Source organism: Dama dama, chromosome 17, assembly GCF_033118175.1.
Source record: "Dama dama isolate Ldn47 chromosome 17, ASM3311817v1, whole genome shotgun sequence".
NCBI classification, from domain to species: Eukaryota; Metazoa; Chordata; class Mammalia; order Artiodactyla; family Cervidae; genus Dama; species Dama dama.
Window position 1 is genome coordinate 50,133,905 of NC_083697.1, and position 144,179 is coordinate 50,278,083.

General features: G+C 39.8%; 3 protein-coding genes and 1 non-coding gene across 6 annotated transcripts; 2 read left to right on the forward strand and 2 right to left on the reverse strand.

Annotated features, from left to right (window-relative positions):
• The first annotated feature begins 19,295 nt into the window (after window positions 1-19,295).
• Window positions 19,296-76,054, forward strand: ZCCHC4 (zinc finger CCHC-type containing 4). 2 transcript variants are annotated; one of them, XM_061164488.1, is made up of 13 exons: window positions 19,296-19,444; window positions 20,164-20,282; window positions 20,997-21,079; window positions 42,320-42,595; window positions 43,020-43,100; window positions 50,976-51,048; window positions 56,411-56,561; window positions 58,126-58,226; window positions 65,833-65,954; window positions 66,211-66,286; window positions 69,058-69,109; window positions 69,608-69,752; window positions 75,070-76,054. In XM_061164488.1, the coding sequence occupies exons 1-13, from the start codon at window positions 19,318-19,320 to the stop codon at window positions 75,203-75,205; spliced, it is 1,542 nt and encodes a 513-aa protein (XP_061020471.1). In that variant the 5' UTR covers window positions 19,296-19,317; the 3' UTR covers window positions 75,206-76,054. The 2 variants fall into 2 exon arrangements, with proteins under 2 accessions (XP_061020471.1, XP_061020472.1); XM_061164489.1 differs by lacking the exon at window positions 69,608-69,752.
• Window positions 21,797-23,679, reverse strand: LOC133071921 (stathmin-like). Its single transcript, XM_061164777.1, has one exon. It carries the CDS (start codon window positions 23,612-23,614, stop codon window positions 23,168-23,170), a length of 447 nt encoding a protein of 148 aa, XP_061020760.1. The 5' UTR covers window positions 23,615-23,679; the 3' UTR covers window positions 21,797-23,167.
• On the reverse strand, window positions 72,905-73,011 carry LOC133071976 (U6 spliceosomal RNA). The gene has a single exon (XR_009696589.1). It is a non-coding gene; the product is annotated as a U6 spliceosomal RNA (small nuclear RNA).
• Window positions 76,055-83,771: 7,717 nt separating the features above from the next.
• On the forward strand, window positions 83,772-116,852 carry ANAPC4 (anaphase promoting complex subunit 4). 2 transcript variants are annotated; one of them, XM_061164490.1, is made up of 28 exons: window positions 83,773-84,077; window positions 86,204-86,309; window positions 87,992-88,124; window positions 89,671-89,745; window positions 89,909-89,935; window positions 90,030-90,074; window positions 90,716-90,800; window positions 91,420-91,524; window positions 92,816-92,899; window positions 94,025-94,111; window positions 94,529-94,593; window positions 95,345-95,387; window positions 95,500-95,576; window positions 97,007-97,107; window positions 97,192-97,243; window positions 101,477-101,532; window positions 104,813-104,859; window positions 105,941-105,997; window positions 106,329-106,385; window positions 108,230-108,323; window positions 112,004-112,101; window positions 112,666-112,727; window positions 112,807-112,845; window positions 112,945-113,046; window positions 114,238-114,312; window positions 115,157-115,330; window positions 116,033-116,156; window positions 116,509-116,852. In XM_061164490.1, exons 1-28 carry the CDS (start codon window positions 83,949-83,951, stop codon window positions 116,734-116,736), a joined length of 2,427 nt encoding a protein of 808 aa, XP_061020473.1. In that variant the 5' UTR covers window positions 83,773-83,948; the 3' UTR covers window positions 116,737-116,852. The 2 variants fall into 2 exon arrangements, with proteins under 2 accessions (XP_061020475.1, XP_061020473.1); XM_061164492.1 differs by lacking the exon at window positions 106,329-106,385 and having other exon boundaries at window positions 83,772-84,077.
• Window positions 116,853-144,179: the final 27,327 nt, after the last annotated feature.

Consider the following 144,179-nt stretch of genomic DNA (forward strand, 5'->3'; position numbering starts at 1 on the left):
GCTACAGTCCATGGAGTCGCAAAGAGTTGGACATGATGGAATCAACTTATCAGGCACATGGATCAATGAAACTGACTAGGGAATCCAGAAAAAAATGTGTAAATATTAGTTACAGATAGTAAACTAATTTTCAACAAAGATGCCAAGGCATTTCAATGAAAAGTGTAGTCTTTTCAAAAAATGGTGCTGCAATAACTAGACACATAAACACACACACACACATTCACAGAACTTTCTTTTTCTTTTTTTTTAAAGAAATAATCTAGATATTATTTATTTCTAGACAATTTTCAAAAACCTTTATTGCCTAATTTGCTTTATTTTTTTTTTCTTTTCTTCTTTTTTTTTTTATTATTATTTTTTTTTGGTCATACATTGATATGAATCAGCCATAGATTTACACGTATTCCCCATCCCGATCCCCCCTCCCACCTCCCTCTCCACCCAATTCCTCTGGGTCTTCCCAGTGCACCAGGTCCGAGCACTTGTCTCATGCATCCCACCTGGGCTGGTGATCTGTTTCACCATAGATAGTATACATGCTGTTCTTTTGAAATATCCCACCCTCACATTCTCCCACAGAGTTCAAAAGTCTGTTCTGTATTTCTGTGCCTCTTTTTCTGTTTTGCATATGGGGTTATCGTTACCATCTTTCTAAATTCCATATATATGTGTTAGTATGCTGTAATGTTCTTTATCTTTCTGGCTTACTTCACTCTGTATAAGGGGCTCCAGCTTCATCCATCTCATTAGGACTGGTTCAAATGAATTCTTTTTAACGGCTGAGTAATATTCCATGGTGTATATGTACCACAGCTTCCTTATCCATTCATCTGCTGATGGGCATCTAGGTTGCTTCCATGTCCTGGCTATTATAAACGGTGCTGCGATGAACATTCGGGTGCACGTGTCTCTTTCAGATCTGGTTTCCTCAGTGTGTATGCCCAGAAGTGGGATTGCTGGGTCATATGGCAGTTCTATTTCCAGTTTTTTAAGAAATCTCCACACTGTTTTCCATAGCGGCTGTACTAGTTTGCATTCCCACCAACAGTGTAAGAGGGTTCCCTTTTCTCCACACCCTCTCCAGCATTTATTGCTTGTAGACTTTTGGATAGCAGCCATCCTGACTGGCGTGTAATGGTACCTCATTGTGGTTTTGATTTGCATTTCTCTAATAATGAGTGATGTTGAGCATCTTTTCATGTGTTTGTTAGCCATCTGTATGTCTTCTTTGGAGAAATGTCTGTTTAGTTCTTTGGCCCATTTTTTGATTGGGTCATTTATTTTTCTGGAATTGAGCTTCAGGAGTTGCTTGTATATTTTTGAGATTAATCCTTTGTCTGTTTCTTCATTTGCTATTATTTTCTCCCAATCTGAGGGCTGTCTTTTCACCTTACTTATAGTTTCCTTTGTAGTGCAAAAGCTTTTAAGTTTCATTAGGTCCCATTTGTTTAGTTTTGCTTTTATTTCCAATATTCTGGGAGGTGGGTCATAGAGGATCTTGCCGTGATTTATGTCGGAGAGTGTTTTGCCTATGTTCTCCTCTAGGAGTTTTATAGTTTCTGGTGTTACATTTAGATCTTTAATCCATTTTGAGTTTATTTTTGTGTATGGTGTTAGAAAGTGTTCTAGTTTCATTCTTTTACAAGTGGTTGACCAGTTTTCCCAGCACCACTTGTTAAAGAGGTTGTCTTTTTTCCATTGTATATCCTTGCCTCCTTTGTCAAAGATAAGGTGTCCATAGGTCCGTGGATTTATCTCTGGGCTTTCTATTCTGTTCCATTGATCTATATTTCTGTCTTTGTGCCAGTACCATACTGTCTTGATGACTGTGGCTTTGTAGTAGAGTCTGAAGTCAGGCAGGTTGATTCCTCCAGTTCCATTCTTCTTTCTCAAGATTACTTTGGCTATTCGAGGTTTTTTGTATTTCCATACAAATTGTGAAATTCTTTGGTCTAGTTCTGTGAAAAATACCGTTGGTAACTTGATAGGGATTGCATTGAATCTATAGACTGCTTTGGGTAGAATAGCCATTTTGACAATATTGATTCTTCCAATCCATGAACACTGTATGTTTCTCCATCTGTTTGTGTCCTCTTTGATTTCTTTCATCAGTGTTTTATAGTTTTCTATGTATAGGTCTTTTGTATCTTTAGGTAGATATACTCCTAAGTATTTTATTCTTTTTGTTGCAATGGTGAATGGTATTGTTTCTTTAATTTCTCTTTCTGTTTTTTCATTGTTAGTATATAGGAATGCAAGGGATTTCTGTGTGTTAATTTTATATCCTGCAACTTTACTATATTCATTGATTAGCTCTAGTAATTTTCTGGTAGAGTCTTTAGGGTTTTCTATGTAGAGGATCATGTCATCTGCAAACAGTGAGAGTTTCACTTCTTCTTTTCCTATCTGGATTCCTTTTACTTCTTTTTCTGCTCTGATTGCTGTGGCCAAAACTTCCAACACTATGTTGAATAGTAGTGGTTAGAGTGGGCACCCTTGTCTTGTTCCTGATTTCAGGGGAAATGCTTTCAATTTTTCACCATTGAGGGTGATGCTTGCTGTGAGTTTGTCATATATAGCTTTTATTATGTTGAGGTATGTTCCTTCTATTCCTGCTTTTTGGAGAGTTTTAATCATAAATGAATGTTGAATTTTGTCAAAGGCTTTCTCTGCATCTATTGAGAGAATCATATGGTTTTTACACTCACAGAACTTTCACCTTAACCTCATACAGAGACCTAAGTATGAGAGCTAAAATTTACAGAAGAAAACAGGAGAAAATCTTACTTTGTTTTCATAAAGATTTCTTAGAGCACAAATGGCACAAACCATTAGAGAATAAATTGATAAATTGGTCTTGATCAAAACTAAAACATCCTGCTCTTCAAAAGATACTTCAGAAATTAAAATTTCTAGTCACAAACAGGGAGAAAATATTCGACAAATATATCTGATAAAGAATTCCAAAGTATATAAAGAGATTGCACAACTCAAGAATAAGAAGAAAACTCATTTAAGAGATGAACAAAAGATTTTACATAGACACTTCACAAAATAAGACAAATGAATGGCCAGTAAGTACATGAAAAGAAGCTTGACATTATCACCAAGGAAATACAAATAAAACCCACAATGAATAAAGTTAAACTTACACCTATCATACCACCCAGTCATTCTTTTACTGACCCAGGAGAAATGAAAGCAAATGGCTAGATAGAACCTAAATTCACCAACAGGTGAATGGATAAGCAGAAAATACATTTATAAAATAAAAAGGAAAAGATAAACTGATAAGCCCAGCAACATGGATGAACTTCAAAATCATTATACTAACTGAAAGAATTACTGCACTGTTGCATTCATTTCACATGCTAGCAAAGTAATGCTCAAAATTCTCCAAACTAGGCTTTAACAGTACATGAAACAAGAACTTCCAGATCTTCAAGCTGGATTTAGAAAAGCCAGAGGAACCAGAGATCAAATTGTCAACATCTACTGGATCATAGAAAAAGCAAAAGAATTCCAGAAAAAAATCTACTTCTATGCTTTGTTGACTATGCTAAAGCCTTTGACTATGTGGATCACAACAAACTGTAGGAAATTCTTAAAGAGATGGAAATACCAGACCGCCTTACCTGCCTTTTGAGAAATGTGTATGCGGGTCAAGAAGTAACTGTTAGAACCGGATATGGAACAATGGACTCGTTCTAAATGGGAAAGTATGCCAAGGCTGTATATCGTCACAGTGCTTATTTAATTTATATGCAGAGTACATCATGCGAAATGCTGGGCTGGATGAAGCACAAGCTGGAATCAAGATTTCCAGGTAAAATATCAATAACCTTAGATATACAGATGACACCACTCTCATGACAGAAAGCGAAGATGAACTAAAGAGCCTCTTGATGAAGTTGAGAGAGGAGAGGGAAAAAGCTGGCTTAAAACTCAACATAGAAAAAAACGAAGATCATGGCATCTGGTCCCATCACTTCACGGCAAATAGATGGGGAAACAAGGGAAAACAGTGAGAGACTTTATTTTCCTTGGCTCCAAAAATCACTGCAGATAGTGATTGCAGCCATGAAATTAAAAGACGCTTGCTCTTTGGGAAAAAAAGCTATGATCAACCTATATTTCGTATTAAAAAGCAGAGACATTACTTTGCCAGCAAAGGTCCATCTAGTCAAAGCTGTGGTTTTTCCAGTAGTTCTGTTTGAATGTGAGTTGGACCATAAAGAAAGTTGAGTGCTAAAGAATTGACGCTTTTGAACTGTGGTGTTGGAGAAGACTCTTGAGAGTCCCTTGGACTGCAAGGAGATCCAACCAGTCCATCCTAAAGGAGATCAGTCCTGAATATTCTTTGGAAGGACCGATGCTAAAGCTGAAACTCCAATACTTTGGCCTCCTGATGCGAAGAGCCGACTTATTAGAAAAGACCCTGATGCTGGGAAAGATTGAAGGCAGGAAAAGGGGACGACAGGATGAGATGGTTGGATGGCATCACCAACTCAATGGACATGAGTTTGAGTAAGCTCTGGGAGATGGTGATGAACAGGGAAGCCTGGTATGCTACAGTCCAGGAGGTGGCAAAGAATTTGATGTGACTGAGCAACTGAACAACAGCGAACCAAAATAATCTGCCAGGCACAAAGAGAACATACCATCTGGTTCCATTTATATACAGTTTTCTAAAATGAAAACTAGTTCATTGCTAAAGAAAACAGTCCAGCGATTACTTGGGGACTGAGATGGATGCTGGGGGTGGCATATGGGGTGGGGGGTGGATGGTTTGCCTGGGGGCCTGAGGAAATTCAAGGGATGATGGAAATACTTTGTGTCTTGAGTGTGGTCCTGATTTCATAGGTGAGTACATTTGTCAAAGATCATCAAATTGCACAGCTCATTGTATGTTAAGTATTCTTCATGAAACAATAAACGGTGAATTACTACTGTAAACCTATCAGATTTGGGAGAAGTAAAAGCCTGGAGTTTGGTACAATCATTTTCGAGATCAATCTCTTGTGAAATTGAAGATGCAAGTTTGCTGGTAGTATATGCATTCAAGGAGACATATACAAGATTGGTCAATGCTGTAGTGTTTATAATACTGAAAAATTGAGACCAACCTGAATATTAGTAGGAAAATGGATAAGTAAATTGTGGCATACCCATATGATAGAAGACCACAGAGGACTAAAAATAATTAAACAATAGCCACATGTATCAAAATGTACACATAAACCTCAAAACAATGTTGAAGGGAAAAATGTTAAGCTGCAAAAGTATTTACACATTTATGTAAATATAAAGCAGTTCGATGGTACTTATCATTGCTTTTTGATATACGCATACATCTAAGTATAATATGTGGAGAAGGAAATGGCAACCCACTCCAGTGCTCTTGCCTGGAAAATCCCATGGACGGAGGCGCCTGGTAGGCTACAGTCCATGGGGTTGTGAAGAGTTCAACAGGACTGAGCAACTTCACTTTCACTTTTCATTTTCATGCATTGGAGAAGGAAATGGCAACCCACTCCAGTGTTCTTGCCTGGAGAATCCCAGGGACGGAGGAGCCTGGTGGGCTGCCGTCTATGGGGTCGCACAGAATCAGACACGACTGAAGTGACTTAGCAGCAGCAGCAGCTGCTAAGTATAATATATTAAAAAGTCGACAGGAAATATACAAATTAGCCTCCCATTTCGAAAGAGTTGTTACCTCAGGGTTAGGAGGATATGGAAGCAGATCTAAAGGGTACCAATTTTAAGTATGAACATTTTATTTCTTTAAAAACAATCTGTTGTTTGCTCTGTTTGCAAAGGAGTTGCCTCTGGCTGGAATGTTTGTACAGAGTTCTAAGACAAAGGCCTAATTGTTTTGTAACATTACCTCAACTTTTTTCTTGTCAAATTGCAAAGGAAGATCAATAAACAGATTTTCATATGAATGTAAAAAAATTTTTTTAAATCTGAAACAAGTATGATGAGATGTCCACATCTGTTAAAATCTGGGCAGCAGATTTTAGGTGAGCTTTTAAATATTCTTTGTTTTCCATATGTTTCAATTATTTCATTTTTTAAAGTAAGTTTTTATTTGGGAACACATTTATGTGAATGCTTTGTATACCACCTTTCTTAATTTCCTAGGGCTGGCTGACATGAAAAAAATACCACAGAGTGGCTTAAACAATGGAAATAAATGTTCTTACAGTTCGGAAGGGCTGGGAGCCCAAGATCAAGGTGCCAGCCAGCTTGATTCCTGGTGAGGCCTTTCTCCTGCCTTACACATCGCTGCCTTGCCACTGTAGCCTCACACGGCCTTTTCGTCTTGCACTTATGTCCCTCATGTCTCTTTCTTCTTTTTATGAGAACACCAGTTCGATTGAATTAGGGCCTGTCTCATTTGATTTTTTGTTCTGTTTTTAATTTTTTCATTACTTTTTATTGGAGTAGAGTTGCTTTACAATGTGTGCGTTTCTACTGAACAGCAAAATGAGTCAACTGCACATGTACACACATCCCGTTTTGGGGGTTTCCTTCACATTTAGGCCATTGGAGAGCGCTGAGTAGAGTTCCTTGTGCTTTGCTGTAGGTTCTCATTGTCTATTTTATACATCGTGTCAATAGCGTTTGTGTGGATCCCAATCTCCCAATCCATCCTACCCAACTCATTTAATCTTAATTACCTCTTGAAAAGTTGTACCTCCAAATCTAGTCACATGGAGGCTATAGCTTCAGCATATGAATTTGATGCAGGGACACAATTCAGCTGACAGCACTATCCCAACCAAAAATTACTAGGCACCTCCACATGTGTTAGTCTCTCTGAAGGCGGCCAGGCTCGGCCTCTCCCTTGGCCACGGCCGCAGTTCCAGCCACCTGCTTAGTCATAATCCTCAGTGGACAACTGAAATAATAGGAACACCCATCTGTAAATATTTTCTGAAGTGAAGATTGAGAAACTTTCATCTTCATAACGTGTGGGACTTTTCTGACCTTTGGATTTGTAATAAGTATTTTGGCAACTGAAGTAAATATCTTGCTGACTGCTGGCCTCCTGGTTCTGTTCTACACAGTTGTGAACCAGACCAGCTCGTTTCTCAAACATGGCAGATACATGAATTTGCTTTAACTCTTTCTCATTTGCTAAAATTCCAATTCCTGCATGGACAACAGTTTGTATGATAGATATGTCACACATGGATTTCAACAAACATTTATGGGTATTCACGTGTGCCAGATTCTCCAACAGGCAGTTTGGACATCAGTAGCAGTTTCAGCCCTTGGACTCATTCTTTAGGTACTTCTAGGACTTCCCAGGTGGCACAGCTGGTGAAGAATCCTCATGCCAATGCAGGAGACTCAAGAGATGTGGTCAGGAAGATTCACCGGAGAAAGAAACGGCAACCCACTCCAGTATTCCTACCAGGAATATTCCAAGGACAGAGGAGCCTGACGGGCCACAGTCAACGGGATAGCAAAGAGTCAGACATGACGTAGAACAGTGAGCTTGTCAGATACTGCTCAAAGGCAGAAGGAAAACCAGAAAATGGAGTTAGGTCTAAAAGTGTTTTCTAGGGAGTAATGTCTTCATCTTTGATTGTGTGTGCACATTTCTATCTTTGCTTCTTAAATTGTGCATTCCATGCATACAAGGTGAGGGAAAATGAAATGCTTTGTAAACAAAATGCTTCACTGGATTTGATTTGAGCACTCAACATTTTTCTTATTTATAGTAGAAGCATCTATTCAACATCTAGATTTGTACTGTGGAGGGTGTGGCTTTCATTCAATGGATATATTTAATCCATTTTCTGGACAGAAGGGTGTAGATAGTCTCCAAAGATGGCTGTCATCACTCCCTTCCCTCTTTGCAAGCATGTACTTTTCCATCCATCAGGAAGTGGAGTCTACTCCTCCCCCATTTCTATCTGACCTGGCCTTGCAACTTGCTTTGATCATCAGAATGTAACAAAAGTATAGCAATGCCAGCTTTGGGCTTAACTTTAAAAAGCCTGGCAGCCTCCACTTATCCTTGGAAGTCAGATGCCATGTAAAGAGGTTCAACTACCCAGAGTCCACCATGCTGTGAAGAAGCCCAAGAAGCTCATGTGGAAAGATGATGTTGAAAGAGAAGCAGATAAAGGTCATTCTACTTATCACAAGGTTGTTGCTACTAAGAAAATTAACAAAAAAATTTCTATTATATACACCATATTCAAATATCTTCAATTATTCACCAAGTATATATTTTATACCTGGGTTTCTTTGAATTGAGATCCAATCAAATTTCTACATTGCATTTGTTTGTTGTGTCTTTTCATCTAGAACAGTCCCTTAACTTTCCCCATGACATTAACTTTTGGGATATCCCCCATTCTGGATTTGTCTCATTATTTCCTCTTAGTGTTCCACTTGATTCTTTATCCCCTGTATTTCCTCTAAACTGGAAGTGAGATCTAAAAGCTTGAATAGGTTCAGGTTAAACATTTTTGGCAATATTTCCCAAGTGATTCTGCATACTTCATAATGCATTTGTATCAGGAGTTAGATAAGAGAGATTTAATTTTTTTAATTCATTTATTTTAATTGGAAGCTAATTACTTTACAATATTGTGGTGATTTTTGCCACACATTGACATGAATCAGCCATGGGTGTACATGTGTCCCCCATCCTGAACCCCCCGCTCACCTCCCTCCCCATCCCATCACTCTGGGTTGTCCCAGTGCACCAGCTTTGAGTGCCCTGTTTCATGCATTGAACTCAGACTGTGATCCATTTCACATATGGTCATATACATGTTTCAATGCTATTATCTCAAATCATCCCAATCTCGCCTTTTCCCACAGAGTCCTGTTCTTTATATCTGTGTCTCTTTTGCTGTCTCACCTATAGGGTCATTGTTACCATTCTACCATTTTACCCTGATGGTTTCTAGGGTAACCATAGTTACCATATATATGCATTAATACACTGTATTGATGTTTTTCTTTCTGACTTACTTCACTCTGTATAATAGGCTCCAATTTCATCCACCTCATTAGAATGGATTCAAATGTATTCTTTTTAATAGCTGAGTAATATTCCATTGTGTGTATATATATGTACCACAACTGTCTTATCTATTTGCCAATGGACATCTAGGTTGCTTCCATGTCCTGGCTGTTGTAAACAGTGCTGTGATGAACACTGGGGTACACATGTTTCTTTCAGTTCTGGTTTCTTCACTGTGTATGCCAAGCAGTGGGATTGCTGGGTCGTATGGCAGTTCTATTTCCAATTTTTAAGGTATCTCCACACTGTTCTCCATGGTGGCTATACTAGTTTGCATTCCCACCAACAGTGTAAGAGGGTTTGCTTTTCTCCACACCCTCTCCAACATTTATTGTTTGTAGACTTTTTGATAACAGCCATTCTGACTGGCGTGAGATGGTACTTCATTGTGGTTTTGATTTGTATTTCTCTGATAATGAGTGATGTTGAGCATTTTTTCTCGTGTTTGTTAGCCAGCTGTATGCCTTCTTTGGAGAAATATCTGTTTAGTTCTTTGGCCCATTTTTTTATTGGGTCATTTGTTTTTATGGTATTGAGCTGCATGAGCTGCTTGTATATTTTTTATTTTAATCCTTTGTCTGTTGCTTCATTTGCTATTATTTTCTCCCACTTTGAAGGCTGTCTTTTCACCTTGCTTATGGTTTCCTTTGTTGTGCAAAAGCTTTTCAGTTTAATTAGCTCCCATTTGTTTATTTTTGCTTTTATTTCCATTACTCTGGGAGGTGGGTCATAGAGGATCCTGTTGTGATTAATGTCAGAGAGTGTTTTGATTATGTTCTCCTCTGGAGTTTTATAGTTTCTAGTCTTACATTTAGATCTTTAATCCATTTTGAGTTTATTTTTGTGTATGGTTTTAGAAAGCATTCTAGTTTCATTCTTTTACAGGTAGTTGACCAGTTTTCCCAGCACCACTTGTTAAAGAGGTTGTCTTTTCTCCATTGTATATTTTTGCCTCCTTTGTCAAAGATAAGGTGTTCATAGGTGCATGGACTTATCTCTGGGCTTTCTATTTTGTTCCATTGATCTATATTTCTTTCTTTGTGCCAGTACCATACTGTCTTGATGACTGTAGCTTTGTAGTACAGTCTGAAGTCAGGCAGGTTGATTCCTCCAGTTCCATTTTTCTTAAGATTGCTTTGGCTCTTTGAGGTGTTTTTGTATTTCCACACAAATTGTGAAATTATTTGTTCTAGTTCTGTGAAAAATACTGTTGGTAACTTGATAGGGATTGCATTGAGTCTACAGATTGCTTTGGGTAGTATACTAACTTTCACTGTATTGATCCGTCCAATCCATGAACATGGTATATTTCTCCATCTATTTTTATCAACAAATTCATCATGGTAGGGGAGAAGATCCCAAAAAAGCCAGAGAGCCATGGCAGCAAGAACTCTTTTCACAAATCAAAATATATTTTTGTCTATGGAGCATGGCTAGATCTCCTTCCACTCCCATTTATTTGAAAACTTAATTCTTGTCCCATCTTTTTTTTTTTTTTAATCAATGAATTTTACTTATTTAGCTCTCTTTTTGATGATAATGATAATGATGATGAGTTGGTTTCCATCAAACAAATGTTCTAATCTGTCATAATATCAAAAGAATGTTGTCATGAATGGTAGTAATTAAGCATAAAATCTCAGGAACAAAATACATAACTTGAAACAAAGTCATGTTTAACTTTTGCTGCATTTATCCATTGCTGGGAGTTATTTTGCTTTTCTCAGTGCTTCTTATATGAAGATCCCTAAATGTTAAGGGTGCCCATGGATTGAACTGTGAAAGTATATAACACAAATACATGTATCTGAGCAAAGTGTGTTATTAATCAACATCATTTTGTATTCAGTAAGTTTTGACCTGCTTCAGTTGAAGCTGAAGCTCCAATATTTTGGTCACCTGGTGCGAAGAGCCGACTCATTACAAAAGACCCTGACACTGGGTAAGATTGAAGGCAGGAGAAGGGGCCAGAGGATGAGATGGTTGGATGGCATCACCGACTTGATGAACATGAGTTTGAGCAAGCTCTGGAAGACAAGGAAGGACAGGGAAGCCTGGCATGCTGCAGTCCATGCAGTCACAAAGAGTCGGACACAACTGAGCAACTGAACAACAAACCTGCTTCAGAATCCATGTAAAAATTTTTTGATGAAGAATAAATCCTTAGGCTTGAAGCTTTTATTCTAACGCTAACTAATACAACAGGTTTAACTTTTGTCATTTTGAAATACATTAAACTTATGTTCTAATATTGCTTATCTTTAATAATTAAAAGGCAGGCCACAGTTCTCTTTGGACTGAGAGTCTGAGATCGAGAGAGACCTGTGTTTAAGTCCTGGCTCCATCCTTCATTAGCTCTGTGCTCCTGGGCAGATCGGGTAATCTCTCAGAACAACTTTCTCTCCCCATGTAAATTACAAGAGCTAATGCTAACTTCAGAGTTTGCAAAGAGGATGAAACATAACATATACGTATTTTGTGAAAAGTGCAGTACAAATTCTGTTATAGATTTGGTTTCTATCCGAGCAGCTGTCTGTGTGTATTAATGGCACTTTTGGATTTTTGGTTTTAGATGATAAAATAAAGCACACATCTGTGTTTATGGGTTTGGATTATTGCATACATTTCTGGATTGAATATCATGTTTCCTGGAGCATGGTGACAGATTGGGAATCAAAGGCTATTTTAAAGTTTTCTGTCGTGTGACACCTGGGGTTGATCTGGGGTTGAGAGGAAAAGGCACCTGAGGTCACTGGGTAACATTGAGAGCTTTATGCAAACCTGACTCCCTAGAAATTAAATGACATTTCAAAAGGTATTTGCTCAGAATCCTGACACTCCTTTCCAGCCAGTGAAATGTTAACCTGGCAGTTGGTGGCTGGTACTTCTGTAGGTCGCCTTGTGGGGTTTTTTAGGACCCGAATATTGAAAGCAGATGATATCAAAAGGAAGCCGCTAATCTATTCTGTATGCAAAAAGATGTGTTTATTTTTCCTTTGACTCCAGGAATCCTGGCTGCTCCTCAGCTCTGGATACACAACCCCCACCTGACCATTAAGCCTTCTGAAACTACCGAAGCTTTCAGAAACAGTAGAAAAACCAGGTAGCTTTGCCTTCTACAAGAGCCAGAAAGTTGTGTAAACATTTAGGGCTGATCCCCTGGCAGCTTGGAACTGGTTTAACCAGATTCAGTGAGGCTTGTGCAGAAATGCCTGTCCGGGTGAAGAAGCCTGCCTTTAATCTCAGTGGGGCTTTGGGAACAATCCAGAAAGCTGCTCTCCCTTAGGGTGTTTGTTTCAAGTTGTGGCACTTACAGGTAATGAGGAACTGCCTTTCAACCAAGGCACTGGTTTAAACCAAGGTCGCTACCAGCCTGGCGCAGTGTCTAAGTAGTTTAACATTCAGCTATGCTGGCTCTCCGCGCTGTAGGTGAGGAATTGCAAACCACAGGTCCATCAATCTCTAACCTGCTGCTGCTAAGTCGCTTCAGTAGTGTCCGACTCTGTGCGACCCCATAGACGGCAGCCCACCAGGTTCCGCCATCCCTGGGATTCTCCAGGCAAGAGCACTGGAGTGGGTTGCCATTTCCTTCTCCAATGCATGAAAGTGAAAAGTGAAAGTGAAGTTGCTCAGTCGTGTCTGACTCTTAGCCTAAATGCCGCTCATTTACTGGGTCAACATCCACCCTATGTTTTGAGGGCAAATATTACTATTTATTATTTTAAAAGTTCAAAAGTCTGTGGTTCAAAGAGGGCAAGTTGTCATTGCTGGTGTGGAAATTTGATATATACAGGAATGCAGTAGGAAAAAGTCTCTGAATAAAGAGATGGAAAGGTAACAGAATATGCCACTTTGGCTTAAGCACGATTTGGAGCTTAAGGCAACTGAGAATCAGCAGATATAAGAAAAGCTCACTGTCCTCCTCTTATTTACCTAGAGGTGGGACATACTCTGTAAAGATAACTTGTAAAGATGCCCCCTTCACTCCCTCACTCCCAGCCACCTCCCTTCTCTATTAAGAACAGAAATAAACCACTAGAGATAATTCTAAATCCTTATTTACCATTAGTTTCACCGTCTCCTTGCCTTCCCGAAATTTGCCATTCACAGGAGCTCAAAGTCCTTCTCATATCTTATGTCTCTAAATATATACTGTTCTTTTGTCAAGAGATTGAATATAAGCCTAGGTTCTAACCACCTCTGTGAGAGACTCACTTCTAATGTCCCCATGTGTATGGTTGACAAAAAATGTTCATAAATGTCTGCTTGTTTTTTTCTTATTAACCTAGTTTTTGTTTTTTGTTTTTTTTTTTTAGTTTAATTTGTAGGGCCTCAGGCGGAGAACACAAGGTGAGTAGAGGAAAAGATTTTTTTCTTTTTCTTTCCCTACAAAATGAACTAGATTCTAGTGGAGTTTCTGGTCATACTTTGGGGAGGTTGAGTTTCTCATGTATGTAATATGTATATAATATATATACACTATACGTGGGTATGTGTGTGTGTGTTTGTTCACTTATTTAGTTAACTGTGCTACCACTTATGAAATTTCTTACTCAGTCGTGTACTGTGTTGCGTGTTTTTTTTGTGCTGTGTAAACATCTGTTTGCTCATCCGTATCTACCCTCCACCTTCCCCCCTCTGCTCTATGTTCTGGGAGGCTGACCTTCATTCATGGACACCATCAGCAGGCATCTCCACATCTCATTTCCGTGTTTTTTGTTTGTTTTTTATCTTTCTTTCTTTCTTCTTTTTTTTTGCCCATAGGAGATGAAAAGATGAAAGATCTGAGGGCCAAAGGAAGAAAGTGAGGTTGGATATTTATTCCCTCAGCTTCTTCCCTGTGGGCCTGCCATGGCTGGCTGAGGCCCTCTGCTGAAGGCCATTGCTCTGCAGGGCTGTTCCTTCCACATAATTATTCTCTTTGGGTTTGCAGTAACTTCCTTGGCCTTGTAGACCTGGGGTGGAAATAAATTCCCGCTATTAATAGCCCTAAGGGAATACACTTTCCCTGGGTAGTTCCCCTTAACTCTGCCCACAACCTGGTAAACAGCCCCCTTACGAGACTTCCTTCAGTTACCCCGAGTGGATGTGCTGTCTCTTTCCTGCCAGGATCCGAATGTTGCGCACGAGCTTTCATTTCATTCTTCCCTCGACTCAGAAGCCACGTGTATTATTACATATAGTAAACCTGAGAAAGACTCAGAGATGCTGAGCAACTTGCCTGAAGTCGGTGGCATAATTAATTTGTGAATGGTGGAGCAGGATTCGAAGGGGGCTCTGTGTGGTTCAGTGACCCACCCTCACCAGGCTGAGCCACATGCATTGGATTACCTCTATGGATGGTCCCAACCTTTCCCCTTTGTCCTCTTTTCATAAAAAATACTTTGCTGACCCCCTTGACTCCCTCAAAATGAAATTCATAGATAAGGCAATCTAACTAAACACCTAATTTTTAATAAAATAAAGTGCACAAAATGTTTTAAAAGGACAGTTACTTACAATAGAGTATATATTTCACATGTAAGTGCTTGGCATGACCACACTGTTACATGATAATGTAGCTGTCAGGTGTACATGCTTTCTTCTTTTTTTTATAAAATAATTTTGTTTATTTCTTTATTTTTGGTCATGCTAGGTCTTCACTGCTGCTCAGGCTTTCTCCTGTTGCAGTTGAGTGGGGGCTATTCTCCAGTTATGGTGCTTAGGCTTTGCATTGTGGCGGCTTCTCTTGTTGTGGAGCACCGGCCACTAGCGCCACTTGGGAGTGGTTGGAAACAGTACCACCAGACACTTGGTTGCCCCAGCGAAGAGTGCTTTTGTGGCAGACTGTGTCATTGCCTCCAGTTCTTCAGCCCTTTGTGACCTATTCCCTTTGCCTTGTAACTTTAATGTTTGACCCCATGACCTGCTTGAGCCCAAAGAAGGAGGTAGAAGTGATAGTGCAGCTCCAAGCCTACGCCTTAAGAAGCTTGTCTGTTTCTCCTAGCTCTATTGTGTTTCTGTTATTCTCATGAGAAAAATATGCCCAAGCTGGCCAGTTGGTTACAGTAGGAGGCTGAGGCACACATGGAGAAGAGCTGAGTTATCCTTGTCAAGGTGGATGTAGATCACCTAGACAATGACTTAGCTTAGGTAAGATTGGAGAGCTGAACCCCTCCGCTATGAGAAATCTCTGAGATGACCTGTAACAGCTTTTTTTTACAGGCATTCCAGCAGAAGCTCTAAGTCATCTCCCCAAACCCAAGCCAGTCTATATGATTCTTTGTTCTCTCAGACTACAATGGGCTAAGGACTTCCCTGGTAAAAGTGGTTAAGAATCTGCCTTCCAGTGCAGGGGATGCAGGTTTGGTCCCTGGTTGGGGAACTAAGATCCCACATGCTATGGGGCAACTAAGCCCAGATGCCTCAACTAGAGAAGCCTGCGGGCTGCAGTGAAGAACCTGAACGCTGCTTCAAAGACTTAGCACAGCCAAAAGAAAAAAAAAAAAAAACAAAACTACAATGGGCTGAAACTGAGGATGGTTGTTTTCCCAAAGGAAACTGGAATTCTGTTAGAGAAGGTAGAGAAGACAGTCAGAGAGCCCTACCAAATGCTTCCCCCATCTTCTCTGCAGGAGATTTGGGGACTGAGGGCTTTTATTCAGAAAGTCAAGGAGTAAGACTTCCTGATGTCCATAGGAAGATCACCAGTTTGTCCTCTGTTTGGGGTGGAGTACCAAAATCAAGTGTCTCTTAGCAGCATTAAAGATCATGCTCTGAGTTGGAAGTATGACAAGGGTCTGTCTCAGAGTCCTGCTAAGACTCTTAGCTGTTCTCTGCTCAAGGATTTTTGTGTACAAACTAAAAATATTATGAGACAATAACATGAAACATTCATAAATTAATGCTCATATACATGGCCTCTCCAGCAAAGAACCAACATATGCTATTTAACATTTTGTTGTTCAGTTGCTCAGTCATGTCCGACTCTTTGTGACACCATGGGCTGCGGCATGTTAGGCTTCCCTGTCCTTCACCATCTCCTGGAGCTTGCTCAAACTTATGTCCATTGAGTGTATATCACTCAACCACCTCATCCTCTGTCAGCCTCTTCTCCTCTGGCCTTCAATCTTTCAAGCATCAAGGTCTTTTCTAATGAGTCGGCTCTTCACATCAGGTGGCCAAAGTATTGAAGCTTCAGCTTCAGCATCAGTCCTTCCAATGAATTTCCAGGGTTGATTTCCTGTAGGGTTGACTGGTTTGCTCTTCTTGAAGTCCAAGGGACTCTCAAGAGTCTTCCCAAAACCACAGTTCAAAAGCATCCATTCTTTGTCACTCAGCCTTCTTTATGGTCCAACACTTACATCCATACATGATTACTGGAAAAACCACAGCTTTGACTAGATGGACCTTTGTCAGCAAAGCGATGTCTCTGCTTTTTAATATGCTGTCTAGGTTTGTCATAGCTTTCCTTCCAAGGAGCAAGAGTCTTTTAATTTCATGGCTGCAGTCACCATCTGCACTGATTTTGGAGCCCAAGAAATAAAGTCTGTCACTGTTTCCATTGTCTCCCCATCTATATATATTTAACATGTATATCTGAATATAATGGGAGACTTTTTTTTCTCCCCAAAATTATCCCCCAGAAAAGAGGAATTCACCTATGGATCATGTTATTTTTGAAAACTTCAATTTCTCTCATATGAAGGGATGCGCTCTCATTTACTTTTTTTGGATCAATTTTTGTTATATTTTTACTGCTTGGGGAATCTTTCCTGTAAAGGCTGAAAATCCAGACTGATTTGGGCTGTTTTTATAGGTTATCTCATGGAATCACAATTATTTAAGAGAGAATAAGAAAATATAGAATCAGGGGACTTCCCTGGTGGTCCAGTGGCTAAGATTCCATGCTCTCAGTACAGGGTGCCCAGGTTCTACCCCTGGCTGGGGAACTAAGATCCCATGTGCTGCAACTCAGACCTGGTGCAGACAAAGGCGCAGTCTCCAAAGGAGAGTAGAAGCAACCCCGGGAGACACTTAAAGAGACAGAGTCCAGTGTTTGAGAACATATTTATTAACCCCTCCAAAAAAATGGTAATTATTTCTGGTGATATGATTTCATGAATTCAATCACAAATTTTGTAAACAAGCCTTTTAAAGATTACAGATATGTACCTATAAGCCAAAACGCAAAAAATAGAAGTGTTACTGCTAATGTGAATGAATAATTAAGGCTTAAGATACATCCCAAAATACCATCAACAGCAGGTCCTGAAAGTTTCCTAACTGGAGACGTAGAAGTGCAGATAATGTGCTCCAGAAATCCGTGCTGGAGAACTTGAAAAGGGGGCACTGTTAGGTCAAAGACCAGCTACTACAGGTGCAGGTGAAGATCTGAGTGAAACTACTGCATAAAAAGTGCAGGAAAAGAGCAGCATTTCTAGATTAATATACCCTAGTATTAAATGAGTGAGTCAAAATATGTGTGAGTAGCATCATTTTTTTTTTTTTTTTACATAATATCAGTTCAGTTCAGTTGCTCAGTCGTGTCAGACTCTCTGCAACCCCATGGACTGCAGCACGCCAGGCCTCACTGTACATTACAAACTCATTGCCGTTTTTGAGAGTGCATCCAAGTACTGCATTTCAGACTCTTTTGTTGACTATGCTTGCAATTCCATTTCTTCTAAGGGTTTCTTGCCCACAGTAGTAGATATAATGGTCATCTGAGTGAAATTCACCCATTTCAGCCCACTTTAGTTCACTGATTTCTAAAATATCAACGTTCACTCTTGCCATCTCCTGTTTGACGACTTCCAATTTGCCTTGATTCATGGACCAGGTTCCTATGCAATATTGCTCTTTACAGTATTGGACCTTACTTCCATCACCAGTTGCATCCACAACTGGGTGTTGTTTTTGCTTTGGCTCCATCTCTTCATTCTTTCTGGAGTTATTTCTCCCCTGATCTCCAGTAGCATAACGGGCACCTACTGACCTGGGGCGTTCATCTTTCAGTGTCCTATCTTTCTGCCTTTTCATACTGTCCGTGGGGTCTCAAGGCAAGAATCCTGAAGTGGTTTGCCTTTCCCTGCTCCAGTGGACCACATTTTTCAGAACTCTCCACCATGACCTGTCCGTCTTGGTTGGCGCTACACAGCAAGACTCATAGTTTCTTTGAGTTAGACAAGGCTGTGGTGCATGTGATCAGTTTGATTAGTTTTCTGTGATTGTGGTTTCCAGTCTGTCTGCCCTCTGATGGAGAAGGATAAGAGGCTTATGGAAGCTTCCTGATGAGGTAGACAGACAGAGGGGGAAACTGGGTCTTGTTCTGATGGGCGGGGCCATGCTCAGTAGATCTTTAATTCAATTTCCTGTTGATGGGTGGAGCTGTGTATATATATAATATATATTACATACTATAGATATTGACTATTTCATCTACAACCATTCATGTGTTTACTGCAGTTACACAATAAGTCTTGAAATTGGGTAGACTAATTTCTCGTACTTTATTATTTTTCAAAATTCTTTAGGCTATTCTAGTTTTTTCACATTTCCTTATAAATTTCAGAATAATATTGTCCAAATCTACAAACATCTGACCAAGATATGCTCTGAATATGGGGATAACTGACATCTTTACTAAGTTGAGTCTTCAGCTATTTTTATCAGTCGTGGCTGGTGGTGGTGGTGATGCTGCCTTTTGGATTTATAACCAGACCAAATCTTTGCTGCACTGCTAACCTTCACAGAATGTAAGAGTGGAAGTCTTTCAGTTGTGTCCGACTCTTTGCGACCCCATGGACTATACAGTCTATGGAATTCTCTAGGCCAGAATACTGGATTGGGTAGCCTTTCCCTTCTCCAGGGGATTTTTGTAATCCCGGGATAGAACCCAAGTCTCCCTCGTTGCAGGCGATTCTTTACCAGCTGAGCCACAAGGGAAGCCCAAGAGTCATTTCATCTCCTGGTTATATTTTTAGGCAATGAGGGTACTCACAGATCCTAAGGTACTAAGGCTGAGGCAGAAAATAGGTGCGTTTACTGCACAGGGTCCAGCAAGTTGCCTGTCAATCCATCCCGTCTCCCACTCAATCCCAGGAGAGGGACCTCTTAGCCTCTAGCTCGCAAGGGACAGGGTTTAGGGGCATGACCTCCGCTCCAGCAGCCGAAGTTCCTCCTAGCAGCGTGGGGGCGCGCTAAAGTCGCTGCAGGTCCAAGCGGCGCTCTATCTCAGCCTCTTTGGTCCGGACTGAGGCTTTCGGGACGGCGGTGGGAACATGGCGACCTCCAGGGACCGGCTTGGAGCCGTGGAGGCAGAGGAGAGCTCGAGTCGCCAGGGGTACTCGGGAGTCGAGGTGGTGCTTTCTTCTGATTCCGCCATCCCCGCCCCGCTGTGCCCTCACGGTGGGTCCGCGTCTGGGCTCAGCCTGGCTGTCGGGCGCCAAGGGGCGTGGTTATCCTGAGGGCGCCTGGGGCATTTAGCGCTCCCATTCCTAGGGAAGTTGTGCTTTTCCACTTACTTAAGAAACCTTCAAAGAAGCCCTCCTGTTGTGGTTTTGGCTTCAAAGCCGTTACATCTTTTTTGAAGGGACGAGGCAGAGGCTAGGCACAAAGGATGTATGTTACTAATTCCCATTGCCAAGTACTTGGATATTTCATTTGTTGATTTCCTTTATTTTTAGTTAAAAAAAAGTTAGGGAGGCGCGAAATCATGAATTCTTGCTTAGAAACCAGACCCAGTTTTTCTCTAACTCGCGGAGAGAGAGTGTGTCCAAATATAAAAGCTAAGAGTTTCACTGGAAAGATAACTGAGCCGAGGTAACAAAGTGCTCCGTTGTTCGAACTCTGTTGTTGTGTCAGGACCTACACGGTTCACCATATGGACTGCAACTGTACTGACACTAGCATTTTTCTTCTGGAGAGACTGGTTTTCAAAATGTTTCTTAAGTAGTCAGTGCCTGAATGTGTGACTTTCGGTAAAAAAAAAAAAAAAAGTTATCAAAGTATTGCATTTAATTATGACAACCTGTGCATAAAACTAAAACAAATTTTAAAGTCGGTGAAAACTAGAAACTTGATATCGATGACTGTCTGACATGTTTTCTTTTTTATTATGGAACTAGGACCTACTCTTCTGTTTGTAAAGGTGAACCAAGGGAAAGAAGAAACACGAAGGTTTTATGCCTGCTCAGCTTGTAGAGATAGAAAAGATTGTAATTTTTTTCAATGGGAAGATGAAAAGGTATATCAACTTTTTGGATATATTTATTTACTTTTGATGTGTGTGACATTTTGTTAAGAACGTATGAGATAAACATCTTAAGAGATGAAGATATCATGTTTTTTGGTCCAGAGATTAGAATTTATAATTACTTTGAACTTACTCTGACTACTGATGTCTTAAACTACTGTCTCAAAGAATGAATTTCCTTTAAAACTTTCTGAGGTATTAATATTGAGTTTGCAAATATAGATTTCTTCCTGAAGAATGCAGGTCATGATCATTCCTGGAAGTGTTTTAGAAAAACCCTTTTTGGGAAGCATTTGCATCAAACGTCCTTTCTTCAGCTACTGGATGGCTGATGAAGGCACTTAGAGATACAGTTATGAGCTTGGTATCCTCTTGGCTCAGCGCCAATTCAAGTTTCTGAGAGTTTTGACTAGAAAACTTTCAGCTTTGTTAGGTTTATTGAAAAACAGTCTGTGTGCCACTCTTTTGTAGACTTGTTAAGATCACCATGTGTGAATTAATCTCTCAGTGCTTCAGTACGTTGTTTACTGTTTCAAACTGCTCTAGAGTTTCCCAAGGTCTTTTGTTTCCCCCTGAAATGAATGCTTGTTTACATCTTGGAGCTGCCTGAGTTTCTGGCTTCTTGGTGTTCGAATATGATACGACTTTTTCTAGGATGATAGCCAGTTTGATGATTTACTAAGTGAGTTTTGTACTATCTTTCAGTTGTCAGGAGCCAGACTTGCTGCCCGGGAAGCCCATAACCGAAGCTGTCAGCCTCCTTTATCTCGATCTCAGTGTGTGGAAAGGTACTGATGGGGTGTCACTTTTAATTTTTATCCCATTGTTGATTTTTTTCTCTGTGCCTTTAAGTTTACTTTAAGTAATTAGTGTATTTTTGTTGTGGTAAAATGCATATTTAACATTTGCCAATTCAGTGGCAATAATTATATTAACAGTGTTGTGCAACCATCACCACTGTGTTTCATCACCCCAAACAGAAATTCTGTCGCTGTCAAGTAATAACTCTCCATTGCACCTTCCTCCAGTCTGTGATAACCTCTAATCTACTTTTTGTTTCTATGAATTTGACCATTCTAGGTACTTCAAATAAGTGGAATCATCCCTATTTGTCCTGTTGTGTCTGACTTACTTCACTTGGAGTAGTGTTTTCAAGGCTCTTTCATGTTGTAGCATGTATCAGAACTTCATCCTTTTTATGGCTGAATGATATTCCTTTGTATATGTGTACCACATCTTGTCTATTCGTCAGTGGACACCCAGATGTTTCCACCTTTTGGCCATTGTATGTAATAGTCAATGCATGTTGGTGTATAAATAGTTTGAGTCCCTGTTTTCATTTCTTTTGTATATATCCCTAGGAGTAGAATTACTGGATCATATGATAATACTGTTTAGTTTTTTGAGAAATTGCCAACCTGTTTTCTACAGTAACTGCACTGTTTTACATCCCCACCAGCAATGAGGAAGGGTTCCAATTTCTGCATGTCCTTGCTAACATGTATTATTATTATTTTTTGCTAGGGTCGCCATCCTAGCAGTTGTGTAGTGGTATGTCATTATGATTTTGATTTTTGTTTCCTTCTATATTAATGGTGTTGACCATCTTTTCATATGCATTTTGGCCATTTATATATCTTCTTGGAGAAATGTCTATTCAAGTCCTTTGTCTACTTTAACAAGGTCATTACTCTTTTTGTTGTTGAGTTGCAGGAGTTCTTTATATGTTCTAGATGTGTGTGTGTGCATGCATGTACTTAGTCGTGTCTGACTCTTTGTGACCCCGTGGACTGTAGCCCACCAGGCTTCTCTGTCCATGGGATTCTTGGGCAAGAATATTGGAGTGGGTTGCCATATATTGCTCCAGGGAATCTTCACAACCCAGGGATTGAACCTGAATCCCTTGTGTCTCTTGCATTGGCAGGGGGATTCTTTACCACAAGAACGTATCAAAGGGTCTCATCTCTCAATTTTTTTTGTTGTTGTTGCATGTGCTTTTGTTATCATAGCTAAGAATCATTGCCAAATCCAGTTTCATGAAGATTTACTGTAATCTTCTATCTTGAAATAGTATTAATAAAAGAACTAAAAAATTTTTTTTAAAGCTACAACATCTGTCTTTAAAAATCTGCATTTTTAAAATGTTTTATTGGGTTAACTAGAATTGAGTCACAGATTTAATTTATTGGTAAACCTGTGAAGAAAATTCATCCCTTTCCTTTGTGGTAGGCATCGTGCTCTATGTGCTGGGGGAAGCTTCTTAAGAAGCCTCTAGTCTGGGTTGCTGATGACAAACAGGTTTTCACTCTCATGACAGCTCCTTCTGGTTACCTGGGCTGCTGTGTTGAGAAGGATTCTGAAGTCTTGTCTAGGTTAAGTGGAAAGGATACTGGGATCTGTTAAAAATGTCTTCCTGAGGTTTTTTTTTTTTTTTAAACAGCACTGTGCAGCTTTATTAACCATTCAAGTACAGTAGCATCTGGAAGATCGGGACAGAATTGGGATTTAAAAGTGAGCAGATATTCAGCATCTAACAATTTGAAAGAAGCCACTACATACTCTTTTCACAGACATGTTTGCACGGAGCCAATACAGTACTAGCCATTAACCCAGCACACCAGGCGTACTGAGGTAGAAAAGATGCAACAAGAAAAATAGCTACATTAGAAAGACTTCAACACTTCAGAAAAAGAGTAAAACACCTTTCGTTTCTCCCCTTTAGCCCCTAGAACAACATCATACCCTCTGGATCTACCTATAGTCCTGCATCAGCTTCTAGAATATTTGTCAGGAGGGCAAAAGTAAAATGACACTGGCCAGTACAGTCTTTGGATATTTAGGAAGGGGGCGGGGAGGAAGTCAGTTCTCAGATCAGATTAGTCGGCTTCAGTCTCGTCAGCAGGGTCTCTGGATCCTTTGTTCTTCTGCGCTTCTTCACTGTGCTCATCCATCTCTCGCAAACGCTCCAGTTTGGCAGCCATTTGTGCCTCCCGGTTCTCTTTACTGGCTTCCATCTTGTGGGTCAGCTTCTCTTCCGCCATTTTACTGAAGGTGTTGTTCTCCTCTTTCGCTTTCTGAAGCACTTCTTTCTCGTGCTCCCGTTTCTCAGCAAGCTGCTTCAAGACCTCCGCTTCATGGGACTTGCGTCTTTCTTCTGCAGCTTCTAATTTCTTCTGCATTTCCTCCAGGGAAAGATCCTTCTTAGGAGGGGAAAGGGGAAATTCTGGGGCAGATTCTTTTGATCTCGGGCTGAGAATCAGCTCAAAAGCCTGGCCTGAGGCACGCTTCTCCAGTCCCTTCACCTGGATATCAGAAGAAGCCATGGTGAAGAGAAGACAAGAGACTGGCAGTGTACTCTACACGATTCACTGGCAAGGAAAACCCTGCTCAGTCCCAGCCGCCTGGCCACACTCTCCTTCCTGAGCTTTTAATAGATTTTAAAGTCCTTTGATGGAGGTGACTTTTTTTAAGATAACTTGATTGTCCCTCAGTACTACAGTACTGAGATATCTACTTAATTTATGGGCATTAAATCAGCAACAAAAAATGTTGAAAGGAGAATTAATGAAAATTGGGAATCACTGAGCCAGGCATTATGTTAGGTGTTTTCCATGCGAAGTGAAGTGAAAATCACTCAGTTGTGTCCAACTCTTTATGACCCCAGGACTGTAGCCCACCAGGCTCCTCTGTTCATGGGATTCTCCAGGCAAGAATACTGAAGTGGGTTGCTGTTTCTTGCTCCATGAGATACTGCTTAATCCTTCCCAATGTGGTTTACTTGGATGAAAATTGAGGCTTGGAGAAGTTAAGTTAACCTCATCAACTTCATACTACTAGAATGACTGAGTGGTGACTCAAACTTATGCCTCTCTGATTCTGAAGTGGTATTTTTAAGCATATAAGCAGATAGTAATTAATCTATGATGTGTAGTAATTTAAGGAGATTTAAGGATGTAAAACAAAGTTATAGAGAGAGATATTATTATGAGGTTATCATAATGAGATAGAATAAATGCAGAAAGTAGAAAGCAGGGAAGCATCATCATGGTTTCTCCCTTTGAAGCCATCATTTTGGTCATTTTCTAGTACTTCCTCCTGGCTTTTTTCCTGTGCAAAAGGGTTGTGGTCATAATGTGTACTTAGTTTTGTACTCTACCATATCACTTTTAGCTAATAAGCATGTATTTCATGTTATTGCATAAGAATATTGGTGATTCAGTTAAACTCCATAAGAAAATTTAGATGATCTTCTTTCCTTACATAATAAGATTTTAGCCTGGAGCTAAACCACTGTGCAAATCTTTGTACTGCCAGAGTATGGTTTTTGATACTGAACAATTTTTGAAATGCATATTTCATGATAATTAGAAATAAAAACACTGGCTAGAATATGAAAATATTAAAATTTTTTCAAAAGGTTATTTCTTGGGGGCTGTAATTTCTATCTGTTCTAATGCTGATTTTTGAGAGCTTGTCTTAAATCATCTGTGATCCAAAACCTCAGATTTTGTTTCCCAGGCCTCTGTCCATTTATCTGTCCTTCCATCCAGCCAGTCATTTATTCATTCATTGTTGAGGACTCAAAAAGAACTTAAAATGCTAGTAATAATGGAGTAGAGATATATTTAAAAATAATACAGTGCAAAGAAGAATGTACTGTGTTGCCAGTACTCTCAGAAAAAACTGGATACTCTGGAAGGTCAGAAGCTCTACAGATTACTTGTGCCTTCACTAACTGATTCAGTTTAAGGATATGGTATTTAAATAGGTTTTGGAAGATTGGTAAAAGTTTACACTTTTTGAAGTGTAGTGTCATTGATTTTACTGCATCACTTTATAGCTGATGCTCTTATGCTTTCTTATTTGCTTGCTACGGAGTGAAAAGTTTGAAATTAGTCATTCTTCAAAATTAAAAATGTTGCCTTTCTAAAACCAAAGCTTATTAAATTACCTGTTCTGTGCTATTAATTGCTTATTCTTTTAGTGTGTCTTCAGTTTGAGACTAGCAAATTATTCTTGTATGTAATGGACCTAAGGATGACATACTATTACTTGAGATTATAATTGTTTTCTAATTTAATTTTATGCAACTCATTTGTGTTATCTTATTAAGTAACTATATTTGAAAGTGTTAAAATGCATTTAAACATTATACCTATTCTATAAAGCAAACTTTTTATCTGGTACTGTGACATAGCATTAGCTTTTCATTGATTTAGTTTTGAAATTGTTAGAAAAGAACAATTGTAGTTATTGAGATAAATCGAACCTTGTTACTTGATTTTCATTAAGGAGCTGGCAGTGCTGCACAGACTTCAAAGTTCCACAATATAGGATTTGATAATCATTTTCCTAATTTTACTCTTTAAACCATGCTTTATATTTCATATGTGTTCAGCTGACTGGTTTATATTTTTGTGCCTGAGACTTGACTTCTTTTATAGTTTTCAGCTGCCTGTTATGTAGTATGTTGGCATCTTTATCATAATCCCTGAAGTCTTAGAGAAGATATATTTTAATGCTAAAATCAGCATTAATTTATGTGCATGCAGATAGTTTTGTTTAGTTGATAATTCATTTGGTTATATTTTTTTTCAGAGCTCATTTAAACTCAGATTTTCAAGGTCTGCTATTAGGGAAATGCCATAAACATAATTTGTCTACTCCTGGAAAGGCAAATGGAACATCAAATGGAGATCAATAAAAGTGACATTCTGAATGCTAGCCTGCAGTTTGTGAGTCATGCTGAGCTGTGCCGCAGAATGAATTTCTCCTTGCCCCCACGTGTGTGTAGTAAGTACAAATGAGGAGGCAGCGCTGAGTAATCCATTGCTCTGGAGAGTCTCCTGTTCTTCCTGCCAAGCTGAAAAAAAACGCTTGTGTCTGAATGTTACATAAAGCCATGTTGTTGAACGATGATGTAATTTTGAATAGAAATATGCCTAAGATCTCAGTTGATCTTGTCAAGAGAAGGTTAATAAACTAGCAGTAAAAAATTTCTGAAGGAAAGTTTTGACCAGGCACAAAATGTGTAAGTGGAGGTTCATTTAACATTGTTCTTTTTCTTTTCTTAAAAATGAAGTTAGTGCCTTAAGATAGTCTCATGTAGTGAGTGAATTGCCACACTAGCCCCTGGCTTTGAACTTTCATCTCTTTGAACTTTCATCTGGTGATTTTGCACTTTCTCCTGCCTTCAGTTGGCTTCAGTGGGTGTGTGATAGGCAGTCCTTTTGACTGTTTCTAAGTAGCAGAAACTGACATGGCATCATCTCTTTGGGGAGCTTCCTTTCTCCTTTTTCCTGTAAAGCCTTTGATTGTTTTCGTCATTCATTCAGTGACAAGTATTTACTTCTCTGATATCAAAAGTGTGCTCTGGTTCCCAGGGCTTCTTCAGGCGGTGCTAGTGGTAAAGAACCCGCCTGCCAATGCAGGAGTTGTAAGAGATGTGGGTTTGACCCCTGCGTTGAGAGAATCCCCTGGAGAAGGGCATGGCAACCTACTCTAGTATTAATGCCTGGAGAATCCCATGGACAGAGGAACCTGGCGGGCTGCAGTGTAGGGTCGCAGAGTCGGCCGCGACTGAAGCGACTTAGCACACAGGCACGTGCTTCGGCCCTGTCGCTCTCCTTTGGTCCTTGACTGCAGGTACAGTAACTGTGTTTCGGGACTGAGTCGTAGGATGATGGCAGTGACCCTCCACCTACAGTCTGGCTGGTGGCAGTTTTAAATCGTGCCTCAATATCCTCGATGCTAAAGTATGAAGAGATATGCATCTTAGAAGTGATGAAGTAGGCTGATTGGATTTTGCTTTTGTGATCCCGTCTTTCTTCTAATGGGTGGGTTTATTTAGCCCGTTTTAATAGTGGGTATGATAGATATGCTTGGTCCTGGCTTTGTTGTATGATTTTTATGCTTCCAGATTTTATTGCTTCTTTTTATTCTCTTTCACTCTATGGTCTATATGTTTGCTTTTATTTTTTTAATATGCGTTTCTTCTGTATTTTTGTTTTAATGGTTGCCTTTGTGGTTTTTTAAACTAGATTTAATTTTTTTTTTTTTATATTGCCTTCCTTCATCTAAAAATGAGAAATGGTCGACTTTATGTATTTCTTCTTCTTCTGTCTTTCCTTCTCTATAGTTACTATCTGATTTCAGTTGATTATTTCTTTTTAGGGTTAACCTCATACCTTTGATTATTGCTTATAGCACTTGATTTTTCAGTTTTAAATTATACCTTTTGGCCTATGGCTTTAAAACATGAGAAAATCAGTATACTTCTACTGTCTCTCACTTTCTCTTCCCCTTCCTCTGCTGGTATTATTTGGATTTTTATTATTTCCATTTTATACTCTGATACTCATATTTTTTTCTCATTTTAGTCTGTGGTCAAATGGATTTACTGCTGACTGACAGTCTAGTGTTGTTTCATCTGACTGAAATTTATCCTCCAGCAGTTTTAATTCTTTCATAAAAAAGGCTTTTGTTAATTAAAAAATAATTTACATCAAAATATCCATGTGGCTATTGTGTGATTCCATTTATATTAAAACATGTTTTAATCATAATAACTTCTTTTCTGCACAACTTTTGTTTTGCAACTAGCTAATAACAGTTTTGGGTTATTTGTTTTGTAATGACTATCTGTTTAATTATTTATGTGCTTCAGAAATGATTCAACTGCAAACTCTCTGCCTGTTGTCTGAACTCTCTCAAAACATTCAGATGTAGCATAATCTATCAGCTTCACCTTCTTGAAGAAATCTGTCCTCAAACTTTCTGAACTGCTCCTGTCTGGAAAAGTTGCCCTTTTTCCTTGACATCCAGCTGTCCAGCAGTTTCTGCATGAAGTACCCAGATTATATAACCATATAACCCGTATTCTCCCAAGTCCAAAAATATTTAATGCCTTTATTCTTTGTTGTTGTTGTTGTTTTTTACAATTAGAAATTTAATCTCTATTTGTTTCCTTTACACCTGTATATATTTTAATTGAAGTATACTTGATTTACAGTGTGTTAATTTCTGGTGTATAGTAAAGTGATTTGGTTTTATATGTTGTTGTTCAGTTGCCAAGTTGTGTCCAACTCTTTGTAATCCCATGGACTAAAGCATGCCCAACTCCCCTGTCCTGCACTGTCTCCTGGAGTTTGCTCAGATTCATGTCCATTGAATTGGTAATATCATCCAACCATCTCATCCTCTACTGCCCTCTTCTCCTTCTGCCCTCAATCTTTCCCTGCATCAGGGTCTTTTTTAGTGAGTTGGTTCTTCCCTTCAGGTGGCCACAGAATTGGAGCTCCAGCTTCAGCATCAGTCCTTTCAATGAATATTTAGGGTTAATTTCCTTTAGGGTTGACTGATTTGATCTCCTTGTGGTTCAAGGACTCTGAACAGTCTTCTGAAGAACCGCAGTTCAATAGCATCGATTCTTCAGTGCTCAGCCTTCTTTATGGTCCAACTCTCACATCCATACATGACTACTGGAGAAACAAACCATAACTATGGCTGTATAGACCTTTGTCAGCAAAGTGATGTCTCTGCTTTTTAATACACTGTCTAGGTTGGTCATAGCTTTTTTTCCAAGGAGCAGGCATCTCTTAATTTCATGGCTGCAGTCACTGCCTGAGTGATTTTGGAGCCTAAGAAAATAAACTCTATCACTATTTTCATTTTTCCCCATCTATTTGCCATGAAGTGATGGGACCAGCTGCCATCATCTTTGTTTTTTGAATGTTGAGTTTTAAGCCAGCTTTTTCACTCTCCTCTTTTACCCTCATTAAGAGGCTCTTTAGTTCCTCTTCACTTTCTGCCATTAGAGTTTTATATATATGTATCAATTTTTCAGATTCATCTCCATTATAGTTTATTACAAGATACTGAATATAGTTTCCTATGCTATACAGTAGAGCCTTGTTGCTTCTTTTTTATGTATAGTAGTGTATATTTACTAATCCAAAACTCCTAATTTATCTCTCCCTATCCTCCTTTCCCCTGAGGTAACCATAAGTTTTTTTCTATGTCTGTGTCACTCCTTTATTCTTGAATGGCATTGTATTTAAATATAAAATTATTCAGGTGTGTATTTTCCTTGGGATTTTGCAGTATTGCTTCATGTCCTCCAGAGCAGTGCTTCCTAATGATCTTTGTTAAAGGGTCAGTGTTTTGTTTGGTTGGTTGATTTATATTTTTATTTACAGTTCACTGGGATCGGATACTTCTATAATATAAAAATATAATTAGAAAATAAGATGAAAAAGAAGACATACAGAATGCAAGCCCACATTTTTTATTATTAGACTGAACAGACGTAAAAGTACTCTGCCTAAATGGTATCAAAATTTCTAAACATGTACTCTGAATGTCTGTCTTTGTCTGGTCAGGAACTAGAAGCACAATGGTGGCCAGCTCCAGAGCCTGGCCCTCTTTGCGGAGTGCTGTTCTAGAGTTAAGTAAATACTATAGATGTCTGGGGCCAGTTTGATTTTTTACCACCCAGCAGTTGACTTGATCTTTTTTCTTTGCTTTGAAATCTTGCATTTCTGTAAATATACTTCATTGATAGGATTCTAGGTTGGGAATATATTTTCTTCAGAGTTTAGAAGGCAGTGTTCCAGCTTCTTTTGTCTTCCTCATGGCTGTTGAGATCAGGTTCAACAAGTTCGTGTTCAACAAGTTCATTCCTGATCTCTTTTGTGTAACCTGTGACTTGTTTGATCCCTCCATCAATTTTTTAGAATCTTTATTCTTAGGGATGTGATATGTCATGAGGGTCTATCTTGATGTGAGTCTGTATTATTTTATTTTGCTGGGTGTTAGGTAAATCCTTGCAAACTGGAAACTCATTTTCTTGAATTCTGAGAAATTTCCCTAATTATGTCCCCAGTGCCAAAGAGTGAAAAACCAAGTCTTACATTAATTTATGGCTGAGTAAAACCCAGTTCTTGCTTAGTGATCTTCTGGAGTTGTCTTTGTGTGTGTTTTTTTGAGTTTGACTCTTGCCTTTCCTTTAAACTGCTTTTTAACACCTTTAACTTAGGAAAATTTCAAGCATACACAAGAGAAGAGAGAGCAGTGTAAAGAGCCTCCTTTATTCTTTGCAGTGTAAAAAGCCTGCCCTCACACCCAGCTTCATCAGTCATCAATATGAGGCTAATTTTGTTCCACCTGTACCCTCTACCCTCACCTTCAACCTGGACATTATTTAGTTCAAAATACTTATCTATGTATAGCAAGAGATAAGGCCTTTAAAAACATGATCACAATACCATTAAAATACTTAAAACATAAACAGTTTCTTAATGTTGTATATCATGTGCAGTTAGTAATCAACATTTCTCTGTTTACCTCATAAATGCCATTTTATAGTTGGTCTGTTCGTATCAGGATCCAGACAACCTTCACACACTGCAATTGGTTGATATCTTTCATTTTTTGAAGAATCAGAGTCATTTGTCTGATAGACTTTCCATATCTGAATTTGATTGATTGAATCCTGTAATATCATCAAACTTTTATTCTATCCCCTGTATTTCTTGGAGAGTAACGTGTTACCAAAATCAAGTTCAGTTTTGGTAGCAGACTCTTCTGTAAGTGGTGGGGAATATTTCCTTTAACATTTCATCAAAAGACAGATAATATATCATAGTTTTCTTCATTTCTTGTGCATGTAGCTCACTGAGTTTCTTTGATCTTTGGATACAGTTTTTAAAAATTTTAATCATTTTTTTTTTAAGCTTTCTCCCCGCTTTCCCTTCTTGGAGGTTCATTTTCACATATTTGGGCCCTTTGATGTTTCATTTTAGATAGTTTCTAGGGCTGTGTCTTCGAAGACCCCGATTTTTTTTTTTCTATAGTGTCTGAACAGCTGTTAGTCCTGAGTCCTGTCTAGCATGTTTTTCATTTCAGACATTTAAAAAATCTTCATAGGTTTGACTTTGGTCTTTTTCTGTTTTCCACATCTTTACTTTGGCTGTTGCTTTTGTCTGCCTTCTTGAACATATGGAATATAGTTATAATAAAATTGCTTTACTGTCTCTGTCTGCTGATTGCATTGTCTCTGTCATTTCTGAGCTGGTTTGAATTGATTTTTTTTCTCCTTCATCATGGGTCATGTTGTTTCTTTGCATACCTGATGCTGGCAATGTGATTTTTACCTCTTATATGGATATTTTGTATTCCTTTACCTATTTTTGAACTTGGTTCCAAGGTACAGTTAAATTACTTGTCTACAGTTTGATGTTCTTGAGCATGATTTGGCCAGCAGTAGTCTGTAGGCCGCATCTGGTCATGCCTCTTCGTTTCTGTTTGGTTTGTGGTTGCTTTTGTGCTCTGGTGATAGAATAGTAGTGATAGAGAATGGATGGCCATGCTCACAGTATTTACTGTCTGCTTGTTTACAGTCCCCTGCTTTTGAAGGCAGATCTTTAAGTCTTCTGGAGGATCAGAGCAGCCTTTGGGATGTGGCTGATTTCTCCCCACTCCTGGGGCCATACGTGCTGAGCACTGTACCCAGTGCGTGTGGATTTGGAGGCTTCCCACTCAGTGCCCTGGCTGATTGTCCCACCTGCCCCTTTGCACTGGCCCTTTCCCTCTCAGTGGGGAGTGTTTTCACGCGCCTGCTGACTAGTGTCAGCGTAGACTAGGGGGGACTCCCGTCAGGCCTCAGTGCGCTCACGGTCCGCTCTGCGCCCTCTGCACCCCGTGCTCTGACCTGTGGACCCAGCCCGTGGCCGCCATGAGTTCTGAACTCTGCCTCATGAACTGGTCATCGTGCTGCGTCTGGAGCCTTGGTCCTGTGTAGCCAGCTCTCCACGGTCAGGGAGCTGGACACCGTACCACTCGCTCGTCTCTTCCCGTCTCTCAGCATTTACTGTTTGGGCTGCCAGTCGTCCAGTATCTTAGCACTGTGGTTTCATATGTTTTAACCATTTTTTGAGGGCCAGGATGGTGAATCCTCTCTCTGTTGCTCTGTCTTGGCTGGATGTGGAAGTCTTCAACAATGAATAGTTACTAATGAAGGGTAATAGCAGTGAATTCAGGGTGTCTGTTGTTGACGAGGGTACTGGTTCCTTCCACTTGCATCTCATGTCTTGGGGGCCCTTTTCCCTACTGACGTTCTTACTTTGAATTACTATTAAAGTTGCTTTTAATGTTGTGTTTCTTTTTCTTTCCTGTCATAGACAGAGCTATCAAAAGAACAGTTTATCATAGAAATAGGAGCATTTAAATTACCAGCATGGTAAGCTTATTTCTTGCTGTAGCCTTTCAAAATATCTGTCACTGCCTTGGATGCTTTGAAGTGAAACTGCACTTAGATACAAAAAGTTTTAAAACCCACTTTGGTTCTATGTTAAGTTCACAATTTTTGCAGTGCAGTTCAGAGTTCAGTTCACCTGAAATCATATGACTCTTTTCAGACTCTTAAGAATCCTTTGGTGTGCTTAGATTTAGACATTTCTGACCTTCTATGGGCCATGATGGCTCAGACAATAAAGAATCTGCCTCCAATGCAGGAGACCCAGGTTTGACCCCTGAGTCAGGAAGATCCCCTGGAAAAGGGAATGGCTACCCACTCCAGTATTCTTGCCTGGAGAATCCTATGGACAGAGGAGCCTGGCAGGCCGCAGTTCGTGGTGTTGCGAAGACTCGGACATGACTGAGCAACTGACAGACAGACACATGAGCCATGATAATCTTATTTTTCTTTTGTCTTCCTACTGTGATTTCTTAGTTGGATTTTAAAAAATCAGCAGTTTTAAAAACATACTGTGATTGTCTTCTGTATTTAATCATCAGGATTAAAGGAAAAAAAAACCAAAATGATGACTTTGAAATCAGATATAAAGATGACTTGAAAGGGATCAACTAGGATATCTGGTATCATATTTTTTAAGGCTTTTGATTATTGTTTTGCTTTTTAAATTTTTTTTTTAGTTTCTATGGCCAGTTTTTTTTTTTTTTTTTACTTTATTTTTTTATTGAAGGATAATTGCTTTACAGAACTTTGTTGTTTTCTGTCAAACCTCAACATGAATCAGCCATAGGTACACATATACCCCTCCCTTTTGAACCTCCCTCCCATCTCCCTCCCCATCCCACCCCTCTAGATTGATACAGAGCCCATTTGAGTTTTCTGAGCCACACAGCAAATTCCCGTTGGCTATCTATTTTACATATGATAATGTAAGCTTCCATGTTACTCTTTCCATACATCTCACCCTCTCCCCATGTTCATAAGTCTATTCTGTATGTCTGTTTCTCCATTGTTGCCCTGTAAATAAGTTCTTCAGTACCATTCTTCTAGATTCTGTATATATGTGTTAGAATGCAATATTTATCTTTCTTTTTCTGACTCACTTCACACTGTATAACAGGTTCTAGGTTCATCCACCTCATCAGAACTGACTGAAACATGTTCCCTTTTATGGCTGAGTAATATTCCATTGTGTGTATGTACCACAACTTCTTTATCCATTCATCTGTCAGTGGACTTCTAGGTTGCTTCCATGTTCCAGCTATTGTAAATAGTGGTGCAATGAACAATGGGATACTTGTGTCTTTTTCAGTTGGTTTCCTCAGGGTATATACCTAGGAGTAGGATGGCTGGGTCATATTGTGATTTTATTCCTAGTCTTTTAAGGAATCTCAATACCATCTTCCGTAGTGGTTGTATCAGTTTACATTCCCACCAACAGTGCAAGAGCATTCCCTTTTCTCCACACCCTCTCCAGCATTTATTGTTTGTAGACTTTTTGATGATGGCCATTCTGACTGGTGTGAGATGATATCTCATTGTGGTTTTGATTTGCATTTCTCTAATAATGAGGGATGTTGAGCATCTTTTCATCTGTTTGTTAGCCATCTGTACGTCTTTTTTGGAGAAATGTCTGTGGTCTATTTCCACTTTTTAATTGGGTTGTTTGTTTTTCTGGCATTGAGTTGTATGAGCTGCTTGTATATTTTGGAAATTAATCCTTTGTCAGTTGTTTCATTTGTTATTATTTTCTCCCATTCTGGGGGTTGTCTTTTCCCCTTGCTTATAGTTTCCTTTGCTGTGCAAAAGCTTTTAAGTTTAATCAGGTCCCACTTGTTTACTTTTGTTTTTATTTTTGTTACTCTAGGAGGTGGGTCATAGAGGATCTTGCTTTGATTTGTGTCATTGAGGGTTCTGCCTATGTTTTCCTCTAAGAGTTTCTGGTCTTACATTTAGGTCTTTAATCCATTTTGAGTTTATCTTTGTGTATGGTGTTAGGAAGTGTCCTAATTTCATTCTTTGACATGTAGCTGTCCAGTTTTCCCAGCCCCATTTATTGAAGAGGCTGTCTTTGCCTCATTGTATATTCTTGCCTCCTTTGTCAAAAATAAGGTACCCATAGGTGCATGGGTTTATTTCTGGGCTTTCTATCTTGTTCCATTTGTCTATATTTCTGTTTTTGTGCCAGTACCATACTGTCTTGATGATTGTAGCTTTGTAATATAATCTGAAGTCAGAAAGATTGATTCCTTCAGCTCCATTCTTCTTTCTCAGGACTGCTTTGGCTCTTCAGGGACTTTTGTGTTTCCATATGAATTGTGAAATGTTTTGTTCTAGTTCTGTGAAAAATGCCATTGGTAATTTGATAGAGATTGCATTGAATCTGTAGATTGTGTTTGGTAGTATAGTCATTTCGTAATATTAATTCTTCCTAACCAGGACCATGGAATATCTCTCCATCTGTTTATGTCATCTTTGATTTCTTTCATGAGTGTCTTATAATTTTCTGTATACAGTTCTTTTGTCTCCTTAGATAAGTTTATTCCTAGATACTTAATTCCTTTTGTTGCAATGGTGAATGGGATTGATTTCTTAATTTCTCTTTCTGATTTTTCATTGTTAGTATATAGAAATGCAAGTGATTTCTGTGTATTGATTTTGTATCCTGCAACTTTGCTAAATTCACTGATTAGCTCTAATAATTTTCTGATACTGTCTTTAGGGTTTTCTGTGTACAGTATCATCATCTGCCAACAGTGAGAGCTTTGCTGCTTCTTTTCCAATCTGGATTCCTTTTTTTTTCTCTTCTCTGATTCCTGTAGCTGGGATTTCCAAAGCTATGTTTAGTTGTGGTGAAAGTGGACAACCTTGTCTTGTTCCTGATCTCAGGGGGAATGCTTTCAGTTTTTCACATTGAGAAGAATGTTTGCTGTAGGCTTATCATATATGGCCTTTACTATGTTGAGGTAGGTTCCTTCTGTGTACGTTTTTTGAAGAGTTTTAATCATAAATGGGTGCTGAATTTTGTCAAAGGCTTTTTCTGCATCTATTGACATGATCATATGGTTTTTATCTTTCAGTTTGTTAATATGGTATCTCACATTGATTGATTTGCATATATTGAAGAGTCCTTGCGTTCCTGGAGTAAACCCAACTTGATCATGGTGTATGAGCTTTTTGATGTGTTGCTGAATTCTGTTTGCTAAAATTTTGTTAAGGATTTTTGCATCTGTGTTCATCAGTGATATTGGTCTTTAGTTTTCTTTTTTTGTGTTGTCTTTGTCTGGGTTTGATATCAGGGTGGTGGTGGCCTCGTAGAATGAGTTTGGAAGTGTTCCTTCCACTGCACTTTTTTGAAAGAGTTTTAAAAGAATAGGCATTAATTCTTCTCTAAATGTTTGATAGAGTTCTCCTGTGAAGCCATCTGGTCCTGGACTTTTGTTTTTTGTGAGATTTTTGATCACAGCTTCAATTTCGGTGCTTGTAATTGGGTTGTTCATAATCTCTATTTCTTCCTGGTTTAGTCTTGGAAGATTGAACTTTTCTAAGAATCTGTCCATTTCTTCCAAGTTATCCATTTTATTGCCCTATAGTTGCTCATAATAGTCTCATAATCCTTTGTATTTCTGCATTATCTGTTGTAACCTCTCCTTTTTATTTCTAATTTTGTTGATTGATTCTTCTCTCTCTTTTTCTTGATGAGTCTGTCTAAAGGCTTGTCAGTTTTGTTTATCGTATGAGGAACCAGCTTTTAGCTTTATTAATCTTTACTATTCTTTCTTTCATTTCTTTTTCATTTATTTCTGCTCAGATCTTTATGATTTCTTTCCTTCTACTAATTTTGGGGGTTTTTTTGGTTCATCTTTTTCTGTTCATTTTAAAGTTAGATTGTCTATTTGATGTTTTTCTTGTTTTTTGAGGTAGGATTGTATTGCTGTAAACTTCCCTCTTAGAACTGCTTTTGCTGCATCCCATAGGTTTTGAGTTGTCGTGTTTTCATTGTCATTTGTTTCTAGATATTTTTCAATTTTCCTTTTGATTTCTTCAGTAATCTATTGGTTATTTAGAAACATGTTGTTTAATCTCTATGTGTTGTGTTTCTTACAGTTTTTTTTCTTGTATTTGATATCTAGACTCATAGCGTTGTGGTCGGAGAAGATGCTTGATACGATTTCAATTTTCTTAAATTTACTGAGGTTTGATTTGTGACTTAAGATGTGGTCTATCCTGGAGAATGTTCTGTGTGCACTTGAGAAGAAGGTGTATTCTTCTGCATTTGGATGGAATGTCCTGAAGATAACAATGAGATCCGTCGCATCTAATGTATCATTTAAGACTTGTGTTTCCTTATTAATTTTCTGTTTTGATGATCTGTCCACTGGTGTGAGTGGGGTGTTAAAGTCTCCTACTATTATTGTGTTACTGTTAGTTTCTTCTTTTATGTCTGTTAGTGTTTGTCTTATGTATTGAAGTGCTCCTATTTTGGGTGCATAGATATTTACAATTTTTATGTCTTCCTCTTGGATTGATCTCTTGATCATTATATAGTGTCCTTCCTTATCTCTTGTAATCTTCTTTATTTTAAGGTCTATTTTGTCTGATATGAGAATTGCTACTCCAGCTTTCTTTTGCTTCCCATTTGCGTGGAATATATTTTTCCATCCTCTCACTTTCAGTCTGTATGTCTTTAGGTCTGAAGTGGATTTCCTGTAGATAACATATAGGTGGGTCTTGTTTTGTATCCATTTAGCTGGTCTGTGTCTTTTGGTTGGAGCATTTAATCCATTTACATTTAAAGTAATTATTGATATATATGTTCCTGTTGCCATTTTTTTAATCACTTGGGGTTGATTTTATAGATCATTTTTCTTCTCTTGTATTTCCTGACTATATAAGTCCCCTTAACATTTGTTGTAAAGCTGGTTTCGTGGTACTGAATTCTCAAATTTTGCTTGTCTGAAAAGCTTTTTGTTTCTCCATCAATTTTGAATGAGATCCTTGCTGGGTACAGTAATCTTGGTTGTAGATTTTTCCCTTTCAGTACTTTAAATATATCCTGCCGTTCCCTTCTGGCCTGCAGAGTTTCTACTGAAATATCAGCTGTTAAGCATATGGGGTGTCCCTTATATGTTACTTGTTGCTTCTCCCTTGCTGGTTTTAATATTCTTTCTTTGAACTATGGACAGAGGTTCATGACATTGTACAGGAGACAATGGATCAAGACCATCCCCAAGAAAAAGAAATGCAAAAAAGCAAAATGTCTGTCTGAGGAGGCCTTATAAATAGCTGTGAAAAGAAGAGAAGCCAATGATTCATATCAATGTATGACAAAACCCAAAAAAAAAAAAAAAAAGATGATAGATTACCTACATTGATTGGTTGAATCTTGTATTACTGGAATAAATTCTACTAGATCACAGTTAAAAAAAAAAAAAAAAAAAGAAAGAAGAGAAGCCAAAAGCAAAGGAGAAAAGGAAAGATATACCCATTTGAATGCAGAGTTCTAAAGAATAGCAAGGAGAGATAAGAAAGCCTTCCTCAGAGATCAATGCAAAGAAACAGAGGGAAACAACAGAATGGGAAAGACTAGAGATCTCTTCAAGAAAATTAGAGACACCAAGGGAACATTTCATGCAAAGATGGGCTCAGTAAAGGACAGAAATGGTATGGACCTAACAGAAGTAGAAGATATTAAGAAGAGGTGGCAGGAATACACAGAAGAACTGTACAAAAAAGATCTTCAGGACCCAGTTAATCGCAATGGTGTGATCACTCACCTAGAGCCAGACATCCTGGAGTGTGAAGTCAAGTGGGCCTTAGGAAGCATCACTATGAACAAAGCTAGTGGAGGAGATGGAATCCCAGTTGAGCTATTTCAAATCCTAAAAGATGATGCTGTGAAAGTGCTGCACTCAATATGTCAGCAAATTTGGAAAACTCAGCAGTGGCTACAGGACTGGAAAAGGTCAGTTTTCATTCCAGTCCCAGAGAAAGGCAATGCCAAAGAATGCTCAAAATACCATACAGTTGCACTCATCTCACACACTAGCAAAGTAATGTTCAAAATTCTCCAAGCCAGGCTTCAGCAATACGAGAACCGTGAACTTCCAGATGTTCAAGCTGGTTTTAGAAAAGGCAGAGGACCAGAGATCAAATTGCCAACATCCACTGGATCATCTAAAAAGCAAGAGAGTTCCAGAAAAACATCTATTTCTGCTTTATTGACTATGCCAAAACCTTCGACTGTGTGAATCACAGTAAACTGTGGAAAATTCTGGAAGAGATGGGAATATCATACCACCTGACCTGCCTCTTGAGAGACCTATATGCAGGTCAGGAAGCAACAGTTAGAACTGGACATGGAACAACAGACTGGTTCCAAATAGGAAAAGGAGTACATCAAGGCTGTATATTGTCACCCTGCTTACTTAACTTATATGCAGAGTACATCATGAGAAATGCTGGGCTGGAAGAAGCACAAGCTGGAATCAGGATTGCCGGGAGAATTATCAATAACCTCATATACGCAGATAACACCAGCTTTACATCAGAAAGTAAAGAAGAGCTAAAGAGCCTCTTGATGAAAGTGAAAGAGGAGAGTGAAAAAGTTGGCTTAAAGCTCAACATTCAGAAAACTAAGATCATAGCATCCGGTCCCATCACTTCATGGCAAATAGATGGGGAAACATTGGCTGACTTTATTTTGAGGGGGCTCCAAAATTACTGCAAATGGTGATTGCAGCCATGAGATTAAAAGACGCTTACTCCTTTGAAGGAAAGTTATGACCAACCTAAACAGCATAGTAAAAGGCAGAGACATTACTTTGTCAACAAAAGTCCATCTAATCCAGACTATGGTTTTTCCAGTAGTCATGTATGGATGTGAGTGTCCGACTGTGAAGAAAGCTGAACTCCAGAGAATTGATGCTTTTGAACTGTGGTGTTGGAGAAGACTCTTGAGAGTCCCTTGGACTGCAAGGAGATCCAACCAGTCCATCCTAAAGGAGATCAGTCCTGGGTGTTCATTGGAAGGACTGATGCTGAAGCTGAAACTCCAATACTTTGGCCACCTAATGTGAAGTTCTTACTCATTTGAAAAGACCCTGATGCTGGGAAAGATTGAGGGCAGAAGGAGAAGGCAATGACAGAGGATGCGATGGTTGAATGGCATCACCGATTCAATGGACATGAGTTTGGGTAGGCTCTGGTTGTTGGTCATGGACAGGGAGGCCTGGTGTGTTGCAGTTCATGGGGTCGCAAAGAGTCATACAGGACTGAGTGACTGAACTGAACTGAACTGAACTGAACTTTGTGTTTAGTCTTTGTTAGTTTGAACAGTATGGGTCTCGGCATATTTGTCCTTGGGTTTATCCTGTATGGGACTCTTTGTGCCTCTTGGACTTGATTATTTCCTTTTCCACGCTGGGGAAATTTTCAGCTATCATCTCTTTAAAATTTTCTCATACCTTTTCTTTTTCTCTGCTTCTGGGACCCCTATAATTCGAATGTTCAGTTCAGTTCAGTTCAGTCGCTCAGTCGTGTCTGACTCTTTGCAACCCCATGAATCGCAGTACCGAGGCCTCCCTGTCCATCACCAACTCCCGAGTTTACTCAGACTAATGTCCATCGAGTCGGTGATGCCATCCAGCCATCTCTATTAGCTTACTCCTTGGAAGGAAAGTTATGACCACCCTAGATAGCATATTAAAAAGCAGAGACATTACTTTGCCAACAAAGGTCCATCTAGTCAAGGCTATGGTTTTTCCAGTGGTCATGTATGGATGTGAGAGTTGGACTGTGAAGAAAGCTGAGCGCTGAAGAATTGATGCTTTTGAACTGTGGTGGTGGAGAAGACTCTTGAATTCGAATGTTAGTGTGTTTGATATTGTCCCAGAGGTCCATGATTTGAGGTCTCCTCAATTCTTTTCATTCTTTTTACTGTATTCTGCTCTTCAGAAGTTATTTCCACCATTTTCTCTTCCAGCTCATTGATTTGTTCTTCTGTTTGAGATATTCTGCTATTGATTCCTTGTAGAGTATTTTTAATTTCAGTAATTGTATTGTTTGTCTATGTATGTTTATTCTTTAATTCTTCTAGGTCTTCTTTAATTGATTCTTGAATTTTCTCCAGTTTGTTTTCAAGATTTTTGATCATCTTTACTATCATTATTCTGAATTCTTTTTCAGGTAGTTTGCCTATTTCCTGTTCACTTATTTGGACTTCTGTGTTTCTAGTTTGTTCCTTCATTTGTGTAGTATTTCTCTGCCTTTTCATTATTTTTTTTTCTTTTTAACTTATTGTGTTTGAGATGTCCTTTTCCCAGGCTTTAAGTTTGAATTCTTTTTTTCTTTTGGTTTCTGCCCTCCTAAGGTTGATCCAGCGGTTTGTGTAAGCTTTGAATAGGGTGAGGTTTGTGCTGAGTTTTTGTTTGTTTGTATGTTTTTCCTCTGATTGGCAAGGCTGAGTGAGGTGGTAATCCTGTCTGCTGATGATTGGGTTTGTATTTTGGGGGTTTTTTTGTTGCTTAGATGAGGCCTCCTGCACAGGGTGCTACTGGTGGTTGGATAATGCCTTGTATTCAAGTGGTTTCTTTTGTGTGAGTTCTCACTATTTGATACTCCCTCGGGTTAGATCTCTGGTAGTCTAGGGTCTTGGAGTCAGTGCTCCCACTCCAAAGGCTCAGGGCTTGATCTCATGAAATGGACTGTTGTCCACCATAAAATGCCCGTGGTACTGCACCCTGTTCCTGTTCTCCAGGTTCCGGTAACTCATTGTCAGAAGGTTGCTGGCACAGCATCAAAACCAAGCTGCTCTGCTCAACTTTGAGTGCTCGAGAGATGAAGGATTCCTCTGAGTCCTCCAGAGTGCTGGCTTAATGAGTTACTGGTCCCTGTAACTCCAGCTCCAAAACCCTGTGGAGCAGCAGAAAAGTCCCCAGAAGGGCACTTCTGCACACCAGCCTGTGGAACCCCAGAGATGGGCAGGACAGAATGTTCTGCTGTTTTGCACGTGAGCTTCTCAGAACTGCCTCCATCAGTACTGCTAAGAATAGAGGAACTTTGTGGGAACATTTTTTCTTTTAAGAGGTAATTTTTCTTGCTAAGTATGCCATAAGAAATTGAAGAATGATCTTAATTTCTCATTTTAAAATGACTGTCTTACTGAGCCAGACTGTTTAACACTTCCAAGTTAGAATACATGGATTTGTCAATAAATTTAAAGGTGATAGTAGTCTCCATTACTACTAAGTTGTTTGAGTAATATATTATATTCACATTTTAAATGAATATTGATCTTCATCCAGTGGCTAAATTGGAGCATCTCAATTCTTATGAAATCGCTGATCCTTTTCTACTTTTAGGTGTGCAGCCAGACATAAATTCTAGCCAACATTCCATAGAGTTTTTTGTACCTTTACTTCTTTATACAGCACTCTTTGGGCTTCACAGGTGACGCTAGTGGTTAAAGAACCAGTCTGCTAATGCAGGAGACATAAGTGACACAGGTTTGATCCCTGGGTTGGGAAGATACCCTGGAGGACGGCACAGCAACCCACTCCAGTATTCTTGCCTGGAGAATCCCATGGACAGAGGAGTCTGGTGGGCTACAGTCCATAGGGCTGCAAAGAGTTGGACATGACTGAAGTGACTTAGCGTGCATGCATAGCACTCTTTAAGAAGTAATACTTTTTGCATATTAAAACTGGCAAAAATCAAATGCCTTTAAGGTAACCAACTTAGAATGTATTGCTTTCTGTTTTGTTGTGTCTTGAAGGTACTTGAAGTTTATTGAGTTGCCCTTGTCTCAGAGAAAGTTTTGTCAGAGCTGTCAGCAGTTGCTGTTGCCGGATGATGAGGAGAAGCATCGTGAACATCAGGTAATGGGTGATGTTTCTATCACCCAGTTAAAAAGGCCCAGTAAACTCCTTTATCCACTGGAAAACAAGAAGACAAATGCCCAGTATCTGTTTGCTGACCGGAGCTGTCTGTTCTTGGTAGACCTGCTCTCGAACCTTGGATTCAGAAGAGTACTGTGTGTTGGGACCCCAAGGTATGTGATAACAGTGTTTTAAAGGCTTCTCCCATCACCACTGTCTAAACTGTAAGAAAATGTAGTGAGTAGTTATTTACTGTATAGAGGGTACAACATGCAACCCCAAGTATACAGTATAGTCCTTCTCTGAAGGAGTTTGTAATCTTTATTCCATTCAAGAGAAATCTTTATAGATTTCTGATGTATGACAGGAGATTCTGGCTTGATTCTTCAGTTATTTATTATTAATTCTAGAGTTTTCTGTTTTAGTATTTCAACATACTTCAGAATTGAAACTTTGCTTATACCTACCAAATTTTCTTCAGTGTTTCATTGAAATGTTAGAAATATCAGGAGACCATTGATGGGTTTTTTGTTTTTTTGCTTGTTACATGTGACATTAGTTGTTTCTTACTAAATTTGCTTTCACTAATTGCTTTAGGTTACATGAGCTGATCAGGTTGAAAGAATCAGGTGACAAGAAGTCTAACATTAGAAGTCTTTTATTGGATATTGATTTTCGGTATGTTTACAAAGTATAATATTTTTTCTCCTTCATTGTGATCTGTTTCTTTTTAATGTTTTCCTTTTACTAATCCTGTTATAATCCTTTACTTAATATAGAAGTAGTAATTGTTTATATAGTATTTCTTCAGTTAGATAAACTCAACATGTAAAAGTGAAAGTCACTCAGTCATGGCTGACTCTTTGCAACCCCATGGACTATACAGTCTGTGGAATTCTCCAGGCCAGAATACTGGAGTGTGTAGCCTCTCCCTTCTCCAGGGGATCTTCCCAACCCAGGGATTGAACCCGTTTCCCGCATTACAGGTGGGTTCTCTACCAGCTGATAGGGAGGCAGTAGGCTTTTTGCTAGTATGCTTCCTGAATTTTTTCTGTGAATGTACCTAGTTGTCTTTGGCTTATAATTTAGACATACATTTCTATTGAGTGAAATTTCTTCTTATATACTTACTTTTCAAGGGTAATTCTGAATTTCCTCTAGGATTTTGTTTTATCATAATGTCTTAAATGTGATAAGATGTGTATTTTAATGTTTTTATTGAAGGATGTGCATACTGTCTTTCACTGGATGAAGCCTGAAGTGAAGTGCTAACTAAGAAATAGGTCCCGAGGCAGAGGCTAATTAATAGGCAAACAGATAAGCTTTGTGGGAGAGAATCAGAATTAAGCAGCACCTGATATGTTGGAACAAACAGATGAGACAGTGGACCACGTCTTGATTCTTCCCTCTGGGGGTAATTGAGAAGATTTTTGATTTACAGTACAGGATGGCAAATGTGTCCATCCACAGGCTTTGATTCTGTAAACTTGTAGTACTTTTCCTAGTTTCTGTAATTGTTTGAATTCCAGGAGATCATGGTAAGTCTATGAGATACCATACCCTTAGTACATTTTTCTTATTCTTGAGTGTATTGAAGGAATCAGTCTTTGAGGTTTTTTTTTTTGTTTGTTTAATCTGATAGAACCTATTTGGCCAATATTCCAGTAGTTGTGTTCTCTCCAGTATTACTCAGATTCTCTGTGAAATTACATATGCTTTTTCTCCCTAAAAACAAGGCAGACAGAATTTTAAAGTGTAGAAGTCACAATAAAAAGTACAGCTTTCATCATTTATTTTTCTTTAGATTTCCAAGTCAGCTTTGGGTTATCTACTGTAAGCATGTACATGTCTCAGAAATAACCCACATTTTCTACAACTCTGATTCCTTATTAACAAGACAAGCACACACTTTACAAATACCTGTTTGATGTTAGTAATCTTTGGGAAAATGGAATTCCATGAGTGATAATACAGACTTCTTCTTAAAGATAAACCCAATTTCTTTTTTAAAATTGAGATATAACTCATTTAAAATAGACCATTTTAAAGTGTGTATTTCAGCAGTTTTTGGTATATTCACTGTTTTGCATCTGCAATCTATCACCCATAACTCCAGAACATTTTTAATCACACTAAAGAGAAACTCCTTACTTCTCCTGATAAGCTCCTTACTTCTCCTGATAAGCATCAGTCTTCTTTCTTTCATCCAGATTTGTCTCTTCTGGATATTTTATATAAATGGAATCATACACTATATGACCTTTGTGTCTGACCTTTTTCACTTAGCATAATGTTGTCAAGATTCCTCCATGTCATAGCATATAAGTGTACTTCCTTTTATGACTGTATACTATTCCATTGAGTGAATATATCAATTTCTTTTTTAACTACCTTGTTTATTTCCTAAAGTATTATTAAATTATTATAAAAGTATTATTTTAAAGGTAGAAATTTAACTTTTAAGTTCTTATAACATGAAATATTAACTATAACATATTTAGTAAATGCTTGTCCCATGTCAAACCCTATTCTAAATTCTTTGGTTCCCACAATAGCCCTCTAGGATAGTTGCTATTAATATTCTCCTTTCCTCAGAATAGAAAACTGAGGTACAAAGAAATTAAGTATCTTGACCAAAGTCACAGTTATAATTGTCCTATGGTAATTCTATGTTTAAATTCTTGAAGTACTCCCAAACTGTTTTCCAGGGTGACTGCACTGTTTTTTTCTTTCCCAACAGCAATATATGAGAGTTCCAATTTCTTCGCATGCTCATGAACACTTGTTATTGTCTGTCTTTTTGAAATAGTGGCTCATTGTGGTAATGATGTTGAGTACCTTTTCATGAATTTATGGCCAATTGTTTATCTTTTTGGAGAAATGTCTATTCAATCATTTGCTCAATTTTTAAAATTGATTATTTGGCTTATTGTTGAATTGAAAGAGTACTTAATATATTCGGGTACTAGACTCCTATCAGATATATAATTCATAAATATTTTCTCTCATTCTGTGGGTTGTCTTTTCACTTTTATGTAGTCAAAAGTTATTCTCTTTTCTTTGGTTGCTTGTGTTTTAGGTGTCATACCAAGAAACTATTAACCTAGTCTAAAAGCATGAATATTTACACTTGTTTTCTTCTAAGAGTTTTTAATTTTTAGTTCTTACATTTAGTTAATTTTGAGTTAGTTTTTTAGTATGATGTGAGGTAGGGGTCCAGTTTCATTCTTTACCTATGGATATCCAGTTGCCTTTGCACCATTTGTTTAAATGATTATTCTTTTCCCATTGAATGCTCTTGGAACCTTGAAAACCACATGACCATATATCTGTGCATTTATCCGTAGACCTTAAATTCTATTCCATTTATCTGTGTCTGTCCTTATGCCAGGCCCATGCAATCTTAATTGTTGTTTTGTAGTGAGTTTTGAAATTGGGAAGTGTGCATCTTTCAACTTAATTCTTTTCCGAGATTATTTTGGCTATTGTGGGTTTATTGCATTTCTGTATGAGTTTTATAATTACCTACTCAGTTTTTGTAAAAAGCTTGCTGAGCTTTTTATAGGAGTCACACTGAATTTGTAGATCAATTTGAGGGGTTGTTGTTTAGTTACTAAGTCGTATCCAACTTGTTTGTGACCCGGTGCACTATAGTCCACTGGGTTTCTCTGTCCATGGGATTTCCCAGGCAAGAACACTGGAGTGGGTTGCTATGTCTTTCTCCGGGGGATCTTCCTGACCCAGAGGTTGAACCCACATCTTTCCATCTTAAGTGTTCTGTTTCATCAATGTGAGCTATTTTTCCGTTTATTTAGCTCTTCTTTAATTTCTTTAAACAATATTTTGTAGTTTTCAGTGTGCAGGACTTGCACTTCTTCTGTTAAATTTATTCCTAAACACTTCATTCTTTCTGTTGTTTTTATAAATTAAATTTTTAAAAAATTTTATTTTGTTTTGTTCATTGCTCATGCCCTGATTTACTTGTTTTTTTTTTAATTGCAATAAAACATACATAGTATAACATTTACCATGTTAGCCAGTTTTTTAAGTATACCATTCAGTAGTGTGAAGTAAGTGAAGTATATTCACATCAGTGTGCACTGTCCTTCAAAACACTTTTTTGCATCTTATCTGATTTAGTTTTATTTTTTTTTAAGTTAATCACTGTAACATTAATTTTTTAAAAATTGCTTAAAAAGAAATTCTAAGTCTTATTACTGGTTTACTTTTAACTTGAAAGATTTATATTGTGCTTTAACTCTTCTGCCTTAAATGCCATACCTTGCAGTTTCACCTTTCTTGAGCCTATAGTTAAATCCCCTGGTCTGAGTAGGGAGTAGGTGATGTAGATAAAGTTGTTTTATAACCTATGGAACACACAGATGCTTTTTTCTTTCTGTGTCTGCAAACCTCTGTGTGTGTTGCAAACAAAAGCTGAAGGTATTGAACTATGGTCTCCTGGCTCAGCTTCTTTGATAGCTCCTCTATTTTTGAGTCACTTCTGTAAAAGGTCAACATTGAGTGCTAAGAGAGAGCCGGTTTAATTGAAATACGTTACTAGTCAGAATGAACTCTGCCTGTTGCCTGTATTTACATTATGATGGAGTGTGGGGTTGGTTCACATTTTTCACAGAGACCACGATTAAATCAGGGAAACATTCCTGTGTAGTATAGTGTGGCAGTAGATAGTTCCTTTGGCACTTTGCATTTGGCTTGTTGTTGCCCTACAGAAGGTCTGTGCAGAGCTGAGAGACCTACCTCAACTCTAGGGCTCTGTGTATATGTGCTGTAAGTGCTCTTTCCTTTCGTTCCCTCCTTCCTTCCCTTTATTTTTGCCCGCACTGGGTCTCTGGGTATGGGCTTCCTCTAGTTGAAGCAAACGGGCATCCTATTGCAGTGGCTTTTCTTGTAGCAGAGCACAGGCTCTAGAGTGCAGGCTGAGGTGTCGTGGCTCGCAGTCTTAGTTGCCTTGTAGCATGTCAGATCTTCCTGGACCATGGACAGAATCCATGTCCCCTGCATTGGCAGGTGAATTCTTAACCACTGGGCCACCAGGCAAGTCCAAAATGTCCATTTCTGAGCATCTAAGGTATGAACTTCTTAAAGAGATGGAATACCAGATCACCTTACCTGTCTCTTGAGAAATCTCTATGCGGGTCAGGAAGCAAGCGTTAGAACCGGACATAGAACAATGGACTGGTTCAAAATTGGGAAAGGAGTATGTCAAGGCTGTATACTGCCACCTTGGTTATGTAACTTATATGCAGAATACATCATGCGAAATGCCAGACTGGATGAATCTCAAGCTAGGATCAAGATTGCCAGGAGAAATATCAACAACCTTAGATGTGCAGTTGATACCACTCTATAATGGCAGAAAGCAAAGAGGAACTAAAGAGCCCCTTGATGAAGGTGAAAGTGGAGAGTGAAAAAGCTGGCTTAAAACTCAGCATTCAAAAAAAGAAGATCATGACATATAGTCCCATCACTTCACAGCAAATAGATGGGGGAAAAGTGGAGACAGTGACAGATTTTATTTTCTTGGCCTCCAAAATCACTACAAACAGTGACTACATGAAATTAAAAGATACTTTCTCCTTGGAAGAAAAGCTATGACAAACCTAGACAACGTTTTAAAAAGCAGAGACATCAGTTTGCTGACAAAAGTCCATATAATCAACGCTATGGTTTTTCCAGTAGTCATGTATGTATGAAAGTTCGACCATAAAAAAGGCTGAGTGCCACAGAACTGATTCTTTTGAATTGTGGTGCTGGAGAAGACTCTTGAGGGTCCCTTGGAGAGCAAGGAGATTGAACCAGTCAGTCCTGAATATTCATTGGAAGGACTGATGCTGAAGCTGAAGCTTCAGTACTTTGGCCACCAGATGCAAAGAGCTGACTCACTGGAAAAGACCATGATGCTGGGAAAGACTGAGGGCAGGAGAAGAAAGGGCTGACAGTGGAGGAAATGGTTGATTGCATCACTGACTTGATGGATATAAGTTTGAGCAAAGTCCAGGAGATAGTGAAGGACAGTGAAGCCCGGCATGCTGGAATCTATGGAGTTGCAAAGAATCAGATGCGACTTAGCAAGTGAGCAACAAAGAAAAAGAAAATATGAAGTTAACATTTGCTAAGATGGATTTCTGTATGCTCCAATTTTAGCATGAAAGATGTGAAATTCTGTTTGGCAAACTACATCCAAATAAAGTTATATCAAAAAGCTGAATTTCTTAGGTTCATTTCGTGAACTAATTTTATTCGGCTCTTGATTACATTTCCTGTGTGTAGAACATGTTTCATACTTGGTAACTGGCTCTCATTTAAAGAGAATGAATGGCCAAATTAAATGGATGTCCTTTTGAGCAGTTTTCAAGTGTATGCATTACTGATTGGTTTTGTTTGCCTTATTCAATGGAGAGAATAATTCTTTGTGGCCAATTTCATTTTAAGAGGGTAATGCTGAGTGATTTTTTGTAATTTAAAATATGAATAATTATGCTCCCTTATTTGTGTTTGATGGAAGCTTAGAGCTGAAACCTTGGCTTTTTTCTCTCTCTGGCTCTGCCCACTGCTGCTGAGAACATTTTGGACAAGTGTGCTGTGCTGAATTTTTGTAAATAACATTTTCTTTTTTAATTAAAAAAAAAATACCTATTGCGTTATGAAGCAGTGAAAAAAGTAGAGGGCGATAGAAATACATTTAAAAAGGGATTGTATTTTTCCCTTGCTCACACAAAGCAGTGCAAGGGAGAACACCTCAGTGATGGTTGATCTACAACTGTACTTGTCTTAATATATATGTAAATTAAATAATTAATATGGATATATTATCGGCTATTTGGGATTTAGTTAAAGAGGAAGACATTTGTTAAATAATGGTAATTGACATTGTCCCACAGTTTCTGGAGTGTTCCTTAGGTTACAGTGTATAGTTTAAATATTTTCAGTTATTTAAGCCTTCTGTTTATTTCTTCAGTTTAAATTTATGTCAGCAGATGTACTAACAGTATCTTAAATGATATTAAGGGATATTGTATTGAGAATGGTGAACAGATGTTCTTCTGTCTCCACAGAATAAGAGGAAATGGGTTTAGATTACAGGAGGAGAAATTTTGGTTGGACATAAACCTAATTCCTTAATATTAGAGACATTGAGACATAAATCTTTATAGCTGGTATTTATTAAAATAATGATACCTGAAATCTCAGTATATGCTTTATAGCTGGCATTGTATTAAGCACTTTACATAATTATCTTATGTATTCTTACCTAGTCCTATGGGGTAGAAATCATTTTCCCATTTGGCAGATGAAGAAACTGGGGCTCAGATAGGTACAATAACTTACTAAAGTTATATAGCTAGTAACTGAGAGACTGAAGAGCTTGAAACCTTGCCCCCTGACTCTCGAGCTGTACTCTTAATTAACAGAAAGAGGATAAACTAGGCTTGTCCATTGTAGTAAATACTCAACATGGTTGGTGATCGTGCAGATGTATTAAATAACTGTGAGTAGAAGCAAAGAAGTGCCACGGTCATGATTTGGTTAAAGAAGTTGTATAAGTAAGTATGTGTCCATGATTTTTTTCAGTCTTTCCACTAGCTTATGTGTTCTGTAGAAGGATGGCGTGGTCCTGTGTGAATTGTTTTTGACAAACTATGCAAGTTCAGAATCCTATTGAGATGAAAGAGGTTTCTATATTACACGAAGAAAACCCTCAGAAGTCAGCAAGAAAGACATTAAGACCCATGGACATAGATAGGGAAAACAGAGATAGGCAGTACAAATAAAATTAAGGAAGAAAGAAGTTTCAGTTTTGTAAGAAATCAAGTAAATGCAAGTTTAAGCCATAAATGTGGTATGAATTTTGCCTAGTAAATTAGCAGAAAGTATAATGTGTTAATACCCAAAGCTGGTGTTCCCATTCATTAGTGATTGCATTTTAAAGTAGTATGTTAGAAGAATAAAATGATTCAATCCGTAAATAAATATCCTCTTTCCTGGCACTAATTCAGTAAATTTGAAATGCACATAAATTCTTTTTCTTATGTATTAAGAAGCATATTTTATTAAGCTAATTTGCAATAGACAAGAAAAACTCTGTATTAAATACCTTTTTTGTTAGCCACAGAAGAAAATAACAGCTGTTGAGCAGAAATGTTGATGTAGTATTTTCCTTAAAATTAATAACTATGAGAGACATATTTTAACTGCCAACCTGACTTAAGCTTAAAATGCATAATAATCTATCAGGAACATAATTATTTATTTATAATCTTCTGGTCCATAGGAATATGTGTGTTTTTTGTATATGAGTTTTCTGTAGTTTTCCCACTGACTTATTAAACTTGGGACCATAATCTAAGTTTGTTATTCATTCACTATTGTTAGCTTCTTGAGGTTTGGGGAAAGTATTCTTTATTTCAGAAACCTGAAGGATGATGAAATTGATTTTATTTAAGGTGTGATTTCATAATTTTAAAATTCAGTTTACATTTATTTACTATATAAGCTGTGACCAAATAACTACAGTAATAAATTATTTTACAGGTATTCGCAGTTTTATATGGAAGATAGTTTTTGCCATTATAATATGTTTAACCATCACTTCTTTGATGGAAAGGTAAGAGTTATGACCATTATCTCTTTCTTCTTTTCTTGTATTTCCTTCATTATTTTTCTACAGTCCCTCAAGAGCAAATGGTGGCTGTTCCTCCATTGATTGATATTTACTTTTGTTTGTTCACTGAGTGTTATTGAGCATCTAGGGGTGATCATGTTATTCACCTTTCATGCTTTTCACTGTTTCTTGGGTAAAGACCTACTTTCTCAGCAAGACCCATGTAGCTTTGTGTGATTTGACCCTGCCGCCCTCCAGCCTGTCTTCTCTCCGTTCCTGCTTTGCTGTTTGTATCCAGGACATGTGACATTCGTCTCAGGCTGGCCTTTCCATCACAGGGGCTTTTGCCATGCTGTTCCCTCCTTCTGCTCCCTCTTTGCCCAGTTAATTTTCACCTCATCCTTCAGAACCCTGTTCCAAGTTCCTTTCTCCAGCTTCCCCTACCCTCAGACAAGGTCAGGTTCTCCTTTGTAGATTTATGATACTGTAATTAAATAATTCTGTGGTTAGTTGTTTGATGTCTTCCTCTCTGATAAATTTCATGTCCCAGTTAAGGGGATTTATGGTTTTATTAAACTAATCCTTAAAAAATAGACAGTGTCAAGAGTTAACCCCAATCTATGAACTCTAGGTGATAATGATGTGTCAGTTTAGGTTCATCACTTTTAACAGATGTCCCACTCTGGTGGGGGATATTGGTAATGGGGGAGGGGTAGGAACAGGGGGTATGTAGGATATCTTTGAACCTTCCTCTCAGTTTCACTGTAAACTTAAAACTGCTCTTAAAAATTAGCCTTAAAAAAAGGAGAGTGGCTTAAAAAAAACCTTCTTTCAGTATGATGTTAATAATGTCCTTGTGAATAAACAACATACCAAGAACTGATATTTCTACTCTTGTTTTGAACTCTTTGTTAGTCCCATTACAAAATAAAATCTGTAACCAGCCAAGTAATCATACCTGACAGGAGGCTGGCCAAAAATATTTGAAATTATCAAGACTACCTGCAGCATATCCACACAAGTGCTGTGCTGCGCGTAGTTGCTCAGCCGTGTCCAACTCTTTGTGACCCCGTGGACTGTAGCTCTCCAGGCTCCTCAGTCCACGGGGATTCTCCAGGCAAGAATACTGGAGTGGGTTGTCATGCCCTTCTCCAGAGGATCTTCCCAACCCAGGGATCAAACCCAGGTCTCCCGCATTGTAGGCGGATTCTTCACTGTCTGAGCCACCAGGGAAGCCCAAGAATACCGACTGGAGCAGGTAGCCTATCCCTTCTCTAGGGCATCTTCCCAACCTGGGATTGAACCGGACGTCTCCTGCATTGCAGGTGTATTCTGTACCAGCTGAGCTATAGGAGAAGCCCATGTCCCTACATATATGCATATATATGTATTTTTAAAAAATGGTGAACTGTGCTTAAGTATATATTGTGCTTTAAGATATTAACTGACAGACTGAAAACCAAGAAGACCAAAAGACCTATGCATTTAGGAAATGAAAATAGATTCTAAATTGTTGGTTGGGATTGAAAAGTGGGTCTCCTGATTTAGTAGGTATAGCCAGTGATGTACTCCTCCCATCAGAATCAATTTAGCATTGGGATACACATTCTTCAGCAGTGAAAGCTATGAAAACCAAGTATTGAAGTAAATAGCAGTTACAATTAGATGTGTTTCACTGTTTCCTGAAGGGCTTATGTGGTTGATAATCACCAGAATTTGAGGACTGATTAGATGAGCTCTAAGGAGAACAAGAAATTAAAAAATCACTTGAGAGTAGATGAAAAGGGGCTTTTCACCTCAGACAGTGAGAGTAGGAAAAGGAGTGGAAAGAAGCGGGTTCAGAAGACATTTCACTGGTGGAGACCAGCAGACTTGGTGTAATTACTGTGTGTACACATGTCAATTATACCTCAATAAAAAAAAAGATGACTTGGTGATACGTGTGCTGGGGAAGAGGTCAAAGATACCATGGGGCCATGACCTGGGTTCATCTTTCATTCTTCAGAACACAGAGTGAGGAAGTTTGTAAGTGACATTTGGAAATGTTGAGTTTGTGGGGCTGGCAGAACATGGACATGCAAGTGTCCAGGGTGGCCTCTTGGCACTGTGGGGCCTTGAGCTCAGGGGTGCTGTCAGCGCTAGTGACACAGATGAGGGAGTAGCCGAGCATCTCCTACTGCCTGATGCTTCAGGAGTGGGTCAGGGATTCATTTTTTTGTTCTTAATACTAGACCATGACTTTGCTTTTTATTTTGAACCATAAAGACGAGTAAAATTAAATTTAAATACCTAACAGTTGGCCAGCAATTTTATATATTTCAAGAAAGTAACACATATTAGCATTTCTCTAGGAAATTCTATGGAAGTTTTATTGCGAGTTTATAGAATTACCTTGCAAGTTTCTAGAATAACCATTGGAATAAACTGTAAAGACTGAGCTTCATGTTTTCTTTCCTAGAAGAAAACAGTCATCCAAATCAGGCTCTCCTTTCTCTGTGTTTTAGGAGCAGCCTCTAAATAGCACTGCAGCTCTAGAGAATGATCTGTAGAAAACTATGGTTTAATGATTTTATTGTCTGCCCCTTTTCTACCTACTTGGAGTCAAGGTTTTCAGTAGAGATTACCATCTAATAATCAATCGCTAAAGTACTTAAGTGTCTACAAGATGCCTGTCTGTGAAGGCATATAAGCCTTTGAGGCACCAAGTGCCTTTGAGGATCTAAGCCTCTGCCACTGCATAGAACTCCACAGTTGGCTGGATTAAAAAGCAGAAGTTTCCTGTACAGGATTTTTTTCATAGCCACTAATATAGTCTCTCAAAAAATAAATGTCATACACCTTAATGGTTAGGGTGGTTAAAGTGTGTACAGAGGGTGCCTATTTAAAATGCTAGCCACCGAGATGAAGAAAAGAGTTAAGTTATTGTCAACTTCGGTGGCATACGCAGGTTATCTTGCTTCCCACCTTGTTTCCTAAGGTGATCCACCTTAGGACCCTCAGCCACTAAAAACAGTACACCCCACCATTGATTTCTTACCTGGAAAGGTACTCCTTAATGTTTTTTAAAAATTTTGTTAAGTGTTCAGGCTTTGTTTACTTTTTTTCTTCCATACTTATAACTTTTAGGGATTTGAAGGCTTTTCAATAACATCGTCTGTAATTTTAGTCCTTGATCGTGTAGGCAGGTTAAGGAAGTGCCAGGCAGCACTTGAAAAATGATTAACCTTCTTGACACCATCCTTTGCTGTAGGACTTCCAGGAGGAAGTTAATAAAGACTTTCTTAGAGAAAAGGGATTCGGGTGTTGTGATTTTTCCTTTCTTCAATTGGGTCTTCTAAGTTGATTTAATAGTAGAACAATATATATTTTATTATAAAGTACATATAGGTTTATTAAAGTTTAAATGCCATTAAACTTTAAAATCTTCTACTGTTTTGTATACTAAAAATGTTGATTTGCTTTTATAGATGAGTACTTGAAAGCTACTACAAAGTCAGTAGACTGGAGCTAGTATTATAGGTCTGTCTCTTGTTCATCTTTCCAGAAGCAAGAAAGGGATAAATATACTGGACAATTTTTAAGGTTAACTTTGCAGTTACTAGTTCAGTTCAGTCGCTCAGTCATGTCCGACTCTTTGCAACCCCATGGACTGCAGCACACCAGGCCTCCCTGTCCATCACTGGAGTCTACTCAAACTCATGTCCATTGAGTCAGTGATGCCATCCAACCATCTCATCCTCTGTCGTCCCCTTCTCCTCCTGCCTTCAATCTTTCCCAGCATCAGGGTCCCTTCAAATGAGTCAGTTCTTTGCATCAGGTGGCCAAAGTATTGGAGCTGCAACTTCAGCATCAGTCCTTCCAATGAATATTCAGAGCTGATTTCCTTTAGAGTGAACTGGCTTGATCTCCTTGTTGTCCAAGGGACTCTCAAGAGTCTTCTCCAACACCACAGTTCAAAAGCATCAATTTTTCCGTGCTCAGCTTTCTTCATAGCCCAACTCTTATATCCATACATGATTACTGGACAAACCATAGCCTTGACTAGACAGACCTTTGTTGGCAAAGTAATGTCTCTGCTTTTTAAAATGCTGTCTAGGTTGGTCATAACTTTCCTCCCAAGGAGTAAAGTGTCTTTTAATCTCATGGCTCCAATCACCATCTGCAGTGATTTTGGAGCACCCCCCCCCCCCCCAAAATGAAGTCGCTGTTTCCATTGTTTGCCCATCTGTTTGCCATGAAGTGATGGGACCAGATGCCATGTTCTTAGTTTTCTGAATGTTGAGCTTTAAGCCAACTTTTTCACTCTCTTTCACTTTAATCAAGAGGCTCTTTAGTTCCCCTTCGCTTTCTGCCATAAGGGTGATGTCATCTGCACATCTGAGGTTATTGATATTTCTCCCGGCAGTCTTGATTCCAGCTTGTGCTTCATCCAGCCCAGCATTTCTCATGATGTACTCTGCATATAAGTTAAACAAGCAGGGTGACAGTATACAGCCTTGACGTACTCCTTTCCTCATTTGGAACCAGTCTGTTGTTCCATGTCCAGTTCTAACTGTTGCTTCCTGACCTGCATACAGATTTCTCAGGAGGCAGGTCAGGTGGTCAGGTATTCCCGTCTCTTTAAGAATTTTCCAGAGTTTGTTGTGATCCACACAGTCAAAGGCTTTGACATAGTCAGTAAAGCAGAAGTAGATGTTTTTGTGAAACTCTTTTGTTTTTTTGATGATCCAATGGATGTTGGCAATTAACTAAAAACACTTCAGTTAGTTTGTTGGGGAAATATGTTAGTAACACAGTTTCATGGCCTGAATAAGCTTTGTTTTTTGTGAACTTGCATTTATTTACTTTTCATTGTTCAAGTATGCCTGCCATTTACCCGGCACTCAAAAACACATGTGTGTTTAGCTGGTGATTTGTAGCTCACTAAATTGAAATTATGGTGTTGGACAAACCAGATAGGAAAAATATGTCTTATTCATCTTTGTGTCTCCAGTGTTTAGTGCAGTCCCTACTTCTGTTTGTTGAATTGAATTTAGCATTTTAGATAGTCTTCATGGATAGTGAGTTTCTCTCTTCTAGGTTACTAAATTTAGTTTTTTAATTTAACTATTTGAAATGTGTAGTCCTCTGATAGTGATGGTGTTTGAATTTACAGTTTTATAAACTCACTTATCAAGGAACCTGAAGATAAAATCTTATGGGGCCAAATGAGAGAGGCTTCAAAATGTCACTGAGGGACTCTGGGGTGACAGGGTGGGTGAAGTTCAGGATGAAGAGAGAGACTGAGCCTAGTGCGTTCTCCTCAAAGTAGGGCGAAGTTCCTGCCTCTGGTCCTAATTTAGAAATGAATTTCTGTTTGTTCCAGGCTGCCCTTGAAGTGTGCAAGACATTTTTACAGGAAGATAGAGGTGAAGGAGTGATCATGGTGACAGATCCTCCATTTGGTGGCTTGGTTGAACCTCTGGCTGTTACATTCAAGAAGTTAATTGCTATGTGGAAAGAAGGTCACAGCCAAGGTGTGTGATTTATTATTTACTGCAAAATAAATATGTATATGCATCTACTTCCTGTCACATATTATCAGACCTTAGTGAATCAGAGCACTGAAAAAATATACATGCCTTGCATTCTCTTCTTTTTTGAAAAATAGGCATATTTGATGATGACTTTATCATGATACACTTTGTTTTATTCTAATCGTGTGTTTGAAAAATGACTCATAAGTAAAATATTTGATTTTGGTGGGCATAAGGAGGCATTATCTGTGAACATTTAACAGAATATCAGTGAACTGTTGTCATTTATTTACTATTTACTAAATGGCCACTATGTTCCAGATACTGTTTAGATACTGGAAATGGAGTGGTAAGTGGACACTTATCTCTGCCCTCATGGACCTTATATTTCATCTTCTAAAAGCCTTACCCAAAACTCTAGGAGGGCACCCAGCCTCTGGGCCAAAGCTCTGAACTGTGCAGAGATTTGTTTGGGAAGGCTGGCCATCAAGTAGCCTAGCAGTGACGCATGGACACCTGACTCTAGAAGTGGGTTAATGACTGGGGGATATTCAGCTTAAAGTGGCTTAGGACTTCAAAGTATTTTATATAATTGCCTAATTAGTCAGTGTAATCATTTTTCAGTTTCCAGCCTGCAAATTGATAAACATAAGAGTGTCAGGAGTGATCAAGCTTCTCCATTAATTGTGCTATATAAATAGTGTGCTTTGGGGACAGGATGCAAATGAAATCTGAAAAGTGACTCATAGTGCTAAGCATCCCACTTATTTTTGGTTCTGAGGTCTACTTATCAGAGTGTAAAAGTCCTTGCTGTTGGGGAAGCAATACAAAACCCTGTGGGTTTGAATTCAGCTCTGCTGCTCATTAGCTGCATAAATTTGAACAAAATGCTTACATTTTGCAGCTGCGGTTTCCCCATCTATGATATGAGATTACTATATTAATACCTGACTCCAGGAGTTATGGTAAAGAGATAACATATAGAAAGTTCCTAGCATTGTGCTCAGCCTGTATTCTGTAATACAGAGGTGTTCTGTAAATAATAGCTATGTCCACTGTCTCTCATAAAAGTTAATTTTGATGAAATTGTTCATAAGAATCTTCCATGATTCAGAAAAGATGAATCCACCCTGAAAACTGGCTTAGTGAGTTATGGCAGAGATAAGGATTCAGATCTAAGGCCTTCTGCCTTCTGGTCTAGGAATCCTTCCACTGTGACACATTCACCTTTGTGCTTCATAGTGAAACTCATTTTTTATTTCTCACTTTTTAGGTAATATCTTTGTCTTTACCTAGACCACAGTGAGATGCATATAAAGTTAACTTTTATATACATACCCTGTGTAGCTGTGGTTAAATATACAAGAATGTTTCCATTGACTTTGGGGAAAAGCCAAGTTGTAAATGGTACTGCGGTAAATAGTCTCTCCTTCTGTATGATTTAAATGTATTGAAGGATTACAATTTCTCCCAATACCATATTTTTTTCAGTAACAACTCTCTGCTTTATTTTTTCTCTAATATCAGTTTTTTCTTTTCTTTTCTCTTTTTTGTGATCCATTAGATAACAGTCAGAAAGAACTACCCATATTCTGGATTTTCCCCTATTTTTTTGAATCCCGAATTTGTCAGTTTTTCCCAAGCTTCTGCATGCTGGATTACCAGGTATAGTAAATTCTGTTTTCTGACATGGTTGGGAAGTGGATATTCTGCTTAAATAAATATTCTGTTAGGACTATCCATCAGTTTTAGTAAATGCAAACACTGTAAGCTATATGAGACACTAAAACTCTATCATATGTAACTTAGTGCAGTGGTTCCTGGTGTCTGTAATCTCCAGGGTGCCTATTAAAAATATAGATTCTTAGGTACCAAAATAAGCCTACTAAATCAAAATCAGAGGGTAAAGCTGTAAGAAAAAATATTTTACCAAGCTTCCCAGGTAATTCTGAACTCAGCCAGGTTTTAAGCTAAATGATCTAATGTTTCACATCACCAGGAGATTGGGCAGCACCCCAAGATCATCATTATGAACATGGGATTTCCCCATTCAGAGGTGGTAGAGAAGTAAATTGCTTTTTCTGGTGGGTGGAATGCCGTGTACACTTTACTTTGTTGCCCAGAGGATGCAGGAGCTCCAAGGAGGGGTTTGCCCAAAGTCGTGTTGGAACAAGTAGTGTGTCAGAGAAGCGAAGATGCTGAGGAGTGAGTGTGCTGGTTCAGGGCACTGACCAGACCCTCTCCGTCACACCCCTGCCGTTCAGCTCGTCTGCGTTGTGTCCGCTCTCCTGGCTTCACTTCCTTGAGTTCTGAGTTGCCATCACAGTGTGTGGCCAGCAAGGGGGCACAGTTTCTTCTGTAATGACATTTTTCTGTTTGAGTTTTCTGAGCAGTTGACTAGTCTCTGATCAAGGCTTTTCAGCCCCCAAATTGTAAAAGTCTTCAGTAGTCGTTCCAAGCCAGCAGTTGATTCTTTTATTAGTTGAAGCGCAGTTCATTTACCATACGGTGTTACTTTCAGGTGTACGGCAGAGTGATTCAGTATTTTTGCAGATTATATTATATTATACACTATTGCAAGATAATATGTGTAATTCCTGTAGCACTTGGCTCTAGTCTTTGTACATCTTGAAGATGTATATTATTATGAAAATTATTTAGAAATAATGTGAGAAACAGTGTTACTAAAAATGAGGGCACAGATCCTACCTGTAATTCTGCTCCAAACAGCAAATATGCTATTGAAGTAGAGTTGGCCCTTGAATAACTGGGTGGTTAGGGGTGCAGTTGGAAATCAGTGTATAACTTATAATTAGCCCTCTGTGTTTGAACTTTCTCCATATCTGTGGTTCTGCATCTGTGGATTCAGCCAAATTTGTTTTGATAGTATTTACTATTAAAAAAGATCCATGAGTAAGTAGGCCCACACAGTTCAAACTTGTGTTGTTCGGGGGTCAACTGTATTCACTTCTAGTCTTTTCAGAAAATCCTTTTACATATTTGTAATCATAGCAGATGAATATGATTTCTGCTTCCTTCATGGTGCCTTATATAAATGTATATTTTAAAATGTAGCTATATAATCTTATGCTTTATTATTTCATTAATGGACTATGTTGTTGTTCTCTTTTCAGACTTAAGAGGTTGCTTCCACCTTTAAACGTCTTTTATTCATAAAATTTTTTTATATTGTACATAACTCCCCTAAAATAAATTTCTAAAACTAAAATAGAATTACAAAAGTTACACTGTCAAGTTTAATGGACATTTTCATGGTTGTTGAACCACATTAACAGATTCCTTTCCAAAACTGTGTAGCACAAGTCATTTTAACCTTGATTTCTTAAGCTCTGCTTTAGGCAAAATCTGTATCATAATTCTTCTCAAAGCTGGTTTACTTTCCTTTTTAGGGCATCCAGTTTTCTGTTTCTTGTCTGAAGGATGCTTCTACTGTAATACAGACACTTGCAAAGCAGAGATAGCTGACATATCCTAGCGATGTTAACTGAGTAAGCCATTTCTGGCTTCCAGGTGCACCTGCTGCCTTTGACAGTGGATAATCATCCAGTACGATGTTTGGCACATAGTAGGTGCCCTAGACACGTTGAGTGAGTAATTGAATGAAAAAGAGCATGAACTCTGGAGTTGAAAAGGAACTGGGTTTTAATCCTATTTCTGACACGTAATAACTAGGCCTGCACATTTTATCTAACTCTCTGAAACTTATCTTACTTGTTAAACGAGCATAGTAACAATATATCTGCCTCAAAAGGTTTTAAGAATTATTTGAGATAATATCTCAAAAAGCTTAGCCTTGTCTCTGACCCACAGCAAATGTAGAATAAAGGTCATTGCTATCAGCATTGTTGAAACCATCTTGATATTGTCATCATTCAGATGGTCCCAGAGTCAGGGTAAAACTTTTCTTCAGGTCTCTTTTGTACAGTATCTGATACATTAAAATTGTAAAACACATCATTCCTCAGAAAACTTTCATCCACATTCTGTTGTTGTTCAGTTGCTAGGTCATGTCTGACTCTTTGCAACCCCATGGATTGCAGCATGCCAGGCTTCCCTGTCCTTTACTATCTCCTGGAGTTTGCTCAAACTTATTTCCATTTTTTCACTGTGAGCAAGAGTTTGAAATGGTGAGGAGGCAGAAGAAGGCAGATCCAGGATAAGGCAGATGAGAGCAATTAATATGGATTAACCAGTTATCGTTTGTTTAGACAGGCTGTGTTACTACAAAAGAACTTTTACAAATGTTGGAGTTTTAGTTTTGAGAACTAGTTCCAAGGTCCAAGCTCACTGAAAGTAGTTCTATAACTCAGTGCTTCGGGGGAAAAAGTTCTAATTAGATCATGTATATCAGACAGGGTGAAAAGCAGTGTTTTCAATAAAGAGAAAGCCAGCTTTTGAGAAGATTAAAAGAAAACTATAAAACAAAACAAATCTTCATTTTTTTGTGATTGCTACTAAAAGATAAGAACTACAGCCCCATTACATACTCACTGGGAGAAGATTTTGCCAGATCTCCTGGGGTGAATGTAAACCTCGTTTATTGTACTTCACCTTTGATGGTTTTTCTGTTTTTTGTTTTTGTTTTGAGACTTTCTCTAGACTTATTATTATCCTTTCCAAACCTTTTGCATTCTTTCTTTTTTTCTATTGTTACTTTAGCTTCATTTTGTGGTAATTTTTTCCCTTTTATATTAAACTGCCTTCATCAAATGAAAAATTTTCAAGTTTCCTCTCCTTCACAGATCTTTTCCCATAGACCTTGATTAGGCCTTCTTTCTGACTTGGTCTGAGATGATTATATGCCCCCAAACCACAATACAGTAAAAAAAAAAAAAAAAAATCACAAAATCTCTTTTTTCAGAAATACTTTTTAGGTTAGAGGAAGGCGAAAATGCTGCAAATCTTCATAAGTCATATAGAATCTTCAGTGATAAAGCACTTGATGAATACAGAATAAATAGTTATCAAAGACCTAGAAAGGAAGGATTTGGTAATGAAAAGAAATTCTGATTTAGAGTCAGAAGTTTGAGTCTTAGCACTGCCTTTTAGAAGCCATTTAATCTTGAGGGAAGTTACTTTATCTTTCCAGGTCTCTGTTTCCTTACCTGTAAAATAAAATAATTGAACCAGAAAAGGGATGGCAGATAAGTTTTACTTTTAGACTTAAGCCTGATGAATTGATAGTGACTTCCTGGAGAATTTGTTGAGAATACCAGACTCAGTGGCAGAAAGTAGCGTGATTGATTAGTGATGTCTGCCACAGTCAGAGTCAAGAGAGTGGTAGATTCAGGTCCTGTATTTACCATATCTGAGCTGGATCATCTCACTTTCCTTCCACCTGGAACATGCTCTGACCTCTTGTTTCTACTTAGTCCGGGACATTTATCTGGATCGTTAAAAGTAGAGATCTTTGCTTTTTTTTTTTTTTAAAAAGCTATCATTTAAAAAAATCATCCCATTAGAAAACTGTTTTTCAAGGCTGATTTCATGTTAAGAAATGAAGACACTTTGACAGGAATTTCTGAGAAATGATTGTAAATTATAAGGTGACAAGAATTTCTCAAAACTCATTATATAGTAAACACAAAATATTTAATGGATTTGAAGTGATGAATAATATACAAACATGTCTGTGTATGTCTCTGTATATGTCTATATGTATCTATACATATGATGTTTAAAATAAGAGGTTACATGGAATAAGGTTTTTAACCTTTTAGAAGTTCTTTAATCTTGAGGGAAGTCACTTTCCAGGTCTCTGTTTCCTTACTTGTAAAATAAAATAATTGAACCAGAAAAGGGATGGCAGATAACTTTTACTTTTAGACTTAAGCCTGATGAATATATTACATGTTGTATATGTAATATATATGCAAAAAACCTTATTGCTATGGTAGAAGTTGATTGATGGAGCTGAAGAGTTCACTTGGGATCTTTTGAATATAATGAAATTAAACAGAACATACTTTAGGGAGTTCTGAAAATACAAGTATGTACTGGTTTTTATTTAATTTTTATTTCCCAGCATGGCACTTGAAGCATAGTAGGTGCAGAGTAATTGTCGAGTTGAATGTCTTGGTTTCCATAGAACTAGTTTCAGTCTTGTGTTGCAGAAGACATTTGCTTATAGATAAAATTAAAAGTTAGGAATTGCAGAGATTTTGTGCTTTCCCTCATTTCTATACAGTACTTCATCACATTAATCAGTTCCATGGGAGAAATTTTCTATTTGAAAATGCCTCTCATCATCATTGTGAGTGAAATGTCAGGGATAATGATGGGAAAATGGTGTATCAGCTCTACCACTAGTGATATGCAATTTGCAAAATTGTGTTTGCTTTACAGCACTTCCATAGGAGGTTTATTTGTGTGGCTGAAGCTATGAAATATGGATGTATGTTAGAGGTACATTAATTTACCCTAGCAGCATGCATTTTACATACCATATGTTTATAGTTAATTAGCACAACAAACCCACATTTAAAAATAATAATAATCTCAATTAGGTTATGCAAAATCAAGTAATCAGCCACCTTCCTGACACACACATTCTCTGACTCCTTGGGTAATCATAAAGAAATTGTTCTTTTTTCCCCCTCTCTTCCATCTGCTATCTATTCTATTGCATAGAGTATTCCATTTACTAGAAGTCTTTCTAAGATACTCTTTTCCAGCATTTGAAAATCTTCATAAGATTCTCTGGAAAGAATTTTTTTTCTTATGACACTCATAAATGTTCAGAATATCTTTGTTGGATTTAATAAGGTGCCATATATTTACTGAGTACATTGAGGAAGTGCATTAGGGAAAAATTATGAATCTAAACCATTTTAAAAGAAAACTACTTAAAGTACTGTTTTAAGGTGATTGAAGTAAAGTCTACTTTTGTATCTTAGCCTCTAATAGTAACATATATTCATAGAATTTTAAAGTTGGAAACAAGCATAGCTTTAGCATAGGCTAACTTCCCAATGTAATAATCCTCTCCACTAAATTCATGACAAGCAGCCATCTAGCCTCACTTGAATGCTTTCAGTGAGCAAAGTCCTACAGCCTTACAAGGCAACTCAATTTATTTAATAGCTCTAATCATTAGAAAATTTTCTCACATGGAGATAAAATATGCTCCCTATTAACTTCTAACCATTGGTCCTACTTCTATTTTCCAAAGCAATGAAGGAGAAGTCTAATTTCTATTCCACATGACACCCCTTCAGTTATAGCCATCGGATCCTCCCAGTTTTCTCTTTTCTGAATAAACACCCCCAGTCTGTAAAACTGTAAGTCCTATTTATCCCCATTACTTTCAGTAGAAATGAACTGGCTTTATTAATGTCTCTCTTAAAATGTAGCAACTGAATGCAGAAATTTCATTGAAAGTGATCTAACCTCATCTTCTTTCCTTGTTAATGATATTATAGTTGTTATAATCCCGAGTAGTCCAACTGTAGGCCCACACCTACTGTTACATGGTTACAGTAGACTGTGGACTCACTATGCTGACCTGTGTATGCTCACCATGCAGAACACCCTAGGGCTTTTTTCCTCACTGTCTCTCGTTTAGTTGGGTCTTCTCACCTTGTACTTTTCTTTCCCCCCACTGCTGAAGCTTGTTAATCAGTCTTCCTAAATTTGTTCTCCTGTAAATCTAGCCAGCAGTGATATGGCCATGGAAGAACCTAGGAATCTTCCATTAAAGGCCTCTCTTTCCATTGTGCTCAATGCCTTCAGTTCAGTTCAGTCACTCAGTAATGTCCCACTCTGTGACCCCATGGACTGCAGCACGCCAGGCTTCCCTATCCTTCACTATCTTCCAGAGCTTGCTCAAACTCATGTCCATCGAGTCAATGATGCCATCCAACCATCTCATCCTCTGTTGTCCCTTTTTCCTCTTGCCTTCAATCTTTCCCAGCATCAGGGCATCAGGGTCTTTTCCAATGAGTCAGTTGTTCACATCAGGTGGCCAAAGTCTTGGACACTTTGACAGGAATTTCTGAGATGCCTTATGCCTTATATTTTTGTAATTCTCTCATTAAATAGCTAGCTTGCAAGTTAGTTCTGTTGTAAATTCTTAAGTGTAATCTTATGTAGAATCTACACAATTTATTACTTGAAAGTTGGGATCTATCTTATAAAAATCTCATAATACTCTTGTGGGTGATCTAAAGCAGTGTTTCTCAAGCTTTAGTGTGTGAAGAGGGCTTGTTAAAAATGCAGATTGCTGGACCCCACCCCCAGAGTTTGTGTTTTTAGGTCCTAGGTGGGACAAGAAATTGCATTTCTAACATGATCCCAGGTGATGCTGATATTGCTAATCCAGACACCACACTTTGAGAGTTAATGATCTGAAGAAAGATGGACTTAGTGGCTAGGTGGAATTCACGGCAGGTTTAAAAGCAAACTGAGAATGTTTATGGGTGATAGTCTGGAGGAGGAGACAGGAGCCAGAAGCTGATAGGAATCATGCTTGTTGGTTTCAGTTTATTTTCCAGATAATCTGTAGAAAGGGAAAGTTGAGTTAGGGATCTTAAGGAGAGAGGTGAATGCTTGAAGTAGTCATTGTGGGGAGAACTGTAGTTGATTTCCCTCTGTGTCTCCATCCTTCTATCTCCAACATATGCCAGGTCCTGAATTCAGTGTTTTACATACATTGGCTCATTTAACTTTCACAACAACTCTAAGGTAAGTGTTAGTAACCTCCTTTTCCAGTTGAAAATGATGCAGGCTTGCCTGAGGTCATATAACAAGTGAGCGGCAGAGCCACTGCCTGGCCTTGACCTGGCTCTGTCAGAAAGTGACGGTGGAGGGCCAAACCAAGCTGGCACTGAGCCTCAGGGAGCTGAAAACTGACACGCAGCGAATGCAAAAAGTGAAATACCCTCACCAAGCTGTCACAGATCATCAAAGGTGGAATTTTTTAACCCCCAAAGCTAAATTCTTAATTATGTAATAGCCCTTCTTGCAGAGTCTGTTGCATTGGATACAAGATTAGAGTTCTTCTCTTAATCCCAGGTAACATGAATTTGTCATAACAAATTTTACCTTTTTTATAATAAAATTTTACTCTCATGGAGTCCTCTGTGAATCTGTTGACTAATAAGTAAACTCTTGCTTTTAAGAACTTCTTGTTAAATGCTCTGATTTAATTTGTATCTTGGCATCAGTTTGTTCACCTATTGGTAAAGATTCTTAACAAATGTTGACTCAGTTGAGAAATTTTTCTTTGAATTTTTTTTTTTTTTCTTTCTAGGTAGATTATGATAATCATGCACTTTATAAACATGGAAAGACAGGACGGAAACAGTCTCCTGTGCGTATTTTCACAAATATCCCACCTAACAGAATAATCCTTCCTATTGAAGAAGGGTACAGGTAAGATCACAGAGGGACCTTGAAATACATGAGTCACTGAAAATAAAGTTCCATATATCTGACACGAAAATGCCTTTCATATTGACTCATGTAGTACTTTTATTACTATTAAATGTGGCCTAAAATGTTGTATTGAATTTAATTTGAATTATACAGAATTTTTGTAACATGCCTTGTGAACTTTTATCTACCTTGTGAATCTCAATAGGTATAAATATATGCAGCTCATTTCATCGAGTCTTTCTTTTCTCCTTAGATTTTGCCCCCTGTGTCAACGATATGTTTCTCTAGAGAATCAGCACTGTGAACACTGTAATTCTTGCACATCCAAGGTATAGTTTTCTTTAGAATGTGTTTTTACTCAAATATATTAGTTTTATTTTTGTTCACTAGTTTCATTACATTTGCTTAATGTTATTTTTTTAATATTATAATTCATATTAATGTATTAATGCCAAAGAATCTTCAAACTACTATATAGTTGTGTTCATTTCACGTGCTAGCAAGGTTATGCTCAAAATCCTTCAAGCTAGGCATCAGCAATATGTGAACCAAGAACTTCCAGATGTGCAAGCTGGGTTGAGAAAAGCCAGAGGAACCAGAGATCAAATTGCCAACATTCATTGGGTCATGGAGAAAGCAAGAGAATTCCAGAGAAACATCTACTTCTGCTTCACTGATTATGCTAAAGGCTTTGACTGTGTGAATCACAACAAACTGTGGGGAATTCTTAAAGAGATGGGAGTACCAGACCACTTTACGTGTCTTCTAAGGAACTTGTATGCAGGTCAAGAAGCGACAGTTAGAACTTAATATGGAACAATGGACTGGTTCAAAATTGGGAAAGGAGTACATCAAGACTGTATATTGTCACTCTGCTTATTTAACTTAGATGCAGAGTACATCATGTGAAATGCTGTACTGGATAACTCACACGCTGGAATCAAGATTGCCAAGGGAAATATCAACAGCCTCAGATATGCACATGATACCACTCTAATGGCAGAAAGTGAAGAGAAACTAAAGAGCCTCTAAAGAGGAGAGTGAAAAAACTGGCTTGAAACTCAACATTCACAAATCTAAGATCATGGCATTTGGTCCTGTCACTTCATGGCAAATAGATTGGGAAAAAGTAGAAGCAGTGACAGATTTTATTTTCTTGGGCTCCAAAATCACTGCAGATGGTGACTGCAGGCATGAAATTAAAAGATACTTGCTCCTTGGAAGGAAAGCTATGATAAACCTAGATAGCATATTAAAAAGCAAAGACATCCCTTTGCTGACAAAAGTCCATATAGTCAAAGCTATGGTCTTTCCAGTAGTCATGTACGGGTGTGAATGTTAAACCATAAGGAAAGCTGAGCTTCAAAGAACTGATGCTTTTGAATAGTAGTGTTGGAGAAGACTCTTGAGAGTCCCTTGACCAGCAAGGATATCATATCAGTCAATCCTAAGGAAATCAACCCTGAATATTCATTGAAAGGTCTGTTGCTGAAGCTCCAATACTTTGGCCACCTGATGCAAAGAGCTGACTCATTGGAAAAGACCCTGATGCTGGGAAAGATAGAGGGCAAAAGGAGAAGGAGGCAGCAGAGGATGACATGGTTGTATAGCATCACCAACTCAACGGACATGAATTTGAGCAAACTCTGGGAGATAGTGGAGGACAGAGGAGCCTGCAGTCCATGGCATCGCAAAGCGTTGGGCACGGCTTAGCAACTGAAAAACAACAGTTAGTGTATTATTGTTTATTAATTATATTTTAATGCAGTATCTTTTCTCTAATCATAAAGTACTGCAGGCTTTTAAAAATATTTAGTTGCCTTCATTATCATTAATAATTTTTGAGTTATTTTTATATGGTAATGTGTGACTGCTAAAATTATTAGTGTTTCAAATAAGGCACTAAATGAAGACTAAATTTTGTTGAGGGCAAAATTGTTTCAAATAAGGAATTGGATTATTAGATACCAATCACTGTTCTGATGAAGCAGTAGTTAATAACAGGACTTGTTATGTGCCAGGCCCTGTCTAAGTGCTGTACATGGACTAAGTCGTTTAGTCCTCACACAGCGCTGGTAGACAGGCCTTTTCACAGGCGGGGAGGGACTGCAGAGGACATACCTCCTGCTGACATTTTTAGGAAGGCAGGATCACCCGTAGGATACTCTGTTATTTTAACTACATCCAGTCAAAAAGAACATGTGAAGTTTAGTTGGCTGATAAGCACGTATTATTCTCTAAAGGAAAGGCTATATTTTTATAACTATTGGAAAGTACATTATTTTATACCTTACTGGTTGTACTGGTTTTTTACTATGGTAACATTGATTATATATATTTCCAATTAGTTTATAAATTGTCTGTATTCTTCATTTAAAAAAAATTATGCCCAAATCATACAAATTCCAAGATGAGAAAAAAACAGTTTTTTTTTTTAAATTTAGAGATGCACACATAGGTGGAAAAAATAAAAACAAGGAAGTGAGCATCAGAAAAGCTAGGCTAAGTGTTTCTCAGTGGGGAAGGAGGAATGCTGGACTGGAAGGGGCATTTGGGGAAGTGTCTAGGGGACTGGTGGAATTCTGTCTCTTGACTTGTTGGGTTCTTCAGTGTTCACTTTATAAACTTTATAAACAATGTTCACTAAACTGAATGTATGCATTTCATGTACTTTTCTAGGTATGCTTTATTTCACAGTTTTTAAATTACCCAGATAGTAACCTCCATCCTTCTAAATTACATTTTCTCAAATATGAACGTTATTAAGGATCATGTCAGATAGACTATAAAAACTATGAGTCATTACTTCTCTTGAAATTTTCATTGAGTCTTTCTTCATGCAGTTTGGGTTGATTGATCTGGAGTGGACTTTCAAGATCATTTAGATAAATCCCCCAGTTTTAGTGTTATGGAATTTGGGGCATTTGAGTTGAGTGGAGAAATGCATAAATTAAAATCAAAGTATTTAATTGTAAGCTCAGGAAAGTGAGAAATAAGGAATGAATAATTTACACAGCTTTTAATAAGCCATTTTAATTTTTAATTATGGGGCTTGATTCTTAATGACAAATTAATCATAGTTTAAAAATTGTTTTTGTAGGATGGCAGGAAATGGAACCATTGCTTTCTCTGCGAAAAGTGTGTAAAGCCTTGTAAGTATTTAGACTTAGTGTTTGAGATCCTATGAAAACATTTGAGTTTTTCTTCATCTAAACAGAATTTTTATTTAACTTTATTTACAAAAGAAAAAAATTAATATAGAGACTTACATTAATTTACTTCCTTTTTAATTTTTGCACTTATTAAAATGAACTTTCTCTCCTTTAGAGAGAGAGAGATGACTTTACCTTGTTTGGTTTGGCTTATTTTAATAGGATTTTGTATCGCTCAGCCGGTCCCCATTGTGTCGGTGGTTCATGACTCATTGCAGAAGGGCGGAATTTGTTGCCACGTATCAGAAAGAAGTTAGCTGGTTTACATGGGATTCCAACCTCTTAACCTTGGCCTCTTTAGCCAAATTATAATTAGCTCGGTAAAGAGATCACAATATTTGAAGTAAACACTATTCATACTTCCTCATCATAAAGGTTAATCTAATGAAAAATTCTATTAAATGAACCTCTTCTGAAACCTAATTTTTTATTTTACAGCCTGGATCCACTGTAGCATTTGCAGTCACTGTGCTCTTCCAGATCATTCTTGCCAGGGCCCTAAAGACGGCTGCTTTATTTGTGGTGAATTAGACCATAAACGGAGTACTTGTCCTAACATTTCTACGTCTAAGAAAGTTAACAAGTTAGTTGAATTCCTTTATTTACTAGAAAAATTTTTCTTGTGTACAGAACAATCCACAAAAGTGTGCAATAACTGGAGGATCCCTAAGTGCTAATTAATTGTTGCTTTCACTGTTAGGCATAGATGGGGAGGAAGGATATCAAGGTGAGTCAGAGAGCTTAAGATTTTACAGGCAAGACCAGTAAATAACCAAAATATAAAGTAGAAGATGACTGACTAACTTTCCTATATGTGTATGTAATATAGTTGTTATAATTCAGAGCAACATGATACCAATGACAGTAGTTGATTTAGAAATACTATTGGTATTTCAAATGGGCTAACTTGAATGATTACACTTTTTTCTTTTTACACTAAAGGGATGACATGTATTGAGTCCTCTTGTTTTGCTGATGTGAAAACCAGATAGCTAAGTTTAATATTACATGAAAATTGACATCAGGATAAAGATTTTGAACACTCAGATAACTCGTGATGAAAAAAACATCTTTTAGTATTAGAAGTGTTAGGTTGGTGCAAAAGTAATTGCGGTTTTGCATTGTTGAATTTTGCCATTTGATACTGGAATACATTCTTAAATAGATGTTACTTTACACATCGTTTTAATGCACATTTCTTGCTTTTCTTTTTTGCTAATGACTCATTACTTGTTTATTTTATATTTTAGACTATAGAAATGATGTTAGACAAAAAACAAATTTGAGCAGTTTTTTTATTCAAGGTCAAAATGGGTTGTAAAGCGGCAGAGATGACTAACAACATCAGCAATGCATTTGACCCAGGAACTGCTAGCAAACATACAGTGCAGTGGTGGTTCAAGAAGTTTTGTAAAGGAGACAAGAGCCTTGAAGATGGGGAGTGTAATACAGCTGGTCATAGGAAGTTGACAACAACCAACTGAGAGCCATCATTGAAGCTGATCCCCTTACAGAGAAGTTGCTGAAGAACTCAACATTGACCATTCTGGTCATTTGACATTTCAAGCAAATCGGAAAGGTGAAAAAGCTCGATAAATGGTTGCCTCATGAGCTGACCAAAAGTCAAAAAAGTCATTGTTTTGAAGTGTCATCTTCTCTTCTTCTCGGAGAAGGCATTGGCGACCCACTCCAGTACTCTTGCCTGGAAAATCCCATGGATGGAGAAGCCTGGTAGGCTGCAGTCCATGGGGTCGCTAAGAGTCAGACACGACTGAGTGACTTCACTTTCACCTTTCACTTTCATGCATTGGAGAAGGAAATGGCAACCCACTCCAGTGTTCTTGCCTGGAGAATCCCAGGGACGGGGGAGCCTGGTGGGCTGCCGTCTATGGGGTTGCAAAGAGTCGGACACGACTGAAGCGACTTAGCAGCAGCAGTTTCTCTTATTCTATGCAACATTTCTTGATTGGATTGTAATGCATGATGAAAAGTGGATTTTATATGACAACTGTCAATGACCATCTCAGTGGTTGGACCAAGGACAAACTCCATGCACTTCCCAAGGCCAGACTAACACCATAAAAGGTCATGGTCACTGTTTGGTGGTCTGCTGCCTATCTGATCCACTACAGCTCTCTGAAGCCTGGTGAAACCATTATATCTGAGAAGTATGCTCAGCAAATCGATGAGATGCACCGAAAATTGCAATGCCTGCAGTCAGTGTTGGTCAACAGAATGGGCCTTGTTCTCCACAACATCGCCTGACTGCATGTCACACAGCTGCTTCAGAAATTGAATGAATTGGGCTGCAAAGTTTTGCCTCTTCCACCATATTCACCTGACCTGTCTCCAACCAACTACCACATCTTCAAGCATCTCAACAACTTTTTGCAGGGAAAATGCTTCCTTGTACAACCATCAGGCGGCAGAAGACGCTTTCCAAGAGTTCATCAAATCCTGAAGCACAGATTTTTATGCTACAGGGATTAACAAACATTTCTCACTGGCAAATATGTGTTGATTGTAATGGTTCCTATTTTATTAATAAAGATGCGTTTGAGTCTAGCTATAATGATTTAAAATTCATAGTCCAAAACAATTACTTTTGTACCAACCTGAGTACCTGATGCTTTACTAACTACTTAGGATTGTATTCTTTTCCATCTGTTTTTATTTTTTTGGTCAGTAGAAATTTTTTTCCATTAAAGCCCAGCCATTTGAATTCTGCCTACTATTTAAACTACCTTTTCCACTGAAAAATGAAAATGAGAGTGTCAGTCACTTAGTCGTGTCTGACTCTTTGCGACCTCATGGACTGTAGCCTGCCAGGCTCCTCTGTCTATGGAATTCTCCAGGCAAGAATACTGGAGTGGATAGCCATTTCTTTCTCCAGGGGATCTTCCCAACTCAGGGGTCAAACCTGAGTCTCTTGCATTGCAAGCAGGGTCTTTACCATTGGAGCCACTAAGGAAGCTCATGCTTTTTATTGAATCTACTTTCAATAATTATTCCAACTAAGTAATCAAGGGTAGAAGTGGTATTATAAAAATTAACTAAAGAGGTATATTGAGTCTTAGAAAATACTTTTCCTTATAAACCTTTAAGAATACAATCTCATAAAGTAGGGGTGATCTAGGGGTGTTTTACTATTTACAGTATAATTCTAGTTGCAAACAGGAGTTAGTATCATGCTCAGCCTTTGATTCTGTGATTTTATGACACATGGAAACTGAATTTGCGTTTTAGTAATACACTGTAGGCTCTTCCTTGGTTCTTAAATAAAGCTGTTTCTTAAAAAAGCTCTGACTAGTTTATTTGTTAGTAATATATTGTTTTCATTGAGGAAAATCATGTAGTATCCTTCAGTACTAGATTTTATCAATTTTAATTCAAGACCAAATCTTCTAGAATGTGGTATACCTGCTAATTCTTTTTTTTTCCCATTTATTTTTATTAGTTGGAGGGAGGCTAATTACTTTACAATATTGTAGTGGTTTTTGCCATACATTGACATGAATCAGCCATGGATTTACATGTATTCCCCATCCCGATCCCCCCTCCCACCTCCCTTCCCATCCCACCCCTCTGGGTCTTCCCAGTGCACCAGCCCCGAGCACTTGTCTCATGCATCCAGCCTGGGCTGGTGATCTGTTTCACCCTTGATAATATACATGTTTCGATGCTGTTCTCTCGAAACATCCCACCCTCGCCTTCTCCCACAGAGTCCCAAAGTCTAAAAATATGGAACGCTTCACGAATTTGCGTGTCATCCTTGCACAGGGGCCATGCTAATCTTCTCTGTATCGTTCGAATTTTAGTATATGTGCTACCAAAGCGAGCACTACTTGATAATTCTTGAATAGTATCATCTTCTCTTAGAGAAGACACCTAAACTGTTAATAGTTATTTTCAGGTATTGCTTTCAAAAAATTTTTATAATGAAATTGACAAGGCATGAACTTTTTATAATAGTAAAAAATAATTTTTATGCTTTTTTTTTTAAGCCTCTATGGCATAAAAGGTCTTTTCATCTTGTATGTTTTATAGTTGTCTTATGTTACTTTAGTTTTCCTTAGTATTAATTTTCCTTAGGTTATGAACTAGAATGATGCTGGCTCCCTCTTGTGGTTAGAGCTCATTTTATCAATCACATAAATACTTGTAATTTACAGGACAAATATCAATACCAGGTCAATTTAATTTTAAGGCAAAATAAAACAGCCAGTTGATCTATACTCAGTTTATCACTATTTAAAGACTCTACCTCTGGTGCATTTTGTTTATTCATATTACAAATGAGTGTTTTCCTTCTGTTTTTGTTTACCACATCTTCTAGTGAAATCTGGTTCATGTTTAGTTCTTATCAGTGGATAAGCCAAAGAAAATTTGTTTGAGTTTTGTATACAGGCATGCATAATAACTTCATTGATTTTGCGATCAAGAGATTATACGTCATTACATTTGCTAAATTCATCACTTACCAGGACATTTTCTTACTTTAAAAAAATGGCTGGAGAAAAAGGAGACTTATATAACATGCACAAAACAGAACGAAGATGACTGTTTTGTTTTATTTTGAACTTGAAAGATATCCTAGTACAAAATCTAAACATGGAAAAATATTAAATTACCAAGCAAAATTCTGAATAGTATTCATGTGGAGCTACTAATAATAGCTAATATTTTTTAGGAGTTACTATATGCTGAGCATTTTATATACCTGAATAATTTATAGTAGTATATGTAGTATCAAGGTAAAATTAAAAGAGCACAGTTTCCTGAATCAAGCTGATTCTGCCACTTCCTCAGAGATGGTTTCTTAGCCTCAGTTTCTTTCCCTAAAAAAGAAAAGTGGGGGAAGGAAAGGGAAGAATGACACCTGCCTTGTCTCAGTCTCCCTGCTCCTTGAAGTCAATTGTACCCGTTCATGTTTGTATTCCCAACACTTAACATGTATACTGAATGACCCAAAGGAGAGGCTGAGTTTGTCCACTAGGAGATTATATACTGTGTATGAAGCTGCTTTCCCAGATTTTGGTCCTGGGAAGATCAAGAAGAAGCTTTTCCCTAGGACTTGTGGTGGTTTATAAGGAGGAGTCTTAACAGTTGATATTGCTGGGCAGCCTTGAAAGTTTCCAGGTTTGCCAGTGCTGGCAGCCCCAGCTCATCCCTTTGTTCATGATATAATAAATGGCATGATTCTGCTAGGTTGGAGAAAGTGAATGAACAGGCCAGTAATCTTTCTCAGGTATAGATTGCCTGTAACTTAGTTCAGAGAGCACCTGAAGCAAAGGATCTGTTTTTGTTTTCTGGTGTGATTTAATGCTTTTTAGAGATTGACTTTCAGCTTATTCATTTTGAAGCTAGTCTTCAAGAGACCACTAAATCTGGACATCCTGTATGGCATTTGTCAGGATTTTAGGATACCGAGGAAAGGAAAATTAAGACTATAAGATGAGCTTCTGTAAGCCTTTTCAGAGTTGCAGCATTTTTCTACCATTGCTAACTGTCAATATATCGGTCTTTTTCTGAAAAATGTAATTCAGGGTTTTGGAGATAGAAGTGCTGAGTTGAGCAGTACAAATGTAGAAGGGAAAAAAAAAAAAAACCTCCCAACTCATTGGCTTGACTATTTACCTCTGTGGTGTATTTGTCCTGAATAGATTGTTCTAAATCTGTAGTAACCATCTTTCAAAGAAATTTCTTCTCTAAAACATTTTGCTTGGTCAGGACTCTATCTCCTTGTTACTGTGGTTAGGATTCTGAGGATTTATGCTTACAATACAGTAAATTCTTTCCCTTCTGTTTTCTTATTTGGTTAGCTAGTTAATTAAACTTCAACATAATTACATAATTCACTGTGCTCATTCTCCAAAATAATTTAGCACCTTGTTTTTCAGGGCTGTCAGAAAGCAGAAGCAAAGAAAAAGCAATAAGATGAAAATGGAGACCACTAAAGGACAATCCATGAATCATACATCTGTTACAAGGAAGAAGAAAAGGAGAGAAAGAACCCATCAATATCTTTGCTCTTAAATGTCCAGTGACTTGAGAATAAGAAAGATTTATAGTCCAACCTTTGATGCCATTTTCTGAAAGTGCCATGTTGGACTTAAATTCTGTTGCTTTCAAAGGTATGCACCTTTCTAAGCTTGAAAATAAGGAGGTGGTATTTTGCTGGTTTATAGACATCCCCCCTTTACACGCACCCCCCTCCCACACACACACACTGCAGCCCCTCTGGAGATCTTTGCCGGCTTGCTAGCTTTTGGTGCCTTTTTTCTCTCTTTACATCTCTTCCAGTAATATTATTTTAGCCTCTTTTATCTGGAAAATGGGCACAGAGCATTCTTTTGCAGAAACAAGGAAGAAAATAAGAATGAAAACCCGAGGTTTTGTTTACATTGAATGTAAGAGTATGTTGTTATATATGTTAAATTAGATATTAAAATATTGTACAATGGCTTAAATCCCACTTGTAAAGAGAAATACACTGTACAGTTGTTTTTTTTTTTAAGACAGAATCTGAAGATGGAAAGAATTTTGACAAAGGCCGTCTAAAACAATTATGGTTATATTAATATTAAATATTTATTTTTCAACTACTCTTTGCAGTTATCCTTTGATGATATAGAATCACCTAAATGTTTGTTGAATTATGACTTGCTCTGTCATCTTATTGTCTGTTAACTTAGGCAGGATGTTTCTTTATAAAAGTTGTAGCAGAGGCAGTCTGTTTTGGTGATTCAAACTCCTCTTTCCTATTCTAACACTTAATGGTTGTATATCTTTGGCCAAGTCATTCACTCTATAGAAGCCACTGTTTCTTCATTAATATAATAGGGACAACACATCTCAGGATTGTTTGTGGTTAAATTAAATAAGGCTCATGCACCTGGCTCTCGGTTCGTTTGTTCGCCTGGAGAAGTGTTAACAGGTGAAGATGGTAATTATCTGTGGTCCAGGGTTGCAACGCTAAAGGGAGGAGTTTGAACAAAGAATTCCTCTCCCCATTTCTCTGCTAGGTATCTGACATTATCTTCTTAAGACTTGGTAGTTTTGAATGGCTTGTATTTGCATAATGACTCTCCTCTCCTTCCCACATGACTATTTTAGAGCATGTTTGGAGGCATCTCTGCTTGGGCTTAGCTGGAGCCCTCTAAGTAAAAGTAGAAGAACTGTACTCCATCTCTTATTTAAATTCTACCTGGTATTTAAGTTTGGTACCTGCTGTGGAATCCTCACACATGGCCCTGACAGTGTGGTCCTGATAGGTCAGGTGACATCACAAGATGAGCCAAGCTCCTGGACTTAACAAGCATCAGGAAATTCCTCTCTTGTCCCGTTTTTATGGGTTGCTGTGGTTCTAGGAGGGGCAGATTTTGAGGTGATTGATGAGATATGAACCTTGTGGAGTCATTGTAAGAGTCTCTCTGATTCGGGTATAGGTGTGGACATTGCCTGACTTTCATGGTGTCCATGATACTGTGGTTAAAATCTATTGAAATCTGCCCAGAAACTCAGACACCTGAGGGACCGTGACTGCTGAAGAATTGGCTCCTGATGGCCAGTGGTTATCATCACCACGTTTTCTTAGTTTTAAGATACCATCAATTGGTAAAGTGTGCTATTGATGGAATCATATCTTTTCAGGGGGAAAACACCCTTATCTTATTAATTGTATATATTAAACTTTAGATGTGTCTTATTTCAGAAATACTGAAATGTGAAAAAAAGCCCATCTTAGTATTGAGCAAATAGGGTGTTACTTATAATCAGGAATTCTGTACTTGAAAACTTTGTTACCTTCTCAGAGTTAAAAATAGGAAGTTTGATGGTTCTGTTCTTGTGTTCAGTTATGGTAATTTTAAGGACTTAATCTCTTTCTTTCCTCAGAGGATAAACGAATAGAATGTGAAAATGTCTCTGGGAGGTATAAAGTGTGATGGGAGATGAGGTCATTTGTTCTAATTAGGAATCTGCATATCTGAACATTAAGATACTTACTTAAAACTGCAGTAAAAGAAAATCCCTGAAATTTGACAGACAAACCTTTTTAAGCTTTTTAAAAGGAAATTTTTTTTTTTTGGCCATTCCTTGTGGCATGTGGAATCTTAGTTCTCCCACCAGGGATTGAACCTGTGCTCCCTGCAGTGAAAATGTGGAGTCTTAACCACTGGGCCGCTAGGGAAGTTCGTGAAAAGGACATTTTTCTTAAATAATTGCCGCTAAATTTCATCCTATTTCTTGTTTATATTACATAATGTAATGAAATATGATGTTACTTTGTCGTATTTTTGTACTTTGTCACATTTTGTCACTTTGTAGGCCCTGAATGACATTAGATTTTTTTCCCCTACATTTAGTGTGATATTTAGACTAATTTATTTCTCTGGTATGCCTCAGTCTTTTCATCCCATTCTCTTTTTTCTGTTTGGAATATTTCCCTCCATACAGCCATCTTTTAAAGTCTTACGGAGCCTTTAGGCCCTGGCCCCAATCCCACTCTTTCCTGGTAAGTTTCACATTTGAGACTGATACCAGCTGAGGCTTTCCTCTCCAAGCTGCTTGCTATTCTGCACCACACTTGAGTCACTTTTTATGTATTATTCCATGATTATATTGACAGATTCTGTTTCCCCGAAAGGTTTCAGTTTCTTAATGTCAGTACCCACTTCTTATAGTCTCATGTCTCCTATGTATTGTAGGTGCTCAATAGAAACTTGAAAGTATAGAATTTTCTAGAGATTTTCAGGTGGTGGGTATATTTATTTGCTAGGGCTACTATAACAAATGTATTGGATAGCTTAAACAACAGTAATTAACTTTCTCACAGTTCTAGAGCCTGGAAGTTCAAGATAAAGGTGTTGACAGGCTTGGTTCTCCTGAGGCCTCTCTCAGCTTGCAGATGGTTGCCTTCTCACTGTGTCCTCACGTGGTCTTTCTTCAGTGTCTCTTTGTGTCCACATTTCCTCCTGTAAGGATGGTCAGATAGGATTAGTGCCCACCTTAAAGGCCTCATTTTACCTTTATCTCCTTTTTAAAGATGGTGTCTCTAAATCCAGCCCCTGTCTGAGGTACTGGGAGTTAGGACTTCAGCATATAGATTTGGAGAGACACAGTTCAGTCCCTGACATTAGGCTTGCCTAAGATATGGAGACAACTTGCTTTTTTTCTTAGAAGGACTGAAAAAAAAAAAAAAAAAAGAAAACCTAGTGGTTCAGATGGTAAAGAATTTGCCTGCAATGCAGGAGATCTGGGTCTGATCCCTGGGTCAGGAAGATCCCTTGGAGAAAGGGAATGACAACCCACTCCAGTATTCTTGCCTGGAGAATTCCAAGGATGGAGGAGCCTGGTGGGCTACAGTCCACGGGGTCACAAAGAGTTGGACATGACTTAGCAACTAATACACAACACTTATTACTAAAAAATGCTAACCATCATCTCATAACAAAGGGATGCCACAAATCTTCGATTGTAAAGAGACACAGTATCTGTGAAGTACAATAAAACATGGTGTGCCTTTGACTTTTAAATATAAAATCACAGCCTACAAAAGGTTGTGGTCTGATGCCACCTTCTTCATGATGTCCTCACTGGTGTCTCCAGTGGAACAGTACATCTTTTGCCAGTGAAATAAAAAAGGTGTGTGTTTGTGTGTCTTCGACTTGTTTTCAGGTACTTAAATCATGCCCTGCATTAGAACGACTCTCTGTGCATGTTTCCCCTCTGTGACTTAGAAGCTCTTTGGTGGCCGGGGCCTGTGGAATTCATGGTGCCCCTTCACTGGCTCCTAGAGCTGTGTCTGGCACACGGTGATATCAGAGACAACCAGCTGCAGGACCCAGGGCCGCCTTCCTCCTTCCACGAGCCTGGGAAGCTAACACTGATAACTGCAAGTGAGCACCCACGCTAACACCGTTCTGCACTCACCCAGTAGAAGCTCCTCATAAATCAGGGTTGGGTCAGGTGAATGGAAATGGTCATTCATGCCTCCAAACCCAGCTGTGCTGCCTAACAGTAAGACACTAATACACTTAGAGCTGCCAAGAAAGAAAAGCTTTAAAAAAATGCAAAGGAAACATCTAATTTGACTTACTTGATGTGGTTTTAATTGGAAATTAGGACATGGGTTAAATTACTTGAGGGTCAGCTAGAAGGTCATTGCAATAAAGTGACGATAAGATCTCTACAATTTAATTTCAAGAGACTTAGTATAAATGTTAACTTGGCAAGATTGGGTGGGGAGGCGGGGAAGGGAAAGCATGAAAATTGAGCAAGCAGATCGCAGAGATCCAAGGGGTAAGTTTTATCCCATTAGCTGGACAGTCACAAGATTCTCACACTATTGCACGGCTTAGTACCCCTGCAGACTGTAACTGTGACATCCGGTCGTCTTTAAGAAACTAACCCTGATTAATCAGATGGGCCAGTTTCGTCACTTGCAAATGTGGAGGTGAGGAGTGGGAGAAAACTAGAGATAGTCAGCCTAAACATTCTGTGTGCTTAAAGAAGACAAAAGGAAATAAAAGTTGCTGCCTGTTAACTTTACACTTAATACATGAGCCACCTGAGTCAAAGAAAATGAAAAGTAACTGATTCTACTACCCAGAGAGAACCACTGTCACAGCTTATGTGTATTTTCTTCCAGAAATAAGATTCCTGTATAAATAGCTACAGACACTTAAAATTTTTTAAAAATGGAATTGTAAAAATAAATTGTTTTGTAATCCTCTCATAAAGACGTTGTGAACATCGGTTTATACCTGTACTGACAGTATTATTCTTCAGTATGGATCAGTTAGTCAGTTCAGTCGCTCAGTCGTGTCCGACTTTTTGCGACCGCATGAATCGCAGCACGCCAGGCCTCCCCGTCCATCACAATCTCCCGGACTTTACTCAAGCTCATGCCCATCGAGTCGGTGATGCCATCCAGCCATCTCATCCTCTCTCGTCCCCTTCTCCTGCCCCTAGTCCCTCCCAGCATCAGGGTCTTTTCCAATGAGTCAACTCTTTGCATCAGGTGGCCAAAGTACTGGAGTTTCAGCTTCAGCATCAGTCCTTCCAATGAACACACAGGACTGATCTCTTTTAGGATGGACTGGTTGGATCTCCTTGCAGTCCAAGGGACTCTCAAGAGTCTTCTCCAACACCACAGTTCAAAAGCATCAATTCTTTGGCGCTCAGCTTTCTTCACAGTCCAACTCTCACATCCATACATGACCACTGGAAAAACCATAGCCTTGACCAGACGGACCTTTGTTGGCAAAGTAATGTCTCTGCTTTTTAATATGCTGTCTAGGTTGGTCATAACTTTCCTTCCAAGCAGTAAGCGTCTTTTAATTTCATGGCTGCAGTCACCATCCACAGTGATTTTGGAGCCCCCAAAAATAAAGTCTGACACTGTTTCTTTCCACTGTTTCCCCATCTATTTCCCATGAGGTGATGGGACCAGATGCCATGATCTTAGTTTTCTGAATGTTAAGCTTTAAGCCAACTTTTTCACTCTCCTCTTTCACTTTCATCAAGAGGCTTTTCAGTTCCTCTTCACTCTCTGCCATAAGGGTGGTGTCATCTGCATATCTGGGGTTATTGATATTTCTCCCGGCAATCTTGATTCCAGCTTGTGCTTCTTCCAGCCCAGCATTTCTCATGATGTACTCTGCATATAAGTTAAATAAGCAGGGTGACAATATACAGCCTTGACGTACTCCTTTTCCTATTTGGAACCAGTCTGTTGTTCCATGTCCAGTTCTAACTGTTGCTTCCTGACCTGCATATAGGTTTCTCAAGAGGCAGGTCAGGTGGTCTGATATTCCCATCTCTTTCAGAATTTTCCACAGTTTATTGTGATCCACACAGTCGAAGTCTGGATATATTGTATTTAATCAGTCTCCTGTGGTTGGGCAGCTAAGTTTCCATTTTTCACTATTGTAAACAATTTGATGAATGTACTTATAACCAATTTTTTTCTCATTTCCAGATGGCCACATCTGAAACTTCACACCTATGATATTTCCTATGTTGTTATACATATCTTGGGGGAAATTCATACTCTTCTGTGAAGGTTTCATAATCTGTAGGTAGTTACTCTCCTCTGTCTTGTAACACTGAGGGTATAGATTTATTCACAGTCCTTTTCCTGTGTGGTATGAGGGACCATATTCAGGAAAAGTTTCAGGAAAGTGGGCATTCAGTTTTCATAAGATTGTAAAGCAGGTAGATAGTGGATTTATCTAAATGCACCCCATCATCTAGATTATCTATTGCCATGTGTTGGAGGATGGAGAAGGTTATCTTGAGACCCAAAAACCAGGCAGCCAGCTCCATATTATCAATGGATCAGTTTATGGCCAGGTAACTCACAGGTTGCAGTCAGGCAGACAATGATCTGGAAGCATTTGCAACTGCACTCAGCACTGCCAAAGGACCACTGCGACAGTTTTTATATTAGTTCACCTAGAGAAACAGGAAGTGCATTCTGAAGTCAAGATTTATGAATGGGTAATTAGTCTAGTCAAGGCTATGGTTTTTCCAGTGGTCATGTATGGATGTGAGAGTTGGACTATAAAGAAAGCTGAGCGCCAAAGAGTTGATGCTTTTGAACTGTGGTGTTGGAGAAGACTCTTGAGAGTCCCTTGGACTGCAAGGAGATCCAACCAGTCCATCCTAAAGGAGATCAGTCCTGTGTGTTCATTGGAAGGACTGATGCTGAAGCTGAAACTCCAGTACTTTGGCCACCTGATGCAAAGAGTTGACTCATTGGAAAAGACCCTGATGCTGGGAGGGACTAGGGGCAGGAGGAGAAGGGGACGAGAGAGGATGAGATGGCTGGATGGCATCACCGACTCGATGGACATGGGTTTGAGTAAACTCCGGGAGATTGTGATGGACGGGGAGGCCTGGCGTGCTGCGATTCATGAGGTCGCAAAGAGTTGGACACGACTGAGCAACTGAACTGAACTGACCTAGTCTTGGGCTTCCCTAGTGGCTCAGACTGTAAAGAATCTGCCTGCAATGCGGGATACCTGGGTTTGATCCCTGGGTTGGGAAGATCCCCTGGAGGTGGGTATGAAAGTTTGCTCACAGTATTCTTGCCTGGAGAATCCCATGGACAGAGGAGCCTGGCAGGCCACAGTCCATAGGTTGCAGAGTCAGACGTGACTGAAGCAACTTTAGCACAACTAGTCTTGTGGGTGCCAGGAATACGTCAGAGAAGGTTTTCATCATTGTTTGGGGACTAACAGAGCATAAAGGCCACCTGGTCCTAATAATTATTGAACAGTATTAACTGCAAAGCTCTTGATGACAGAGAAGTGATTTACCACACAGTACAGTCCTGGGTAGGGCAGTGGAAGGACAGGCGGAACTGTACATGCTCAAGGTGGCATTGGTTGTGCTAACAACCGTACAACACTCCAGAACATTAAATAATACCCGAAAATGCATTTCATTAATAACAAAGGCAAGTCCATTCTCACCTTGGAATAGTGCCTCTGGACAAATTTGGGAACCATGCTTAATAGCTTGCAGAAACAGCAAGGTAAAAGACTCATCTCTGAAAGGGAGCAGGGTAAACATCATGAGTTAGAAACTGCCTGGCACAAAATAGTGCCTGAAATATTTGTTGCTGAATGAGTTAGTCTACTTCTGTCACCTTTTCCCAGGGGCTAGATCCAGATAGATGGCAGGAAGATAGGGCTTATTTAGAGTTGAAGATCTTGCCACATTTCTTCTTTGAGCAAGTCAAAAGAAGTGAAAGGTAGATGGCTTTCTACCACAGACTTTAAGATGGAGAATCACAGGATGATAGTCACATTCTTTTAACCAGGTCCATAACTTATGGGAACTTTTGAACAAGTTAACACATTTAGATGTGTATCAAGAGGCATCAGATGGATTATGATTCATACATCCAGCCAGGCTGAGCCCATGTCCCCTGCACTTGTGGAGCCCAAATTCCTTCGTATAGTAGTCGCTCCAATAGCTATGAGACAAATCTGGACTGAGCCCACAGTCCTCATTTATTACAATGCGGCTACCAATATCAGTAGTTATGAAGCTTAAATGGGACCAAGAATCAGGGTATTTGCCCATGTCGGAGATTTTAAAGCAGAGCTCTCCTACGTAGGCTGCAAACTGGCAGCACTCTGATGTTCCATAAATTCTGGGTCCCATTCCGTACTGTGTTGTGCTGTGCTTATTCGCTCAGTTGTTTCCGACTCTGCGTAAACCGTCGGGCTCCTCTGTCCATGGGGTTTCCCAGCAAGAATACTGGAGTAGGTCGCTATGCCTTGCTCCAAGGGATCTTCCCAACCAAGGGATCGAACCCAGGTCTCCCGCATTGCAGGCGGATTCTTTACCGTCTGAGCCGCCAGGGAAGCGCTTTTAATCAGCCTGGCGTGCTGCCTGGACACGGTGTTTAAAGCAAAAGAAACAAATAAAAAACCTCTCTATTAAGCAAGCAGGACTGAGGACCACCGGTTTGGAGACTGTCAAAGAGACTCTTGGCTGATCGAAACCTCGCCTCCGTGCTCTCGCGAGGAAGTTCGGGCACCGGAAGTGCCCGGAAAGCGCGCGGCGGCGGAGCCGCCGGCGCGGGCAGGGAAAGCGGGAGGCGGAGACCGCCCGGGACCGCGTTGGCTGCGGTCGCTGCTACCGGCGCCGTTGGGGCTCTGCCGGAAGGGCCCGGGACGGGAGCGGCGCCGGGCCCTGGCAGAGCGGCCGCGGGGGGCCCCAGCCAGCCTCCGACTAGGGAAATCGTGACAGGGCCGTCCCCATGTTGCGTTTCCCGACCTGTTTCCCATCCTTCCGGGTGGTGGGGGAGAAGCAGCTGCCGCAGGAGATCATCTTTCTGGTCTGGTCACCCAAGCGGGATCTCATTGCTTTGGCCAACACCGCGGGCGAGGTGAGTGAGCCGGCGCGCGGCCACGAGGACACCGCGCCCGGGCCGCCCGTCTACCCTGCCCCTCTCTGCAGCCCCGCTGCATAGTCTAAGTGAATATAAGGGACCATACACATTTCGTACACCCATTTCCCGCATTCTGTGGCCAAAACAAGTTTTCACACAGCTTTACACAACCACACGGTCCTGCATCCCGGAGACTCTCATAGTTATTTGTTAAATGGGCTTTTTAAAGGCTCAGGTATCACTCATGAGTTGGCATAGTAGTGGGTCCACAGATTCCGCCCTCCCGTTACTTAACAGTTCAGGCAGAAGAAAGGTGAGTTGTCAGACTCGAGCTGTGAACGTGCATGTCTGTAGCTGCCACAGAGGATGTTTAAGAATCTTTATTCTGTTGTCCAACATTCACAGTGTTGGTTGGTTAGCCACCTCCCATTAAAAATACCTTTAAATTGAAACAAGAGAGTGATGCTTCACCTGATGGAATGTGCCTGATTCACTGATCCTGATGGAATGTGCCTGAGTGTTGTCAGTATTTCTGGTTCACATTACACTTCGTCTTTCTGCTGAAAGTTTTTAGTTACTTGGCAGACATTTTGTAAGGAAACCTTCACCTCTGCGTCTTTACTCCTTTGGCCTTTTGGCAGGTGTCCTGATAGTTACTTGGCCAGGTGGGAGTTGTCTTCAGCCAGGCTTGGAAACTAGTTGGAAAAGGGAACTTAGCAGCCAGGGAAATGCAGCAGCCTGGAAAGCTGTGTTGACTGTCCTGACTTTGTCGCCAGGGTATTGATGTCTGCTTTCTCAAAGCCCTCTATGAAATCTAGTCTCCCTCTGTATCCAGAGTGTTCTGGAATTCTGTCATGGCTCTTGAGAGGATTGAAGTTCCTTCAGCCACAACTGTAGGAGGGAAGGGAAAAAAATAGGAGCATCAGTGTGACCAGATGAGTAGGTGTAATTGTGGGCACTTGTTGCTTCCATTTTCTTCGTGAAGAAGAAAGGGCACTGTTTAGGAGTGAGGACGGAGAAGAAAATATTGGAGTTTTGAGGAGGGAAGAGAAGTTTGAAGAAGCCGACAAGGCAAGTGGACTAGTGAATCTAATAGGATTGTTCTTCAGTATTAAAAGGCACATGAGGTTAGTGGTTCTGTAGTGAAACTAGTGAGCATGCTTGTGTGTCTCTTCTGTTCAGCTGTATGCAGGCGTGGTTGGGTTTAACCAGAGTTGTTGTGACAAAGGGTGACAAAAAGCAAGAGATGCAAGGGAGTCGAAGTTATGTACAAGAGGAGTGATTGTAATGATGGATTTTGGATTCTAACCTGATTAAGTAGGGAAGTGAGGTCATGTGTGGGGTGAGGGACAGAGAATCGGTGGTAGACTCATTGGATTGTATGTCTTGGTGAGGTTGAAGAATTGAAGTTGGGTATTAGTAGGGATGAGCAGGAAAGATACAGACAGTGATGGAAAGTGGGAAGTTTGCAGCTGAAGGTTATGGCAGCATTTGTAGTTGTCGGTAATGACAATATAAGACGTGATCTGAGGTGAGGTAGAAGCTGTGATCATTGAAGAAGAGGTAGTTGAGAATCAACAAGCCAGGACTTTGTTGCTCTGGAAATCACCAAAGATGACGATTGGAAGGCATGAATGAGCCAGTGCACGCCTGTGTGCTAAGTCGCTTCAATTGTGTCAAACTCTCTGAGACCGGGTGGACTGTAGCCTGCCAGGCTCCTGTGTCTATGGGATTTTCCAGGCAAGGATGCTGGCGTGGGTTGCCATTTCCTTCTCTAGGGGATCTTCCCGACCCAGGGATCGTACCTGAGTCTTCTGCTTGGTAGGTAGATTCTTTACCGTTGAGCTGCCTGGGAAGCTGTATTCCTTTCTAAAACATAAGTCTCTTGTTGACATAAAAGTTAGGAAAATGTGTAGAGTACAGGGTTAAATTAGACCTTGTTTCACCCATTTCTTTGAAAATACCTTAAGTTCATTCAGACACTCTTGTCTTTGAATTTCTTCTGATGGCTAAATATTATACTTGGTACAATTTTTAAAAAATTTTATAGTGGGGATTTAGATTTATTTTATTTTTGGAAATGGATGTTTTTATTGTCTGCCATTATATCTGTTTTGTCTTAGGTTTTACTTCATCGACTTGCAAGTTTTCATCGAGTTTGGAGTTTTCCACCAAATGAAAATACAGGAAAGGAAGTGACCTGTCTGGCTTGGAGACCAGATGGCAAACGTAATGACAGTATTGTAAAAATATGTTTTTGTTTTTCAGAGAGAGTATTCTATAAAAAGAACTTATTTACAGAAAGAATTTATTTTTCTTACAATGTACTAGAATTCTAAATACTGATTTGGAAACTTTGTTTTTTCAAATGCCTTATAGTGTTTTCATGGAACTCAGATTAATTCTGCCATCTTGTTTCATGGCAGAGATATCTCTAAAATGAAATCTGACTTCTTGGCAAAGATAAGCCTAACAGGAAGTTTTATGGGAATATACAGGGTACTTTGGTTTTGTTCTTTTGCTGTCTTGTTCTGCACTGTTTGCCCAGAGCTTCATTTGCTGCTCACTGGTCAGTTCAGAGCCATCATGGCCCTTTTCTCCCCAAAATGTGTCTTAGCGTTAAATGTGTGGTTCGTGAATATTCTCTCTGCACAAGTGTTTACCTCACCTGAAGGACTGTCAGTTTTGACCCCTTCCTTCAGTTTCCAGGTGATCTTACTTCTGTTGGTGGCCTGAATGTCGTAGCTTATTGCTGCAGCTCTGGGGACTGAACTCTCCTCTTCCACGTGTTGTTATAGTGACGCTCATTTGAGCTGCTGTCCATGTCTGGTCAGCACAGGAAAATGCTGCAAGTCACCTGTATCATTGGTGCCTAAAAAAAACGAATTGCTTTTGTAAAATGATACGTATTCCTCCTTGTTGCCTCCTTTTTCTCCTAGATAAATATAAGTATGTAAAAACGCCCTGAAAGACCGTCACTCTACAGATAACAGCTATTTTGGTCTATATTCATTTTGCTCAGTTCTTGTTTCTTCTACTGAAAAAAAAAATATATGTGTGTAAAATTAGAGAACTTTTGTAAGTAGTATTTTGAGATCTTGCTCTCTTCATCCAAAAACATCAGGATCTCAAAAATCATGAAAGTCAGTGTGTGTGAAAATGTATTTAAGTAGGTGATATTTTTATGAGTAAAAAATGTTTCCTGCTTTTGGACAGTAAAATAGGGCTTAGCTTGGTAATGATTATTTCAAGATTGCTTTAAATTGTTTTAAAGAAGAGGAGACTCAGATTGCCTCTCATCTCGCAGAGTTGTATGTATTGGTATACAGTGAAACACACAGCCTTCTGTCTAGACGTTCTTCAATTTTATATGTTAGGAAGACGTTAAAGACTTCTGTAGAGAAACAATACTAGATCATTCAGCCACAGTGAAAGGAAGAAGACCCATCAGTATTTGATATCCCTGTTCAATAAGGGCTAGAAATTAAAAAGAGGAATAAAAAACCTTCCCAAGAACCAAGCAGATGGAATCACTTTTAAACTTTCAGGTGGGGACCAGTATGTCTTGGTGATGGAATATTACTGTTTATATGTTGATGTCTGTTCTGTGTTTTCTGCTTGGCCTCAGGGTTCCAGTGTAGAGGCTCTGATATGTAAGATGTTAAGGACAGCACACAAGACAGTAGCAGATTGCTCACAAAAGTTTGAGCATTTGAAAATAAGTGTAGATAACAGCACAACTGTGTGCAAAGATGCCTTTCAGTTTTTTACTTATTTAAAGGAAGGATTTAAGGGTTAAATTATTTCTATGATTATGAATATTTAAAATAGTAAAATTGGGCAAGAAATGAAATACCCATTTTTCTCTTAATATTACACTGACTTATTCTGATTATTTCTTCTTGTTTCAGTTTTGGCCTTTGCCCTTGCTGACACCAAGAAAATAGTCTTGTGTGATGTAGAAAAACCTGAAAGCTTGCACTCTTTTTCTGTGGAGGCCCCAGTTTCTTGTATGCATTGGATGGAAGTGACTGTTGAGAGCAGGTACAGTGATAAAGAAAAACCCCGATGGTCCCAGTAGGATGTTCATGAAATTTTCATTTTTTAAAAGTGGAAACTTAGGCGTATCTGAGTGTTGAGTATGTGTATTTGCTTTTAACCTTTTGTCTTAAGCTTATCAATATGAAATTTTTTTTAATGTTTCTTAGATTTTTTTCCTTTCTGGAAAAAAATCTGTTTTATTATTGGAGCAGTAATGCCTGAATGGCCAAGATTTTTCTTTTTGTTTATTTTTAAAAGTTTATACCAATGACTTATACTTTCAAGTAATATTAGTTAAGATTGCTGATTAGCAAATTAAGGTTCTGTTTTTCTTTTCACCATATATTTCATTCTGGAACTTTGTTTCTCTGTCTGAGTAAATACTCTTTGAATATAAAAAGTGCTGAATTGAGCATTTTGTTTTGATACTGAATGAGTTCTTTCTGTTTTTGTGGTCCCTATAGTTTCCTTATTTTGTGAAAATAATTTTGCCTTAGTTTGTGAAATCAAGTACTCTGCCACCTTTTCAGTAAAGATAGCCTAAAGGGTCACTAGGCTTAGTGAATACTGAACATAAAAGTTTTTTTTTTTTTTTTTGAGGAAATAATATCATTTTCTTCCTGTTAGCTTTTCTGTTCTAATTAAGTTTTAAGTTAATATCAAATGAATTTGTAAATCTGATTATTAATTCACAAATATCCTCAGGACGGGCTTGTAAGATATTAGATAATAAGCTCTAACCTGGGGTTTGAAATTCACTGTAGATAAAACAAGGATTAATCTGTCATCAGATAATAAAGGTTGCAAGTGGTCATGTGAATTTACAGAGGAGCAGAGTATACCACGTGATTTCTGTCCCGGTCCAGTTACCTGCTAAGTGTATTCCTAACACACTCTCTGTTAAGAGTTCAGAAATGTTATGTGGCGATTCCAGGGTCTTTCAGGACACCACTTTTTCACCTTATTCATTTCCAACTGTATTTGGAGGTAGGATTGAAAAAAATGGGAGAATAAATAAAACTGTTTCAAAATAACGTGGTGTCATCTGATATACACCAACTGGATTGTTACATCTCCAAATGTGTATAAGTCATAGAACCCATCATTACATTGTATAATAACTGCACTGTTCTTTAAAATTACTCTTGGTACTCCTGTGTTCAGTGTTGGTTTTTAGAGGAGAGTTAAGGAATCATAAATTCTCAGTCCATATCTGGTACTGATACTGAATACATATGAATGCATTTCATATACTGAGAAAATTGTTTATAAATATTTGTTCCTCTTAACATAAAGTGGGTAGGCTGATTTTTTTCTTTCAGAAATAAAGTTCAAGGTAAATGAAGAATTTCCAACTTTTCCATTTCTTGTTTGTGATTGTTAAATGCCATACACAGTTTTACCACTGTAAAAGTCACTGTGTTTATTTGGTAATGTGTCATATGTAAAATTGGGCCTTTAAAAAATTAATATTTTTTAATGGAAAGAAAAGTAGAATCTTTGTTTTTATAATACTTATTTTTGTTTTGTCTAATTTTCCCCTTTATAGTGTTCTAACATCCTTTTATAATTCTGAGGATGAATCAAATCTTCTCTTACCTAAACTTCCTACATTGCCGAAAAAGTAAGTATCAGAGTTTATTCTCATTAGAATTAATCTTACAAGTTTCTTGAAATTTTAAGAAAAAGTTTCTTTCTTTTACTTTTAACACTGACAGTTTTCTCATGTGTTTTAAAAAAATGCATTTCTATTGAGAGTTCTTTACCCTAATCTTTTTTTTTTCTAGTTATAGCAACACCTCAAAAATATTTAGGTAAGGTATGCCTTTTTTGTTTTCAAGTAAGATAAATCTTTTATTATTTGAAGCATATAGTTGAAAGATAACCCAACTTATTTTTATATTTTAGTGAAGAAAATTCTGATGAAATCATTAAGCTTTTGGGAGATGTCAGGTAAATCTTGCAGATATCTTAAATAGCAAGTTATATTTTCTTAAATTTGATACTTGAGGCAGTTTTTAGACCAGAGTTCCAAAGATATTTTCTTTGTCATTTTATTTCATTGCTGACAAATACCTCTGAACAATAAACAGACAGTATCTATTATTCGCTCATTTTTATTGTATGATATTTGTGTCAAGTTTAATATTATGGTATACTTTCATTTTAAAAAAGTAAAGGAGGATAGAAGTACTTGAGTTTCTGAAATTTAAATTGAAATCTTCAGGTTCTTTAAGCCCATTTAATACGTTTAGCATCAGGGCCATGATAAAACTGATGTAATTTATATTAACTGGAACAGAGATGACCTTGTTATTGAGGGTATATAAATACAATTGTCATTAAAATAATATATTCTTATCTTACTGCAAACTGAGGTTTTTTAGGCTGAATGAAATTTATGTGGTTCTTTTGGGGGGAAAAAAAAGGAATAAGCCCGATGTGAATGAAACTTGGTGAATTTGTTTAGAGGTTCAGTCTCCTGCTAGGGAGCTTGAGTGTGCAGATTATATGAGGGCAGCAACAACTTGTATCTTGGTGTAAGAACTCGGTTCTCTCTGTTGTCCTCAACTTGTTGCATTATTTTTAATTAGGCTTAATATTCTTGTCCTTGGAGGAAGCTCTGGTTTTATTGAGCTTTATGCTTATGGAATGTTCAAAATTGCTCGAGTCACTGGGGTAAGTTTTTCTTTAAGATTCTCTTATTTTTGCCTTAGAATGTAACAACTGACTGATTTATGGAAAAGAATAAAACATTACTTTTTTCCTCAGTTTCATTTCTTGGAATTACTTGTCCTTAAATGTTAAGAGGATAATTTTCTTACTAAGATAAAATAGTGATATGATGTCTGTGAAGATCAGAGGTTCTTAGTGGAATTAGTCAAAAATTTTTTTCTTAACAAAAAGATTAGTAGGGCCCTCTTGATTATGATTTAATGTCTTTCTAGCCTTGCATGTTAAAGCTCCCATTTGTAATTGGAATGCGATGAAGGTCATTCGGAGTGATCTTAGGCTTGGTCTTGGTCTTCTCCGTACCTTTTTCTTATTCTTACAGTTCCCTAAAAGGGTGGAAAATGTTGCAGGCTCTGTGGGCTGTGTTAGTTATTCCTCCAGCACTTGGGAGCTTTGTTGGGATCTGTGTCTCTGTCCTTGCAACCAAGTGGACACGTGCCTTTATCTGCCACATACGTGGCAGGAGTTACTGCTTTTTAGAGCTCTGAATTTTGGCTTCCTGTGTTGTAAGCAGATGCAGTGTAGCAACAGCACTAAATATAATGGGGATTTGACTGTTTTACAGATTGTTGGTACTTGTCTTGCATTATGTCTATCAAGTGATTTGAAATCATTGTCAGTGGTCACAGAAGTTTCTGCCAGTGGTGCTTCAGAAGTTTCATATTTTCAGGTGAGTATTTGAACCTAGCAGAGAGTAAGTATATATTTTTAAAGGTTTGATTTTTATTATCCATATCACTGGATTCTAATGGTCATTAAAACAAAACAAAAAATTGACTTGGAGCTTCTAAATCTTAGAGTGTTACTGTTGGATACCTTATTATTCAATTGCTCACATAATTTTCATCAAAACAGTGTTTTGATGGTCTATTAATAACCAATATTAACTTGTTGCTATACCAGTTCATGTTTGTAACACGTGTTTTCTTGGGATTTTGACCCTAATAATAATAAAAGCCAGTAGTTATTAATTATTTAATATGTGCCCAGTACTGAGTAATTTGGTATCATTTTATGTGAATCCTCACAGTAACCTAATAGGTAGGCACTATTATTGTCCCCATTTTGTAGTTGGGTAAATGGCACGCAGAGGAACTGCAGCTTGCTTGGTAAGGACTGGAAAGTGATGCTGGGCAGTCTGGCTCCAGAGCCGGGGCTCTTAACTAACACATCGCATCTTGTGTGAGATGCCTGCTTAATGCCGGGGAAAACCTTTTCATTGTGTGCTGTTTGTATCACAGACTGTGGAAACTGGGCTCCTACAGAGTATTTAGATTGTAGCTTTGCCGTCAAGAAAATCTTCCCTAAAATTTCATCTCAAGTAACCCAGCCACTTAGTCTAAGTATGTGTGAACTCTCATACAAAAGTAGGATGAAAAGATGCAGGATGTGATGCAAATGAGGCCTTATAGTTTCATTGTATTCACAACAGCAGAGAGCCTTTGACTTCCTGCTATTTGCTGGAACAGTTGTTTATGTTTGCTCTTCATCTTAAGGTTCTGTGAAAATACGATTTCCTGAATTGTGTTTGGTGCTATAGTAAATAATTCACTCTTTATGTGGAATTTGTAACAGATGTTTTTAATAACAACTTTATTGTGATAATTCATGTACCTCTATAATAGATAGTTAACTTGTATTTATCAGTAGCTATAATTCCTTAAAAAATTTTTAGATATTTGTGATCATTTTAAAAGTCCCTCATAATAGTGGTATAAATTAGATTATTACATTTATTCTAACTACGTAGAGAGGACTGCTAACCTAGAGGGGATAATCTGACATAGTTAGACACTACAGATGAAAGAATCCTAAAATTATATTGTTATTTTCTAATTTGTTATACTGTAAAGGGGCAAAATTCTGAGGTAGTCTTTCTGATACATAGTTACACCTTGACTTTTCTTTAAAAGTAGTAAATATATCTGTTTGTGACTCACTTTAGTATTTTGATTTGACAGCTTGAAACCAATCTATTGTACTCTTTCTTACCTGAAGTAACTCGAATGGCCAGAAAGTTTACTCACATTTCAGCTCTTTTACAGGTATTTATTTATAGCTTGTTTTATGTGATTGTTTACTATAAGTAATTACTAATTACTAATGTTCTGTAAATAAAAAACTTGAAAATCTTAGTTTTTAAATCCAGCTATACATGGCAGAGGTGTCTAGTCTGATAGATAAGCTTATAATGTCCACTGAAACAAGAAAAAGAAATTTAATTGAAAATCTATTCCAACCTATCTCTATATCTGCAAAAGAAGAGAAAAAAGTAGTTTAAATCTTTTTAAACATTCTCATAAATAAAATATTTTGGAATTTTAAAAGTTTCTTTGCAAATCAAGTATTATGGAAAATAGTCATTCTAACAGCTTTTGAATATAATAAATGTACCCCAAATTAGCTGGCGATTGGTGTTTTAGTTAGTTGACTGTTTGAGCCAGGCCCAGCTAGAAGGTTCTGTTGCTCTGGGCTAGGTTCAGCTATTCCGGCTGGTCTTGGTCGTATAGCAGTGGTCACCTGGCTGGTCCAAGTATCTCTTAGCCATGCTGGCTATCTGAACTTCACACTCCCCATTTCCCAACAGGCTAGATCAGGATTGTTGGGTAAGTGGTATGACAGCGGGAATGTCAGGAGTGCAAGTGGAAGCTTGCAAAGCCTTCTAGAGCCTTGGACTCATTGACACTTGGGCTGCTTTGTCACACTGAGACACACGGCCAGCCCAAATCGACAGACTGGAGAAACTGACTATCCATCCGGATAGAGGAGCTACAGAGAACTGTGACCTTCAGTCTGCCACAGTCACTGATGTACTTCATGTCAAAGATTTCTGGAGACCGGTATCTTTTTAAAAGGATACTGTTTGAAAATTGAATAGTTGACCAGTCAGCATTTTGACAGTTAATGTACATAGAACACATCGTATATGTAAAAAGTTGAAAAATATCTATTTTACCAGATAAAAACTTAATTTGAGAATGTTTGATCGTTAAATGATTATCAGGTGTTAGCCGTGGTCTCTTCTTTCTCAGGCTTAACTGAGTTAAAAGTGGTTTACAGTAAATCCTGGATTTCTTGAGATAATTGGCAGTAAGAAGCATGTGTTATCTAGTTAGCATATTGACTTAAGTATTTTTTGCTACTTTAATATTTTTTCTTTTTGCTAATAGTATATAAATTTGTCACTGACATGTATGTGTGAAGCCTGGGAAGAAATACTGATGCAGATGGATTCTCGTCTTACCAAGTTTGTGCAGGTAATGTAACTGGAGTTTCCCATGGAAGGTGTTAAAGGGTGTATGATGTCCTTACTCAGTTCATGAGGGACATGAGAAAAATCGGTCTGATTTGTTCAAGGCTCAGATCATTATTTCTTTGAGATGGCTTGACCTAACCTCAAACTGTTGTCTCAGAGAGAGATATGCCAGTCCTTCCTATTGGAAAAACTTAGGTGGGGACAGGATTGTGAAGTGGAGCTGATAGGATGTGGGAATTAAGGGTAGGTGTTGGAAGAGCTGACTGACTGTTTTCTCATAACTGCTGTTCAGATAATCAGTTTAAATATGGATTTGAAAGAAGGTTAAAGGTAAGAAAGGGAGTCATGTTTCTGTAATTTTGAATAAATAATGCTTATATAAAAAAAACCTATCATGAGTTTATCCATCTTTCTCTAGGAAAAGAACACAACCACATCAGTGCAAGATGAATTCATGGACTTGTTGTTGTGGGGGAAAGCAAGGTAATAAACTTACATTAGATGCTCTTGCTTTACCTTCTCTTTTTAAAGTAATTTATTTCAAAAGCAATTCATATTCACTGTAAAAAAAAAAAAAATAGAAAATTCTGATGCACAAAAAACAAAGAATAGTATGTATCTTTCTAGGCTTTTTTATTCATGTATTTATTTTCTATGTAAATGTAATCATTTTATGTGTATGTACCATGTCTACATATATCTGTACTTTTAAAATGTATAAACAATTAAAAATTTTTATGTAGCTAAATCACTCTTTTCCTTTATTGTATTTGCCTCAGCATTATTTTTAGAAAGATCTTTCCCATATTAAGCAATCAAAGATCTTTATTTTCATCCAGAGATTTTTTTTGTGGTTTATGATTTTATTCCATTTACATGTTCCAGATATGATTTATTTGGTTGTATGCTATGAAAGACACAGCAACTTATTTTTTTCTAAGTGTCTAGATACTTGCCCAGTGTAACTTATTGAGTAGCACGTGTTCTTACCGATGTGAAATACCATTTTAGTGTATAGCACATTCTCATGTCTATTTCAGTCTGTTTGTGGACTTTAATGTTTCCTGTTTTTGTCTGTTTTTCTGAGTACAACAAAGTCTTAGTTTTTGTTGGGCTATTTCTTTTTATTTGTTTAAAATCTTTGTTTAAATTTGTACTTTGAAATTAAATGTTTTAAGTGATGCATTCAGATTTTAAATAGAGAAGACTAAAAATACTTTGTTTTTCATTCTAGTGCTGAACTTCAGACCCTCTTAATGAATCAGTTAACAGTAAAGGTGTGGTTATCTTTGTACTTTAATGGCTATGAACATAGTCTTATTTTTTTTTTAGAATGTCATGTAGTATCTTACTTGTATGCTAAATGTTATATTTTTTTCTCTTAATCAGGGCTTAAAGAAGCTTGGCCAGTCTATAGAGTCATCATATTCCAGTATACAAAAATTGGTTATAAGTCACTTACAAAGGTATAAAGATGACATAGAATCTTTTGGTGTTGCATCTGCACATACTTAGCATTGGTTTTCTTTCTCCAGCCTTCTTTTACTTTTCTGACATTCTCTGTTTGAGCTTCTTCTAGTTGAAATTTTTGCCTTAGTATTTGAGGGGAATCTTGGAGTGCCCAAGATTTAAAGAATCGATGATGGTGACTTTGCTCTGTGAAATAACTTTCCAACATCTTTTCACTACCCTAGGCCCTATCTGGGCTTTTTTCTCACCCAGACAGCCATGAGTTATGTCTTGAAAGGGCATATACCCTTTTTTGAGTGGTGAAATTAAGTATGTTTGTATATCATTTTATATGTTATGTAAAAGCATGTTGCACATTTTTGCATTTAAGTCCTTGGCAAGGTGTTGGTTGTGATTATCCTCATTTTACATAAGAAGAAACTGAAGTTCAGAAAGGGCATATGGCTGCCCCAAAGTTATTACGTGTCAGAGCCAAGACTGTTCCAGATCCTCAAGTCTCATGCCATTTCTAAACACCACTGCCTCAGTGAGGCAGCTTGCAGGCTGATCCGCAGTGTTTGACTTAGATTTTGATAGATTTCTTTGTGCTGAGACCCCTGGCCCCTACCTCCCTCTCGGAGCTCTGTGGGGCTGTCTGGCCTGGCCTCCTCCAGTCCACACTGTGTCCCTCAGATGTGCTCTCCACAGTGGATCTGATCATGTTACTCTTACTAAAAGCTTCCAGTGCCTTCCCATTTCTTAGGACCCATGTCTTTGGTGGCCTTCTCAAACTTGACACTTTTTTCTCCTACCCGGGGCTTTTGTGCGTCTCTTCTGCTTTTTGGAACACTCCCACTCTGTTCTTCACTTGCCTTTTCCAGCTCTCAGCTCAGATGTTCAGAGAATCCTTCTCTAATTCCCAGACTAGTTCCGGTTCTTCTGTTTCTCCTGTACCTGCTGTGTTTTCCTCTAAGGCCTTTATGTAGTTGAAATGGTATACTGTCTGATTATGTGGTTATGACTATCTCCCCCATTAGACTATCAGTGTTAAAAGGACCCTTTCGTTTTGTTTACCATGAAGTCCCCATAGTGCCTGACCTGAAGTTGGAGTTCAATAAATACTTGCTCAGTGTTAAATACATAGCTGTTAGGTGAACAAGATGACCATATGACTATCTTAACAGTGCCAGGACCAACTGTGGAGCATAATTTGATCTTATAAAGTTTAATCCTGTGGCCAGTTCATCTCACTAGTCATGACAACCAAATGATTCTGCTATGGTTTTTTGAAATAACTTTGAGAGCTAATAGTCTCTCATAGAAAGAAAATTAAAGTTACTTTCAGTTTTTATTTTTGAAAACTTAGCAATAGTCAAGCAAGATAGTAGGTGCTTGCCACCCTGATGATGGTGATGATACTGATTTATTTCTGCTCTGTTTTTGATAGTGGCTCAGAGTCTTTATTATACCATTTGAGTGAACTGAAAGGAATGGCTTCATGGAAGCAAAAATATGAACCTCTTGGACTAGATGCTGCAGGAATTGAAGGTGGTAATTTAATTTCTCAATAGAATGCTTTAAACTCACTTTACTTATTGAACAAATGATATTTACTTATTTACTTCTTTTCAGATGCTATTACTGCAGTAGGTTCTTTCATACTCAAGGCAAATGAACTTCTTCAGTAAGTATTGGGGATACTTGAATATTGAAATCATTGACTTGAGAATATTTCACTTGTTGTAATTGAGAACTTAGCAAATTGTTGTGATTTTCTTAAAATGAGATTTTAAGTTCTTATGAAAATTACATGTTTATAGGATTAAAACAAACCAATAGCACAGTGATTTCAAAAATTCACATGGTATTTTCCTATCTCACCCATCCTCACCTCAGGTCCTCTCTTCAGAGGGAATCCTTTAAACTCTTGTAACTGTTTCTGGTTTTAGTTCTGTAGGTTACTTCCATATTTCTAAACTGTATTACTGTACTGCGTTTCTTTTATTTATCAGTTTTTAGAAATTATTCCTCTCTTTGTTTCTGTTTGTTTTTCTTAGACTCTCATTTGCTTTCTTTTTTCCTTGCACTGTCTCTCTGTACCACATTTTTAGGTTTTCTCCCTGTCTCAAGGGTAGTATCACGTCCCTGGATTTCCCCTCTGTCCCTGGTGCCTCCTCTGATAGCCTCCCATCTCACAACACCCCCCCCACCACCACCCCCGAATCAATCTGTCCATTGGTTCCAGCTCTTGTGCCAGCTACCACCTAGGCATTTTCTTCATTGCTTTCATGGGTTAGAGCCTTACTTTCAGGATCTCCTCTGTTTCTTGGTTCATTTAATCACTTTGTGGAAAATGTCCTCCAATAACTTAGAAAACAGATGTGTAAGGGTAAGCTTTCTGTGTCCTTTTGTGTCTTTTCTCCTTCCACACTTAATTGACATTTTTGACTGGATATAGCTCATGAAGGGAGATTTATTTTCTCCGAGAGCTTTGAAAGCATTGCTCTGTTGTGTTCTGGCCTGTTTGTTGCTGATGGAAGGTCTGGTGCTTCTGATTCTCATTCCTTTGTATGCTGTTTTTCTTTTTTCTTCTCTTGAAAACTTTATTCTTCATCCTTGATACGTTGAAATTTCACAGTAGTATTTTAAATGTGGGTCTTTCCATTCATTGTACTGATAATAAGAAAATGCTATTTTTAACCTGAATTCTGTTATATTATTATTATGATAATTTCCTCTTCTCCCCCACTTTTTAAAACTAGATTTTTGTTCTAGAAATCTAGTTAGTCATATTAGACTTTGTGGATTGACCCTGTAGGTCTTTTATTTTTACTCACATTTTTTTAATAGCTTTGTCTTTACTGTTTCTTGTGAAATTTTCTTGACTTGATTATCCAGCACTATCATTCATCATATACATTTATTGTGCATTTTTAACTATGTTTTATTTATTTATTTTTTTAATTAACTATGTTTTAAACATTATTCTAGATGCTGAGAGTACAGTAGTGAACAAAACTGATAAAAATCTTACCTTCATAGATACTGTATTCTAACGTGATGAAACAGATAGAAATGAATAATTAAAATCTATAGCAGGTCAGATAGCTTCCCTGGTGGCTCAGAGGTTAAAGCGTCTGCCTGCAATGCGGGAGACCTGAGTTCGATCCCTGGGTCAGGAAAATCCCCTGGAGAAGGAAACAGCAACCCACTCCAATATTCTTGCCTGGAGAATCCCATGGATGGAGGAGCCTGGTAGGCTACAGTCCACAGGGTCGCAAAGAGTCAGACACGACTGAGCGACTTCACTCACTCACTCATAGCAGGTCAGATAGTGGTGCATAGTGGTGGGAAAAACCATGTGAGGAAGGAGGACCTAGGGTATGCGGGGGTAGAGGTGCAGTTTTTTGGTCAGGGAGGGCCTTAAGGGAGGAGGGAGTGAGCCTTGCCGATATTTTGGGGCAAAGGGGACAGCAAGTATAAAGGCCTCGAGTTTGGAGCATGCCTGGCATACTTGAGGGGAACCTCCAGGAGCCATTAAGTTAGTGAACTTAACAACAGTGTGAGCGATAGGATGAGTTGAAAGAGGTCATGGAGGATGCGTCAGATTGTGTAGAGCCTGTAGGCCATTGTAAGGACTTTGGCTTTTACGCTGGACATAATAAAGAATAACATAATAAGCTCTTAGGAATTACAGGCTGTGGGGGAACAGGATATGACTTAGGATCTTTTTGATCCCTCTTGTTATTTACTTGGTGTTGAGAACAGATTATATGAGGGCAAGGACAGAAGCCAAGAGAGAATTGGTGGTCAGAATCTGAAATGGTCAGAACTTGAATATATTTTGAAAGTAGAAATAAGTGGGTAAGAGACAGTGAAAGGTGAGAGAACTAGTAGGGTAGGTCTTGGTGGTACGACTGTCGGGATGCTGGCAAGAAGTCACTGCAAAGATAGCTGGTGGCTGGTGAGTAGGATGCTTGAAATTGAGATTTAGAAGGCTCAGGTTGGTAAAGGGGGTCTAGGTTGTGAACTCTGGAATAAGAACCCAGGTGGAATGGAGAAGGAGGTCATTGACCTGAGCCATGCTGTTGCATGTTTTATTATGGCAGTCCTGTCTTTTAATTACTAAGTGTTTTCTTTTTTGTTTACTCATTTTTCAAAGCAGTGCTCTTGCTCTGTAGATATGACATTTCATGGCTCTCTGAGGACATTAATTAGATTTTTTAAAAGTCTTTGCTGCTTCCTGAGTTATCTCCTGTTTATATGTCACCTTGCCGTTTGTTTTGGTCTCCTGTTGCCAGCTTTTTTCAGAAACCTGATGCCCGACTGTTTCCTCATACTTACTCCTGAGGCAGTTTAAAGTTGCTTGGCACCGCTGGGTGCAGGGTGGGCCGAAGCCAGACGAGTGCCAGAGCCTGTGGGCCTGTGCTGTGCGCCTCCGTTTCCATTTGTCCCTCCTTGTCCAGCCCCAGACGTCATCCTGATGTCTTCTGTTGAACTTGGTGTTTATAAGGACTGAGTGTCCCCGGGGTTCTGCTGGGTGGATGACTCCTTGCTGCCCTCTCTCTGAAGTGCCTCGCATGTGGCCACTGCTGGTGAGCTTCACCAGTCACCAGTCTGTCTGCTTTTGACATTTCTGAAACTTAAAAAAACTTTTTTTTCTATCATCCTCTTTTTGTATGAGTTTATAACACGTCCATCCCTCCCCACTGTCGTTTTAATGGAGTTTAGTATATAGATGTATGTGCTCAAAGAACAGAGCAGGAGGGAAATGACATTCCTTTTCCTGAATGTTGAATAATTTTGTGGTTCTACATATTTGCAGAGTAAACATAAAATACTAAGTTTTCTGTGATCATGTTTCAATATGAATGAAAGGTTGTTGATTTAACTTCTTGCTCCTTGGAGATAAGTGGAATATAGCATTATTTTAGATTATAATGGAGAAACTGAGACAATGAGAATTTTAACATTAGCCTAAAACAGATCAGTGGTTGCTTGGGGTTGGGGTGAACTGAGAAAGACAGGAATCTTTTTTTTTTTTCCCCCATTTTTGCTGCAAGAGAGTTTTGATCGTGGTGCTTGGTAACGCAAGAGATGTCACAGTTTTTTATGTCACGTGTTGTACTATGTACAGAAAGGTTAATGATACTGACCTACTTCTCCAGTAGTTTTATGAGACTTAATGCTTAGAAGGGACTTTGAGATTTAGGGGTAAAAAGGGCACATATTATTTGCTTAGAGTAATTATCTTACAGATGTGAGCTTAAAGAGCTTTCAAAAAAGTGATATCCATTTCTATATTCAGAAACAGTTTCATCAAAGTGTAGATGACTTCCATTTATAACACTTAATCTTCAGGGTACATTTGTGTAAAGCCCAAGGAAATTCGATTTTTGAGATCTGTTACTGTAAGGATAAAAATATCAACTTCCATAAGTAATGTCTTATTGATACCAGAGGTGATGATAGTGACATAGTATAAATTTATAATAATGATTTTCTGTTATGGTTGATATTTTTTCTTCTTACTGATCAGTGATTTTTTTAAAAAAAACTGAGAATAGTGCTGAAAACGGTTTTTGGGGTTTTTTAAAAATTTCTTTTGGTTCCAAAGTTAGGAAAGGATTTCATACTTTATTGAATGCTCGAAGAGTCTATTACAGTTTGTGGCAAGGCTGTTATAACCAGTTAGAATCTGAGTTATTTGCTTTATTTTTGAAAAGAATCAGGATTTGCTCTTTTGAAATTTTATTTTTAGCTATGTGTTTGATTTGTTAAATCTGTTCTAAAGCTTTAAATGTCATCCAGATACGCTATACTAGAACAGTAAGGATTATTATATTCCATAGTAATTGAACATTGATGTATGAACCTCATGTAATAATTTCGTTTCTGATTTATTTTTATCTTTTAGAGTTATAGATAGCAGTATGAAAAATTTCAAAGCATTTTTTCGGTGGCTGTATGTGGGTAAGTTAATTGAATGAAGCATTCTTATATTTTTAACACTGTTGAAGAAAAAATGTGGGAATATCAATTTGGAATATTCAGTTACACTAGTAAAATTTTAAATATGTGTCAATGTAGAGAGAATAATTTTAATGACCCCACTTCTACACTTCACTCAGTTTCAGCAGTTTTCAACACATGGCCAATCTTATTTCTTCTTTATACCCTCCCATCCCCACCCCCACAGATACAACTTCTAACATTGATTGTCTCTATCACTTACTGATAATTGACCTTTTTTTACTCTGTAATGTCTCCTTACAGACATGGGGTCTGAACTGAATTGAACTGAACTAATGTCTCCTTAGGTTCAAATACCATTTTTAAATCTCTACTTTGTATTAGGCACTGTTAGGTGTTAGGTTTGGAGTGGAAAGGGGGAGAGAAAATAAGACAAAGCCTCTGCCTTGAGTAGTTTAACTCCTGTTTTATACTTTGAACTCCTCTCTCGAGATCTGTGCCATTCATTATGGTAGCCACTAGTCAGTTATGGCTGTTTAAATTGGTTGAAATTATGTAGCATTACATATGCAGTTCCTTAGTCATGCTAGCCGCATTTGGAGTGCCCAGGAGCTGCTTGTAGTTAGTGGCTACCACGTTGGACAGCACAGAACTAGAACTCTGACATTATCACTTCTACTGGGCAGTGACGCCCTAGCTAAATAGATCGGAGACCAGTAGTCCTTCTTTGTGTCGCCGCATCTCTTTGCAGTTGTATGTAGTTAACAAATAGTTACTGACATGATACTAAATGTTTTAATGATCACCCTACAGGGTGTGCATACTTTATGTGTGTAGTCCATTCGTACTGCTATTTTTGTGACCTCTCTTAATGTCTTTGAAATAATTTAGCATCCGTTTCCTTCCAACACATGGAAGATTTTGTTGTGAATAGAATTTATTCCATAGTTCTTAAAATTCTAAAGAGTAAAATAGAAAGTAAATTACCTATAATGTGCTAATATCCTTTTAAACAAATGCCCAAATCTTTTTTTAATTTATTTTTTCCAAATCTTTAATTCTCATGTTTTTAAAACATGATTTTTCATATTTGTAAGCCTAATATAATTGCTTTTAATAAAAAAGTGAATGCAATCAGTGAATGTTGACATTTAAAATTCTTAGATTTTTCTCAAAACCATACCAACACTAGCCAGAATGGGGAGCCAGAGTGTTTATCAGGCCAGCCTGTTTAATATCAGAGTTAATTAGAATAAATTGCAATGTTAAAATTAAATGAAACCTTAGAAGTGACTTTCTATTAGAGAAATAGTAGCTTGGTTTTACTTATAATTACTGGAGTAATTAGGCAGTTGATATTCTTATTGCATGTCCTAACTGTAATAAGAAGCTGCATTAGAAGGTAAATGAGTTACCACCCAGTCCTTATTATTAGAACAAAGCGCACTGAATTGACCCCTGGGTCGGGATGAGCCCCTGGAGAAGGACATGGAAACCCAATGCGCTCTTCTTGCCTGGGAAATCCCCTGGGCAGAGGAGCCTGGTGGGCTACAGTCCATGGGGTTGCAAAAGAGTCGGACAGGACTTAGTACTGAACAACAAAAAAACCCTGAATTGGAGAACTGGAGACCTGACTGTAACTGGATGCTGCCACTCCTTAGCGCTCTAACCCTGGTTTGCTCTTTTGTAAAATGCAGTCTCCATGAAGGCAGGGATTTATTTATACTGCTTTGTTCCCAGTACCTGTATTACGCTCAGTAAGTAATTTTTGAATGGATAAATGAGTGAGTGGAACTAGATTATGGCTGGGTTTTTTTTCTTCAGATAAATTAGAAGTCTGAATTAATTAAAAACAGTTTCTTAAAATAATCCCTACTTGCAGAATCATGTCTAACATGCTTTTTCCTGACCAAACATAAGAAGCGTATTCAAACACTATGCAAAACACATGCAATATACTTCTTCACTTAGGTGGACGTAATATGTATAGAAAACACAGTATTGATGAAGACACCCCATGAAAGGACAAAAAGGGTCAACCACAAATATTAAAGAAGGTATATAAATACATATATACACACATATAAGTGTGTGTGCTGCTAAGTCGCTTCAGTCGTGTCCAGCTCTTTGCGACCCCACAGACGGCAGCCCACCAGGCTCCACCGTCCCCGGGATTCTCCAGGCAAGAACACTGGAGAGGGGTGCCATTTCCTTCTCCAATGCAGGAAAGTGAAAAGTGAAAGGGAAGTCGCTCGGTCGTGTCCGACTCCCAGCGACCCCATGGACTGCAGCCTACCAGGCTCCTCCGTCCATGGGATTTTCCAGCCAAGAGTACTGGAGTGGGGTGCCATTGCCCTCTCTGATAAGTGTGTTTTAGTTCAGTTCAGTCACTCAGTAGTGTCCGACTCTTTGTGACCCCATGAATCGCAGCACGCCAGGCCTCCCTGTCCATCACCAACTCCCAGAGTTTACTCAAACTCATGCCCTTCGAGTTGGTGATGCCATCCAGCCATCTCATCCTCTCTCGTCCCCTTCTCCTCCTGACCCCAGTCCCTCCCAGCATCAGGGTCTTTTCCAACAAGTCAACTCTTCGCATGAGGTGGCCAAAGTATTGGAGTTTCAGCTTCAGCATCAGTCCTTCCAATGAACACCCAGGACTTATCTCCTTTAGGATGGACTGGTTGGATCTCCTTGTAGTCCAAGTGACTCTCAAGAGTCTTCTCCAACACCATAGTTCAAAAACATCAATTTTTCAGTGCTCAGCTTTCTTCACAGTCCAACTGTCACATCCATACATGACCACTGGAAAAACCATAGCCTTGACCAGACAGATCTGAGTGCAAGCATCTTTATGTGGCAGAAAAGTCCAAGGGAAAGAAACACGTCTGTCTGGCATTCTAAGGCTTTTGGAGGAAAGAAAAGAATTGCCTGCACATTTTAAGAGAAGAAACATGACTAAGTTAGGAGGGATTCCTACACACGCAGTCTTTGCTAAAGGCAGCAGTTCGGTTTGTTTGTCTGGAGTGGCAATAGGTTGTATTGAAGGAGAAAATGAAAAATGGTTTAAAATGGCTATACCAACCGTTTTGAGCCTAAGAATATAAATCATATTCTTCACTCTGTAGTTCTTAGAAGAAAAATAAGTTTTCCTTGGTGACAAGAAGCTGTTGAAAATAGAAATTGTAGTCCAGTAAAATACATTTAGACTTGAAATGCATCTGTAATTAAAATTATGTTTGGAGTTTTCCTTTAAAGATAGTTTTAAACTTTATATTTTCAGCAATGTTGAGAATGACAGAAGACCATGTACTTCCCGAACTGAATAAGGTAGTATATAATAGTATTTTTCCTATATATGTTAATATTACCCTGGTTGAGCTCAGCTTTGCTGGTCATCTTAGTAGTCTTATGCAGTTATTGTTAAGAGATGTTAGGCTGTAGGCACAAGAGAGATTCTAGTAAGCCCTTTTTAAAATTTCGGTGTTTGATATTTTTTATCTCACAGAATACTTTTTTATGGCTAAGCTTATTGTTTTCATGTTTGTATAAGATTTTATAGTCTGTATAACATAAGGTATTTGGATTCCTTATTTTAACTTCCTAAAATCTTAAATGCATTTTTATTTTCCTTGGAAGTCTAGTACATAGATATTAGTATCTATGTTCATGACTGGTGAGTACCAGTTTCTTTCTGACTGTAATAAGGATTGTGTGACAAGTAGCAATGGAATCTCCTTCTTGGAATATCCTACGGAATAGGCTAGAACTACCTTTTGGTTCCTGCAGCTCACTCATCCTCACCCCTCCCCAAACTGTGATTCAGGTAGATAAGGTGGTTTTAAGCCTGAAAAAATGGGGAGTATTAAAATTAGTCTTAGTGGACCAGATAAGTAAGGGATCACAGCGTTTATATGAAGTAGATCTTTTGTGCTGTGGATGACTGGCCTTCCAAACCAGGGATGTTCACTTTAGCTGTTTCTCTGCCATCACTCTTAGCTTTACTTTGGGAGATTGAATATGTTAGTTGGCAGAGACCTCAATGTGTAATTTTTTGAGGGCTGTAAAACTGGGATAGGGAGAAGGTGGGGTCATTAAACAAAGGAGAGACCAACGCTGAAGCAAGCAATGTTCTCAGGTTGCAGCCCTTAACCCAGATTGAGGTTATTTATCTGAACAGACCGTCCTCCACTCCCAAAGGAGGGACTCTACACTCAGTCTTAGCATTAGGCATAGAATAATAAATAGCCTAAGACCATAAAGAGATCTGTAGCTGTTGGAATTGCTGATTGGAAAATGGGTTTAAAATATTTAATTACATGCCTCTCCCATTTATTGTTACATAATTTTTTATTGAGAAGCTTTTCTTTATCTTGATTTGTTTTCTTTTTGTTCCTTTTGGATTTGATAGATGACTCAGAAAGATATCACATTCGTTGCTGAATTTCTTACTGAACATTTCAATGAGGTAGGAAATTGGCATTTCTATAGTGCTTTTTAAACAATAATTATAATAAATCTGGATAATGGTAAGAAGTAATCAAATTTAATCCAATTTAAGTGACCTTCTAGCAATTATGTATGCTTTTACAACTATTGAACTAATTAATGGCAATACTTATTTATTAAGTGTAAAGCATATAAATTGAACTTTCTGTTTGTGTCTTACCATCCACAAAAGAAAAGAGTAACTGCTACTAACAGCTTTCTTAAGAAGTAGAGTTTTTGGTTTAAATCTAAGATTTTCTTTTTTCTTTAATGAGTTGACTTAAGAATTAAACTTTATTTATTCTTTCTAGGCTCCAGATCTTTATAATCGAAAAGGAAAATATTTTAATGTTGAAAAAGTTGGTCAGGTATGGGCTCTGGATTGAATCTAGTTACTAATTTTTTAATTTTTAAAAACTAATTTTAGAGCATTAACAGTGTTAGTCTTTATTATACAAAATTTTCTGTAAGTAGCATAATGCCGAATTATATAGTAGCCCTCTCCTTTTAGTAAAATCACCAAAGAGTAGCTTTAAACTTTTGGAGGGTCTCTGAACCCTTTATATTATCGAAAACTCCCAGAGAGCTTTTATGTGGGTTGTGTCTATGAATAGCATATATTGTTAGATATTAGAAATTAAACAGGAAAAAGAATTATTATTCCTTAATTCACTTAAAAAGAACAAACCCTCTTTTCATGATATGTTAATATAAATATTTTTAACGGAAAATAAATATTTAACAAAACAAAATTAAGAGTGACATTGTTTTATATGGTTGCAAATCTCCTTGATGTACGGCTTAAGAGAAGGCAGCTACATTTGTTCTGTTGTGATATGTTGTTTGATTCAGAAAGCCTGGTTTTACACAGGTGTGTAGTTGGAAAGGCAGAAATATTTTAATAGCTTTTTAGAAAATTGTGAATATTCTTGATACTGCACCACATTTTGACAAACAGTAGTATCTTAGGTTAGTTCTAGTGTGGAATCTAAATTGCAACAGTAGACGTTCCATATTATGATTCATTAAAATGTACTCATCTGCTTTTCATTTTGGAAGGATCTTGTTACTCTGTGCTTGATTTTGTAATATCATGTATTGATCTTTGGTAAAATACTGATTCACTGAATTACAGAGGTCTTCCATAGGCAGATACCTTTCTTCATACAGTATCCAAAAGTCAGATTTTGTTAATATCATTACCAATCTCATCAGACAATCTTTAACTACTATGAGGCTGTCCAGCACACAGTAGCAGATATGGGTTTTCCAAAATTTTAATTTTTGCTTGAATGTTTAAATTTTGTCACTGACAACAAATACTGTCAGTTATTTTGCTTAAAGTGACAGGATCACTTTCTTTAGTTTCAAGAAAATATCTGCCAGATACCCAAGAACGGATAATCATAGTTTTACTGCCAGTCATTCTTTTGAATAAAAATGGAATTCCAGGAGCAACAAAGATGTGCCTAGCTTGACTCAAGTGCATTTTCATAAATGCTTTTCCTCATGATAACTGTCATGCTTTGGTATGCAGTGAAAGTGCTTTATTCGTACTTCCAATTCCCTCTCTCAGAATATTAAAAAGGTCTTGTTGAGATTTAATAATAATTTTAATAGCCTTATCAGAGCTTAGTGAAACTGTATGTGGCAGAAAGGAATCCAGTGACTGCTAGCATGGTTTGATTCTTGGGGGCAGTGCCAGCAGTTGTCCCCACCTGTGCTTTGACCACCAGGGCCGATGTCATTACAGTGGAAAAAGCAAATAATAGCTTTATACCATTATAGAAATAGTAATGACCTCATGGGTCTTGAAAAGCATCTTGAAGACTCTCCAAGTGGTGTGGACCACACTTTGAGGATTACTGTCGTGGAGTAGATTGACAGTTGATAAACAGTTGAAAATTAATTTATAAACTTGAATATGTAAGTTTAAAGTATGTAAGGTTAAATGTTCTATTTTCTATGAAAACAGAACATGATACTTAAACTCAATTTATGGTCTCTGTGTCTGTTGCATTCTAATCTTTTAGTAGTCTGCAGTTTGTTGAGTAGCTTGGCATTTAGTAAATTTTGGTCATCTCACAGAATAATGTGGTTTCAGAGGACTTGACAGTAAAAATAACTCGAGTAGAATAGTGTTGAATATAAGCAATTTTAGAGCCTGATTCTTTGGTTTACAAAGCTGAAACATCTAATTTTGTATTTCTAGTACTTGAAAGATGAAGATGATGATCTTGTGTCACCCCCTAACACAGAGGGAAACCAGTGGTATGACTTTCTTCAGAACAGCAGCCACCTCAAAGGTATTTCATGAACCAGGCAGACTTGGGCCATGTTCATGTTTACTGGAGACCAGTACCTCAGCAAGTGTATTTGCTGAATACTTATTTAAGTTCTGTGATTTATCTTTTTGTGTCCATTTTATTTGATTAGAGAAACAGGAGAATAATAACAATGTATGCTATTACTTTGTTCAAAAACACTGTATGTTAACTGTGATGTAGTAAGATTGCTTATTTTAAGTATTGTCTGTAAGAAAAAATGGGATATTGGGAAGAAAACTATAGAGCCTATCAGAGAAGTTTGTTTAAGTCAGTTCCAATTTATTAGCTTTTAAGAGCATATGATGCTTTTAACTCCTATAATGATGCATCACTGTATTCTTCTGAAGTGACTTTTTTTTTTTAACTTGTTATGCCTTTTGTTGTTGATATGGTAAAATTTTATTAAGCCAACATTATTGGGGATGCAACACAAAATAGCAACCATTATGTATCAGAACTTCTCCTTTTTAGATGAAAAGATGTTTAAAGCATCTATTTCTTTGTTTTCTCAAAGAGTAATTTGACCAAGATTTAGCTGTTTCTTAGATCCTTGGGATAATAGCCACCACATACATATATTATCTCCTTTAATCCTCACAAGAACCTAGAAGGTTATCTTCATTTTACTAAAGAGGAAACTGAAGGTTAGAGAAGGCCCATGATGATAAGGGTAGTAACCGATAGAGCTCAGACTCTGCTAACTTGAGAGCCTTTGTTTTTAACTGTAGTCAGTAATAATCTCTGCTTCTTTCTGTTTGCTGTTTATCTGAATGAGGAGTGAGTGGGAGAAGCAGAGAAATCTCAGGCCCAGAACTTTGCTTGTTGCTCTTTTGATTTAACCCTAGAAGTCCACATTCTTTTTCAGAGCAGAACATGTTTTATATTGCTTGAGAGTCTTCAAGATCACCAGAGAGATGTATTGACATAAGTTAGTATTGGATGGAGGGAGAATAAAAGTACAGCTGACTCAGCTCATTTACTGTATTTAATCAGGATGCCCACGGAGTAAGGAAGGATGCCTGGGGAGGGCAGATAGCAGTGTGCGAGCAGCGATGGCACCAGGACCCTGTCACTGTTGGGCTCATATCCATCCTGAGGACTTTGGAAAAAACTGGTCCTACCCTTTTTTCTCCCCACATCTTCTGTAGCTGAATAGAAAGGCCTAACCTTAGTTACAGGCCTCATATTTAACTTGAAATTAACTCCATCTCTTAAGATGTTAGAATGTGACTTCAGACCAGCTCATTAATCTCCCAGTTTCTTAGTAGAGTATGAAGTAGTACAAATTGTCACCACGGAGCTTTTAAGAAACCCTTGACGAAACTTCTTCCTAGAACTTTGCAAAAATCAAGTGCTGAATACTTAATGTGCATACCTTCCCCGGGGGAGGTGAGAGAGTTGGAGTCACATGTGGGTGAAAGCGGGTGTGCTGGAAGCAGGGCTGCCTGGGCTGGGGGCCTGCCTTCCCGCTTGCTGCTGTGTGGCTGCGGGTGCACTGCCTGACCTCTCTGTTCCCCAGCGTTCTCTTCTGCAAAGTGAGGTGATCACAGTGCCTCCCTCAAAAGCGGTTGTGAAGATCCAATAAATTAATCTAAATGGAGCACTTAGGATAGTGCCTGCCACATCACACACAAGCAGTCCGTGTGCATTTGAGGTATTTTTACTCAAAACACTCCAAAGTGAGAGGATTCTTTTCCTCCGGAGATCATCTCTGATACCACCTGGGTGTCCCACACTTCCATTGTGACACTAATTGCAGAGTTAGCTCAGACTCCAAGGTTCAGGGCTTAGTCCCAGAGACTGCCCCAACTTCAGAGTTCAGTCACCAGTACTGGGGCCCCAGGTTACCCACCTTTCTGTCCCACTTCGCTACAAATTTGAGGGTTCCCATAACTCAAGTTTAATAATTTGCTAAAATGGCTCACAAAACTAAGAAACACTTGAATTACATTTACCAGTTTATTATAAAGGATGCAATTCTGGAATAGCCAAGTAGAGATGCACATGGGGTGAGAGATGGAGTGGGGGACGTGGAGCTTCCATCTCCTGTCTAGATGTACCCCCCACCCCCCAGCCCCTTAATGCAGGCATCAACCCAGAGGCCCTAGCTCTGTCATCTAGGGGTTTTGTGGAGTTTTCATTATGTAGGTGTGGTTAGCTTACTGGCCACTGGTGACACTTCATATTTTCCCTCCATTGTCCTTAGGATCACACACTGTATTGAGTTGTGTTTTCTGAGTCTTCTCCCATCTATGATAGCTCCTCAAGTCTTTCCTTATCTGTTTATGACCTGATCTGATGAGTACTAGTCAGGTGTTTTTTTTTGGGGGGTGGGGTGCACAGTGCTTCCCTGGTAGCTTATATGGTAAAGAATCGCCTGCAATGCGGGAGACCTGGGTTCGATCCCAGGGTCAGGAAGACCCCCTGGGGAAGGGAATGGCAACCCACTCCAGTAACTTGCCTGGAGAATCTCATGGGCAGAGGAGCCTCTTGGGCTATAGTCCATGTGGTTGCAACTGAGCAACTAACACACACAGTCGTTTGTTTGTAGAATGTCTCTCGGTTTGGGTTGTCGATGTGTTCTCATTGTTAGAGGGACTCACTGCCGGCTTCTCTCTTCTAGCTGGTTGGGGGATGGGGCCGAAAGTTCCAGCTTCTAATCAGGGCTTGGTCTTTATGTGACCACCCTGCATCCTGAAGCTATCTAGGGGCTCTTTAAAACAGCGGATGCTCCTATCATAGTTATCACTCAGGAAATTCCGAAGGTTTTAAAGAGTTCTGTCCCAGGAACTGGCGACAGAGACCAAGTATCTTTCTGTGATACCAAAGCATCTGTCACCTGTTGGGAGCTTAAAATGTTAACATGATTAAAAACTCCTTATCCAGCATAACTGGGGCAGGAGGTGCTATGTGGGAGGCCAGTAGAGCACAGTGGAGGAGGGTGGGTTTGGGAGTGGGACCTGGGCTTGATTTAGAGGTTTAGCTTCTTGGTCATTCTCACACTGGGTGATTGCCTAAACCTCCTAGGCTTCATTTTTTTTTTTTTTTTATCAGTAAAATAAAGAGTATGATACTTTCTTTTTACAGCTGTTGTAAACAGTAGAAATAACAGACAGAAAGAATCTAACATAGTTGGTGTCAGTAGTTGACAAATTATATATTACTTTCTTCTGATAAAAGTAGCCTTTTCAGAAATGAAGAGCTTATTTTCACAGCACCAATTTCTTATCTCCTGTTTTTGTTTTCACCATCATACTCTCCCAAAATAATACTGGGTTGCTATTGTCACACCACTGTGGCAAAGAAGAGGGAAGAGTGAACTTATTTCATTATATGTCTTCTGGTTCCCAAGTCATCTTTTCTTCTTACAGCCAACAGAAGTATACTGTTGGATTTTGGTGGGAAAAATAAAAGAATAGTAAACTGCCAGGACTCAGCTTGCATTAAGTGTGATGGTTTTCAGTGGGCTGGCCCCCAAGGATGTTGCAAAGCCGGAGGCCTTGGTCGTTTTTAGTGAGTTTGTGTGACGGTACAGTAGGGTGGCCAGGGAGAATTCCACCATCAGATAAGCTGTGTGGGCTGGCTCTAACAGTAGGTTAGTTTTGCCTAGCTATCTGGTTTGTTATAGCTTTTTGTTTTTTGTTTTTGTTTGAAACCAGAAAGTCCTTTGCTGTTTCCTTATTATCCTAGAAAATCATTGCATTTTGTGAAAAGGCGGATGGAGAACGTAATTGATCAGTGCTTGCAAAAGCCAGCGGTAAGTTTGAAAGAAATGCATGTTTTTGTATAGGAGCAAGAATATCTACAATATGTGGCTCATTTATGTAAATGATCATAATTATTAAGGTGAACCATATGAAAATGTTGATACTCAACTGTTTTTGACTAACAGAAGTGGCAGTTTCATATGATTCACCCTAATATTTCCTCTTACTGTTAGTTTCTTACATAAATTAAAAAATACATGGTTATGGAATATGTTGGCGTCTTTAGTATTTTATCGGTCCCCAGAACGAACTTATTATAAATGATCTTAGTTACAGAGCTGATGTGTCTGTTAACTGCTGAAGGATGGATGATTGATGCTGTGAAACTAAAAGAGATGGTTTTTCACCTGCCATCACTTATCTCCAAGGCCCTTTGGCGCTCAGAGTTTGCTCTCTTCTTCACTGTTGTGACTGTCATTAAAATTTCTTGCATGAAGTTTTGGTGACGTAGATGATTTTTCACTAGACTTAAATAGTGATGATCAGTCACTTTCTGTGGAGTATTTATTTCTGTGTATGTACATGCTTTAATTATATTTTTAAATCTTATTTAGGATGTAATTGGAAAATCAATGAATCAAGCAGTATGTATTCCATTATATAAAGATAGTAGAAGGTAATTCTGCTTACTTTTTGGGTGGTATAATTCAACAGCCGATTATAATTTTTCTTACCTTTCTTTTCTTTTGTTTTAGTGAGGACTCCACACGTAGACTATTCAAATTCCCTTTTCTGTAAGTGTGTGTTTCTTCCGTGTCTTCTGTGAAAAATGCAGTTTTGTTGTATAAATTGATAGCTAAATGTCATGTTTTGACATTAACTTTTTTCCTTAGGTGGAATAATAAAACCTCCAATCTACATTATCTTCTTTTTACTATTTTAGAAGATTCACTTTATAAAATGTGCATCTTAAGGAGACATACTGATATTTCCCAGTGAGTATTAATCTGGAGTTTGAATCAAGGAGATAAGATTCTAATATTTTTAATAATAAAACATACTGTTTCCCTCCCCTCCATTTCAGCTTTTAGTTAAGCTACTTTGACTTTAGACTTGATAACTTACCTCTTCTAAGTCATAGTTTTCACATTATTAAGTTAGGTGGGGTAATGCCAAATTGACTTCCCTGGTGGCTCAGACGGTAAAGCGTCTGTCTACAATGCGGGAGACCTGGGTTCGATCCCTGGGTAGGGAAAATTCCCTGGAGAAGGAAATGGCAGCCCACTCCAGTACTCCTGCCTAGAAAATCCCATGGACGGAGGAGCCTGGTACAGGCTACTGTCCAGGGGGTCGCAAAGAGTCGGACACAACTGAGCGACTTCACTTTCACTTTCAATGCCAAATTAGGAAGCTGTGTAATCCCTTTTAATTTTAAATTATTTAATTTTGTATTGGTATATAGCTATTACATACAGGATTTTTTTAGGCTTAGGGAAAATATAACAGCAAAACAGTTGGTATTATATCTCATGAACTTGTAGAACTTCAGAATTGTATCTTAGCTTCCTTGTAGAAAGGATTTTTACCTCAGGTTCAGTATTCAGTTCAGTCTCTCAGTTGTGTCCGACACTTTTGACCCCATAGACTGCAGCATGCCAAGTTTAGTATGCCTTTCATTAAACAAGAGGCCTTGCCTATAGAGACTTCTTTTGAGAACGCAAATAAAAGTTTTGAAAGATAATCATATTCAGAATGTCATTAGAATCTTAAATGGTTTTAAATCTAAACCAAAGGAAACTTTTTGAAACCAAGATGTAGCCCAAGAGAAATAATTTGGGTCTGTGGCCATACCAGCCTAAACGCACCCGATCTCATCTGATCTCGGAAGCTAAGCAGCGTTGGGCCTAGTTAGTACTTGGATGGAGAAATAATTTGGTTGTCCAAACATCCTCATTTTGTAAGGTATCTTGCTGCTTTGGTGAGATTTGGTGACTGTGAGGTATTAGGTTGTCTGTCAGGGATTTGCATTAGTTATCAGTATTCTAGAGTGAGTGTAATAGTATTTTGGTCTGGGGTTTGGTGATTATGTAAATATACTGACAATCATTTTTTTTCAAGCATATATAGATTATTGCCTATCCAAGTTGTTCTACAAAGTCTCTCCCCACCCTTCTTCTTTCTTCAAGATCTGTAAGTAACGGACTAATTGCTGTTAAATTTGGAAGCTTCACATATGCCACAACTGAAAAAGTGAGAAGAAGGTAAATCTTGAACCTTGTCTGGATATATATATAGTAAATACAAATACATGAATATGGTTAGACTCAGTTACAGTGATATATTCTTAGGCCTTCATCACTTGCAACATAGGGGTGCTGGGTTGGTTATGTGTTTTATACTTAGAGGGTGATTTGACATACAGTTGAGAAGAACCTTACTGGCCTGCAGGAAGTTTTGTAGTATGGTTTCCTACAATTAATACTTCTGAAGTCTCTGTCCTCTAAGAAAGTAATGTGGTTCCAGGGGGGCAAATGGCTGAAGGTCTTCTTAGGACCAACAGAGATGTGAGGTGGTGGTGTCCTTACTGCTCTGGGGTTTTCTTAGGTTAAGTGTAACTGTACCGGTATCATCTGGAGGCTTTGCAAGAGAAAGAACTGACACTAATCCTAAACTTACCTTTTTCTTACTGTTTTCCTTACATAAAGGAAGTTCTTTGAAGTTGTATCTTTTCATATGTAAATCTTATTTTTACTTTTCATTCTAGATAACCCAATATATTTATATGGTGTCATTCATAGAATTTCCAGAGGCTTAAGTCCTGACATTGATGTCAAGAGTTTTCTGGAACTGTGAACCAACCTCACAGATTTTTCTTTTTCCATGATTACCTATTTTCAGGGCCTAGTTATATTTGTGAATAATCAGCACCATAGGTAACTGTGACTTTAGTGTAAACTAATGATATATTTTAAATGTTACTGTATAGAATGTCAACTTGACATTCCCATTGTCAGTTTTTGGTTTGGTACCAGTATAATGCTATATATATAGTATTTTCTCAGTCATGGTAACACCTTTGATATAACGGAACTTACTTAATATTAGCACCTACAGTTGTTTGGATGCCCAGTTTTATGATGATGAAACAGTCACAGTAGTTCTTAAAGACACTGTAGGACGTGAAGGAAGAGATAGACTCTTGGTGCAGTTGCCATTGTCTTCAGTATACAACAGTGAAGATTCTGCAGAATATCAGTTCACTGGGAGTTACTCTGCAAGGTAACTTACATTAGTAAGGTTGTCTTTCTGATAGAACAGTTAAATGTTCCTTTTTTTAAAATGTATATTGTACATTATTGTTCTTTAGGTATGATAAAGGTATGATACCTTTATGATCATATGATAGGTATGATAAAGTCAACTGAGCAGAAATACTTCTATTTTTTTTATTAAAACTGGCTTCAACAGCTCTCTTGTCCTTTTGCTTTGTTAGTAAATCAAGAATTATTTGCTGGAAGAAGGTGGGGAATTATTTTGTGTAGAGAGCAGCACTTCTGTTTTCAAGGATGACATTAGCCCTAGTTTGTAGTAGAATTATTTTAGATTTGTCTCTAGTATTTTCCTTTCAGAATTAGGACCTCAATAGCCACAGAAGGGTTTCAAGGTCACTTCCAAGAGATAGCTTTAGATTGAGATTTAAGTAAGCAGATCTCTAATTTATTAATAAAATGAGGTCATTTACTTACTTTAAAAGTGAATCAAAAAGTTTATTTTCTAAGGTTTCTGCTTTAATAAGATATTTGGTCCATCTGGAAGTGCAGTGTTTTCATAGAATATAGTATCACAGCTTTTTTATACAGTAGCTGGGAGAATTATGTTGGAAATGGGAATATTGGTAGAAATCAAACCCTGATGCCATCCCTAGTAACCGAGGGAGAAGAGCCCCGTTTCACTCCTGGGTTGGCTTTCTTTCCTCTCTAGGCTAGATGAGCAGCGTAGTGCTATTCCCACCCGTACCATGCACTTTGAGAAGCACTGGAGATTACTGGAAAGTATGAAAGCGCAGTATGTTGCTGGGAATGGTTTTCGAAAGGTGTCCTGTGTGGTAAGTGCTTATAAATTATTACTAAGAGTAACAGAAGTAGCAGGATCTATAAGATTCTCTCAGTGCAAACATTCTGTGATGTAAAGCTTTTATTGATGATGAGCATGTCGTGGTCTTAGCTATTTAGATCTCTTGTTCTGAGAAAGCTTACTAAGTAGTTATTAACTGTTTTAGATTTTATTAATCTTGAAATTGTCACTGTATGGGAGTACAGAATGAAAGCTGAGTTGAGTGATTCTGTTGTAAGTTGATGGGAAAATAATTTTCCTATGAAGCTACTATTCAGATTTCTGATTTTTAATATATAATATATTAAGCCATTTAAAATTTCTTTATTTGGCCTTTCCTTTAGTTAAGCTCCAATCTCCGTCATGTGAGAGTATTTGAAATGGACATAGATGATGAATGGGAGCTCGATGAGTCTTCGGATGAAGAGGAGGAGGCTGGTAACAAGCCTGTAAAAGTCAAGGAAGAGGTGTTGTCTGAGTCGGAAGCAGAGACCCAGCAAGCTGGAGCTGCCGCTTCAGCTCCAGAAATGGTCGTTAAAGTCGAAAAACTAGACCCCGAGCTAGACTCATGATCTGGCTTGCCATTGTTTTATATGTTCTCATGTCAGGAAGGACACAGATGACGATCAAAAATGTGTTGGACACTTAATTTTCTTTAAAAAATAAACAGTAAGTTTTGAGTTTTTTATTCTGTGTCTTCTCTCAGTGGTGTAACCACTGTGAGAGGCTTTCTCCTTTTACCAAGACTTCTTTTTAATACTGGGTGCAGAACTAGTGTTAAAGAAAATGTAAATTGAATGTGAAGAAAAAGTTTAGTCTTTTCTGTCAAAAGGTAGTATCAGGAATCATCCCTATATCAGGAAGAAGTTACCTTTAGTCATTCATCATTGGAAGTTTTGACACATTTAGTACTTTTAAACTGCAGGCAACATTTATTTGTATTTTTCTATCTTCCCTTTCTAGTTCATTTTCGAGCTCGAGAATGCTTTCAAAATTACATTTGTTTTTTTTAATTAATTTATTTTTTATTGAAGGATAATTGCTTTACAGAACTTTGTTGTTTTCTGTCAAACCTCAGCATGAATCAGCCATAGGTACACATACATCCCCTCCCTTTTGAACCTCCCTCCCGTCTCCCTCCCATCCCGCCCTCTAGGCTGATACAGAGTTTGAGTTTCCTGAGCCAGACAGCACATTCCCATTCGCTCTCTATTTTACATATGGTAATGTAAGTTTCCATGTTACTCTTTCCATACATCTCACCCTCTCCTCCCCTCTCCCCATGTCCATAAATCTATTCTCTATGTGTCTGTTTCTCCATTGCTGCCCTGTAAATAAATTCTTCAGTACCATTTTTCTAGATTCCATATATATATGCATTATAATATGATATTTATCTTTCTGACTCACTTCACTCTGTATGATAGGATCTAGGTTCATCCACCTCATTAGAACTGATTCAAATGTGTTCCTTTTTATGGCTGAGTCATATTCCATTGTGTATATATACCACAAATTTTTATCCAGTCATCTGTTGATGAACATCTAGGTTGCTTCCATGTTCTAGCTCTTGTAAATAGTGCTGCATGTGTCTTTTTCAATTTTGGTTTTGGATAGAGATGGTGTATTTAGAAAGGTGATTTTTAGTATAAAAGTGGTGACACAGTATTTCAGAGGAGTGTTGATAGCAGAGGCCCTATTGGAATGTATATGAAATAGGTGTGAAGTGAGGAAGTGGAGACCACAGAAGCAGGCAAGTCTTGAAGAATTTTGCTGCAAGAGAGGAGAGAAAAGAGGCCAGAGACATGACTTCGGAGGCTTTTTTAAAAAAGATAAATGCTCTGAAGGCATACTTATATTACCAGAGGAGTGATCCACAAGAGAGACATTGACCATTCTAGAGGAAGGCAGAAATATGTGAAAGTGAAACCCTCGAGAAGGCAAAGGGCCGAGACCCAACAGCCAGAGGAATGGTCAGCCTTGGGTTGGAGCATGGTGTTCCTTCCACGCTCACGGGAGTGTGTGGGGACAGATGCTCGTGGCTGATGGAACTGTGGGTGTGACAGTTTTCCCCAAGAGATACCGTCTCAGCAGAGAGAGATGAGGAGAGGAGACGTGTGAAATCCTTAACCTCAGAGGGAAAGGGAATTCACTGGGGAAGTGTTAGCATTGAAGGTCCGCTGGAGATTTGTATCATAAATTAATAACAAACCCAATTAATGGAATCATTTTCTCCTGCTGCTCAGATGTTGGGTGAAATTAGGTGGAACATTGGCTTTAATCTGGGTTGGGGTTTTGTCAAACCACTGCAACAAGAAAGGGATGCTGGGCTTAGAGAAGGTAGTAACACTGTGACAAGGTCAGTGGGTTAGAAGGTGGAGGATTGTGGGGTTTTAGATTCAGAGGGATGGAGAGACGGGTGTGGTTTGCAGTGAGTGGTAGAGAGGACAAGGGAACTGGGGCCATGGTGGCTGCTGTTAGGGAAGGAGAAAATCATGGGCTTAGTAGGTCAAGAATTGAGTGCCTGGTGCTTTTGGATGACTCATCCATGTGGCTGTTCATGTACCAAAAATGACAGCAAGCAGGAGGGAGAAAGTTACCCCGAGTAGGGTGCTGGGACCACCAGTGCAGGAGGAGGAGGAGCTGACAGCTCTTCGAAAAGCTGCCTGTGCTCAAGGCTTCGAGAGGCCCAGGGGAGGATCTGTGACTTAGGTCACTTAGGAAGTTGGGAGGAAGCGGGGAATTGGTCCCAGGCCGCCTGAGGCAAGGCTGGGCTCCCAAGCCCCACGCTGACCTCTGGAGAGATCGAAGTAGAGCCCAGGGTTATAGAGGACCCAGTGCGAATAAAATTATGAAGCCAGCTTGTGAGCACAGCAGTGTCTTCCAGTCCTGTATCAGCTATAGGTTGGCACTGCCTCCATCTGGGAGCTATGATTGAAGGCCAGGATGTGGGGGAAGTCCTTAAAGGTGACTTGGCAGCTCTCCTCGCTGGCTCTGGGAAACAGAGCCTGGTCCTGTCTTAGCGCAGCGCTGGTCACAGAGAGAATCCTGTGGGGTGAGGAGGCGGCCCAATCCGATGGCCTGGGAGAGTGGACTGGAGTGAGCCCTGCTCAGAGGCCCAGGCGGGACCAGGGATGGGCAGGCACTGAAGCACCCTTCTTTCCCCTGGTGGGGGGTGCATTTGAGGGCCTCTCTGGTGCTGGGTGCTCTTCTGGGTCATCTGAAGCATTACCAGGAGGGGAGCTACCCTGTTTGGGGGCTCTGGCTGTTTGAAAAACCAGGCAGTTCCCAGGCCCCTGGGAGATGGCACCGGGCTGCTTAGCAGACCCAGGAGAGCCTAGCCCCAGCTGGCCCATGAACCTCTGCATCTACCAAAGTGTACACAAAAATCCTGAGTGCTCAGGGCCAGATGTTCCGGGGCCAGGCCAGGCCAGGCCCAAGGCTGGTTGCAATCAGAGGGTCTCTGCCTGCACCTGCTGCCACCCATCCCCCTCCTCCTGGTCTGTGTGCCTTTGGTTTTTCAAGGTTCTCCTGTGCAGAAGCCTGTCATGGAAGAGAAGTAGTGTGGGAGAGGCTTCATATACATTATCCCATGTGGTTCTCTGAACAGCTCTGCAGCAAAGGAATTGCTCTCCTTAGTTCACAGAAAAGAAAAATGTTCAGAGAGGTCCCATGTATCCCAGTTACACAGCTAGCCAGGATGCAAAACCCCAGGTAGCAATAATTGCTAGAACTGAGTACTTAGTAAGGGCCAGGTGCCATTCCAAGCACATGGCACAAATAACTCATTCAAGCCTCAGCCCAGTCCTCCAAGGTAAGTGCTGTTATTAGCATCATCTCCATTGCACGGATGGAGCAACTAAGGCACAGGAAATGTTCTGTTCACAGGAATCCCAGGGGCTGCAGGGGCGGGATGGGGATGCCTGGTGCAGCACCCTTGCTGTTAACCGTGACACGTGCTGCCTTCTGGGGTCTGTGCTGTTCCACAGCCCACCCTGCCTCCCGCGTCTTGGCTGCCTTGCCCCTCACCACGCTCTGGCACACAGTCTTCTGCGGTGGCACAGCCGCCGTGATGTCTGTATGGCGCGAGTGACAGTGATGCCAAGGCTTCATTCTCAGAGCTCCGTCCTTCATGATCAGCGTCCGCTCAGTGAGGAAACCGGCTGCGAGGGGAAGCGGTGCTGCTTTTCCTGCAGACTTGGGAGTATGTGGGGGGCCCCCAAATCCTGCCCCCCAAGGTCAGTGTAGTTTCCTCCAAGACAGCGCTGCCCATGCCTGTGACCGTGGCCTCTCTCTGCCTCCTCAGCAGGCTTCTGTTTGTGTGTTCAGGACTCAGAGACAGAGCCATGCTGTCCCCAGAAAGGTGACAGTGTTTGTGCTGTGGACGTTCTCCGTCTCATTCCCAATGCATCAAAATATTTTGCATTTTGTTGGTCTACAGACTTCCAGTGGGTAAAGGCTTCCATGGAAGATGGGAAGCAGGTAAGAAGCAGAGATGATCTTCTGAATAAATATGGGCCAGGCAGGGGGTGAATCTGCAGTGTGCAGCAGAGAATCCATTCAAAACACGGGATGCTTGGTGGTGAACACTGAGAGGGACCGTGTGACACTGTGGAATACAGACCGGAAAACACACTTGGCCCGTTAGTTGTGGGCTAGGATCAATGATAATGCAGAGTTGAGAAAACAAATTCCGTCTTATGTTTTTCCACAAAATAGCTCAGAGCATGACATGTCAGTTATCCCATTTATTCATCCAACATGTAAAAGGGACTTGAGACAGTCTTGGGATGGAGCAGGAACTGTAATAATGTATTTTCCATTTGAGAAACGGAAGTTAGAGGAACAGATTTGCAAACTGGCTCAGCAACTCGGTGAAAATGTGAGCCTTAGATCTCTCAAATGTCTAACCCAGTACTTTTCACTGTCCTTAGTTCCAAAATTAATTAGTATAAGGGTCTGTTTATGTTTAAATGCAAGACTGATTTACAGCTAGTTTTGCTCTGGGCTGGCTGCACACTAGGTGTGTGACACATGCCACGTGGTCCAGCACATTTCTTTTTTTTTAATTTTTTTAATTTTTAATTTTTTTTTCATTTATTTTTATTAGTTGGAGGCTAATTACTTCACAACATTGCAGTGGGTTTTGTCCTACATTGACATGATTCAGCCATGGAGTTACATGTGTTCCCCATCCCGATCCCCCCTCCCACCTCCCTCTCCACCCGATTCCTCTGGGTCTTCCCAGTGCACCAGGCCCGAGCACTTGTCTCATGCATCCCACCTGGGCTGGTGATCTGTTTCACTATAGATAATACACATGCTGTTCTCTCGAAACATCCCACCCTTGCCTTCTCCCACAGAGTCCAAAAGTCTGTTCTGTACATCTGTGTCTCTTTTTCTGTTTTGCGTATAGGGTTATCATTACCATCTTTCTAAATTCCATATATATGTGTTAGTATGCTGTAATGATCTTTATCTTTCTGGCTTACTTCAGTCTATATAATGGGCTCCAGTTTCATCCATCTCATTAGAACTGATTCAAATGAATCTTTTTAATGGCTGAGTAATATTCCATGGTGTATATGTACCACAGCTTCCTTATCCATTCATCTGCTGATGGGCATCTAGGTTGATTCCATGTCCTGGCTATTATAAACAGTGGTCCAGCACATTTCTGAAAGCCGGAGGGACGGATGATGGTTTGCTGCCAGAACGTGGTGAAGATGACAGTACACAAAATCACTGGTAAAGGAAATGAAGACATGTTTTATGGGTTGAAGCAGAACAGAGAGGAGTGGTGTGGCTCTAAGGGGAGAAGGGTGCAAAATGTGCCCACCTAGTTTGGAAGAATAAAGACTTGCTACCCCTCTGTCAGTCCCAGAGTCCAGTTCAAATGCTTTTCCAAAGCCTCCTTTTACTCCAGCCCTCACCATCCCAGCCCCAGGCTAGCTGTCATCTCTGCCTCGAATCCTCGCCAAACCCACTGTGTTCCCTGAGCACTAAGCCCAGGAGAGGACCTGGACTAATCAATGCACTGCGGGTGTGAACTTGTCCAGCTGCCCCCACCCCAGAAAAAGGGAGCATTGTTAATTGCCCTTTGTACCAAGGAGGATGGAGAAGCCCAGAGAGGTTAGATAATTTGCCTAAGGTCACACAGCTGGTGAGGGAGGGGTCAGCCGAGTTTCCTATCACACGTAGTACATCTCGGACTTCAACCACTTCCTCCCTTTCTTGTGAACAACAAACCTTCCACTTCGGGCAGGCGAACTCCTCCCGGGCAGGGACCCCTGATACCTGGTGGTAAATCCTCTCTAAAGATCTGTGCTCTACTGGAAGCCCCGCCCTTGAAATTGATGGAGTCCGGTGCTTTGAATCCTATATGGGAAGCCACAGCGCCCCCTAGTGCCTGAGAAGTCTTAACTATACCGCCAAGCTGGCCAGCACGGAAGGTTTCCCAGCGCCCTGGGCCAGGGCAGCAGGGCTGAGCCAGCCAAGGTAGGGAGGGGCTGCCCCACGCTGATTTCTGAGCCTGCCCTGTGGCAACGCCTCAATCCAGGACGCTCGGGCACCACAGGGCCTTTCTGACTGATGCTGGGTCGCCAGGCAGCCCTCTGCCAGGCCCAGTGGCCTAGGAAGAGCATTTTAGAGAGGAAGATGTGTGGGAGGGTCCGCATCAGGAGGGGTTCCAGAGGTCGAGGTGGCCTGCAAGTTGGCGGCTGGCCGAAAGGCCCTGCAGAGGGCAGCAGTTTGCTTGTCTATGCTGTTCATGCTGGGCTGGTTTCCTGACTCCTGGGTCCCACACAGGCCTCGTGCCCTGAAGGGCCCAGGCTCAGTTTAATGCTGTGGAACTAACCACATGAGAACAAGCAAAGGCTGTTTATTCTGAGCTTTCCTGAGCATCGGAGGCAGTCTTGCCTTTGGGCAGAGACTAGAGAGCAGGCTGAAGGGCTGGGAATGCTTTAGAGTGAAGAAGAGGGAAGGCTGCAGGCTTAAGCTGACTGGAGGCAGCGGGCCCCAGGAGGCCCAAGGGGGCCTAATAGAAGCAGGACATCCTAAGTGGCTGGTGAGGAGTGTGTATTTGGCCTTATCTGGTTGGTTCTGAGTTGGAAGCAGGGACAGAAAGTAGGAAAGCTGTCGATCACGTCAGTTCAGTTCAGTTGCTCAGTCATGTCTGACTCTTTGTGACCCCATGGACTGCAGTATACCAGGCCTCCCTGTCCATCACCAACTCCTGGAGTTTACTCAAACTCATATCCATTGAGTCAGTGATGCCATCCAACCATCTCATCCTCTGTGGTCCCCTTTTCCTCTTGCCTTCAATCTTTCCCAGCATCAGGATCTAGTCCAATCATTCAGTTCTTTGCATCAGGTGGCCAAAGTATTGGAGTTTCAGCTTCAGCATCAGTCCTTCCAATGAACACCTAGGACTGATCTCCTTTAGGATGGACTGGTTGGATCTCCTTGCAGTCTAAGGGACTCTCAAGAGTCTTCTCCAACACCACAGTTTAAAAGCATCAAGTCTTTGGCACTCAGCTTTCTTTATAGTTCCGTTCTCACATCCATCCATGACTACTGAAAAAACCATAGCCTTGACTAGATGGACCTTTGTTGGCAAAGTAATGTCTCTGCTTTTTAATGTGCCGTCTAGGTTGGTCATAGCTTTTCTTCCAAGGAGCAAGCGTCTTTTAATTTCATGGCTGCAGTCACCATCTGCAGTGATTTTGGAGCCCCAAAAAATAAAGTCTGTCACTGTTTCCAGTGTTTCCCCATCTATTTGCCATGAAGTGATGGTTACTGATCACTGGCTATTGAGGCCGATTGTTGCAAGAAGATTCTTTGGCTTCCTGGATTGCCACTGTTGAGGTGGCCGTCTCCCTTCCTGCATGAATGGTTTATATAAAGCAGACGGTTTTCTGGGCTGGTTATCATAGATGAGTCAGTTCTCTGGGCAGGCTGCTGTAGGCTGCAGGTCAGAGTTCTATTTCATGCGTGGTCTGGCCATTGACTATATTCAGTTTCTCACTCTGCTATCGCCGTCCCCATATTTTCATTCCATACTGCGACCTGTAAAAGATGTAGCTATTCCTGTGTTCTTTGGACTCATGACCAAGGAAGCTTTCATGATCTAGTTGCAGTTTTCAAACTTCTACTTAGAATTCAAGTTTGTGCTGTTCACAAGGACTGAGGGCCTCCTGGTGAAGCAGAGGTATGAACACCCTGGAGAATGTCTGCCTGTTGACGAGTCTGTTTCATGTCTGTTTCATTCTCAAGCCTGCAGATCTTCTGCTGTGTTTTTTTCCATCTTGGTGTGGCAGGGGTCTTCTGGGCAGTGAGGATAGTCAGTGAGCCTGGGCTGAAACAAACTTGTAACTTGGATCACAGCTCACTAATTTAGATCCTGTTCATTTTAAATAGAAAAGGTTTGATCAACATTTGATGAAAAGATTTGCTAAGCAAATGCACTGTGCAGAACGTTTGCAAGGAGGAGGTCAATATTTAATCTGTCTAGAGCAAAATTTTCAAGGACCTAATCAGCACTGTATTATGCAAAACCAATGAATTACCTTGTAAGCATAAAATCTAATTTCAATGCATTCTTTGCTGTTCATATGTTGGAGGAGGTCATTGAGAGGTCGTGACCACCAGTTGACCTGTGAGAGGACCCCGGCAATCAGAGACTCCTGACCCCATCCTCTGTCCTTGGAGTCTACATTCTTCCCGCTGTTCCCACACTAGGAGCTGTCTCAAAGATGCAACCTTGACATAATGTGTTGTTGAGACCATTTGAACCCATTTAAGGCCTCTACATAAATTTTAAGACCAACGGGCAAGTGTGGAGATCTGGGGCCACCCCAGACAAGCCTCATTTGTTAACTTCCTTTGCTTGTTAAACTTGCTGTCTACCAATCTGGAGCAGCTTTCTCTTTCTTAGCCTCTCCTTGTCCCCTCTAACCTGTTAGGGACAGTTTCTGATTTCACCTGGGGGAAGATCCTGAGCTTATTATCATGAAAGTGGCTGTGAATCCTCCTGCCTCTAGACATAGCCTCACCAAGGTATCTTGACACACTGGAAAGCAGGACAGTGAAATCCTTCTGCAGGGATTTGCTAATTTAGGCTTACTGCAAAAAAAGCACATCTTTTTCAGGTCCCTGCACCCAAGTGCTGAGGCGTTTCTGTACCTCCGTTACCCTCACTGCTCCCCGTTTCAGGTTTCCCGGGGACACCAACCCCACGTGGGTTTCCCTGCAGTGCTGAGTCCTTCCCTTCCTTCCTCAGGATGAGCCTTTCTGCCATTCTCTCTCCTTCCTGCACAAAGACTGCCTTCTCCAAGTGGTCCCTTCCTTCCGCCTCTCCCCCATCTAGTCCCACCGAAAAGCTCTGGAGGCAGGCAGAGCAGCTCCCAGGCCACACTCTGCCACTCAGTAATGATGAGAGCTTAATCAGGCTGCTTAACTACTTGCAGCCTCATCTTCTTTATCTGTGAAATGGAGACACTGATCCTAGCCTCCCTGGGTCCTGGTGAGGGCCAAGGGGATAACGTTCATGGAAAGGGATGAACTAGTGCTGGCCCAGCCCACACTCAGTAAACTCAGCCTGTGGTGGTTAATTCCAGATGGTAATGCCATTCACCTCATTGCTTTGGTTACATTTGTCTTTCTGGTGAAGGAAAATTTCCCCACTTATGTGTCACCTCAGACATCAGCTCTGGTTTCGATGCCCTCAGACTCAAAGGATGAAGACTCTTCTCCACTGAGGGAACTCAAGAGAAGATGCCACGGGGGCTGGTGGCAGCTGCCAAGAGGCCTGTCTTAACCTTTTGGGAAGACAGTACTATGGGCTGGAGCACAAGAGTGGCCTCTCAGGTGGCCATCTGCAAGGGGGTGGGTTTGTTCACACAGTTTTGAAGGGTTGTGTTGGGAGGAGTCCCTTTGCTCTGCAATCGCCCGTCTAAAGGAGAGGGGTGGGGAATGGCATTGCTTCGTAAGCAGAGGCGTGAGCACTGCTGCCTGCCTCTCTCCCAGGTTCCTCCTGGCTCTCCCTTCTGACCCTTTGGGTTTGAAGACTGCTGTGTTTGGCTGGTACCTGCATGGTGACTCATGGGGCAGTGCAAGCATTTGCAAACACCTGGTGCTTACCTTCATTCTCGGTGACTAGAGGCACATAGTAAGTGCTCACTGAAATGACTTGCCTGGCCACAGGCCCCACTGCCCTGGTTACTTGGTGACCTTCCTTCACCCACCAGGCCTTCAATACTTCGCGGTTGTCACGAAAGTCTCTGGGAGGCCTGAGGAACACCTGAATTACGGATCAGAAAACAAGACTGAGCTGTACTTTTTTTTTTTTTGCTTGAACAAAACTCAAGGTCTTTGTTCCAGGGTTTTTTCAAATGCGAGTACCAGGCTTCTTATAATTAAAGAGGGAGAGGTGGGACCATAGAAAACACAAAACAAGAAGAGGTTTTTGACCGGCCCCAGCAGCCCTGCAGCTGTCGCCGCTGGCATCCCATACTCCCTCACCACCATCCGCAGCGTCTCTTAATTCCTGGGTCTGTACCTTCCTCTTTCTCAGCCAAATCCCCATTTTGGGGGATCACATTTTCTAGAAGCTTCCTGAGAGTGGGTACACAGGGATAAACTTTCTAAAATGGCTTACCTCTGAAACTGTCTTTGCTCTGCTCCAACATCCACTGATGGTTTGGTTGGGTGCACACTTCGATGTTAGAAAGGGTTCCCCTCACAGTTTTGAAGGCGTTGCTGCCTTATCCCTTAGCTCTGCTCGTGGCCGGTGACCCGTCCGTCACGTGTGGTGACCTGCTTGTTGGTCTTATTTCTGTCTTCCCCCCTGGGTGCATTTGGTACCCTCCCTTTCCCCCAGTATGCTGAGATTCCATGATGATGTGTTTAGGTGGGACGATTGTTATCCATTTATTGAGCTGTTAATGGACTTTCATCTGGAAAGTCATGCCCATCGTTTACAAATAATAATAAAATATGCAGTACTCTCTGCTGTTAGTTCAATATGACTGGTGGGTTCTCAGAAGGCTTTCATTGTTGTTGCTATTTAACTCTTTATGCCTTTAGTGGCAATTCAGGCGCAATTCGAAAAAAACAGGAAAAAATGAAGCAGTACCTGTTTACTATTCAGTTCAGGAGAGGTGTTCACGTCATCGATGAACAAGTGTACGTCCCATATCAATGTTAGTGGGTATTTTCTTCTGTGTTAAAGAGTGAGACGAAAGTCAGGCCACAAAGCTGTTGGACCTCACAGATACAGATACGTAGGCATTAATAACCTCAAAAGATAATAGTGACGTGTTGTAAAAGGTAGTAAAATGAGGTAAAGTAATTAGGAAGTAATAGACTTTGCGTATTCATGACATTTGCTTTTAACACAGTTTACTTAGTTATAAGTTTATATAACTGTGAATAGTGGCTTTGCTTAGTAAGCAACTTAAGAAATTCCTGAAAATTTAAAAAATGCTCTCTCAAGTCAGAACAAGACAGTTACAGTTCACCATTAGAACTTAATGTCCTTCAGTTTGGGGACTTAAAAAAAAAAAGTTTCTTAATTTTTTTCCGCTCTCATTTTCTCTGTTCTCTTTATCTGGAATTTATGTGGACTGATTCTCTTATTTTTTTTTAATCTTTCTCTCATTATGTTTAAAAATCTTATTGACTTTTGTGTTATTTTTTGAAAGATTTCTTTCCTCGACTTTGTCTTCCAATCTTCTAATTGTTTTTTATTTTTTCTAGCATATTTTAATTTCCAAGAGCTCTTTCCTATTCCTTGATTGCTATTATTATTTTTTTCCTCCACCTCCTCCTTTGTATAGAGCTGCAATATCTTGCCTAATGTCTCTGAAGATATATGTGGACGTTGGGTATGTATGTGTGTGTGTGTTTAGTTTTTATTTCCATGCATTGTCTTTAGCTTGACTTTGGACACATAGAATTCAAGATGCCCTTGATATATATAAGTGTGATTGCTAGCTCTCTGGGAGTGTTCAGAAGAATGGACTAAATTGGAACATAAATTCAGACATTGGCCTGGGTGTGATGATGTCATCTAAGGACAGAGCAGAGAGCGGTCTTGGTAGTGCTCAACTTAACACCTTGTTTGTTGCCTGGTACCCTGACCTCCCCATTCTGTGCTGTTATCCCCACCTCTAAGGCACCCATCACCTTTGCCCATGATAATATGTTGAATCCATGCCTGACTCCCCTCTCCAGTGAGAACAAGGGCTTCTGCTGTTCTGTTCTCTGATGAATATGGTAAGTGCTCAATAAACTTCTTGGCATATAGCAGGTGCTCAAAATACAGTTATTGAATAATTGAATGAATGAATGACTATTTTCCCAATTTCCCTAGGAAAGCCTGAGACTGTATCATTTTCTTTTTACTTCTGTTGCCATTTGATGCTCGGTGAATCTTAAAGCTGATTAGGACAGAAGTGGAGGCCATGTGTGGACTGTGAGTCTCCACCTGACCTTGGGTGGGGATGATGGTCAAGGCCTTTTCCCCAGGCTGAGGGGCAGAAGGAAGAAATGGCTCCTCTAAGCCTGGTTCCTCTGCCCAGCGCCTTCAGCCTTACTCTGGTTTCTGGCCCTTCTAAGGCAGGCAGGGAGGAGGAGCCCAGGGAGGGGTCCAGAATTGGTTTGCATTTCTTGGTAGGAATAGGGGCAGGAGGACCAAGACTTAGGCACCACATTGATTTTTTTTTTTTAAATCTGAAGAAAGATGCTTTTCTGTCTCTCCCATCTTTAACTTCTGCTGCAGCCAGCACAGCACGTAGGGATCAAACGTGGTTGACCCACAGTTTGGGAATAGAAACTAGAGACAAAATTAAAGTTTTAAAGATGGGACCGGGGAACTCAAGACCTCTTGGATCAAGAACCCTGTTCCTCAGAGCCACATCACTTTTATTTAGTGTCTTGGCAAGCAGAAAGTATCTGTTGTGCTACCATAAAATCAGCCTCCTGTGTCCCGGGTCACGTCCCCCATTTTATGGATTACTTTGAACTATCTTTGCTAGTTTCTCGTACAAGGGTTATCACCCAGCTGGAGGTCATAGACCCGCATATGCTTTGGGAAAACATCTTAGTGTGTGCACAAGCAGTGTTCTGAACTTGCATTGACCCGGCTTTTCAAGGTCCACACAATGTTTTTCCTCAGCTTAGCAGGGCATGATGACCCCAATTAATCAACCTGATGTACTTTTGTTTAGATTATACTGTATTGCTCTATTTTTCTTTTGTTCTTTTCCCATGGTTGATTTCCTCATGGCTTGGCCAGAGCAACAGGTGACTGATTGTTAACCCCTGCGAACTTCTCTGCCTCTGGCTAGGTTTTCAAACTCAACCCAGTCTAACAAGGGCTCTGTAAGAAGAGCTGAAAAGAAAATTTCTAGGGGCTTCCTAGGTAGGTGGTCCAGTGGTTAAAACTCCATGCTTCCAGTGCAAGGGGTATGGGTTCAATCCCTGGTTGGAGAACTAAGATCTTGCATGCCAATTGGCAAGGCCAAAAATAGATAATATAATGTATATGAAGTGTGTGTTAGTTGCTCAGTCGTATCCGACTCTGCGACCCCATGGACTGTAGCCCCCCAGGTTCCTCTGTCCGTGGGGTTCTCCAGGCAAGAATACTAGAGTGGGTAGCCATTCCCTTTTCTAGGGGATCTTCCCTACCCAGGGATCTAACCCACGTCTCCTACATTGCAGGTGGATTCTTTACCTCTGAACCACCAGGGAAGACCATATAATCTATGTTATTATATAACAAATATAGAGAAAGCTTCCATTTTGGTGCTTTGTTGGTAAAGCTGGGCCTTCCTGTCCCCTTTTCTCCCCTGATCTGGACTCTGCATCACCTTTCCCCTGTGTGTCGCCAGCTTCTCTGGAGCTGCTGTTGGCTCCTTCGCTGAGGAGGAAGTTTGCACTCCGAGCGCTCAGCCCCCTTGGCGACAGGTCCTTCAGGCTGAGCCGTGCCAAGATGGGAACACGGGTGACCTCATTTCCTGCTGGCTTCTCCACCACCTGTCTTCACAGAGTTGTCATTTTCAGAAGCTGTAACTCTGTGGCCCTCATGCTTTGAGTGGAAATCCTAAAGGCTGTGAAAACCAAAAATTATTTGCTATTTATTTTGGTAACTAGCTTGGCATCAAAATGTGAACGGAATTTGGTGGCAAAACCTCACCTGAATGGAGGCTATTAATAGCTCCACTGAGTGTGAAGATTTGTATGTTTTGCTGCAGAAATATGACTATGTCTGATTTTGTCATGCTGTGTTCATATGTTTAATTGTGTGCTGTCTTGGATCCCCTGGGTGTATCTCGGATTGTGCCATACCGAACTGCATGAACACTCTTGAATTGGAGTCTTCTGGATTTCGACCCCCAGCTGACCCGGGGTTTGGATGTGGGCCATGGATCTGTGTGCGTCCTATGATAGGGAGACAGGGAAAAATGCCCCTCAGAGTCAGACAGCCTGGCTTCGCCAGCGCGTACTGGCTGTGGGGTCTTGGCAAGCCTCGTATCCTCCTGGACCCTCTGTCTCTTCCTCTGTAATGTGGCGGCCAGGACAGTGATCTCACAGCACTGGGGCAAGGTCTGCCCTGGCTGCCTCACCACCTGCATCTCCCATCACGTCCTTGCTGGTCCCCTTTCTTGGATTCATTCTCCCCCAGATGTCTCCGCCTGTCTCCTACCACGGGTTCTCTGAAGTCGCCTCCCCCGCGGAGGCTTTCTGACCCTGCAAATGAGGCATGGTCTCTCCCTAGTTCCATCCACTGCCTCTTTCTCCCACTTTGCTTCTCCACCTAGCACACGTCTCCACCTGCAGTGACATTGTGTGACTATTAGTTTACTTGTAAATTGCCTGTCTCCCCCACTGGGAGGCAGGCTCCTCCAGGCATGACTTCTTGGCCTGTTTCGTGGCCTCCTGCACGGCAGGTCCAGCAGCCCTGCTGATGCCCAGTGAGGAGCAGAGAGGTGCCCAGAGAGGAAACAGAGGTGCCCAGAGAGAAGGGGAGTGGCTCCCCTGGATACATGCCCTCAGGGAGCGGGCTGATGATGGGTACAAGACCAGGAGGGGCTCACCAGCCCCCGGCACTCGGGTGCTGCCGGTTGGTCCCTGGCGTTGCTGAGTTCTCCTTTTATATTTAGAAAGGATTGTAGGAGGCAGCACAGGCTGCGTGCGTGTGGGAGTGGGGGGTTCTGAGACGGGGAAAGGGAAGGCAATTTTGGTTTTTTGTCAGGACGAAGCCGATTAGATATTTCCTTGAAGGCCTTTTTAGTGCGGATTTCAGGAAATAACTCAGAGGGGCATTGCACTCTGCCCACGCTGTGAAATCCTTGAAACCCTGGAGTTGGTCTTTGCTTTTGGCAAAGGCAATCCCCAGAAGCCTCTTGAGGGCGTAGATAAGCCGAGGGCTCTGCAGGGAAGCCAAGCCTCTGGGTGCCACGGTTGCTGGAAGAGCCATTCCCTCTGGACCTGAGTCCTCAAGTTTCCTGGTACCTGGACTGGGCAGGGCTCCCTGGGAGGGAGACTGTGTTTCCCGAGTCCTTTTGCAGGACTTGAAGCCTCTCCAGTGATGAAGCAGAAGCAAGTCAAATGTGCTTGGTGGCAGCCTGCATGTCAGATGATTCTGAAAACAAACCGAAGCAAATGCTGGACTTAACAAGAGAGCATTTGCCGGAATTTCAGGGCAGTGGGGTGAGAACTTAGCTCTCTCACACAGCGGGAGGGCAGGGTCTTAGAGGAGAGTCAAAGTGTTTAGGGAACACATGACTGAAGTTGGTTAATCAGAGGTGTGATTTGAAATATTGAGCCCAAGGGTCCCAGAATGAAATATGTTAAATATTAGAGATCTTCAAAATGTACGCACAATGCCAACAAGCAGAATAGCCTGGCAGCCCTGCACCTGCTATCCGAGTTTATAAAATTTCACCATTTTGCCAGATTTCCAATAAAAGAACAGTGTTATAGACACAGTTGGAGTTCCCTATGTACCCATGCATTTCCTCCCTCCCTCTAAATCTGGCTACTACTCATAGGCATGTTTTTATATTATTGATACAAATACTGTCTCCTTAAATAATTCTGTTATTATATGTTTAGCTAAAGTTCTATTTATTTATAATATAAAGTTTTCATTATGTAATAATATATACTATATACATACATGCATTATAAACTATTATGCCACTGGGTACAGCTTTCTGCAACTTACCTTTTATGTTGTTCAATATTATGCTTTGGAGATTTGCCCATGTTGGTCCACAGAGCTGTATGTGGTCATTTCAACTCTGTAGAACATTCTATCATGTTACTACATCACATGTTATTTGTCCATTCTTCTGTGGATGGCCATTCTGAGGCTGTTGCAAGCTTCTGCAATTACAAACAATACTTCAATGAACATTTCATGCCACATTCTTGTGGTCTTGCTTGAGTTTCTTCAGTGTTTATCCATGAGCGGAATTGCTAACTCAAGAGGTCTGCAAATACCCGGCCTCATTTACTTTTGCCAGATGGGTCTCCAGTTGGTCAACACCAATCTAGGCCCCCGTTAGCTGAGTGGAAGAGTTCCTGTGTTGCTCCACACCCTCAGCAGCTCTTCAGTGTTGCCCAAGTGCTTCACCCAGAGAGGTGAGGGCTCTGGACCTTGAGCCTGCCATGAGGGCGGACTGCTGAGGGCACTCTGCCAGCAACACCCCCGGCCCCTGGAAGCTGAGGAAAGCGTCCTTCTCTTCCCAGAGGGAAACAGAGGCTATCTTCTGCCTTCCCCCAGCCCTGCCAGTGGCTCACTCCACTCTTGAACGCTGTATGAGCTGGCTGATCTGCATAGATCGAATCACCCCAGCCCCCTGGCCTCTGCCTTCCCCTTGGGTCTGACCTGAGTGAGAGGCTGGGACAGGAGATCAGGAGATGACAGTAAACAGAGGTCAAGGTGTTTATTCCTGCCACCCCCCTTCTTTGGCCTCAGTCCCTGCTGGGCCACCTCCAGCTCATCCTACTTCCAGGGGTGCTGTTCTCTCCTCTCGCCCCTCTGGGCTTTGGGTGGTACCTGTTCCCCACTGCTACTGGTCTCACTGGCTCCCTTGATCAGCCTGCTTGTTATGAACAGTAACTAAACCCTTGGAAGTGTGCCATCTCCGTCTTTCTCTGAATGGTATTCTTTTTGATTTTTTAAAATAATTCGAATAGTTATGAATACCATCCTCCATCAAGTTTCTCCATAAAAGGAGAAACAATGAAATATAACCAAGTGACACAGAGAGCTGAATCCAGCCTGTGAGTGACTGAGCCCCGCCTCCCCCCAGCCCGGTGACCTTCCCACAAGGATTTAGACTTAAGCCCCAGCAAAGTGACCAATGATGTCACATCACAGATCCACTCTGGGGGGTCTTGCAAGTAACTGAATCTGTCAGAGTTAAATCTGTGAACTCAAGTCAGGGGGTCACGGCGGGTGGGACACTGCTATACCTTCCTGAGAGCGTTATTGAGAGACAAGAGGAAATAGTCTAGGTCAGTGGTAGGGAGGCCTGGGGCTGATCCAGCCCCTCTGGATGAACTAGGAAAAGGTGCCCGTCCCCTGGGTGCTCACAGCCCTACAGGTAGTCTGGCAGGCAGAGCCCTTCCTGCCGGGGGAGGAGGAGGCCCTTGTACAGTCTATAACCTATGCAACAGCATGCAATGGCCCTGCTGAAGTCCTCACCCAATGTCCTTACCAAGAGTGGTGAAGATACAGTGGCTCCTGGATTCAGACAGATCTAGGCTCAAGTCCTGTTCCAGTCCTAGTCTTCTCCAGAAAGTTCTGCGGCACATCCAGTGAATCACCTGAACTCTTCGTATGTTCAAGGAATACAAACACAGTCTCTACTTTGGAGACCAGCAGTGAAGATGGAATGAAGAAAATGTCTGAAATATGTAAGGACTTCCCAGGTGGCTCACTGGTAAAGAATCCACCTTCCAACGCAGGAGACACAAGAGTCACAGGTTCGATCCCTGGGTCGGGAAGATCCCCTGGAGAAGGAAATGACAACCCACTCTCGTATTCTTGCCTGGAAAATTCCATGGATGGAGGAGCCTGGCAAACTACAGTTCATGGGATTGTAAAGAGTCAGACATAACTGAGCGACTGAGCCCAGGTTGCTCGCTGTGATATGTATAAAAATGTCGGGCACACAGAAGGTGCGCAGTGAATGCTACTATTCTGACTTAGCCGCTGCTATCTTTATGCGCAGTCAGTGTGGTCCTTCCCTGTAGGTGGGATCTATAGTTCTCACTGGGAGGGGCTCATGTTAGGGAAGGGGTGCAGCCGTCATTTGGGGTTGGTGCTCTGAGATGATTTTCCTTCTCTGAAAGCCTCCTGCTGCAATTACCCCAAAGACAGTTTTTCACTCTGAAGACCATCCTTAACCATCGCTTTTGCTTCTTGATGTCTGGCTCCTTCCTCTAAACTGTTCTCCAGCCCTCCTCTCTCCCTCCTTCTCCCCTCTTTCCTCTCCCGTCCTTCCCTCTCTCCCACCCCCTCCCCTCTTTCCTTTCTCTTCTGAGCAGCCTTCAAGCTGCACAGATGCAGTGCTGGGTCCGAGGGGAGGAGCAGCTTCCCTGGCTCCCTGGTCTCACGGTAACATTTGCTCTTCGGGAAGGAAATAATCACTCGGCTCCTAAAGAGAACCCATGGCCTCCCCAGACCCATGCCCAGCCTCTGCTCTGGAGAGAAAGTTTGGCGTATGAGGAAGGGATGGTGAGGAGGTCAGGAGTGTGTCCACTGCCCCACCCTACCCCTCAATACTGAGAATACACCTTCTCCTCCCAGAGAAGTCAGGTCAGGGTTCCCAGAGAGGGCAGGACTCTGGGAGAACATGAAGACCAACCAGGCCTAACCAGTCAGCATCCCTTTGACTGGGCAGCTAGTTTAGCTCCAGCCTGGTAGGCTGCAGTCCATGGGGTCTTGAAGAGTCAGACACGACCGAGTGACTTCACTGTCACTTTTCACTTTCATGCATTGGAGAAGGAAATGGCAACCCACTCCAGTGTTCTTGCCTGGAGAATCCCAGGGACGGAGGAGCCTGGTGGGCTGCCCTCTATGGGGTCGCACAGAGTCGGACACGACTGAAGCGACTTAGCTGGAGCAGCAGCAGCAGCTGACAATGTGAGGCCCCACAGTTTGTAATTGGTTTGAATGTGTATGATCCAGTAGATAACTGTTTCTTGATGAAGACTGTTTTAGAAAGATCATAGTCATGTGGCTTTACTTAGAAGAATGATCACTGTTTCCCTAAGCATCTGTGCTTGTGCGTGTGCATGTGCGTGTGTGTGCATGTGTGTGTGTGTGTGTGTGTGCATGTGTGTTTGTGTGTGTGTGTGTGTGTGTGTGTCTGGGGGCGGGGTGGGGGAAGTGACTCCCTCTAGTGGGCAGCTATGGTAACACTGTAAACAGGAGCTGTTGGTGAGCTGTGGGTTGAAAAATGGAGAAATGTGTGGAAGGAGCTGCAAATGTTGACTTATTTCTCCTCTTGGGATCCCCTCTGCACCTCCACACCAACCTCCACCCCCACCCAAAATGGCTTCCCTGACAAATAGACTCCTCTGCCCCACAAGATACTTTATTTCTTTGCATTTTTATTTTATTTTGGAGTACAGTTGATTAACAATGTTGTGTTAGTTTTGTATACAGCAGTGATTCAGTTATACATATACATATATCCATTCTTTTTCAGATTCTTTTCCCGTGTGGGTTATAACAGAACATTGAGTAGAGTTTCCTATGCTATTCAGCAGGTTCTTGCTGACCATCTATTTTATATGTAGTAGTGTGTATATGTTAACTCCAAATTCCCAATTTGTCCACCCCCACATCTTTCCCCTTTGATAACGACAAGCAGCTGCGCTTGTGCATGTTTTTGAAGTCTATGAGTCTGTTTCTGTTTTATAAATAAGTTCATTTGTATCATTTTTTTTGATTCTACATATAAGTGATATATTTGTCTTTGACTTCACCTAATCCATTCATATTGCTGCAAATGGCATTATCTCATTATTTTTTATGGCTGAGTCATATTTCATTGTATATATGTACACATCTTTATTCATTCATCTGTCAATGGACATTAAGGTTGCTTCCATCTCTCGACTATTGTATGAACACTGGGATGCATGTATCTTTCTGAATTATGGTTTTCTCCAGATTTATGTCCAGGAGTGGGATTGCTGGACCATATGTTAGTTCTATTTTTAGTTTTTCAAAGAAAACTCCATACTGTTCTCCCTAGGGTTGTACCAACTTGCATTCCCACCAACTGTGCAGGAGGGTTCCCTTTTCTCCATAACCTCTCCACATTTATTGTTTGTAGATTTTTGATGGTGGCCATTCTGAGCAATATGAGGTGATACCTCATTGTAGTTTTGATTTGCATTTCTCTAATAATTAGCGATGTTGAACATATTTTCATGTACTTATTGGTCATCAGTATGTATTCTTTGGGAAAAAAGTCTATATCTTCTGCTTATTTTTTGATTGGGCTGTTTGTTTTATTGATATTGAGCTGCATGAGCTATTTGCATATCTCAGAGATTAATCTCTTGTCAGTTGCTTTCTTTGCTAATATTTTCTCTCATTTTGGGGGTTGTCTTTTTATTTTGTTTATGATTTCCTTTGCTGTGCAAAAGCTTTGAAGTTTAATTAGACCTCATTTGTTTATTTTTGTTTTTATTTTCATTACTCTAGGAGATGGATCCAAAAAGATATTGCTATGATTTATGTCAAAGAGTGTTCTGCTTATGTTTTCTTCTAAGACTTTCATAGTATCTGATTTTCTATCTAGGTCTTTAGTCCATTTTGAATTTATTTTTGTGTGTGGTGTTAAAGAATGCTTGCCTGCTGATGAAGTACATCCCCCCACCGATGGCTGAGAGCAGGTCCTAAAGTTTCAGGTGTCAGCTTGTGGGATCAGTGTGACCTGAAGGGTAAAGGGTGAAGAAGACATAAAGAAAGTGATTTAAAATGATCCTGGAAGGGGATTCAAGCCCCCTCATTTATTCTCACTAACCCCCAAGGCCCTGGTGGTTGCAGGAAAGATAGGTCCTGGTTCAGAGCTCTGTTGGATTCCCAGCTTTGTCCAAATCACAGTTTTGTGACCTTGGGCAACTTAAACTTTCTAGGCTTTTGGTTCACTGGGTTCCTCATTGTGAGTGGGAAAAAATAAAACATAATCACTAGACATTGCAGTGCTGCTTACAATAGCCAACACATGATAGCAACCTAAATGTCCATCATTGGAGGACTGGATAAAGAAGATATGGTACATATATACAATGGAATATTACTCAGTCATTAAAAAGAATGAAATAATGTGCTTTGCAGCAGTACGGGTAGACTTGGAGATTATCATACTAAGCAAAGTAAGTCAGGCATAAAAAGACAAACATTGTATGGTATCACTTATATGAGGAAGCTAAAAAAAGTGATGCAAATGAACTTATTTATTAAACAGAAACTGACTCCAGACTTAAAGAACAAACTTATGGTTACTAGGGGAGGGATATATTGCGAGTTTGGGACGGATAGTATACACTGCTATATTAAAAAAGGATAGCCAACAAGGACTTTCTGTACAGACAAGGAACTCTGCTTAATATTCTCTAACAACCTAAATGGGAAGAGAATCTGCAAAAGAGTAGATACATGTCTAACTGAATCACTTTGCTATACACCTGAAACCGACACAGAATTGTTAATCAACTATACTCCAATATAAAATAAAAATTAAATAGGAATCAACAAATTATATGAGAAAAATTACATTATCATTAGAGTTGCCATGCGGAGTGAAGGAAATAATGCAGTGAGGCAGGAGGCTACTTGGTGGGCATCCAGAATGAATGACTTCCGCTTCCTCCTCTCTTCTCCATCCTGCTGTTCCTCCTTTACTTCCAGAAGGAAATGTGAGACATCACGATCATGATGTTAAGGCACTCCACTGAGAGGCTGGCTCTTTGTCTCTGGGAAATCTTGCTGCGTGGATGTGTAGCTGGTGGGTCAATATGTAGTAAGATACTGGTGGCAGCAGCTAACGTGTGACGGCTGTATCCAGAGAAGCTCTTGTTATGCTCCAGACACTCTATAAGGTCATGATATTTGTTTCCCTTTTATAATGAGGAGACTGAAGCACACTTCCATCTTGCCCATCCTTATCCAATTGGATTGGATACCTGCCACATGCTGGCTTTCAATAGTTGAAGGGGGACGATGGGAGAATACACAGGAGAGGATGTGCCTGGCTAGCCCAGCTCTGAGTTCTTTGTACTTGCCCAAGGTACTACCAGCTCAAGAGTTAGTGGTTCCAACATTTGCAATCAGCAGTTATTGAATTCCTACTTATTATTGTTGAGAAACATCAATATTAATAACTATTAATCAAAAGATGAAATAACATAAAACTTGATTTGTAAATAAAATCAGAAGGACAAGGGTGTATCCTGGTTGCTTTCAACCTCTCTCTTTGTTCTTTGCCAGGTTCCTCAGGGCTTCCCAGGTAAGGAATCTGCCTGCCAATGCAGGAGATGCAAGAAACGTGGGTTTGATCCCTAGGTCAGGAAGATCCCCTGGAGTGAGAAATGGCAACCTGCTCCAGTATTCTTGCCTGGAAAATTCTAAATGGACAGAGAAGTCTGGTGGGCTGCAGTTCATGGGATCATAAAGAGTTGGAGAGAACTGACATGCATGCACACAGGGTTCCTCAGGGTCACTGGTTTGGAATAAGCAGATACTTATCCCAACAGATTGCTTTGGAATAATCTTTCTGGAACCCCATGGGTGTGAAACTAGCTCCATTGACATAAGCATCTAGGTGCTTTGAGATCTCCCAAATACAGTGCAGCACAATGGTTGGTGGTAAAATCTTGAACTATTATACCAAAGGCCACTGAATGGGAGGGAATCATCCCCTCCTGTCTCCTTTTGTCAAGTGATTTGGTTGCCGTGGTGGTGGGAGTTGGGAAGGAGATTGAGTACACATTGTCATATAGGAACTTAAAAACCTTTGTGGAAGTGTGACAGCTTCTCTTGTCACTGAGTCCACCTTGGCCTGGAACATGCCTGACCCTGGTAGATGCAGTCCCCAGTAGAAGCAGAGGGGATGCTATGTGAATGTATGATTTTTCATATGTGTGGTCTGACCAAATGGATTCTGTGTGCCTTTAAGTTGCTCCCCTGGTAACAAGCACAGGAGTGAGTCCTGGCAATTGGCTGGTCTGCACTGGTGTAACCTTTCTCTTTTGATGTTTTAGTCTAATCTCTCTTGGTCCTTCCTTCCTCCTCCCAGGTCCTGTTTTTAGACTGTTGTTTCCCCTTTGATCTGTCTGGGAGTTGAGGCTTCCTGCCTTGTCCCAAAAGATCACTGTGAGTTTTTCCCGTCATGGCACTATGTCTATTTCCTCATGGCCACCACCCTCCTGCCTTATCCTTCTTGCTGCGACCAGGCAGTTATTTCTGCCCAGAGCTGGAGACAGAGTCTAGAGAGCTGATGGGCAGCATAGCTGGCTGCTGGTCAGTGGCCACAGCAGCAAGATGGTGTCGTGGGGACTCTTGAGTCCATTTTCATGCCAAAGCACATCCTTCATGCTAAACTCATGTGGTTCTGCAGATGCCTGAGAAGCCAGCCCTGCCCACCCCAGTAGCTGCCTTTGACTTCATTCCTGACTCATATTTTCAATTAATCGAGCGAAGAAAAGCAGGTTAAAAACCTTTGGGGGTGGGCTGGTTTGAGACTGGGTGGTTGTGTTAGTCTGTCCTATCCTCTCTCAGAGAAGTTTCGCACAGGAAGGCTGCTGGCCAATAGTCACTGCTATCATCTGCAAGGTTCCTTTACTGAGCGCCTTCTATGCATCCCACTGTCCTAGATATCGTGGGGGATGCAGACCTGATCTATGCACTCAAAGAGAAAAAAAGTTGGTGTGAGAATAATGGCATATATAGATCAAATACATACACCTGAGAACTGAAATATAAAACTGTTAGGGGGAAACAGAGGAAGAGCTTGATGACATTGGGTGTGGCAATGATTTCTCAATATGACACCAAAGGCACAGGCAACAAAAGAGAAAATAGAAATATTGAACTGCATCAAAATAAAAAATGTCTATGTGTCAAAGGACACGATTAAAGTGAATAGGCAACCTATGGAATGGGAGAAAATACTTGCAAATCACATATCTGATAGGGGGTTAATATCCAGAATACTCAAAGAACTCCTACAAAGCAACAGCGGGGGAAAAAAAATCAAACAGCCTGATAGAAAAAGCAGGCAAAGGAAACGTCTCTGATGGCGCAGTGGTTAAGATTCTGCACTTCAACTGCGGAGGGCACAGGTTCAATCCCTGATTGGGGAACTAAGATCCCGCATGCCTCACAGCTCAGCTAAAAAAATTAAAAAGTAGGCAGAGGACTTAAATAGATAGTCTCCAAAGTAGATATAGAAATGGCCAATAACCATGTGAAAAGATGCTCAATATCACTAATCATTAGGGAAATGCAAACTAAAACCACAATGAGATACCATTTCACACCTATTGGGATGGCTAGTATCAAAAAAAAACAGAAAATATTCTTGGCAAGGATGTGAAGAAACTGGAAAACTTGTGCATTGCTGCTGGAAATGTCAAATGATGCAGTTGCTATGGAAAACAATTTGATAATTCCTCCAAAAATTTAAAAATAAAATTACAATGTGATCCAACTATTCCACTTTGGGTATATAACTGAAACAAATTGACAACAGGAATTTGAAGGGACATTTGTACACTCATGTTCATAGCAGCATATTCACAACATATTCATAGCTAAAACATGGAAGAAATCCAAGTGTTCATCCATGGGTGAGTGTTACATACACACAGTGTGGTATATATACACAGACCATGAAATATGATTTAGGAAGGAAATCCCAACACATGCTACAACATGAATGAACTGTGAGAAGTTAAATCAAGTGCAATAAGCCAGTCATGAAAGGACAGATAATGTAAGATTCCATTTATATGAAGTACCCGGAGTTGTCAGATTCATAGAGACAGAAAGTAGGATGGCAGTTGCCTGGGACTGGGAAAGAGAATGAGAAGTTATCGTTTAATGGGAACAGAGTTCTAATTTTACATCATGGAAAGAGTTCTAGAGATAGGTGGTGGTGACGGTTGCACAACAATGTGAACGTACCTAATGCCATTGAAAAGTGCACTTAAAAATCGCTAAGGTAATATATTTAATTGATGTTTGTTTTGTCACAATTGAAAAAAACAAACCTCTTAATTCTATGAAGTAGGCATGATTCCCATTTTACAGATGATGAAACAGGCGTAAAGAAGTTAGGAGACTTTCTTAAACTTACACAGGTAATGGCTGATAGATCTGGGAGTTGAATCCAGTCAGCCTGCTTCCTGCAAATATCCATATGGCCCATCCTCACTTGCTTCAGGGCTACTCAATGTCCCTCCACTGCCCACCTCCACTCCCCACCCTGCATAAACGGCTGTCCCTTCTCTAATGTAATCCTATCCTTGTTTTTCTGCTTTAGTTTATCTTCCTGGCGTTTACCATGATTTGAGTTATAATATACTTATATGATTAATTTTTTTTCATTGTCTCCTGGCTTCATGATGACAAGGAGTTGCCCTTTTTGTTTACTATGTTGTTGGTGTGCCAGACACATAGCCTGTACTCAATAAATATTTGTTGAATGAATGAATCAGACATGTATTAGGTATCTTTCATGTGCCAGGCACTGGGAATGTTAATATATCAGTGAAATCTGGTTCCTAGCCCCAGGCCTCCTGGCCTGGTGGTGAGATGGGCAAACAGGTAGATGTTCACAGTAGATAGAAAGGAAATACCCAGCCCAGCCTGGGAGGAGGCCAGGAAGGCTTCCTGGAGGAGGAGCAACTCCCTGAACTTAGTTATGAAGAATAGATTGGGAGTGTTAAGGTGAAGAAGAGGAAGAAGGACTTTCTAAGTAGTGGGAAGAGCATGTGTAGAGGCCCCAAGGCCTGAAAGAGTGCTGGCATTTAGGAGAACCGAGTTAGTTAGTTAGTGGAAGGGAGGAAGAGGTTTGAGTGCTGAGAGGATCTGCCCAGGCAGATCTTAGCTTTCTGGGGGCCCCTGTTAAGTCTGGAGAGCTTAAGTTTGGAGAGCTGTTCCTCTCTTTGTCTCCTTTCCTGTTTCCTGTGTTCTAAGGGATGCCTTATAGTAAACCTATTCCAGCTTGGTGGGGCCTAGATTTCCATCAGCGATGTTTAGAATCACCATAAAAGAAATTCCCTGGGAGCCTAGTGAACTAAGGTCCTGCAAGCTGTGTAAGTTCAGTTGCTCAGTTGTGTCTGACTCTTTGAGACCCCATGGACTATAGCACACCAGGCCTCCCTTTCCATCACCAACCCCCAGACTTTACTCAAACTCTTGTCCATTGAGTTGGTGATGCCATCCAACCATCTCATCCTCTGTCATCCCATTCTCCTCCCACCTTCAATCTTTCCCAGCATCAGGGTCTTTTCAAATGAGTCTGCTCCTTGTGTCAGGTGGCCAAAGTATTGGAGTTTCAGCTTCAGCATCAGTCCCAATGAATAGTCAGGACTGATTTCCTTTGGGATGGACTGGTTGGATCTCCTTGCAGTCCAAGGGACTCTCAAGAGTCTTCTCCAAGATTTTGAACCACAGTTCAAAAGCATCAGTCCTTCAGTGCTCAGCTTTCTTTATAGTCCCATTCTCACATCCATACATGACTACTGGAAATACCATAGCCTTGACTAGGTGGACCTTTATTGGCAAAGTAATGTCTCTGCTTTTTAAAATGCTTTCTAGGTTGGTCATAACTTTTTTCTTCCAAGGAATAAGCATCTTTTAATTTCATGGCTGCAGTCACCATCTGCAGTGATTTTGGAATCCCCCCAAAGTAAAATCTGTCACTGTTTCCATTGTTTGCCCATCTATTTGCCATGAAGTGATGGCACCAGATGCCATGATCTTAGTTTTCTGAATGTTGAGTTTTAAACCAATTTTTCACTCTCCTCTTTTACTTTCATCAAGAGGCTCTTTAGTTCTTCTTCGCTTTCTGCCATAAGGGTGGTGTCATCTGCATAAAAAGTCATCTTAAGTACAAACCTCACTGGGAAAGGGATGGAAACTGGCCTTGTTGGAGCAGCCCTCCTTGGGGTCTGAAACTTGGCTTGCCGTAGCCATGGAATCTGCACACCTTCCCTGAGTGGCAGGTAGGGGAGTGCGGCCAGCCTGCCCATCTTGGCAGCCTGGAACTACTGCTCAGTATAAGATCACACAGGTGGCAGAATCAGGACTTGAACTCAAGGCCATGGTTCCAGCGCCTGGGTGTTCTTGCAGCATGGAGGACAATGGACCCCCCGTTCTTGCTCTTCCTGACTCCTCTGAGCCGTCTACTGGCTTATGTCACTTGATTGCTTGTAAACCAGGCTCACACTCTTCCTGGCTTCCATCATTGAGCCAGGCAGCAATAGGACACTGGGTTTAGCGGATACAATAGGACTCAGGTAGCTATCCTTCGGTGCAACCTGGGGAGGAATTGTTTCTTTTGGGATGCCTGTGTGTGTCTTCTCTGCCCGAGAAGGCTGTACCATGCTCCTGGCACTCACAGCAGAGCCAGGAGGGTATGAGTGGCCCTGGGGTCTTGGTGGTTTCAAATAAAGGTGGTGGATGCAAATCAGCTTTGGACCCTGACAATCGCTGGCTCTAGAGCAGAGACAAAAGGTTGGGGTTGGGCATTTAAAACTCAGTAATAGATGGAAAAGTAAATCCCACCTCGATGCCTGATGGGCTGATGGAAATAGCCCTCGTGTTTTCTGCATTCTCTTTTCTCGACACGTGTGCATTTCTGGGAACTTCCCACCTGCACTCATGGAGAGAGGGAGGGAGCTCAGTCCTCTGGGTTTGTGTGTCTGCATGTGTTTCTTTCCAGGGAGTGTTGGGGCCCTGTGTGTGTGTGTG

What these genes read in the sequence shown, in the direction of transcription:
- ANAPC4 (XM_061164490.1), top strand. Translation starts at nt 83,949, where the DNA reads ATGTTGCGTTTCCCGACCTGTTTCCCATCCTTCCGGGTGGTGGGGGAG. An exon ending in CTTCCTACATTGCCGAAAAA is followed by an intron (nt 89,746 to 89,908) that starts GTAAGTATCAGA and finishes TTTTTTTTCTAG; the next exon opens with TTATAGCAACACCTCAAAAA. An exon ending in CTATTCAAATTCCCTTTTCT is followed by an intron (nt 112,846 to 112,944) that starts GTAAGTGTGTGT and finishes TTTTTTCCTTAG; the next exon opens with GTGGAATAATAAAACCTCCA.
- ZCCHC4 (XM_061164488.1), top strand. Translation starts at nt 19,318, where the DNA reads ATGGCGACCTCCAGGGACCGGCTTGGAGCCGTGGAGGCAGAGGAGAGC. An exon ending in CGCCCCGCTGTGCCCTCACG is followed by an intron (nt 19,445 to 20,163) that starts GTGGGTCCGCGT and finishes TTATGGAACTAG; the next exon opens with GACCTACTCTTCTGTTTGTA. An exon ending in TTCAATGGGAAGATGAAAAG is followed by an intron (nt 20,283 to 20,996) that starts GTATATCAACTT and finishes ACTATCTTTCAG; the next exon opens with TTGTCAGGAGCCAGACTTGC.
- LOC133071921 (XM_061164777.1), bottom strand. Translation starts at nt 23,614, where the DNA reads ATGGCTTCTTCTGATATCCAGGTGAAGGGACTGGAGAAGCGTGCCTCA.